Source organism: Anguilla rostrata, chromosome 3 (genome assembly GCF_018555375.3).
Source record: "Anguilla rostrata isolate EN2019 chromosome 3, ASM1855537v3, whole genome shotgun sequence".
Lineage (NCBI taxonomy): Eukaryota > Metazoa > Chordata > Actinopteri > Anguilliformes > Anguillidae > Anguilla > Anguilla rostrata.
The window spans coordinates 48,424,046-48,568,224 of NC_057935.1; the positions used below are offsets into that span (position 1 = coordinate 48,424,046).

Here is a 144,179-nt window from a genome sequence, read left to right on the forward strand (position 1 = left end):
GAAGAAAAGACAGACCCTTCAAAGTGACTAGTTGACACACGGTTCACTATGACTTTATACATTGCTGGAGCTAAACTATGCTGCTCATAAACAATATGAGCAAAGACATTAAATGGACTGTATGGACAAGCATTTAGGCTTAATTGACATATTTCTTTGAAAGCCTCCTTATTTAACCTTGACTGGTAGGTCAAGCTGCCTAAAGCTTCTCTGAGACCAAATTGTATCACAGGCGTCTAAGCATTTTGTCAAACCATTTTAATGAGCTGTGCTGTTCCATGGAATAAAATATATTTTTCCTGTTACAGTACTGCCTTGGATATGGGGGGGGGTGTCCTACTGTTTGTACCTGATGTGCCTAAACCCTCAATGGAAAAATAACTTTTTAAAAAATATTTTCTTTCTTATAGAGCCCCCCACCTCCCCAGAAACCAAGTATTTTCAAGGTTTTATTTAAGAGCCTCTAATGCATTTGTGTCAGCCAGTTAAAACTGCCTTTCATACAGCTCCCTGTAGCCATCTGCTATTTCCGTACGTGCTGATGTTAAATAAAATGTGGTTCTCTGAGCCACACACAGTGTACGACTGAAGATGGACACCAGTGTCTTTTCTGTAGATAGTGATTTATTGGGTGAAAGCAGGATCCACATTCAGATCCCTTTTTGTTCCTTGGGATTCAATAGCTGTCCTATTGCTGCTGGATTCTCCACATTTGCAATAATCCATATTTATGTTTTTTTTTTTTTTAAACACCTACATAGAAAACATAACTTTTAGGCTGTTGGGGAACTCTTCCTGAACATGGATGGATATAGGGATGAACCAAATAGTCAGAAAATCTGATTAGCCGGTGCTGAAATTGTGTTTCTTCCAGAATAGACTGCTGCCCAACTGCTATGGACCAACATCTGTGGATGGAGAAACACATTGCATATTTTAGCTGAATGTGTGCAGAATGTTGAATGGAACATGATCTTATAGCTGCAGGTCCTGCAACCAATTTTGCTCCCCTGAGCCCCCTTGCCAGTTATCGCCAGATGCCCGTGTCTTGTGCACTCAGCAGAGTAGCACTAGTTATAGCACAAGGAAAGGCTTTTCAAAACAGAGGGCCATCTTAGTCGCCTCCCCAGATGGTGTGTGTGTGTGTGTGTGTGTGCGTGTGCGTGTGCATGTGCGTGTGTGTGTGCGTGTTCTAGCAAAGCAGGCTCTACAGCAAGCTGAAATTATATTTATAAAACGGATAGATCTAGCCTATTTTTATAATTGGTCAGTTTGTGATGGTTGACAATAATTCCAGATTCTCTATTCATCTTTTTTCTTTTCTTTTTTTGTTTGTTTGTTTGTTTGTTAATTACAGTGAACAGGTTTCCATGCTTTCAACAATTATAACCCAGTTGAATTCACCGGTTAGTTCATAATTGAACAAAAATTATTTTGAAGGGAACTAAACATCTAAGGAAAATTAACCTTTTTCAAAAATCAGAAAAGACAACAAATTTCCACCACATTACGTAAGTAATTCAGATAATTTTAATGGACTCGCACGCAAGCAAGTCTGTTTTGTCAGAGGTAAATTTGTTTTTTTTTCAAAGTTTTGTTAAATCCGCCATTATATTAGAAACCCGCCAAGGTCCAAATACAGGTAACTTTAAAGGGAATGGGAAATGACACTCTGATTGATTTATTGCATGTTACGTCCAAGACACTAATACATTTAATTAACAAATTAAACCAGTACGTTTAGCCCTTTTGAACCTTGTACCTTACTTTTCACTCACATAATCTGCTGCTAAACTAGCAAAAGTGGATTTAGACATGCCCTAAATGCACTTGTGCTGCGCACTTTAGAGCCCGCACTAAGATTGATAAAATAGAGCCCTATGAGTGCTCTAGCCTGTGGACTGCTGTGTAAAAAAAATCTACTGGCAATATCACGTTTTCCGGAAGAGAATGATGGCAGAAATGACTGCTGTGTACAACGGACCACTCCAAACTGGAGAGAAAACGGAGATTAAAAAGCAATAATAGAAGAAAAAAAAACAAAACAACTTCTTTACGCGTGTTCGAATTTGTGTGTAATTGATGAAAAGCAACAAAGACACTAACTGACCAGGATGATTCATCCCTACACCCTTAAAAGAAGAGGGTGAGTTCACATGTGCAGCCTCTTTTTATTCCAGTGCCAATAGACAATATTTTCTTTCAATTTGATCCTCTGTGGAAAAGGTGTATGCTACAGATGTCTTCTCAGATACTCTCAAATAGGACACACGGATGGTTTTCAAATTTTGCAGCTGGGACTTTAAAGATACATATGGCAGGAAACAAAATGTGACAACAGAGACATCAGAAGAGAAGAATAAGGTGAATTGAATTGGTTGTATAATTGATTTTAAGTTCCTTATGCAGTTGAGGAAGATTCAGGAATCAACAATACATGTCCATGTGAAATGTGAATGTCCACTACAGAATGTGACTGTGAGGTGGTGGCACCTCTCTCTCTGATTTCTGCGAGTTAATTGACCCTGACGAGGGGCAGGTGTATGAGTACTATAGTGAGGTGATAGCACCTCACAGGTATTTGTCTGAGCTAATTGTCCCTGATGAGGGTCAGGTGTAGGAGGCCTATATGTAGCCCCTGATTTCTGGGGTTCAGCGCAGACTCATTGTTTGTCAGACTCTTAGTGTGTAGGGGTGTGAGAATCGGCAGAAGTTACCGTGTTGATCCTATCTGCCTGATTTGATCATCGTTTAGTTTCTTCTCGAGTTGGTTATCTCTCTGCGCTGTGGAGGACATTTTGCCCTCGTCTCTTTAGTTTTCTTTTTGTTTTCTACCCGCCGGGCTGCGAATATCCTTTTTCTGTTGTAAGTGACCCCACTCTGTTTTTCTAGTGGGGGTTTTCTTTTTGGCAGCTACGCTGCGGCGGTGTTTAATTTCTTTTCGTTTTCTGAGCCCGCTGACAGAAGTTTCAGTGAGTGGAGAGAGCGATTACTTCGCTCTTTATTATTTGGTTTTTCCCCTTCCCTTTCTATCGCTCAGCGATTTGGTGGTTATCCCTCAGGGTTAACTTTTAGATCCCCTCGGTCCGCAATTGCGTCCCACCCTCCACAACCGTGACAGTGACGACACCGCTAAGCAATACCCATGCTAACGGGCATGCAGGGGCCTAATTTGCTGCCCACCACCGCTGTTGGTCTACCATGGTTTCTCAATTTGGCACCACAGTGGTCAGCTATTGCCAGGGGAGTGTCACCAGGGATTTTGGGCCCCAGGTAAAGATCTCGAATTGGGCACCACCAGCCCAGTTATAATATTTTTTGAGGGCTCATGTCAATCAGGGCCCATGGAATTGCCTTGGAAACTAACTGCTTGTTGGCAGTAGAGAATGTAATCAGTTCACTTGGCTGGGGATCTTGTTTTTTTAGGTCAGCATGCTAATTGCATCTTGCTGTACAAAGTAGCCGAGGAGCCACAGTTTTCAAAATATATAACTACAGCTTTTAGGTAGGCACAGCATTATAAACAAATATTTCATACTGGACTAATTGAAAATAGATGTATCTTCAGGATACCTTGCACTGTGAAATTTCCATTAGCAGGTATGCTTATTTCGCAATATCATGTAATGGTTATCATATCAATACTTGTCTTTTATGACAGAGGCTGTGTAATAATATTTCTGGCCTCATAAACCTGTCTCCCACTGAGATTCTCTAGCATCTCTTGCAAAGAAATGAGAGGAAGCTCCATATAAACAATTATTATTTCCTGTGTTTGACACTCAAACTTTGGGTGTTATGCAATATTTTTTGTACATTGCAGTCGTACAGGAAGAAAGTACACAAACCAATAAAAAGCTAACATTTAATATTCACTTCAAACCAGTCAAGGTTTGATAGTGGGTATGGTAGCGGGGAACAATTAAATTTGGCCGAAATTATGGCCCCCCCGAAAGACACACTCATTGAAGGAAGAGTATTAAATCAGGCTGAGATTGCACTGGGTGTCCAGGTTTACTGCATTTTCCCCATTATCTCCTCCACTCTAAACCCAGGGCTTGTGGATACTTTAACCAACAGGAGTATTAGAGGGTTTTGCTTAGTTGAATAATCACTTACCCCACACTTATATATATATATATGTTTTTTTTTTAGTTCTGCAACATGTCATGTTACTAAAATAACAACAAAATTTTACATATCATGACAAAGATAGTACTACAAGACCTATTTTCATATGTAACTCACTGGCAGAATACAGAGAAATATACCCTAGTGGCTTACTGTTTACTGCATGGAAATTATAGAAGGAACAGGAGTGTTGCTTTTTCTTGACCGTGTTACATACACCATTGCTAGCCAAAGCAGTCTTGTCTTTGTGTTCATATCCTGCCAGTTCACAAAAACAGGAAGTGGAAATAAAGATACTATATACCTAAACTGCACACAAACCACAAAAAGTTAGGGCACAGTAAAAATGTTTTTAAATATCATTTTACTGTCTTAATAAGGTAACTAATAAAACCATATATTAAACCATAAATATTAAACATATTTCAATCTTTATAGAGAAATGTACTAAATGAAATAAATCTGTTACTAAATATATTTATTTTCACTGTGGCAGGATATACCATACTGTATCTGAAAATAACCAACAGAATTTATTTAAAAATCTATGGGAGAGAATATTTTCTCAGCAAATTCAAAGGTTCATGCAGTTCATGTTATGCGTAAGAACAATTTCTCAAGAAGTCACCAACTATTCTATGGATGTCTTCTCACTACTTAGTCACAGCTCCATGGCAACAGAAAGATACAACCCTGCACCATCTTCCCACAGAACAAGCCTACTGGCTGGTCCACCAAACGCCTTTCCATCAATAATTCACCAAGGGCAACGTTTCAATTTATTACAGGATGACACCACACATTCCACATCCTCCTACTGAAAACAGGTATACAAAGTCCTTTCAATGACACAGTTAGCTATTTGGCTTTTGAAAATTCTTTCATACTCTATTCATTTCTGTATGATTCTATCTGCAGGTCACTGTCTACCGTGGGACCTTGATGTTTGCAACACTGATGTTCCACACAGATGTTCTTTAGTTTGGATGTTTCACATTTAATTTCCTTTTTGTGGACTCTAACCCACAGACTTTACCTCACTATTGAGTCTTTTAATGGCTTTCCTCAGGAACAAATCAATGTGGCCTTTGAATTAGTTTTTCAGTTCGCTGTTCAACAGTTTTAAAAATAAATACAGAATGAATCCCAGTTCAGAGTACTTCAGTGGCAACAAACTGAACAGGGAATAACCTGATTAAAGTTTCACTCTTTTGTGTAATTGTAATTAGCTAGAACACTCTTGGTCATTTTAATGTTAAGGAACATTGTGGAGATGCAGCTTAAAATCATGATGTGAAAATTAACTTAATTACAAGATAAAAAAGAATCTGTAGAATTAGTTGTATTATCCTGAAAGGACATTTACTATTGAAGAATACTACATTTTTGTGAGCTGAAATCATTCAGTTAGGGAAGCTGTAGAGAACAGATTCATTCACCAGGAGATGCACTAGCCTTCTGAAATTAACCTATATTTTTTCATTTATTGTGCTACTTTTCCCAGAGCAAATTATTGCTTCACATTTCTAACATCATACGTAGAAACTACCCCTAAGAAAGCAACGTCTCTTCTGCTTCTTTTCTGTTGTACCTTTGAAAGAGCGCAATAAGGTCAGACACTCAGCTATCATTCTCCATTACTCCAAAACTAATGTCAATAGCTTAATGAGAAGCTAACGCTTGAGGCAGGCTGTCTTCTGTTCCTCTTAATCCCTTAGACAGGAGGCCGAGGGGTGAGCACTGTTAGAAACATCTCAAAAGACATTTCAAAGTAGCAGGAGCTGACAGACTGCTCTTTAATAACTCTTCAGGCTTGCTTTGCAATTACAAGTCAGTTCTTTAACATGAAATACCAGAATATGCATGAGAAGCTCAATGACACCATGCTGATTTTGGTAAGTCTGGCACATTCATAATGCAGCTCAGTGCTCTAGAGCATGCTGGCCATTGGCTTTATCGTCGTTTTCCTCAGCAAACCCTAATCCATTAGTGCTCAATGAGGGTTGATCTGTTTTTAGATTGAATGGTGCCATCTGCACTCAATTAATTATCCCAATCTTTTATTTGATATTACATTTTTCAAAATTGATGATTTGTTTCCACTGTTTACTGCACATATCCTTGGTGAAAATGTTTTACAGTAGTCCAATATAAAGTTACAGGAGCACTGGTGTAGACATCTGCTTAGGAAATTAAGCCAAAATATTTGGAACAAAACCCAGCGTGCGAATTGGCCCTCCAGGAATGAGTTGTACGTTCCTTACTCCAACCCTACGACAGAAAATGGCACGCATGCGTCCAGCTTTGCAGATAAAACGCAAGCCACCTCGCTCTAACTGACACTGGCAAGGTGAAGTTTATATGGAATACAAGGGGACTTGTTAGGCAATAACCACACTTTCCATCTTGTCAAAATGGTCCCTCCAGCTTTAGAGATATTGTGCCTCTTGTGCCTGCATTGCATGGTGGCTCCACTCTTGCACTGTCTGGACTGAAGAGGTTAGAGCATCGGGGCTCTTCCACCAGAGGAGGGGCTCGCAGAAGGGACAGTGACAGCTTACAGGCCAGCTGTGGCGGACGCAGTAAAATGTCACAGGGCAAGAATGCTAAATAAAATAGGCCTGCCAGCACCACGCTCGTCATCTTCTGCAGCAGTATGCAAACCATCGCCGCGGTAACCCTCTTCAAGGCGCTGTAAAGCTCTGGCACTCTTCCAAGGCTCGGGGAATGGCAGTTTGAGACCCAAGCAAAGGATGAGCGTTAATAACATGGCGGCTCCAGAGGACTCCGCCCTGCTCTGAGTATTATGAGCTGCTGCTCTCAGTGTAAAAGAGGGGGAGGACAGCTGAGTAATGCATCGCTGCTCTGAGAGGGCTCAATTGTGTCCTTTCATTCTCTCGCAATTCAGTTCAATGGGGAATGTTTTCCAGAGCTCATACTAAATATAGAAAGTATACATGCAACACCATTAATTATTCTATGTGACATAGACATGCCTAAATGAAACAACAGAAACAGCACCAAAAATGAATAATAATAGTAATAATAATAATAATAATAATAATAATAATGATAATAATAATAATAATAATAATAATAATATGCAGTCACATGTATGGCATCAAGTAGGACTGTAGGCCCTACTTGAATTATTGCTCACTTCACTTGAATTGTAAAACCATAGCAGTGTGTGGGCAAAATCATTTGGGAATTCAAGCAAGAGAAAAACAACACCACATAATTATATAGTATGTGATAATTGTGTTGTGTTTGCTCTTTACCCCATCTACAATGCATGCATGCTCTAATTGACATATAGCTTATATAGGGCTGACAGGATGTACTTTCACCAAAAAAATAAATTACATTGTGGTGGTATAAATTAAACCTCACACATTTTGTTTTTCATCATTGTCTAAACCGAAGAGCTATGTGTCCTTATATCCACAGAAAAAAGTTGCACATTACAAATGGCTTTTATGTATTGTTCAACTTGGAATGAAAGCATGCCTTAAAATGTTTCTGATGCTAGATTACAATCCAGGTAAAATGTGAAATACCATCTATTTAGCTTGCTAGCTAAAGTTATACAGGTGCTTGCTGATTAAAAACATACAGTATATAGTGAAGGCACCACTGCACTTAAAAGTAACTTTGACAGGTTGAATATAGGCTAATGCAGTTTGCAGTTTGCAGTTACACATGTGTTTGTGATAACAATTAATTTTTGATTAGGATATGATTTGATGGGCGTGAAGCCACCTTCAGGCTGGCATCAGTTCCCCACCCCTTGGGCTGTGTACACAGTACTGTGACCCAATCCACCCCCTACACAAGGGGTGGGCGATACCATACTTGGTATCATACAGAACCATCTTGGTTTTGATCCAATATCAAGTAATACCAGGACCAGAATTGCGGCTACAGATACTTTTCATTATTAAAAGATGCAAATGTACTTCCATGTAGGGGAGAGCATTGCATTGCAAGGACATCTCATTTCACCTTTCGGGGGAACAACAAACAAGTTGACTTCAGGATTTTTTTTTTTTTGGGTAGGCACTAACAGATCCACCCAATACAACATGGTATCCCCGTTTCCATGTTGAGTTCTTATACAGTTTGGTGGTTAAAACGCCACAAACTTTTTTCCTGCAGTTGAACTTTTGTGTGTAAGACTTACTTGTTCGCATGTGCCTGTTCCTCTTAGTTTTGACTTCTTAGGTTATTTATTTATTTATTTATTTATTTATATTTTTCTTTTTTTGTAAAGCGCCCTGGGATGTATGCATGAAGAGCGCTATATAAGAGCTTATTGTATTGTATTGTATGATATTATGAAATTTACAAATCAACCAAACATTGTTTTTTGCATAATAATTCATATAGCTATAAACAAGTATTCATAAGCAAATACTGCACTTAGGTAGCATAAAACTTGCTATTGCTAAGAATATGTAGGGCTACTCTTACTAGTACTATTAGTAGTAGCAGGCCAAGTAGTATCATTTAACAGTAGGCATTATATTTGGATGGAAAAAAGAACAAACCTGTGAGTTGATGGTGGACACTTGTCTCACAATATTTGCAGAAACCTGACAGCCAAATGTGTTATCTGATCAAGCTTTGAGGTGCCACCAATAGGATATTTACTAAAAAAGAATAGACTACATCTGGGGTGAATACAGACTATATGGGGTGAGTACATTATTGTCATTGCTAGCTAGCTAATGAGTGACTGCCATCTCAGTAGCCATATGAATCATGTTACCTTAATCTGGTTCTGTTGTTGTTTTCTTTTTGTCTTCGTAATTTAATCATAAAATAAAATGAACGCATCTTTCCATGTACTTCAGCTGTTGAGTTGGGCTTTCCTGTTAAAAGTGTTTAACACATATGTCACATGTACCAGTAATTCAGATTTTGACATTATATGTGCGAGTTTAATTCAAATTGAATATGAATTCAATAGCCTTTTTATGCTTTGAAGCGGGTCGGGCACTGGAATGAACAATTACCTTGAGGTGGCAAAAGCATTCTGACCAGCTTTGCTCCTAGTTTTGAGAGCTCATACTGTCTGTTTTGGAATGCTTCAATTATACTGTTAATTTTAGCAGTGTCAATTACTGATAAATAACTGCATGCAGTTTGGAGCTCATCCCAGTAAGGGTTGTGGTTGTACGGCTTGCTGGGCTGAGAGCTGGGCTGCTGTGATCTCTTTATGAACACAATAACTTGGCTGCGGTCTGATAAGGGCATTTGCGGTTTGACAGTAAATCCATTTATGAAGGAGGGGTCTATATAGCATTGTCTACAACAATATTACCAAGAGCTGAATTATTTGTATATTGTTCTGGAGTCCATTCTAATCCTGTCATTCATTATATACAGTCCAAGGCCTTTACAGAGATTCAACTGTTTTCACTAACCACTCTGTCGTGGGCATTTCTAAGGATTATAATTGGTAGGTGGTGCAAAGTGGGCTGTCCAAGCATATGGTAATTTGATAATTTCTTTGTGTGTTGTTGAAGTCAGGTTGCAATCCTGTTCTAGAGATAGAATGTTCACCAGCATACTAATGGGTGAGTATCTCCCTCTCACACACTTAGAAGCAAGGGAAGTAGTCTCTACCATTAGACCATAGAGTGGTAACTTGGCTAGTGAAAGAGATTACCCTAGATGAATGCTGTTACAATATGGCTGCTTTCTCTGATTGAAGTATATAGATATGATGTATATAGGATTTTTGTTTTGTTTTCTGTTTTTTTTTTTTGTATTGAATGTTCTCGGAATACATTCTGCACGTATTAATCACAGTATATAAAAAACACGTAAATCAAGTCTTTGTAAGATTCTTACAATATAGCTTGAACACGCCCACTACCCCCCTCCCCCACCCCTTCTCTCCCTTAAAAATGACATTTCTTCTGCACTTAAAGCAAGGATTGTTTAGAAAGACAAGGAAGCAGAGGATTGATATAGCTCAGGCTGAGGCACGTAGTTTGATTTTGTCACAGGGAGCTTTCCCACCACGAGGAAAACGAGCGAGAGATTGATGCCACTGCCAACGGGCTCAAACGCAGGTACAGTAGTTCCAAATTAATCAAACAGCTTTTGTTGGCGTGTCTTCCAGTACGGCTCGCGGAGACTCTTTGGCAGGCTTAGGCGCTCGCAATAGCATATCGACTGACTGATCCGCATACCCGCTCCCCCCATCGAATACGCGCGAGACGAATCAGCTGTGACACAACACTGGTCCGGAACAGGGCTGCTGCTCGATGCTCGCCGCTGTATCGGGTTAACAAGCATCCAGGGTGCCATCGTCCTTCGCACAGCTCACAGCCAGCTAGGCTGGCTCCTCGTCTTTGATGAGTATGGCGCGATTACCAAGGGCCCAGTGAAAAAGCTCAGCTTTTCCGGCTAAAGTGAACAAATAATTAAATCCACAGTTAGCTGCCCTTCCTTTGACTCCCAGACTATAAGCATACTTTTAAAGTGCAGACACTCGAGACCGTGAGTGTGTTTTCGTTTGCTGTAAACCTTATTTTCATTAACATGGGCCAATATCGCTAAGGAGGAGTTAAACAAAAATTACAGCATCTTCCGGAGAAAGAAGGCTTACCTTGCAATGAAGAGGAAGTGTGAGAACACTCCGGATTGTTTGCAGCATCCCATAAAAAGTGTTGCTGTCTTACGGGGCACTGAGTTCACAGGTGACAGGAGGCATAGCAGTTACCAGCCTTAATGAGATTCCTTTAACAGACATACCATACAAGTGCAGGAACACACACGCACACACGCACACACCCATATTCGCACACGCAAATCCATGCACACACACACACACACATATACACACACGCACATCCGTGCACACACACACACACACACATACGCCTACACAGGCACAGGGCTAAGTCTAGCTGAGGCTGTATAGGCATACCGTATAGGCTTCTATTAAAGTAGAGCCTCCTCCTACGCCCGTGCCCTCTCTTCCTGTCAGATGGAGGCAAGCATCGTGAGCACTCCGTGTGCAGTCGCTCTTCCCCAACCCCCCCCCGTCTGTTGGGGGATGTGCTTTCATACCAAGCCAAACAGCCCAGAGAAAGGCAGGGAACGGTGGCATCGTGGGCCTGAGACGCTGATGTCAGGAGTTCTGTGCAGAGTAAGCTACAGCTAACTCCCATCTCAGAACCCAGCACGGAGGCTGAGAGTCAATTTGGCTCTGCCTGAGTGTTATCCACAACACCACAACATTTACTGCACTCCAGTCAGGGAACAGTAATCTCCTACACGCTTTAAAAAATGGGAAGAGATAAAGTAAGGTATCAAACCACATTCAGGACACAATCTCAAGTCCAGTCTGTTTTTCCTTGTCCTTCTATTTTCACATTATTGCAAACACTGGTCGGTGAATGGCTTGTAGAGTACAGTAAAAAAGAAGTTTTTTGGATTATAATGTTGTACATTTCTTTATTGAAATAGGTAATTACAGTCTCGTTGACAGTCTAGGTCAGTCTCCCGTTATGTTTCTTTTATTGTCTCCCCTTCCATTTCATTTTTAAATATACGACAATGTTTTTATAAAATTGTAAAAGTTTGCATTTGGAAATTGCCGTATGGATGCAAGTTCCACCTAAGTAATGTCTTATCAACTGGTGATAAAATACACTGGAGATGCATTTGATATTTCAATATTAATCCACTCCACATTTTTTTCATCTTGAGCATTAATAATGCATGAAATAGCATCGATAAATGTGTTTTATAGAGGAAAAATAGTAATAAATGTGCAAGTTAAATTTATGCCAACTGCTTGTACACACAAACAAAGGGCGAACGAGAGCGAGCCCATTAAGCGGGATGCTGTGACTTTGGACATTACGGCTGGGGCCTGTGATGAAATCCCCACCTTCTGATTCTCCCAATTTCATTTCTCATTTCCTGGTTTATAGCCGCTCATGTCAGTGATCTGTGGGAACAATAAAACATGGACAGTCACCATCAGCTCTTTCTACATCCAGGCTGAGCTGCAAAATCCAATTTTAATTTTCCAAATCTCCGGGCCCTCGGATCGTATATCTGGTGCTGACTCTAAACTCAAGGTGTAGCGCTGAGTCAGCGTTGCTGGGTTATTTCTCACAGTGTTGTTGGCGCCACAGCCCATATAAAAAAGTGCCTGTAAGCAGTGAAAATGACAGGGTGTAAAGACACCCGGCCAAACCTTCTCTGATAGGGCGAGAGTCCTCAAAGCTGAGAGGGGGGTTAGGTTTCGCCTTTTTTTTTGGGATGGTGAAAACTTGACAGGAATTTCTCTGATGAACTGACAAAACATACAGCACTTATGCAATGAGTAGTAATACTCTCACACGGTACAAGTGCAAGAATGTGAGACACATACAAAGCTCAGTTTTTCCTTTGAAATGGTAGCTGAGGCAGAATCTATACCTGTACCTGGGCAGAAAGCCCTGACTGATCCTGTCATTACCAAACCGCAGAATGGGTAGGACCCTGGCAGCCAGCAGGTAGCCAGACTCTGTCGTGTTCAGACAAATACATTTCACTGGAGATTGAACGTTTACGATTCTGATCTAAGGATTCCCATTAAACTAACCACATACCAAATAAATCCATGTAGAAAGAACTGTCACAAGAAATGTGTGCCTCTAAAAATGTCAATTCTTGCACAAGCATTCATCATCCCTCAGCACTGGGCAGGGCTTATATACATGATTCTGCCCCTTGCTTTGCTCACCACTTTATCAGCACTGCAGATATATCCCCCAAAGATGAACAAGCGCCATGCAAAGGAATAGGGACACTGGTGTGGTAAATTTCTATGGTATATTGATGATTACTATTAATCAATTAACATTATTACGTTTGATTCTGGCTGTCTTGCAATGTGAAGGGTAGCGAGCAAGCGCACCAAAGTCGGGCGTGGCTGTAATAGCCCAAGGGGCAGTTCTCTAAAGCCACATGGGGAAAATGAGTAATATAGGAGACCCCAAACAGCGGGCTCGGTTTGCTGGGGGCCCAGAAGCGGAGGGCCTATTATCTGGGGAGGGGCTCTCATTTCACCCCCGCGCTGGCACAGGGCCGAGCGGCCTAGTCTCAGAAGCTCCCCGCAGAAGACAGCGCAGCGTCTCTGCAGGCGGTGTGACAGCACGCCACGGCATTTTTAGCCTCCGCCGCCGCCTCCTCCAGGGCCTGCACCGAGGTCGCGCCGCGCAGCCAGGCTGCTTCCTCACGCGGGACGGGCGAGCGCAGGCAGCCACGAGCGCAGGCTGCAGATCTGCGTCTTTGGTCCCGAAGGCACGGCCCTTATTCCCACAGCACCGCCGACGGCTTCCCCCACAGGCCCGGCACTACCACCCACCCCCAGAACACCTAACTCTCCTGATCTAGCGATGTCACAATTATTTCACTGCTTTGTCAGTTCATTTTGCTTTGTGCTTTGTGAAAATGTTCATGTTGATATAAGATCTTTGAATGTCTATCGTTTTGTGGACTTGGCAGAATAGCCTACACATATGTGCAGGTTATACTGCTGAGTCAAAATACAGAAAAATACAGACTCTGCATTTGCAGAGTCAAATGCAGAGTCAAGTACAGAATTTTTTCTTGAGGAGAGCTGAACTTAATCTGTTTGGTTTTGAGGTGCATCCTTCCCAATAAAAAATTACATTCTCTGCGTTCTGTACCAAACAGACGGTAACTAGAACACAGGCAATCTGAAGATTGCAATGAAAATAACCATGTCACTTTTATTTAAGCTAAGGCACACTTATGTAGCTCAGCTCGGAGAGTGAGCTAATCTACCTAAAGAGAGCAGTGTTAGACTGAGCCCTTTGTGGTCCACCTGGACTTCACTCAGCCTCTTTCGACATCACGGCTGAATAAGACTGATTGCTGGATTCAGCTGGGCGATATTGCGTGCTCCTGTGAATTGCTCTCCCATTAACCAAAAGGCCATTTATCCGGCACGGGTAGTGATTGACTCAATCAATCTGTTTGTTACTGCCTAGCACCTTTCAGAGCGCCGCTGACAGCCCAGCCCCGACGCTGCCGACAAGGCCGCCCCCGGGAAATGCAGACGCACGCGCTCAGTTCGCAGCTCTCTCGCTTCGAGAGGGGCCCTGGCGCTCCGGCGCTCGAACCATGGAACGGACGTGTCTGCCGCTGCTCTTCAAGCTCAGGAGTTTGCAGGAGTTGCGAAATGCATGCATTAGAGATAGCGTAAAAGCTGAATGCTGCATGTATTGCATGCACTGAGGATGAGGAAATGAAGTCCATTCTCTTTCTGCGTGCTCTGAGCGTGCTGACAGACAACACTTCATGCAGAAAGAATGTGTTTATGAAGGTATTGTGGAAGGGTGTCACACAGTCATGAAACAAAGACTGAGTTTTATTTTAATCCATCCATCCATCCATTATCTATACCCGCTTATCCTGGGCAGGGTCGTGAGTGTGTTCTGGTGCTGAAGCCTATCCCAGCATGCATTCGGCGAGAGGCAGGAAGCCTTATCTTTTTTTTTCTTCCTCATTTTTTACATTTTTGCTTTGAATGGCTGTGAACTCCTAATTACCAGTGCTGTTTCTCTGTTGGGCCTTGCATTACATTCCGTGTAGTGTTTATTGAATGACTCAATGATTGTTCATAAATCACTGTTCATAGGTTGTCAGGTAGTAAATATTTTGTCAGTATGCTTTTTTCCACAAATTTTAATACATAGTTTTTTAATGTGATAATGATCCTAACACTGAGATATCACAAGATAATCTCACTTGTGTTTGCATTTGTCATTTAGATTAGAAAGATTATCATTGAGAAAATCCACAGGACATGTTCCTGTACATACCACATAACCTGGCATTTACATTACATTTCATTGCCCCTGCATTGCCCTGAGATATATTTATGTGAGACCACTGGTTGTATTCTTATGCTGTTGTGCTTGCAAAACAGCTCATCACCATTGCCAACACATTACTAAGAGTACATCTTGTCCAAACCATCAGTTTGACAAGAAGTCCTCAAGTCATCAAACATTCTTAGCTGTAGCACTGCTTGCTAATGACTGTCTTCAAGTATTGGCGTGCCATACCAGAACATAGGGAGAGGCTGGGGGTGTCCAAGTGGCAGAGAATTTCCTTCTGAGGCAGCCATTTTCTACTCATTATAACCCTATGTGGCTTCACCCTTGGCCTGAAAAAGGTAAATAACTTCCAAAAACGACATAGAGAAAGGCTTCGCTGCTTTGCTCAAAGAGATGCTGGGGGTGATAGCACAGTACAGTCATAAGAATAGGCATGAAATGATGTTTTGACAATTTTACGTATTTACATGGGATTCAAAAGAAAGCAAAGGATTGTGAATAACCTCTAGGTTTCAAACTGCCATTCAGACAGTAAAGACATCCATTTTCATGGTGAAATGTTTGCGTTTGGCTTCCTAGGCTTTGTTTGCAATGACCATGATTTCTGTTTTTTGAGCATATACATATTCATAGTAGGCTCGCTGTTACCTACAGTGGTGCAAATTCTGCTTATTTTTACATGAACAGAATACATAAACATGTGAAACAGTTTACAGATTAAAAGACAACATGTTTAATTAATCACAGAAACTTTATCTGAAGAGTTTCTTGCATGACCTATCTGTGGCTATTAAGATGTTTTCTTGCTGTTTTCATTTTTAAACAGCGTTTCATACAGTCCCCAGAGACACTGAGCCCTGCTGCACTTTTCCATTATATCTCCCACAAATACACTTTTTGAATTGCATTCACACTGAAATAACGTACAGCATGTTCATCAAAAAGATTACGCTATTTGACGTGTAATCAATTCTTTCAAAAACTGTACATTCCTTTCACAATTATAAACAAATTTTGAGACAGAACTCATAATCTCAACGCGAGAGCTATTCATACAGAACATCTCAAGCAATATAACACAGTCAGATGTCATAATATGCTAAATTAGGATGCTAAAAGGCTTCAGAGCACATTCTCACCCTGGCATAATTAATTACAGAACAAGGTGTGTACTGTTAAACTGAACTGTGCAAGAACAGGGGAGACAGAATGCCTACTGTGTCAGATGCCATTTAATTTGCACTTACTGAAGTCTTGACATTTTGTTCTGTTTGCGTGCTTACTATATAAAATGTAGTGTTATATCACAGCTTACTGTATGATTTGCCAGCTGTTTTCCCTTTTTCAATAAGTTTCCCTTAAGATTGTTTCCCTTAAGGAGGAACTGGCTGAATATTCCTTGAAGAAAAATGATTTTGGAAGTCAAATACATGCACTATGTTTAACTACATAAGTTATCCTTCTACATCCTGCAACCTGCTGAATATTAAAATAATTAAACAATGTTACAGGTGTTAGACAGTCCTGCCATTTCATCAATATAAGATGCTCCTGTGAATATGAATTCACTGTCAAGAGGTGAGGACTTGCAATATTTGCTTTTTAAAAATTGCCAGGTACATTTAAGCAATGCCTTCCAAATAATTTATACTCAGATGGGTATATTTGTTCTATTTTTTTTTTTCTTTTTAGAAGACCTTTCTATTCATAAAACAAGTTGGCTGATTACCTACCAGTTTATCTTAAGCTCACCACAAAATGGAAAACCTACTAAAGCATTGGGAAACATCAGAGGCAGGCTTCCATTTTCCTTCCCTGACTGTGCTACAGCACTGAGCTGAAGACACATTCAGTCATTTGCACTTCCATACAAGTTGTTCCCATTGGCATTGCACATGGCACCGAAGCATGTGGCCTCTGTGGATGACTGAATCAAGAAAAGGCCTTTACAGCCTCTTCCTGCAGGGGGGCTCATTACTAACATACATATATGATGAATGTTAATGCTGGATTTCAATAATGCAAAATGAGAGCTAAAAATGACCTGGTTGGCTCAACAACGATACATTGGATTTTCTGCCTGGAACCTTGTTGGGGCTTAAGTCACAAATGTGACAAATTTTGTAACATACAAACATACAAACAATTGGGAAATATTCTTTTGTTATGGGGGGGGGATCAGATTTGTGATGCTCTTTCAAATGTACTATACTGTTGTGTCATTCAGCATTACCTGTAGGAAGCTACTGTATTGTTGAGGTCAGGAATATTATGCTAATATTTTTTCTATATTCAATGCAGATGCTATGTATTTATTTCTTACATTTTACTCAACAAAATAAATCACTTAACAAATGAAACATTGAGGGTATAGGAAAAACAATATTCCAAATACTTTATTACTGTATATTAGCAATTCAAAAACAAGCACAACTTTTTGGATGAATTTCGGTAAATGTGCTTGGTTGCCACAACAAAGTAAGCCATGTTTACTTTTCTTTTACAGTAAATTAGAGTTGCATTTTAAAATTATTCTCTTTCTTTGCAACTGATATTATATGTCGTTCAAACACCTACTTAACACCATCATTTTAAAATGTCATTTATGCATTGTCAAAACAAACTGCTAGATCTTTTCATCACAGTATTTAACAATAAATACTCTGGAGAAAAACAAAGGTAAACTGAACTAGATTTTTTTTTAAATAGTGCAACCTTATACAATATGTGCTTCAGCAGAATGCCCTGTCACCATGTACAACATGAAGGATACATCCAGAGGATCATCAGACCCTACACACCAGCCAGACCTCTTCGTTCTGCCACCTCTGGACGCTTGGCACCTCCCCCTCTTCGTGTCTGTACTTCCCGCTCCCGTCTGCTGTCTGTCCTGGCCCCTCGCTGGTGGAATGACCTCCCCGTGACGGTCAGAACAGCAGAGAATCTGACTACCTTCAAACGCAGACTAAAGACTCATCTCTTCAGGCTGCACCTCTCCCCACCCCTACCTAGCCTATAGTTTAGCTCAATGTACCTAGTTAGGCTAATTAATCACATTAGTTCTTATTTGGCAGGATTGTTTTTGTCTGATTCTGATTAGGCAAATGTGATTTCAGTGCTAGTTTGTACTTGGCAGGATTGTTTGTTTGTTTGCTGAACAGGTTACTCTACAGGGTTGGAGACCTGATCTATGTGGTCACTTCTGGCACTACGATCTTTACTTAACTCTAGTATGTTTCTTTTGCACCTCTGCACCTTGAACTAATGCACTTGTTGTACGTCGCTCTGGATAAGTGCGTCTGCTAAATGCCTGTAATGTAATGTAATGTAATGTAATGCTTGGAAAAACCATACCTTTATGGAAACGATAGCCTTCTCTTGGCGTGTTTAAGAGGAAGCAAAAAAAAAACAAAACAATATGACAAACTAAAGTATGGCTCAGAGAAGTTTAAATGGAATTTAATGAGTTTTGCATTCTAAATGAAAGACTCCCTGCATGTGCTCTAACTCATATGCCCCCAATTTGACTTAATTTGTCTTTTTTGTAGAAGGTACAGTCCCTATAATTTAAAATTTGTAATAATTATATCCTACATGCTTTGAATCAGACAAAGCTTTTTTCTAAATAAACATTTTGCATAATATCTGGACTAGTAGGGTCACCAGTTTGTCTTCAAGTTTCTTACATGTACTTCAGTCTTCAGCAACAACAAGTCGATAGCCGGAAGCTACACGTCAAACAATTACCCTGCTCGCACCACCCCAGTCATCTACCTTGATGAAGAAATTGCTTAATTACTACTAATTACTACTAATTATGCACAAATGTTGATTTCATTTCAGGTTGAGTCAACAGAGCACAGCTTGGATTTCTGAAAAATAATGAAAAATACATAAATAAATTATGTTTAGGTTAATATTACATTTTACTTCAAAAGTCTCATGCTTGCTTATTCTGAAAACATGACACCTGGGCTTTGTTTTCATGGTTTCTTCTCAAATGTAGAAACGATAACATAGACACAACATTTTCATCACTTGCTTTCCAAAATGAATGGATATAAACCTGAACTATTCTAAATATAAACCGGTTTACATATTTCAGAAATATACATACATAGTACTATACATAAATAGTCACATTTATGTATAATACATATGTTGATAGTTATTATTTAAAATATATAATTATAATGAGTTACCAATTAAACTGATTCCTGATAACTTCACAACTCTGCAGTTTTGTCCTCCTTGTTTTTACTGTGTGAATTAGGGACAAATAGACAGAGGGAAGCAAGATACTGCTCTACTGCCTTCTGGAGCGTTTATTTTGTTATCCTTGCAGTGACTCCAGTTGTACAGTACCAGTGCTTCAGTCGTTGGCTGATGCTGCCTCCAGGGAATATAATGATACTTGGTTAGAGTCGGCAGTAGTTGCACATTGCCAGCTGTGGACAACACAAGCCTCAATACAATAAAAACACAAACACACATTTCCTGTAATAATCAACCTGGGAATTGTATGTTTGTGTTTTTATTGTATTGGGCCTTTACTCAATTTAAATGAAGCAGCACAATCCAATGTTATGCTATTTCGGAGTCAGCGTTCAAGCAAATGTTGATACTGAAATTAAAGATATGACTGGACAGTAGCCCGAGTGAAATGTGATTGTATGGTTTTATGGGGGACTGGTTACAGAAATGACAAATGAATGTGCACCATAGAGTGAACAGCTAGAACCCAAATTTGGTTTGATATTACAGCTCCAAGTGATAGGATGAATACCAACCTTTAAGTGTCTTTCTATTTAGATTTATACATATTGGTCCTACTTTCCAGACCATGTACTTTTATCTACGTTTTTGTTTACTTCTTTTTTCTTTTTTCTTTTGGCTCCCAATGCAGCCATGTTAAAATCTATTTTTGACAATGATAAATAGTATGGGGTATAATATGCATCAAATAAAATAATATTTTTCTTGGACCCACAGATAATGTCATTTTTTGATTGATTGGTTTCAACAAATGTAATGTAATGGCATTAATTTGAATTTGATTTCAAGGATTCAATTGGGTGAATATTGTAGAATATAGACCTTGTTAGCATGAACCCGTCACTCAACCACAGACTGATGCAAGTTATTGCCATTATTGAATTTTTTTATTACCAAAGTGAAGATAAAAAGATGCTTATTTATGATCTTGAGACTACAGGACTGCCATGCAAATTAAGAACACCAACTGAAAACCAATCTGAAAACCACTCCATTATGTATGACACATAAAATGTAGCTTTGTAGCTTTACAAAATAAGTAATTGTACCTTACTGAACCCGTGTTCAGCAGTTGTCTACGATCATGAAAATGCACTTTTGTACGTCGCTTTGGATAAAAGCGTCTGCTAAATGAATGTAATGTAATGTAATGTAAAATATCAGAGACTGCAGGATCAACGATTACTACTGGTAGGATCTGTCCATGGTCCTGAAATGTGTGCAAACTATAAATTGGTCATCCATGCATTTATTTTGTGCCATGGCTTTAATTATGTTTCTTTTATTCCCTTGGTCCTGCCATGTTTATGCCATTTAATAATTATAATATTGTTTGAATATTTTTCATATTTATATTAGCCACCATGTAAATAATCTGTTAAATAATTTGATTCCTGCTTAAATTGTAAGTACTGTTTGTTTGTGTTACTAGTGCCTTGTTTCTAGTATGTACTGTAGTAATTCTGTTTATAAGTGTGAAGTGTGTGGCCACAACTGAATGTTTCTTCACGAAAAAATTACATTTGAATTTGAATGTGCTTGTCAAAACAAATAATGATTTGAAAATACACATATGAGCATAGGGTCAATTATTGGGCATAAAAAGGGCGAACATTATAAAAGCGTTTGAACAGAGACAGTTGCATAACTGAAAAAATTTCTTCAAGTGGTTTTCAACACCTCATGGATTGCAATCTAATAATTATCTGGTTTCCCATTGAATCGACGAGCTACAATCAATTTACCTGACCGCAGTTCTCTGGTCGTCCGGTTCTTGCATTGGGTAGTGTCTCGTTATCCTACCGTTTCATTGGCTATCGATGTTAAAGTCTGTTGCGTTATATTCTTCAGTTGGCATTGCATTGGACGTTTTGCTAATGTGTGAATTGCTATTGGTCGAGTGCTCCCTGCATAAGAGAAACGATTGGTTAATTACGCGAGGCTCATACTACTCCGCTTCAAGTCCTCTGATAAATTTGTGAGCATGAATTTTGTCGGGCTGTGCAAGCTGTAATGCTCCATAGAGCCAGATATGCAGCAGCGCGTGAGACTTTTTAACCATCTCTCACAAAGAAGGATTGAATACCTCTCTAATTATTAAATTTAAAGCGATTTGTGTTTAAAGAAATGAACGAGAAAGCTCCTGGCTTCCAGGATCTACGAATCTTTTATTTAAAACATTTAAAACTGCGATAAATGTTTCAATGATTCTCTACGGTGCAGGACATATCCCACTGGGTTCATCTGCAGAATCGCCTTCCTGTGAAGCGTGTGCCCTGGATTACATGAAACTGGGATACGAAACTGGCGTTTTGCTTATACAATTGATTTGTAAAACATTTTCGCTAGAGCTAAAGGAATGGGCATTCCACGGGAAGTCATTTGCATAACGTTACGTTTCATTTCAATTACAAATACAACCGAACATATTGATCGGATCGTTTCAGCAGTTACTTCACGCATGCCAACCCACGGGGACTTCAATTGTGAAATTGAGCAGTTATAAAAGTAGTATTCTATTCGCTTATAGTATTGATAACAATCTAGATATAACAGTAAATTGTTTTCTGTGTGTTACATTTTGCATGAACTATAACCTACAATTGGAACTTTCGCGAGTGCCTTTAGAGGGAGCGATACGATGAGAAAGTGTTTCTCAGATATAACAAAAAACTTTCATTCTTAATCAGAAACCACATGACAGGAACCGCTCATATTTTTTCTGAAATGCGATGATCATTAAAATGGACCAGGGAAATATAATAGTGCTGGACAGTGTTGCTGGCAGAGACATTACGAGTTACTTGTACTAATGTCATGAACAGCACCTTTTCTTTATCATGGATGATAAATCCAATAAGCTGATCTTGGTTCCAATTTTAGCTGTTCTTTTTGTGATGATAGGTTATCAGTATATTTGCCCAGCTGGCAGTAACTCGTGCCACTTCAGGGCTGGGGAGAATTCAAAAGGGAACAACCGTCCATCAGCGCAATTTTCGCCAAGCGAGGACTTCTATCGAGATCAAGAACTGGAAGATGACTTCCCTCCTAAACTGGCGTCTAAATTTAACTTCACAGAAAGAGACTTGGAGCGGCACGTGGATTTCAACATCAGAGGAAACGATGTGATCGTATTTCTGCACATCCAAAAGACGGGAGGAACAACCTTTGGAAGACACCTGGTTCGGAATATTCGCTTGGAACAGCCCTGTGACTGTCAGCCAGGGCAGAAGAAGTGCACGTGCCACCGACCAGGTAAAGAGGAGTCCTGGCTGTTCTCGAGATTCTCAACCGGCTGGAGCTGCGGATTGCATGCTGATTGGACTGAGCTCACCAACTGTGTTCCTGCCATCATGGACAAGAGAGAAGCCCAGAGGAACCGGAGGTAAATGGTCTTTTTTCTTTTTCATTTTGTTTGGTGTTGCAGACGCTTGTGCAGCACACACAGTCGGCTGTAACAGCATGTCCGTTCGCACATTAAAAGAGGCTATTCAGTTTTGGTATTTTGACTAAGACATTGTTTTCTTTCCTTTGAATAATGATATATGTTTAGAGTTAAAATAAGTAAAAGCAATATGATCACATTCGGGTAAAAAGTCGGTTTTAATACAAAAACTTCAAGAGATTTGATTTTGTTGGGCTACGATGTAGCACCCTCAGTACTTACTGAAAGATAGGCAAGGACAGCAGGTGCACCTGATCTAATTTATTTCTCCGTGATCTCTTTGCAGAGTGGAAAATGTTATTTGTAAATTATAAATCGCATTTGGATTAGACGTAAAATTTACGAATATGTACAAGTAAACTTAATTAAATGAAATCATGAATTATAAGATGACCGGATATGTAATATTATCGTCTAAATCGTATTTTCGCTACTCTTCATTATTTACGATGTTAATTTAGTTTCTTGAATACACAGGGAAGCAAACAATGTATGTGGATTAGAATCCAGTAAAGTTGTTGGCAAAATATTTTTTTAATACATGGGAAACATCTATAGTCTAGTCTATAAAACCGTTATCTAATTTCTGTATCTGTGGAGAGGGCAATGTGAACTAATTAAATGGAGAGTATTTTATTCAGTGGCTAATCTCATTCACCATCCAACTTCAGTGGTTTATATAATGTGGAGCCTAGAGTCGTTAGGACACACATTATAGATCTAAAAGAATAACTGAACAAGAAAAACACAAGGGATGCTGTTAATCATACAGTTCATTGTTTTTAAACAAAAAATTTTAGGAACAATATCTAGTCCAATGTGGAAAGATTCCATAAACAAGTTTAAGAACTTTTTTATCGATGAAATGGTAGAAATAATGTTTGTAGTGTCTGTTAAAGTATAAAGGGGTAAAGCGAGGGATGGAGGGGTGCAGGCCTAGAGAGAATTTCACATATGGGGATAGTTGAATGTTCAGTGACGGCTGGATATCAACCCCTCAACAAAAATTAAAGTACAGAGGAAATTAGCTACAAGTAAAACGTAATTCACTGAAAACAATATATGCATATATGTTTACAATAATAGATTTTTATACATTTAAAAACTTATAAAAATGGAATGGTTCAGTTTCCCTCAAATTAAGGTTTGTGAACATTGTTTTATGGTTAATGTACTCAAACACTACACATTATATTCATTTACGTTTGATTATGAGCTGTGACCATCCTGAACACACAGAACTTTAACAGGTGTGAGGCCTTGTGGGTCTCCCCTTCATCAGGCTTCTCCTTGACCTATTAAACATGGCCTGATACAGAATGACTTCATTGCCTCAGAATTTCAGACCGCAACAATCTACACACGCCGTAAGTTTATCATGTAACCAGCCATGTTTTTTTTTTCAGAAAATCAAGTCATTTATTGGAAGGAAAAAAAATGTTGAATGTCTACTTTGTCAACATGCAAAGTTTACTCCCCTGCTTGGTTGCCAAGGCAAGACTAATTTACTTTCCTCTCCTGGATTAATGATCAGTTTGACAGGTTGAACTGCTGAGGCCTCCACGTCATAGGGAACAACTGTATGAATGAAGACGACTATTCATTTATTCAGATCTCTTTATTAATTACTTAAAGTGTTATCAAGGACAAAGAAATGCGTTCTTTTACTGGCTAGGACACTGCTAAGGTAGCAAGTGGTTTTTGTTTTACATGTGTGGAAGAGGTGGATCATAAGGCCCCTCTTTATCATTCTTATGTGAGCTGTTTATCCATATTTGAAACATAAGTATAACTATAAAAGATTAAAGGTTTATTATATGTATCCCATATCAACCGAGAAGTCCCATTGTGATGAAAATATGATTTTCTTGTTGAGAATAGCAGTACCACGCATACGTTTTGAGTAAAGCACAAACAACGCAACAGATAAAACAGCACGTCAATATATATAGCACTTTTTATAAACAGTACCCCCATTTCAGGGCATCATAATGTTTGGGACAAATGGCATCATCGGTGCTTCTGATTAGTCAGGTGTGTTCATTTGCTTCCTTGGTGCAACTTTCAGTATGTAGTTTTGATTTTAGCCTTTTGATCGCCTTTGGAGTCTGTTATTGGCATTTGTCAACATAAGGACCAGAGTTGTGCCAATGAAAGTCAAAGAACCCATTATGAGTCTGAGAAATAACAAAAAACAGTCAGAGACATAGGCTGTATGTAGGCTAACCAAACTCTAACCAAAATCAACTGTTTGGAACATCATCAAGAAGAAAGAGAGCACTGGTGAGCTCAGAAGTCACAAAAAGCCTGGTAAGCCAAGGAAGACCTCTACAGTTGATGACCGAAGAATTGTCACCTTAATGAAGAAAAACCCAAAAACAGCTGTCCAACAGATCTGAAACACTGTTCAGGGGCAGTGTGGATTTGTCAGTGCCTACTGTCCACAGAAGACTTCACAAACACTACACTGAAACATGCAAACTGCTGTTTTGCTGCAAACCCAGAATGGCCAGGTTACAGTTTGTTAAGAAGCACCCTAAGTAAAGAGCCAGCAGAGTTCTGAAAAAGGTCATGTGGATAAATGAGACCAAGATTAACTTGTATCTGATGGCAAGAGCAAAGTGTGGAGATCAAAAGGAATTGCTTTGATTTGAGGGTTGTGGCCGTTTTTGTTAAAACGACATTTCTTCAGCCTGTAATCTTAGAAATTCTCGAGACAGAATTTAATCAAGCCAAACACGAAGGCATGAAGAATTGGTATATTAAAAAGGCAAAAAAAAAATGAGGAGGGGTGATTGATTGCGTTTGCAGGTCTTTTATCCCTGGAGCGAGTGTGTCTGTCTCTGTCTCGCCAGATGTATAAAGTTCATATCAGTGTGCAGAAGCCTGCACATCTCCACTCGGTTTACACTCTCTGTGCAGTGCGGGAAAGGTTACAGACGCTAGCTGAGTCTTCCGAGTGTCAGTTGTCTGGTCTGCCCGCCTCTGCAGAGCCAGCCTCCGATACTGTAATGGCCGACTGCGAATGCACGCATAGCAGCCACTGCTCTGTAATACATACCCTTCTGAGGCTTTCCCAACGGTTTGGTGCACACTCTGTCAGTCAGTCTCCGGTGGAAAAAAAGAAACTCAGCTATTATAGATTTGTGTTTGTTCTCCGAGGCTTGCAATGTGACAGCACAGCAAGCGCAAGCGACTTGCTGCGGAGTTGCACTTCTGAATTAGCGATCGGTGTCAGCGGTGGCGTGGAACTTTTTTTTTCTGTGCTTTGAGGGACTTGATGAGCAGGATCATAACTGGAGAAGCAGAGCGTGCCGGGTGCAGATGACGCTTTGTGTAGGAGGAGGGCGGTTTAAGAAGTGGTGAAATGAGTATCAAAATACAGAATGTAACATGAAAGAATGGAGAGAAAGGACGGGATCCGTCTATGCTGTTGGACAAGTTAACATCCATTATTGGTACTGTGGGGTAAAGAATGACTAATTTTGCATTTAAAGCTCTTCTCTGCTTGAAGCACAAAGGAACCTAGAATTACAACTCAAGTTCTCTGCTGTTGCTTTATGTGGTAGTCATCTAGTTATAAATGGAGTCAGAATACAGTACATTGTAAAAAAAAAATATTATTTTTTAAAATTCAATATCTGTTTGCAAAAGTCTGTTTGCAATGCAGGTTGTTTTCTCATGAGGGAAATAAAAGATGCACTTATTGCCATTACGTTCGACAGCCTTTTGCAGTTTGCTTTAAAGGAAATGGTTTAAATGTAAATTACGAAATCTTTGCCTTTGTTGAGGGCCTATCTCTTTTAACAAATGAAGAGTTTTTTTTTATATTAAGGCTGAACTGGTCAAGTGTTTCTCTGGTAATTTGGGTCTGTGCCACAAAGAGGCACCAACTGGCCCCACAGGTGTTTACAATGAGGATTTAACACTTTGGAGAAAAGGTGTGATTTAATTAGCAGACTTACATATGTTTTAATTGGTGACGAAAAAAAGCACCTGCTCCTTTATCACGCAGTAAAATTAATCATCCTAATTCTGTAAGTAGCTGCTGCGTTTTGTGCTCTTATTAAAAGCAATGGGAGTCATATCATTCATTTATGACAGTACTACATTGAAAATAGTTTTATCTGGGCTATTTGGGGTTTCTGGAAATGTATTGCCATAGTAACTACTATCAGATAATCCTCTCCCCCAAAAAATATACAAATAAATAAATTCCCAGAGATAAATTAACAACATTGTGTATAATCAGGATATGGCATGGAATGCATATGGCATAACATGTCGTTACCTAAATTTCATTTTTTACATTTTTTAAATTGATCAGAAAGAGATATTTACCCTGGTGTCTGTCATTTCATAGTAAATTTAATTATGTACAAAACATGACCTCTTTCTGAGGAAACACTGACAGCCCCTGACCTTTTCTGTGGGACCAGCTGATCTTTGATACTGGAGCTACAGTATAGAATACAGAGCCCGGAAACTCTCCTTTTCACTTTAAGGAAGAATACATAATCAGCCTGGACGTCGAATGTGAGAGCACGTTCTCTGTTTCTGCAGCGGTGCATGTTCGTGTTATGCAGGGAAGTGGCTGGTGGATGTAGAAGCAAATGCACTTAACGTCCGCATCAAGGGCCCAACAGCTCTTTCTCCAGGCCTCAAATAGCTGTTCCAGGGGCATGTTTATGATGAGAGGGGTAATTCAACCTGCCTCATCTGGTTCATGGGTTGGCTTTTGGTTTAATAAAGGACCTGTGTGCCATAGTAAATAATGGAACAGGCTTGTAACCAGAAGGCTACAAAGTACTTAACTTCAATTGCCTGTGTAAATACCCAGCTGCAGAACCCGGATAATATGTAACTAACATAGCAGAGTAAGTTACTCACCCTGGGTATGGGTTTCCGATAAGAAAGTAAATGTGTAATGGTGTTGACGTTATGTGATACAGCGCGTGCCGTATCCTGTGTGAACAGTTTCATCAACCGTGAGCACATGCATTCAGGCAGTGCTCCTGCCCACGGAAGGAAGACAGAGCCCTGAAATGTGTTCAAGCTCCCTTCACAGACTCCTTTTTGAAATAACTTAAATGTAGAACCTAAAAAATGCTGACCGTTTTCCCTTGCATATTTGCGAGTGTACCTAAACAGCAGCCATCGGGCAAAAATGAATTATCTCCCATGAGGCTTGGCGGCAGCCCCGTAAGCATATGAAGCAATCGGTGCTGAAACAATCAGACATGTTGTCCAAACATCATTTTACCGAGTGCAGAATCAACGTGATGCAGGCCAGGTCATTTGTTTTCTCTGACTGATTGTTTTTTTGTTTTTTTTACTGAAAATATATTTCATTGTTGCTTCTCTGGTCATCGTCAACATTGGTATATTGCATTCCAGGGACTTTGTTTTCATGGTATGAGAACCCTCGATGCAAAAAGTGAAAGTTGATTTCCTGTCTGTCATAGTCACTTCCTGTACGCCAGTGCGCTGCCCTGAGCAGACCCTTTCATTAAGGAAATTCATTTCAATTCAATAAATCTTTATTGTCTCTGACGAGCAATTCATTTTGCTGCCATGCCAAACAGTAAAAAAAATGTATGCAAAAAAAAAAACGTTGGATAAATCCGGAAAGATGAATTGAATAAGATTTGATTACCGTCTACAAATGGGAAACATGTATATTAGTCCTTTTTAGTGATGATTAATTAAATTGCCTGTGGCTCAAAGGCTAATTTAGCTCTGGGCACTTTGTGCCACCAACCAGATGCTGCAGATTACCTTTAGTTCCCTGCATTCTATCACTGGGATTGCACATTCCACAGACCATGACTGCTATACCATTTAAAAACCGAGACTGCGGTGGTAGCACTTGTGGTGTGGGAGGGCGAGCGCGTGTGCGTGCGTGTACATTAAACAGATCTCTGGATCATGCGCCGCCGTGCTAGCAGAACGTGTGCGCTGCAGGCTCTCTCGTGGCGGATTGTATTTTAATGACACGCATGGCTCAGGCTCTCAGGTACGAGGTCACGCTAAGGTCACGTCAGAGAAGTCCGATTTCACTCTGGCATTCGGGGAAGATAAGTCTTCAGCTTAGAGATGATACCGCTCCCCCCGCCTCTCAGCCTCCCTCCCATCCACCCACCCACCCGCCCTGGCTCTCTCCCTGCCACCGTCTCCCTGTCCTGCTCTGAGACCCCGAGGCCTCACCTCCTCGGCCCACTCAGAGCAGCCAGACAGCGCGAGGCAGACAGGTTTCAGAAAGGTCACGCGCGTCAGAGCCGATCGGCGCTGCTCCGGCTGTGAGATTCAGGGGAGCGCCGCGCCGGTCGGGGGGAAACAGAGAGCGCTCGCTGTTCATCTCCCAGACCTTAGAGAGGGAGGAGGGGGTGGACGGAGGGAGAGGGGGAGGGAGGAAGAGAGAGAGAGAGAGGCAGAGTGAGCACTTGGAGATGCCTAAATAGGCCAGCATTTGGAGAATAGCATTTAATATGAGATTTGATGCATGATTTACAAGAGCCAGGGCACACTTAGCGAAGGCACGTGCTTTTGTCACGCAACACTTTTTAAAGATGGTAGAAAAGGCATGACAATAGCTCATGATTCTTCACATTCTTTGTGAATATTGTTTTTTAACTGTGTGCTACTTTGAAATTCAGAGGCACGTGTTTCTGACACTTTCATAAATATTTTTTTTTTTTATGGAGGCACAGTCCTTCCAGAAACTATACAAAAGGATGAACACAAAAATTGGAATGGTGCTTTGGTATCCCCTCCCGTGACTTTTGAAGAAATGCAAGGCAAATATAAATGAAACCCATATATCCTGGCTGCTCTGCCAGTCAGAGGGAAAGTAATTTGACTGTATGAAATAGAAATAAATGAAAAAAACATGATGTTAGGAGAGTAAGTAAAATCATTTCAGATAATTAAGTAGAGAGCTTATGAATAATTTATTGCTGATGATTAATGCATTTATTTCAGGTCAGTATGAAAGTTTTTGGGGTTTTTTTCCGAGCAAGACTCAGGTAGTTAAATGTTTTATAGTACAGCTGCATAGTATATCAAAACAAAAGTCTCTGCCTATGGAGAAAAAAAACTCTTCCCTTCACAAATGCAACCATGTGTTCCTGCAGCGAGTTCTCCTAACTAAAGATACTGGATGTGAGATATCTCAGGGAAATAATACTTGGTGAGAGATGGGGGCAGCATGTCTCTGTGCGAGTTTGTGTAGAATATATGCATGTGTGCCAGTGCGTCTGTTACAGCAAATACGATCATGTGTTCTTGCAGCGAACTCTCCTTAGTAAAGATACTGGATTTGATATGTCTTGGGGAAATAAGCCATCTTGAGAGATGAGGTCTCCGTGCAGGTATGTTTAGAATATATGCATGCGTGCCTGTGCGTCTGTGTTACAACAAATACGATCATGTGTTCTTGCAGACTTCATGCAAATGTATGGACCTTTTCACGTGACATTTTTGCTTAAATTGCCATACTTACTGTCAAGTAATCTATGTTTGTGTAATTAAATGCATTCAGTGCTGAGCTGGTAATATAGCCACATTTCCAAACATCTGTCAATCCCAAGCTTACCCTTACTCACCGTATGGCACACGGTTCTGTATGTATCAGCAACAACACATATGTGCCCTTTCCTGTGAAACTTTTGAAGGGAATTTGAGTGTAGGTCAGAGTCGGTGAAGAAATAATGCATTTGTGCGAGCCAGCAAATGTATACAGCACTCAATTGTCTATATTATCACTGAATGCTGTGAAGAGAGATGCCTGGTATAATCAATTAAAGGATATTTGCAGGGGTCTAATTCAAAAAGAGTCAAGTTCTGTTTTATAGAAGAAAAAAAAACATATTAGCTGAGCATCTGCAATATGCTTTGTGTACATTTTATCATAATAGCACAGTCAGTTGAATGTCAGGCATCAGATTGCTGTGGCCATATGTTCTCCTTTTATGGGCCTAAAGGGGGACTTTTCCCCGTACCATTTTCCTGAATACAAATAATCAGTTACTCAAAATTATTTCTTATGGATAACCGATATGGGCTTGAAACAAATGGAGTTTAAGTTCTGAAAAAAGATAGCTGTTTTATTATGAGGGAAATGTACATATCTGGTACATCCAACCAAATACTTTCCCTGGGTTTTTATTTGATTGAGTAATCACCCTATTTGTAGGTGCTATTAATGGCTTTGTTGTGAAAATGATCGTTGCCTAAATAATTGTAAATACTTACATTTTTCAGATTTTGTTATATCAGATATGGTGGAGTATGTAGAGGGAGCATTCTTGAGCTTGGACCATATGTGCAGTTTTCTTTAACAGCTACTGCTGAGAGTTGAGAGTCTGCACATGTAGTTTCCAGACCAGCTTAAAGTCACTGAAAAAAAAAAAACTAAAAAAGAACAACTGCCTGTTGCCGTTTTCCTGCTTTGATGTTCTGCCTTTTGCTTGAGAGTGGACAGTTGCCCTGCAATCACAGGGGTCTGAATGAATTGTCCAATCACAAATGTCCACAAAATTACCCATTATAAATAAAAAGCCAAAGATGTTCTCCAAGTCTCAAAGGTAACAGCCTGTCATTGATTTTCACAGAACAGGAAGGCTGATTTGTACCTAATGGTTGTTATTAAAAAATCTGTAACATGGACATATGACATCATAACATCTGTGGCCGTGTTGGCAATTCCATTGCACAGATGTCACTGCTGCTTTGCAAGACAATTCATTTCTTCATGAACCTTTAATATCTTCTGAACCGTAAAAGTCTTGAGTTTATTGTCTCACTTCTTCACGTTTTACGACTCTGACAAAGATTTATTTTGTTCATTGAAGGTTGTATTTGTTTTTTACGTTTACTCAGTAATTTTATTCATTGAAGCAACAGCCAAACTTGTTGATGGTATAAGCATTTCAAATATGTATCAGCTGATGATATTTGCTACTCTGAACCAATGACAAAGCAGGATACATGTGAATTTAAGCCAGAATCAATGGCTCTCACCCAACAAGATATACATGTTGCAGGCCACCAAATGATTTTTAAGAGAATCACATTTAGCCCCTGTTAAGTAAAAAATTATGGGGATGATTATTATTACATTATGAGTCATTTATGAGTGCATGTGATTGGCTACTCAACATCTGATTCCTGGAGCATTGTGCTGGGAGGGAGGGACGCCTCGTTCAAGCTGAGAGCTTGACTTAGGCATTTGAATGTGTGCAAAGATTCGCTCGGATACAACGGGGCCGCGTACGTTTGATTGGCTACTCAACATCTGATGTCTGCAGCGGAGCCCCTCGCTTAAGCGCTCTCCTTAGCCGCACGCGCAGCGTTGAGGTCCGAGGATCTTTTTTTTGCACTTTGCACCGAGCTCGCCGCGCACCATCCATTCCTGAACCCCCTCCCGGCGTTTCAGAGAAGCGGGCCTGCCCGGCCTCCGCAGTTCCCAGTGAATCACCGTAATGAGCAACCTACAGCTGCAATAAAGGCCTATTATTGGTTCCACGGTGGAAGGAGAGGGCACTCATCCGGCCCGCTCCTGGCACAGCGATATCCCGCGTCATATTTAATTCATGAGAGCGAGCGCGGAGAGGAGCGCAATTACCGCGCGCGCCCCTCCATTTCGGCTCAGACCGCCTCGCCACCGCCCCCACCTGCTCCGTCGTCTCTGAGAAGCACTGTACGGCGCTGTGACGTTCAGGACTTCCTGTTTCTGCCCGTGGGCGAGCACGCCGCCCTGGGACGATCCTGGTGGCAATCAAGCACGGTGTCGTGCCACCCAAACCCGGCCAAAGACCTTTAATACTTCACACTGTGTCTTTCCAATCAGCGTTTCTCTGGCCGTTCCTTGGCAACTGTTATGCATTGGTTTATACAACTGGATTCTTTTGTTAACTTGGGTTCTCATCAGTGTTCACATTTGTTTAAGTAATGAAATTGTACAAAAATGAGAGATATGCATTTCTTTAGTATTTCTCAAAGAACAACTCTGATTATTCACATTCAGTTTGAAATTCAGTCACTTGCTCAATGAAGCCAAATTACTTAAGGGTAGCACAGTTTAGAAAATAATTGCATTTGTTTTATTATCTTGACCTCATGGTGTCTCACTGTTAAAGTGATTTTCCTTCTGCTGAGACCAGGTAAATGTCACCATGGAAACACAGGATGCATTTTCATCATGCAGGTTTGAGTTGTTATTGCCCCTTTAATGCACTGCAAGATATGCTTTGTAAGATGTGCTTACTCTCTCATTTAAAAAAAATAAATAAAAAAAACATCCCTAAAGGTATCATTAGGGCTTTGCTTTAGTCTGATACTGTTACTAAAGACAAATAATGAATGCAAAAGTCCCAATGAACACAGGTGAAACTCCCTTTTCCATCTGTTTGTTTATCTGTATGACAATGCCTATTTCTTTTACTTTGGTCCCATATTCCCTCATGCTGATAAGCTACTTTTTGGGGCGCTTCTGGGAAATATGTAATGCAATGCTTTTGTCTTGAGGGCGGTGTATTTCCGCATCCTATCTAATGCAGGGTTCATACTCCCCAGGCCCAGATTCAACCTCACCAAGATGCTCTTTTTGATCAACGAATGGCTTTAACAGCAGCTGTTCACTGGCCACTGAAAATAACAGAGAAAAAGGCTTTGTCGAAGAAATTAAAGTAGCACCTGCTTAATTGTGCTATTTAAAGTTCAGTGCAAAAAACAGCAGTCCACAGTTGGCAGGATCTGGACCACAGTCAAGGCTGTTCGATCTCATCGGAATGCAGAGCCGCAGACACATGTAAAAGGCACAGTTTGTAGTTTGCAAGATTGTTAAAAATGCCACAGGGCGCGCAGTGTCAAGGCTGAGGATAGAGAGGCATCCATCTGGTGACATTCAGAACATTAATCTCGTTCGTAGCGGGGTCCTGCATCTTAATTCTCCGGCGAAGGACACCGGTGACTGAATTTAGAAATGGGGGAAAGGACCTGACATTGTCATGGGATCTCAGGAAGCGGAGATATAGACCAACCAGATGTGAGCGAGAGAGCACAGCGGCGTGTTGGGTTTTTTGAACGCGCCCTCTGAATATGGGTAAAGTTTTTTTTTGTTTTGGAGAGCGCTAGCGCTCCAGCTCTAAATCCTTTTGCAGTGTTACTCAGCGAGCTCACCCTTAGCGTCTGCCACTTCCTGCAGATGAGAGGAAGTGAGCGGCCCCGTCAGTGTTCTCAGCCATCTTGGAGGAAACTGGGCCGGGGTTAGGCCCCGTGTGAGTCAAGATAAGACTGTGGAGAGAATTTCAGATTTACAGCTGTGACTGCTGCAGTGGGCATGGAGAAAAGCGCAGTCAGAGGATGCTTACGACACACTGGAGACGATACAGGCCTGGTGTTTAGATGCACTGGGTTTTGGAGATTTTCATGCACCGTTAATCCAGCAAGTTTTAGCTACTGGGGCAGAACTTTAAGTCATCAAGTTGATTTAATAACCGAGTTTAAATCTTTATCTCGGTATTCACTCAGTTGTTCTCACTTTAGAAAGAGCACAAGCTGGAGTTTGAGTTATAATTAGCCATGTTAATGAGTAACAGATTAATTAAAGGTCATTTTTTGATGGAAAGCATGTGAAGGATATTAACAGACTGCACAGTATATTTTATTGTTCCCATAAATCCATAAGTGGTAACTGCTGCTGCGCTGTTAGTTTTCAAAGTCAAATGCATACAGTATAGCCTATGGTTGTTATCTTTATGTTCAAACGGTCCAGTGTCAATGCAATGTCATTTTGATTTCAATCAGGTTCCAGGGATACCAACAAAACAAAAAAAATCAATCCAAATTTTAAAAAACTCACTGCACACACTTCAATATTATATTCCTTCTGTATGTCAGTCATTTTGGCAATTTGGAATCATAATAAAACCTTCCAATATAAAATATAGATTTTTATCACCTTATGGAAAGACTTATATATTAATGTGGCAATAATGTTTCAGCCAACTACAGTAATTTTGCCGTCAAGGAGCAATTTTATAACCGCTGGGCGGTACGAGCTGACCTCGAGCGATGGGCTTGTCTAGTTTCTGGATTTGCAGGATTAATCTAATAAAAATGAATGTGTTCCCCAGACTCTTATATCCCCTCCAAATGATCCCCCTGTAACTCCGTAAGAAGCTGCTGATGAGATAAATAAAATATTATTTGGCATAATAAAAAAGCTAAATTTAAGTTCAGAAATTGTCACTGAATAAAGGTGGCCCAGCTCTGCCAAACCTTATCTATTATGATTGGGCATTGCGTGCACGTATAGTTGCTGAATGGCTATGTGAAGATCCTAATGTCTCATGGATTGGCATAGACTCTAGGTGGTCTTCACCACAATCACTCATCAGCATCTTGACTGGGGATAGAAAAAACATTCCCTCAGAAAGTAAAGATAATCCTATTTTGCAGAATACATTCAAGGTTTGGTACTATATTAACGAAGCTCTTAAGAGAACAGGATATTTTTTTCTCCTCTTACACCATTTGTTAAAAAAAGACATTTTCCCCAGGCCTCGACAATAAGATCTTTCAGTTTTTGTTCAATAATGGAATGGGAATGGGATAATTACGTGTTTGGAAATTTTTTCCACAACACCTTATTATCATTTCAACAAGTGAAATATACATTTAACATACCTCCTACTAACTTGGGTTAAAGTAAGGGAAAGGGGGGAAAGGGGGAACGTGGGAAAGGAAAAATGAGGGAGGAAAAGCATGGTATTATCAGCTTCCTGTAGAAGATTTTAATGAGGTTGTACTGTATGCTGTACTGTACTGTTTTTATTTATATTTTAACTTTTTTATACTTAGACTTCTTATTGTATCTGTGAATTTAAACATGCAAAAAAAAAAAAACTGTTGAGAAAATTCTGGCAGTTGAGGGCACACCCAGCTCAATTTCAGTCATGTAAAAGGATATATCCGTGTCCGCCTATATGGCCAGGAAAAAACTTGGTTATTGACATCAGCCCAAGAATTTCCATGTCATGGATCCCTAATATTTCGACACCACTGCTTTAGTTACAGTAGACGTACTACTGTACATGCATGCATTTATTTAACAGGTGAATATCTTCACAATATAATGGATAGAGACGTGTCTCTCCCAACATCCACAACATCTTGTGTGATTTCTTCTTGTTTGCTCCGTATGTTTAACATTCATGTGTTCGCTTTGATAACGTCGTCATTATAGCGCAGACCACCGGTGTTTAATAGGTGGCACAGCGGCAAATGTTTTTAATGACAGACCCTCTGTTGCACCGCCTGACTCATGTTGATGCAAATGGCTTCATTGCAGAACAGGAAATTACCATACCAATGAGAATTTAAATATTAATTTTATGCCAGACGTAATTAGCGAGTCTTCTAAAGCATAGGTGGATTTTCGCTACCCTTGTCACCAAGACAGGTCCCCATATGTTGCACCTATAAAAGGATCTGATGAAATCTATAAAAAGGCTGGTGTGATGGTTCACTGCTTGTAAAATGAAATTTTTAGGGAGCCTTAACATATTATCATTTCTCAATTAACAGTTGAACTGAGTGAGGGATTGCTGTGATATGGAAAGAGCACAGGAGTCCATGTTCTGTGGTTTCAATGTTGCTTTAAGGGGCTACTGCATATGTCTTGTTTAAACTTCAAACTATGAGTACACGAGACAATAAGTTTTGATATTATGAAGGCAAAATGTGCATACAGTGAGCTCCATAATGTCTGAGACAAAGACAATGATGCGCATGTGGATAAAGTACAGATTCCCAGCTTTTATTACAAGATATTTTAAATATTTTGGTTTCACCATAGAAATTACTGCACTTTTAATACATAGTCCCTCCTTTTCATGGTACCGTAATGTTTGGGACAAACAGCTTCACATGTGTTTCTTTTAAGTCAGGTGTGTTCAACTGCTTCCTTAGTGCAAATATAAGACAGCTTTCAGTATCTAGTCTTGATTCTAGGCTTTTTATTGTCTTTGGAGTCTGTTTGTCAACATGAGGACCAGAATTGTGACAATGAAAGTCAAGGCACCCATTATGAGGCTGAGAAATAATGGAAAAACAGCCAGAGACATAGGTTAAGCCTTAGGCTTACAAAAAGATGCAGTACATGCCTGGAAGAGCATCACCATAGAAAATACTCAGCACGTGGTCGTGCCTATTGGTCACAGACTTCAAGCAGTCATTGCATGCAAAGGACATGCGACAAAGTACTAAACATAACTACTTTCATTTACGTAACATTATTATGTCCCAAACATTATCATACCCTGAAATGGGGGTATAAAAAGTCCTGTAATTTCTACATGGTGAAATCAAAATGTATGAAAATAGCCTGAGATAAAAGCTCATCACACATTTAAAATTGTGGAATACAGAGCAAAATCAAGAAAAATGTCTGTCTCAAGCATTATGGAGCTCTCTGTATAGGGCAGTTTGCCATTGTAGAGGGGTTGGGCTGTAACTAGAAAGCTCCCAAGTCATGTATTCAGATTTATTATCATTTATGTTAGACACATGTTTCTCTTTCACTCTTGGACAGATATACGTTTGCTTTTTAAAATGCAGTTCACAGCATAGGCAACCATCTCTGCTCCCTGAATAGCCTTTATCTGACTTTGTAGCCAGACGTTATTTTCACAGTCAACTGTGATATAACATGTATTCCAATACGGAATTAGGACATTGTAATCTCGAGCTCCCTTAAGGAAGATTAGTAAAATTGCAAGGAAGTCTTTTCATCTAAAGAGAGATTACAGTGCAGATTTATTCAGAAATCTGCTGGTTGATATGAGGGGAGCATCACGTCGTTTCTCACACAACACAAGTAGCTTACGCGGTTTCTTTCCCATGTGCTTTGATTAAACAGCAGAGTGCTGATTAGAATTTGGAGATTTTGCTCAAGCAATACTAACAGCTGCGTACATAAAGAAAAGCTGTGCATGGTTGTGAGTCACACAGCAAATGTGCTTTTAAAAAAGAAATTTCTGTAGGATTCGGAGTGCGTGTGTATAAAAAGCCGCTCTGTGCAATGAAAAAGGAACGCAGTGAGCCAAGCATTCTCAGAACTCCTCTGACGCAGCTGTCATATAGTTGCTGGCTGGGCGAATATGCATCTCCGATAGACTGATTCAGCTCGTATTCGCTGATTAAGGGAGGGGCCTGGCCCGGGTTTGGTCTAGCGCCTGCGTCGTGCCAACTCTGGTCCGAGCCTACAGTGGGTTACTTGGCTGTGCGACATATCCTGTGTTGGTGCTTAGTCCCTCCACAGGGGGCCCCAGCTGGCCTACAGTCTGTCTAGCACTGCTCCTGGACGCTGGTACACCTCTCATGATCTGGTTCAATGACCCATGCGCTAGAAACACATTGGTTCTGTTGGTCTAATCATTCAATTATCCATGAGCTACCTGTGCTTACCTGTTGTTTGTCTAAGAATCCATGGTAAATTTTTACTCAATATTTGGACCAGATTTCTATTTACAACAGTACCACCTTATTATACAATGAATATATTGTATGTGTATATATATATATATATATATATATATATATATATATATATATATATTCATATTTAGTTCCAGAATTGACTGCTATGTCAATTGATGAGGTGACTGTTAACTGAGAGAAAAAGCAGGTGAGCCATTGTGTTGTCAGTGTTGACACCAGTCAATCAGGCTGCCTTTTCCCATTCCGCTGGTGACTACTACACGTCTTCCCAGAATATGCAAAACTCCTGTGAGAAGGAGAGGTCACCCTGGCTTATCTGTTTACATCTCCCTCTGCAGGTAGTCTAACAGTGAACTGGCACAGACACCCCACAGGGTCATACCACGTGAAGAATCTGGAACAGCTACATAAAAAGCTTTAACAGCATTATGGCTTTCCCAATCTTAACAAACCGTGGGCAGTCATCTAGGCTGTGACTATATATGTAAATATGTAACTATGCAGCAGATTCACACAGGCACTTTTTTTTAATAAGCAAGGAATTTACGTATTTAATACAGCTGTGTAGCCCTAGATAGCAACTGAGTGATGGCCCAGTGCTGGCCCGCACTTACCACTTCACTTGGCCCACCTACCCCCATGGACTGACAGCGGTATGATGAACCCATCCTAATCTGGCTGCCAGAACGCAGCCACAACTCCACCTTGACGAGACCATGTCTCAGGTATGATATGCATTTCAGCCACGTTTGGCCCCCAGTACAATTGCCATTGCCATAACCGACGGTGAAGTACCTAAACTCAACCACATTTGCCCTGGACTCATCTGCATTCAGGGGCTATGTGCAATCAGGTGTTGAACAATTACGAAGCAAATGAACATTATAAGATAATTTGTAAAAATAATATAAACCATCAACTCCGTTTAATGTAAGGATTAAGTTTGGGATGAGACATCAATTGTGGTGTGCAGACTAGGATTAAGGGTATGGTAAATCTTTTCCCCAGATTACTGAAAATTCATAAAAATATGAAAAAATGCATGTATATAGCTCCATTCAATTCAGTTTAACGTTGGTGCATGTGGTGTACACAGTAGGAAGTTGAATCTTAATGGGAGCCTTATCAGAAAGAGACTAGAGACTTTCCCCCAGAAAATGTTAACAGAAAGGGACGTCGAATAACAAGCAGAGCTGTGCCAGAGCTATGTAATTTAGCTGAATGTAGCTTTCAGTACGATGCGCATGAGTCATGCTGATGTGCCCATCCGTGAGAATTCTGCCGACCAGCCGCTCCTCTGTTCCCAGGGTACTCTCTGGACGATTGGACGGAATTCTCCCATCAATTACCTTCAGCAGCATTTCCCTTACTGCAGGAAATGCGTCTATTCCTGGACAAAATATGTATTTTAAGCTGTCCAGATTTATAGATTTGCTACGGTGTACATGCTACACGTGAGTGTTCAAGATCACTGAAAATCCCGTTTCGGCCTGTACACTTATGCTCGCAAATATGTCATGTGATTAACAGGGATTCGTTTTTCCACATATTTTTTTCCACATATTCATTTTTATAGAAAATAGACTGTGCCTTTGTCTGAACCTTTGAATTGCACTTGGTCCTATATTCTATAAGATATGATATTTTTCCTAGTAAGGTGATCCCTGTGGTTTTTAAGGGATTGTATGGAGATCTAGGTGAAATATTGGTCGCTGAGGTGAAATATGTGTCTCTTAATGTTGTTTGTTTTTTTATTTTTTCTGCATTGTCTTGTGGTTTAGAAAGATTTTTTATTTTCTGTTTGGATCAGTCTTGCATATTGCATAAACCTAAGCTATGTAAACTCCACAATGCTGTATAAGACAAGCTTGCCTGGAGATATCCTTTAATAACTTTTTTCTCCTGTATCTGTCTGCAAATATGGGAGATTCAGGAATAGTCTCTGAGATCTCGAGAATGAAATCAGACACTTGAGAAAGCTTCATTCTTTACTGTGTTCTGAAATAGGGCTTTGTAACATTGCGGTGGGTGAACTCCCCAGTGTGAAAAGGGGGGCAGCAAAAACAGGAAAAGTCCAAAAAAAAATGCCCATGCACAGATGAAGGTTCGGTTTAAAGGCAGATTGATGTGCATGTTTCCAGGAGTATGCAAAGGTAAGCCAGACTGTTTCTTGATTGGTGGAGGGGGTTTGCCGTCGGTTTTCATGGCAACAAACAAGACAGAGGAATTGAGGAAGGCGGTGCAAGGGCATGCACACAGCATGCTGTTCAGCGTTTGTCCTTTACACGCTCAGCCTATGTTACGCTAACAGCTGAGCTCGCCCGCTTCTATGTGATCGGAGAACACAAAGTGCTGAAGGAGCTGTGCCACTGTCCGTGGTTCTGATCCTCAGAAAGCCCTCACAGCTGCAAACCACCACCTGACATCCCCCAAGTGCCACCAGCTTTTTGAGCCAAAGAAAACTCAAAGTAATCTGATCTGAAGCCACATTTTTGACTCTCTTTGGGGTCTTGTAGCATTCCATGCCATTTTTTTTCTTTGATTCGTGCTAGATCTATAATGAAAGGTAACTGCGGTTTTTCTGTCTGAAAATAAGAAAACAGCCGATGCAGGCCTCTGGTCTATAGAGGGGCATTTGAAGAGATATATGGGTTATATCTTCAGAGATATAGCCCATGGTATGAGGGATCTCTGCTAGTAGACACTTTGAAGGAACAGCCCTTGTAAGCAGAGTAGTGTACAGTAGGTCCAAATACCTGAGTGGTTTGAATACTTATTGACTTACAACATACCATGGATCAACATTTAGTTGATCATAATGAGCATGCATTTGGTATGCATTACATCCAGCATACTGGCTGTGTAAGCAGAAGGTTGAATTGCGTAGTTTTGGCCACAGCCCAACTGCTTGGGGAGTGGATGGACTGCAGTCATTATTTATTCATTTTCAGACTGATGACCATTTACCCAGATTTATGTTGTCATATGACCAGAAAGATTCATTTAGATCTCTTTAGCACTGTTTAAATCAGATGACGAGCCAGCAGTTACAGTTTGACATGCAGAGAGGCTTTTCTCCAACCCACATACACACCTACACACACACACACACACACACACCACACACACCACACACACACAAACACACACACACTCTTTGGTCTCTTTGTTCACTCCATTTCCAGATAAGCGTCTAGGGCTTTAAACCCCAATGAAATTTAAACAAAAGTTTTTAAGATTTTTAAAAAGAAGGCACAAAACAACAATACGATGGACTTCTTTTTTGTTTTTTTGTGCATGCGAGACAGATCTATACGCAGTATTGAGTAACGTGATTTCTCTCTCTAGTTTCCTCCCTGGGGTATTCTCTGGTCTGGCTGAGCATTGGGGTTACTGGGCTTTCAGGGAAAACTCATCCTTGATCTGCAGTCAGCTCTTAAAAAAAAAAAAAAAAAAAAAAAAACACTGCCAAGCTTTCCCCTGGGTATTCCTCACCATTCTGCCTCATTCTCCAGCCGAAGACAATAAGAAGGGTGAATTTTAATAACCACAATTTTTTTCCAATAAAAAGAAGAAGATGGGGGGGTTGGGGTACCTCACTTTTTTTTCGGCCGTCTCCCATTCTGCATTCTGCTTCCTGCAGATATAGGGCGGGTGCCTTTCCTTGCGTTCCTCTCGCAAACATTCATATGCCTGCTGAGTTCAGCCCCCTGCGCAGCGCTGAGAGGCCCTAATGAAGACTAATAGCACATGTTTCCATTCCTTTAGCGACGCGCGAAACATCAAACAGCGCGTTTCTGCCCGCTCCCGCGGCGGCTCCCCCGCCCGAGAGACAGCCCTGCGCGGGTCACGCCCACCGCTTCCTTTACTCAGCGGATTGACAGATCAAACGGCGGGGGGGAAAACGGCAACTCTGGCGCTTTTTTTTTTTCCCAGCGTTATTTTTCAATTGTCACGAGTCGGGCTTGACCAAAGGCACCTGCTGTGTGAAATGACTCCAGCCGCAGGGCTGATTTATCAGGGCCCGGGCGAGACAGGTCGTATTTCCTTATTTGGGTCGGGCCGGTGACAGGTAAGTGATGTCGCGGCGATGGAGGGCAGTGACGGTGCGAGCGCTGGGCTAAGATTCAATTTAATCACAACTCACTGTGTCCCAAGAAAAGATTAAAGACCCTAAGTCATTACATTTCTCCTTACATTTGATGTGTTCATTAAGCGTCAAGGTATAGATTTTTAGTGACTTTAGTGAAAGAGGCGAATAATACAATTTCCTTTTGATTCTTATTGTAAAGTGTGTCATTTCTAAACACAAGAACCAGTGGTGTGACAGTGTGTCCATTCTGTAATGATCATGCACTTCAAGATCACTTCTGATTGACATCCCGTGTAACATCACTATGTAGCCTAGAAAAGTGACACGGTAAAAAGACCGATACAAAATCCTCTAGGTGTGGGCAGTTTACAAACTCATTTTAAAAATATCTACAGATAAATAGGTGTTATAGCATATATTTTTCCTAGGGATGCTTATGTAAAAAAAAAAAAACCTTTATTTGATTATACAATGTCTTTAATCTTTTTGTAAACCTCAAAACAAGATGTTTGGCCACGTAAAAAAGGTTTGTAATGAGATTGTTCATTTTAAGGTTTTATCTTGAGTAGTCTTTACTGCAGTGCTGAGCACATGTTTCTCTTGGTTAATTTTTACTGTACCTTAATTTACCACAATGTAAGTGGGAAAACATTTAGAATTTCAAAATTTGCCATTTAATTTCACTTTAGCATTTAGTAGAAGCTATTATCCACATTGACTTTTACAGATTGCAAGTTTACATACAATCCATTTATACAGCTGGATATTATTACAGAACCAATTCACGTTAACTGTTTTGCTCAAGGGCAAAAAATTCCCCCCAATAGCCGCCCCCACCCACCCACGTAACAAACCCAGCACCCTATCCATTATACTGCACTGCCACCCCTAGGCAACTAGATCAGCTTGCCTACTGTAGCGTTCTGGTCATAGTGCACAGGCCAAAGCGCAAAACACAAAGAAAACAGATCAGCCAAGATCTGCTGACTGGGGTAAGGACACCCCTGTTTTTGCTCTGAAAATGGCAGGAGACACTACTGATTCCAGAGGTTCCATAAGTACAGAAAAATTACAACACAAATAACAAAATGTAAAACGACTTAGGATGCAGGAGTACATTGAAAGCACAGCACTGTACTGTAAACATTCTGTCTACAATATGTAAAATAGATACATTTGGACTTCCAGTATAATACAAAAATCCTGTACTGTAGTACGAGCGGTAAGTGATATTAATGACCAGATACAGTAGCAACGCTAATATTAGCATTGTGGTTGGCAAATGCCACAAACACAAGACATTTATCTTGGCAGACCTAGTGATGAAATAAGGGTAGATGGCTATGAGTGATTACTAAGAGAGATACGTTTTGGTTGTTTATTTTAAGTTAGCACTTAATTAGCATGTATCTGTCATTTATTTGACGCATGATTTTCCAAAAATTTCAGTGAACAAATACTAAGTAAATGCATAGCCTAAAAATGTTTGTAAAATTATGAGCAATTTCATCAGTCTCATTTTTGAGAGATAAAAGCTAACTGAAGTTCAGGCTTTGTTTGACATTAATCACTTCAAAAATGAAAGGGTGTCTTGAAAACCTGTAAATTACGTTACAGGACATTTTGTCTCAACACATTTGCTGAGCACTGCACGCAATGCCCTGGTATCTCAATGTCCGAGAAAGTAAGTATGCTGCAGGATGAATTGGAGTCGAGTCCTCTTGTATGTAAATGCACAATTGCTTTGTTTCAACCTGAGATGATAAATAGAAAAGTAATTTTTTTTTTACTCGTCCTTAAGGCGGTGTCAGACACATTCTTATTCCAACTCCTGTGTAACCAAAGCTGATTTATTTGTTGACTTTGCCACCTACTTGCTTATCTCCAGCTGTTCTACATTAACACCTTTCCTGTGCAGTATGTGTGATTGTGATAAATACTGTAATACATTTTAAATTAGCTGCTAAGACACATTCTCTCAAAAAAACGTGCTGCAAAATTTAAGAACAATCTGTATTTTTAAGCAAATAGGTATTCAGTTTTAATGAGCTATAGGTGTTTTGGGGTGTTACCAAGCCTTCATACAGTGCTCTATCATTTAGCACAATAATCATTCAGTCTGTGTTGGAATGGGAAGTTTATGGTCAGTTTTTCAAAGGTGTTTATTTAAAACAATTGAAAACAGATTTATTTCTCTCTATTTCTACTGTCCTTAAACAAATATAGCCATGGATTATAGGAGAATGCCTGCTGATAGTGTGATTTAATGCCATTATTTAAATGGCATTAATGTGTGTAAGATTTCTGGATATTGTCTATGAATAATACAGTGTACCATGTTAATCTCCATTCATGATGTACAATGAGCTCCATAATGTTTGGGACAAAGTCTTTTTTTTCTTCTTTGTTTGGCTCTGTCCTTCACAATTTTTACTGTATTAGTTATTTGATATAGTACACCTGCATCAACATGTCCTTCTACCATGTATTCACTTTTCAGTTTCCATTGTCACTTTGCGACAACTCTTAACTTCACGAGAAGTGTGTCTCTGCTTCTCTGGCCTTTTAGTCTGAATGTGAACACCATTCATCGCTGTTAAGGGATAAAGTTTTGTTTTTGTTTTTTGTTTTTTTAAATAGCAACAATTCCAAAATTCAACATACCTTCCTAATAAAAAAAAAAAGTTATATGTTCTGTTTGGAGTTCATACTCCGTTTAACTTAACAATTGTCTTGTGTACTGATCTTCTAATTCATTGCTAATATTTTCACTTGTACTGTTAGAGTATAGTGCAGGAGGTGCGGTATTGTGTGTTTGTGTCCCATATCAGTCTTGCTTTAACACTTACTGTAGATTTTACTGTGCAGCAAACTGCACGTGTGCACTGTGGCGTGGTCCGAATCTCATGGCCCCCTCCTCCCTGGTGTCCGTGCTCGCAGGTCAGAGCAGCAGAGCCCAGAGTTGAGACAGTGCTGCTCGGAGGTCATCGGTGGTGCGGCTCCATTCATCTTCCCTGGATTTGACCTCTGCAGGCAGGGCGTATCGAGGGAATCCTAGCCCCAGCTGCAGGAAAGCAGGGTGCCAACATGACAAATTGCCCTCACCTCCATCAAGTATTGACCTGAGAGAAATACAGTGTGATTGATTGGGCTGTTTACACCACTGCCCATAATCTGCCTTCCAATAATTTAGCTGCATTGCCCAGCACATGAAATGCTTCTACAAGATGCTAGATATCATATGTCAGAGCATCTGTCACCCAAAGAGGGGACCAGTCAAGAAAAGAGCAACAGTATTCACATTACACTGAGATGGATGCATCTTCTTTGTTGCGCATAAAATTATACTTTTTGAACTCATATTGATGACATTTTCCGAATTCATATTCAACGAGATATGCATAACCCAACATTTTACAAGGTTTACATTTGATAGTCAGAATTAGTCAAGAACAGAATCTCTTCACAATCAAATCAATTTAATTCTCTATGTGGAATATGGAGTTGTGATAAGATGACACAAAGTGAGTATAGGAAACTTTAAGCTTGGTTGAAAGCATGCTTATTATCTCTTGCAAATAGACCAGCATCCAATTAATACATCTCTTTAAGATAAGCAGAGAGAAAATTAAAAGAGAACCAAGTATACAGCAATTCTTAACACATGAAATACAATCCATCATGCAGCATGTTGTTCCTGCCTCAGAACACAAAACAATTGAACATGGTCACATGCTAGGTCACAAATTACATTAATGACACACTCGTGGAGCAGAAAGTCACTTACTCCCGCATGAACTGAGGTAATGGTCAATTGTCATGCAGGTAAAGCTTCAGCCAGTTCAGGCATATTCTAGTGTAAGCCAAATGTAAACAGGACGTTGTGCATGAATCATGGCAGTTTTCTTCCATTTGAACGTGAGAGTGAAAATACAGAAAGCGATTTGGGAAAACTGAGAGCTGCTTTAAGGAGAACAAAGAGAGCCCGCAAGCCTGCACACATTTTCACAGCAGCAAAGTGGCAAAAGCAGTCTCCTCTAGGACCGAGAATGAGGCCGTTTAAAGAGCCCAACAATTAGGGAATGGGTAGCAGCTGTGATGATTGACCATGAGCCACAGCTGCCACTCTGCCTGAGAGTGGAGCCGGTGCTGTCCATGGTCCTGAAGCTCTTCCAGGTTACTGAAACACCTGAGGTGCTGAAAGAACAGCACTCTAGGAGAGATTTTGAACAATTCCTGTGAATGTAAATCGTTGCAGATTGTATGATGTCTGTACTTTCATAGTGGGCTTTGTCATGCATGTTTACGGGCTGGGGGATGATGTGGCATTATACATAAAACTATATAGTTTTTTTTCTGCAAATACGGTACACATTTAACGAGCTCATTAAAGTCCAATCTCAGCACCAGTCCCTCTCAACTTTGAATCTACAATCTGTTGTTAAACTTAGTTGTCACAAAATCTGCCTAGGCCCTTGGTTTTTTCTTCACATATTTGCAAATAAATAAGGTCCTGCTGATGGTGTGATTTGAAACTTCACACTGGATTTAGTAGCACAGATGCTGAACCCCCATTAGAACATTGTCTCTCGCTATGCTGATTCTACCCTACCGAGCAAATTCCCTGTACTTGTCCTTGTCACGGGTGTATGTACCAGCGAGTACAAATGTCAGGAGTGCGGCAGAGTTGATTGCAAACCACGCGTAAATCTTTGCAAACCGATAACCCGAAGATCCAATATTGATCTTAGAAGACCTTAACAGCTGCAGACTGGATGCTGTATTACCCTCATTCCATCAATATGTCAGCGCTGCAACAAGATACAGCAGTAATGCTGCGGGAACATCACCCTCGGTGGTTTAGCTCTCGGCTGCCCGTGGGCCCTGCCAATCACAATGTTATTGTACCAATCCCGGCATATCACCAAGCGCTGACAAGAATGAAGCCTACCAGTGTCTCTGTTCATGAGTAGCGTACATATTCTGCAACACAGCTCTGGGCTTGTTTTGCCACAGACTGATATATTCTCAAATTTAATGTGAGCGATCTAAATGTGCAGGTATTTATTCTTTTATTTTATTTTATTTTTGCTGGCTTCGTTCATTTTGTGTACCGTATGTGTGTGAGCATGAAAAATGCTCTTACATTCTGTCCAAATTCCAAATGAGTCTGTTCCCTTATGAATACTTCTGCAGGCTGTGGTGTCCTTACTGGGGAAGGAAATTCTTGCTCCGGTGTTGGAAATGCACAGAAATCCGGCATGTAATCTTAAAAATAAAATAGTTTAAACTCTTTAGTAAAGCAAGTAGTAGTAATAATAATAATAATAATAATAATAATAATAATAATAATAATAATAATAATAATTGCTGTTCTCTTTGCTCAGGTATACCGAGCATCATATTTGGAATCTAGAAGTATGAAAACCAAAAGACATAGAATCCGTAAATGACATAAACTGAACAATTTATAAATCATTTTCAGTGTGCACACAACCAATTATAAAAGCAGAAGTGGGTTGGTGGAAAATCTCCCAGCTCTTAAAGACATGGAGCTTTTCATGGTCAGTGATTGATTTCAGGTGTGTTGAAGAGGGAATAGTCCCCAGAAATATTCTTCTGTGCCTTTGTCTGCCTTCATTAATCCATCATTCTGTACTGTAGTAATAGTCAGGAGGCATTTTTCAAAAAGGGCAAAGATTATAGTTGAAGGAGGGGGATGGGGTTTACTCCGTTTCTCCCCCGTGCTACAATTTATCTATGCCAAAGGAAACTCCTGTTAGTTAAACAGTTCTAGAGCATTAATTCACACCATTTACACTGTATCTTGTACCATAAGAAATCCATGAGAACAATTTAAAGCCTTTTTTTAAAATATACTATAAAAATATTATGTAATTAAAGAGAGAAATTGATTAGACCTGTCGATTACCAGCCTCAGTTAGCAGTAATGTTAATAACAATGTAGTCATCACTACCATATAATTTTTCTCCCACATATCTTCAATGTGGTATCTTTTGATCGCTTTTCTATGGGATTACTCTCTTGCATACTTGTGATAGGAGCTGCAGTTAGCCTTGGCCTTCTCAGCGTGCTCTCTGTCACGCTGTGCCAGTTGACGGCACGGTGTTTGGGATTAAGGATAGGGTCAGATCAGCCTGTGGAGTGGGTAAAATCACTGGGAGGTATCCTTCCTTTAGCTGAGAGATTATAGCTATTCAGGTTTAACAGACAGGAGAAACTCTGATTACGATGGTTAATGTGGTGTATTGTGGGCAGGTGTGCTGATGGGTGAATTGTGGGCAGGTGTGCCGGTTAATTGCACTGCTGTGCTGGTTTTGAGCTGGTTTATAGCACGGAGTTATAAGCCTGACAAACAAGGCAACCAGCAGTCCTGCCAGAATGTATTGTCTGTAACAAGGGGACCACATATCGCTTTGACAGTAGAGGGAAAAACCCTTGTCATAGAATAATGACTTGTGTGTCTCATTGATGAAGGTGTCCAGCACTTCTTTTGGGTTCTTTTAGGTAGAACCTAAAATCTATTTACATTGACGAGACCTGTCATGTGGGAGAATTTTCAGTGATAAAGTGAATGCATTTTTGCTTGTTGTTTACTTGTGAAAGTGGTCAAAAGGATTTAAAAATATAAAGAGCACACTCATTCTCTATATCCTTGGACTCTCTTGTTTTTGTTCTTTTCAGTGAGCAAGGCAGAAAGAGCAGGAGTGTGCAGAGAACACTGACTTGTCGCTAGTTCATTGTGACAGTCATTTCTCTAAAAATGAAAGTAACGGTCTTTCCAAAGGAAAACTTCAAAAAGATGAAAGGCTTTACACTCAAAGGCAGATTCGCTGGTAATTTGCCTCAATGCCTTTGGTTTATTGAGCAGTTTAGAGCCATTTATTTCTCTGAAACTTTGTGAAGCCATTGTAACACCACAATTAGTCTTTGATTTATTTATTGTTAAATCGAGACAACCTAAGTGTGCACTGTTCTTTGTATGCTGTTCATGAAATGAGATATAGTATTTAGCAACTCTGAGTCAAACAGCTAAAGCAGACACATTTCAGGACCCATTTCTGGATTAACAGAATTGCTTTATAAGTTGAAGATCAGGCAAAAAAGAGTACTGTTGGAGTGGGCTCACTGTGCAAGAGAGGTGCTGAAGGCGCTCTTTGTAAATAGTCCTTTCAGTTAGATAATCCTGAAAATATCACCAAGGTGCACATCTTGTGTCAAACAATGAAAAATATAGTATATCCATCTGGAGATTTTTAAAGCAAGTCACACCAAAGGTTAAGCTTTTTAGCATTTGACAGGGTAAGGCCTCTATAACTTTTGATGCAAAAGTGCCTTGCATATTTAAAAAAAATGATTATAGATATGAATGCTGACTAACTAACTGTCTGCCTGACAGACTGACTTACTAAGTAAATGCATACATATTTTGAATGTTTCAAAAATATATATTTCACGATCTGTATAATCTGCTTTCAGGTGTCACAGTAGAAATGTTGTCCTCCTTTAATTATGCACAAGCATCGTATATTGCATGTCATTTTTTAAATTATTTTTCTTATCCTGGAACTTAGCAAATTCAACCGCTATAATATAAGAGATATGTGTTGAGCTCTCTGGTGCGCATAGATTGAAGCAGACTTAAGGAAAGATTCTGTAATTTGGCACATTGCTCTTGGCATCTATTAAAATCCAACTGCAACTGAATGTTTGCTTATGCAAATGTGCTACTGAGGCACACACATTATCGTTGAGTAGTCATTGCTAGGGATTTCTGCTTTGAAAACAAAACAGTCAGACATTTACATTTTAATGTGCTATGTTGTAAAATCAAAAACTTCGCTGATTACTTTCCCTCCTTCCTCTCTCTCTCAACGCATTCTGTAATTGTTTAGAACGCCCTTTGGGGTCCAGTACAGGCATTTTCATGAGCACAAAGCTGGAAGAAAGCCTGTGTGTTTAGTACACTAAAACAAACAGGCATTGCTTTATGTGCTATTTTTATTAGTGGCACCACTTCTTGTGTGAAGAAAACAAAGTATATCTAAAGGAAAGAATGTGCGGCTTTTCTTTTCTTTATCTTTTTTTTGGGGGGCGCCATATTTGCTGTTGCAGCAATAATAATAACTGCATGCCACCTGTGTCTAATGGAAGATGTTCAAAGCCAGTCTTTTCCCACTGTCTTTGCTGCAGAGGCAGAACTTTACCCAGCGTTTAGCTGGGCATCAGTGTCAGTACATTCGAACATAAGACATGAAATCTTCAGGAACGGGATTGGTTTCCAAACTGGTAAATATCTGAAACATTAAAAGGATTAGTTGCTTGGTTCCAGCTCTAGCCTCATTTCTTTAACATTTATCATTTATTGTGTATCCATAAATAAGTAAATAAAAATCTGTTATTATGCTTTGTCTTTTGGAATAAAATGTCCGCTTTCCAAAAGACACAGCATAATGACAAGTTCTCTGTAGCTAGTAACAAAAAAAACGACCTCTTTTGTTCTCAAAAATAAAAAACACTTTAAACTGTAAGCTGAAATACCGTAAATAATGTAACCATGATCTCATTATTATATAGATGTTTTCTGTTTCAGCTTCCTGAAAGATTCAGCACTATAGGCAAAAAGTCACATCACAATAACTTGTCTGTAGTCTACAGCTTATCTAAAAAACATTTTTTTTCTTGTCTTCTAAAACATGAGAACATAACATAAACTAAGTTGGAATGTCATACAGAATGTACAGGTACTGTATGAATGTTGATTGGACAAAAAAACTGTGAACTATTCACAGAGAAAAGAGCAAGGCATTGTTTACAATTCTTTTGTGGGTTCATACCAGTGGGTTAATGTTCGGTTGACCAGTCAGTCTGAGTTATCTCTGTTTGACTGTACTCGTGTGTGAGGGGAAGACAAATATTGTCATAGTCAATCACATTGTTATGGAAACGGAGATTTGTGGGCCCCATTTCTTGAAGCTGGAAAGAACATAGGAAACGACATTAACAATGTCAAGAGAAAGAGGATTCTCCACACAGCTTGTGTGCACACCCACAGCAAATAGCAGAGACTGGTCCACTCTTTAGAACCATCCTTCATATCTTTGCAAAAGACAAGGGAAGACCGCAGTGGGAACTGCTGAAGCAAAGGGGTTTAGCTCAACCAACAGATAGATGAGACAAATGCAAAAATCAATAGGCCCATGCCGAATAACTTTCTACACTGAGGTCCTCAGTACTGCCTGTCACTGCCTGTTCCTTAAGAAAGAGCAGAGACGCCTGGTGAGAGGCTGCCGACCCTTACGGTGTGTCACAAACAGCACACACACACCATGTCACTCAAGCCAAGCTGGCCATCAATTTCATGTTAACCAATGGCTGCAATGCTGTATGCCTGCAAAGAAGGACACAGACAAAACTGTCCAGTTGTGTTTGTGTTAGGTAAAGCTATCAGCTTCAGTTCCAGTTGTGTGTTTGTGTTTGGTAAAGCTATCAGCTTCAGGTCCAGTTGTGTGTTTGTGTTTGGTAAAGCTATCAGCTTCAGTTCCAGTTGTGTGTTTGTGTTTGGTAAAGCTATCAGCTTCAGTTCCAGTTGTGTGTTTGTGTTAGGTAAAGCTATCAGCTTCAGTTCCAGTTCCAGTTGTGTTAGGTTAGGTAAAGCTACCAGCTTCAGGGTGCAAAACCTCTGCCCCAGAACACTCCTCTCAAACAAAATAATATTAAAGTTGGGCTAAAGGCTAAGGCCGTGTATTGTCTTGTCCAGAAGATAAATAAATCAATGACCAAAATACCAAATGCTGTACTCTTTGTTGTTGTTGCCTTGGCTCTGGTACAACTAGAGCACTGAAAGACATTGTTAGACTTATTTTTAAAACAATGTCATTTAAGTCTCATGTTTTCACAATAATTCATAAATTTCAAGCTCTGGAAATCAAATCTGTCAGGCGCACATTTATATTTAGAATTCTATATGAGACTGGAGTGGGGCAGAAGTGTGAATATGGAGAGAAGAATGGGTTACCTCAGCCTCCAGAACCAACATGTCTTTTCTCCACTGATTTCAGCCCCACAGCAATGATTTATTGCATCAATTGAAGGATATGTTTGTAGTTAATTCTTTTCTGGATAAGAGAGGTGTTGTGTAATGAATGCCTTTCTGTTCATGCGTGTACAGTCATGCTAGAGGTGTTTGATTTGTAACCGTGCACCAGCTATATATGTTCCACTGTGTTCCCGGTCCTTAGAGCTTTGGAGGAGTGCTTCCTTTTGGCTCGGCTTTTTTGCTTTCTGAACCACAGCTAGCACCCCGGAGCACAGAACAGCTGGGGTCAGTTACAAACCAGCATTTCTGGCAACATCTTGCACAGATGGTCTCTCTGTTAGGATGTTTATCCATCCCTCTCAGCCCCTCAAACACCAATCCCCCTTACTGTGATGAGGTCACCAAGCAAAATGTAATACTCATAAGTACTGTTTTGAGATCTCTTTGAGAAATGTCTTACCATTCAAGCACAGAGGTTCTTTTTCACTTAAACATACTTTTCAAAACTCCTTAAAGAAAAACTTGCTGCTTCAAATAATTTTCATTTAAATATGACCAAATAACTGACCATTTAAGAGGTCTTTCAACCAAGCAATCTGGCCTGTCGTTACTGTGTTCCTTTTTAACTTTATCTTGAAAAAGAGTGCATGCAGTCTGTTCTCCTGAAACTGCTGTAATTAATGGGAATTCACAATGTTTATGAGATCATTAAATAAAATGCTGGTGAAATGATGATGCATTTATTACAGAATATTTTATGGGAATTTAATTAATATGCCAAAAATTATTTGCCAACCACAACAAAAAAGTTTTTTTAAAAGCTACAATTTTGACCAATTTATGACCACAAACATAGCTAGCAGCATACAGATAGAACAAAATTCTAAGGTTTATTTTGATGAAATGGCATAATGGTATATTTTGTTTTGCAAACCATGACTGGGGGGGGGGGGCTATGTATTGAAAGCGCTGTAATTGCCACACTAATAACCTGATACAGGTAAATACTCTCAAATTTAAGCTGACAGTGTTGTGTATAGAAATGACAGATGGTTACATGTTTATTGCACGATGATTGGCATGCAGCGTGATTGGTTACCTTTCAATTGGTAACCTCTGATTGGTCAGAGTTTACCGCCAATACTGCTGGCTAGCTGAGAGCACGGTAGAACAGAATGGATGTTCAGACGTGATTGTACTGGTTCTCATGTTAATGAAATGAAGTCATGCTATTCGAGTGTACAACCAGTGGACCCTTCTAACCCCCTCCTGTTGGTACATAACAGACAGTGTGAACTTGGACCTCATCTTCATTGTCTCACTTCAAATCCAATATGCTGTCAAAACAACAAAAATTGTGTTACTGTTCCAGTGCTTTTGCATTTAACTCTATACACAGTCGGGTTCAGTTTGGGATCCAAATCAGTCAGAGTAAAATGCACTTTATCAGAGTTCATTTAGTCATGAAAAATCTATTGTGCCATGAGATCTAAATGTGGAGCGCTATCATGAAGTTTTCTGCAAATGTGTCTTTCCTGGAAATAATGCCCATATCTCTGATTCACTTGTTCAGTCTGCTGTACAGTCACTGTAATCAAAAAGTAATACAGTAATACAGTCGTTTAAGAGTAGCGCCACAGTCTGAGTGTGAGAGGGAGCACACATCTAAGGGCTGCCAAAGTTAATGAAGCCACCACATAAACGGGAAAGTCATTTGTGATTAAGTGCCATGTCATGCTTGGAGTAATTGCCTTAATTAGCTATTGAACAGGTTTCTGGGTTAATGGGACAACAGGTTTTCTGTGAATTTGATTTACCGGTGGAAGATAATGATTTCACTCTCATCTTCCGATCGTTCCTCAGAACGATTTGACAAAATGGCACGGCAGAAACAGATTCCATGTTTGTTATTACAAAGTCAATTTCATGCCTGAGCGAGCCAGCTCTGACAGTGTTTTTGTTGAGGGAACGATGTCCTTACTCATGAACTGAAGGGAGGGAAACCAGAGCCCAGGGAAAACAAAACATTGGCTAAATCTGTCATCGTTCAATATAATTATGTTTTTTTTGTTTGTTTTTTTTTCGGTTTCTGACATAATTTTTTCAGTTACAAAATTTATTTAGCAGTTGAATTAACAGAACAAATACTGTGAACATCAAACATAAAAAGTAAGAACTGAAATGCATGAAGCAAAATCAGTGTAACATGTCCTTAGAATATAAAATTTCTACGGTTAACAGAATTATTTAGGAAAAATCATAATGTTGGATGAAAACGCAAGAATTTTATTCTTCATCTAATTTTCTTTCCGGAAAAAAGAAAAAAAGGTTTTCTGTGCTGGAGGCACAGTAGCCAGAGTGCTGTTTTCCTGTCTGCATCCTGGCTTTGATATTAAAATGTCTGAGGACTGCCAGAACGGCATTCATGGCCAGCACCATGGGCAGAGCATCTTGGCATGGGCAGCCGTTGATGTGCTTGCTCCCGCAGACTCACCACGCAGCGAGCTGAATCTGCCGTCACTCCCCGACTTGGATCTGCACAGTAATGCCTATAATTAAAACCTAAAGCCCTGGTATCAAACTGCTCTGCCAGGAAGAGGTTTGGAGTAACACAGATGAATGGAGACGTCCTACGCCTCGGTTTAAAGATAACACATCGCTGTGTTTATATGAGGGAACAGTTCAGCTAGCTTAACTTCATATGGAGTTGTTTCTTTTTAACTGTGTTTTTAGGTTGCGCAATCAACATTCGAGCTATGACTGTTTCATTGGGAGCGTATCTATGTTCCCAGGGTCCTATGTTCCCGGGTCCTAGGACCTTGGGAACATAGGGCCCAGGGAGAGCACATATGTACAACTGGGGAACATAGGACCCTGGGAACATTGTACCCTTTGTCGTGTTCCCATTATGTGCCATATAAATCTGGGGAACATAGGACTCTGGGAACATAGGAATGACCCCATTTCATTCCCCTTTTTTGCTTGGATGACTAACAATTTGTCTGTGATTAGATCTCATCAGCACTGGATCTCATCAACACTGGTCACACTGCAATAACACCACATGTGTATCATAATATATCTTTCATCAAATCATTGCAGTCATCTGCTTTAGCCAGCAGTAAGCTTATTTAATACAATTCTGTGTAGTTGAATCTGTGCTCTGAAAAAGTCACTGGTATGAGACATCCTCAATTTTACATGTTACTGTAACTGTAACACAGTTTTTAGTGTCATAATATATATATCCTTATTTTTATTTACCTGCTTTTTCCTTTCTGTTCTTTTATACATTTTACATACATATGTTGTGAACTGGTTTTTGTTTTTATTGTTGTCTTCCTTTCTTTTTTATATATGTATTGCTTTAAAATGTGTGTTATTGTAAAGCACATTCCAGTGGCATCAAAAGCACTCTAAATTTAAAATAGGTATTGTGCATTATTATTTAATAATATCCCCTCATAGCCGTAATTTATCATGTTGGACACTGTATGCTGGTCTCCTGGAGCATACAGTTACTGAACTGAATAAATATTCCACTTTTACTGGCATTATCCTCTCTACCATTCCTCCCCCTGTAACAAATAACATGTCTTCTCCTTGTGATGGGTTGTATATCTCCCAAAGTTCATTCATCCTTTCTTTTTTTGTGTTGCTGCCTTTCCAACACCGTCTCCTTCAGGTTGCACTGATTTTGCGGTTTTTTTGGCTTACTAAGCAGAAACGGTTACTTAAAGAGCATTGACACACTCTGGGTGCCTTTTTGTTAACGGTGTCTGGGGTAGTAAAGGCTGGGCAGACAGTGAGAGATCTTTCTTTTACTCTTGGGAGCTATGCCAACTCCAGCCGGGGGGCTGGAGCTGAGCTAAAACGCAGTGCTTGGCCAGATGACTCAGCCCCTGATTGTTCTGAGGAGGTTTTTTTGTGTGCGGTGTTGAGGCAGACCCCTCCTTCCTCACTCCCCCCTCTCTTCCTCCCTCCCTCCCTCCCTCCTGACAGCAGTTGTGAGACTGCCCCAGTTGTGTCCCTCAGAACATAACTCAAGTCGCTGTTCGCCTTCTATTATCACCAGATTTTTTCAAGTCCAAACTCGTTATCCACACACACGGGGTGAATGTGAAAAGGCATAGCAGAAAGCCCTATGAGAAAATGTATCCTACTGAGGGTCTCTGTTTGGGCATTTCTTTTTACATACCACTAACCCCATTCACATTAAGAATAATAAACCATGTGTGACATGTAATTGTAATATTACTGGTAAAAAGGATATGACAAATAAAATATAAAACACTTTTTCTTTTTTTTAACTTACTCACCTGGATATTATCAATTAATAAATAGAATAAGTTCAATTTTGAGGACTGAGAACAATGGATTCTAGAAAGATCTACACAGCAATTATGTACAGATGTGTCTAGGTTTGTTAATGTGTTTATAAGGTCGGTCGGTTCAATCTCATTGTTATTATAACAATTTCAGTGTAGAGTGACTGTGTGTATATTGTCAATTATTGCTTAGTCTGGCTGTGTTTTTTTCATACAACAAAACCATCCAGCTCACGATTTTCAGACCTTTCGGGTTGCTTTGTAATTTGCCTGCGAGAAGCAGTCATGACATTTGCAACCAAAAAAATGATTTAAATGTTGAAATAAATTGCAGCACTTACAGAGAACAATACAACACTACAAAAAAATTTAAACTACAGGACATTTTATGCATTTTGGCACAAATAAACATTCAATTTCAGTCCACATTACATAGATTTTCCATCATTCTAACATGATCAAAAAAGGCTTGAACCAGGCAACCAACCCCCCGTGCAACATCCCAGCAACCGACATGCTGGCATAGCTTCCTGTGGAAAACCCATCGTAGAGATAAACAGCAATAAACCAGAGAATGTGGACAAAGACAAATCTCTGATGCTATCAGCAGTGAAGAGGAGGGCTGCGGTGCTCCTTACAAGAACACTGGAGGTCAGGTGGCTTCCAGTGTGCTGCGAACAGACAGCGGGGAAAGCTATGCGCATCTGTGGTGCAGCAAATCGGGACTACCGCCATCTCCACTGGCAGCCAGAAATTTGTCGTGTTGGTGCAGGTTGCGGATACAAAATTTCACCTGGCCTGCGCGTCATCAAGTGAGACAAATTGCACTTAAGTACGGCAGGGAAAGGGAAATCCAATAGGCTTTATGTGACTGCATGTGACTTTATGTGACTGCATGTGGAATGACAGAATTCCACAGTCTCTCTTACAGGACTAATACATATGAAATGATCATTCTCAGTGCAATGTTTTTGATGTTTTTTATCAGTAGTCACCTCAATGGTTTTGCTTAATCTGCGGTTTAGAGATGATGAAGTTTAGAGATGAAGTCTTTCATGTCGAACTGTGGACTGTAGTGTGAGATTCTGTGATAATAATGCATAGCAGCATCCATATGCCAAAGTTCAGAGTCTGGCACAGTCCGTATGGGAGCCATCTCTCAACCCATATTGGAATTCCCCTGTGCGGTCAGGGGTTTGATTCCTTGGCATGGCACTACCAGTACCGTGATCCCATCTATACCTGTAATCCTCTCTGCTCTCCCTTTGTCTGAATAAAGTGGGGGAAAGAATAGATACAGAGAGCGAGCTGCTCTCTTTTTTTAAAAATAAAAAATTAAGATTTTTAATGGCTGTGCACGGTCATTTTCCTGCATACACTCTGTGCGCCAGACTGATGACATGCTGGGCGATGACTTGAGTAGGAATCCTTACAGAATCTGATACTTATTTCTCCCTAATCTAATGAGGACCCCAGAGAGCCACTGGCCTGATGTGCTAAACTCTTGCATGCGAGTTAAGAACTAAAAAAAGTGGCACTAAGGGCTTGGGAGAAAAATGATGTGGGATTTACTGAGCAGTTACAATGGCTCACACGTGTAATTAGGAGCCATGTTACTCTGCCGTCGGTAGACGTGCACTTTTTCACATTAATATACGCAGTATCGCTGGGATGAATGAGCTACAACCAGGATTGGATTTTGTAACTGAAGCCAATTTAGCATTCTGTTGCATTTGCTGTGGCACAGCCAAGCATCGTATTTCCATGCTAATCTGTAGAACTCTGTCATTTAGGCGGTTGTATAAAATCACCATCATGAAGAAATTCAATGCATTTTTAAATCGAAGTTTGCAAATCAGAATGCAGCCAAGGCTGTTCTGTATTGTGACCTTATTACCTCAGGAAATAATGTGTGTGTTGATATCTTATGAATATTTACGAATATTTATGCTGACATGATGCATAAAAAAATAACTTCAGACTATAGTGATCAGCCTTACACTATGAATGTAGCAATTATTTTGCTCTTATTTGAGTATTTTTCTATTACTGCATGTACTACAAAGGTGTAAAATACAGTATACCATAAATTATGTAAATCTGTTCCTTGCATGCAGATAATTGAATGCAATGTGTTAATTATCAGATTGTCGGAATATAATCTTTTCATTTTAACAGCACATTAAGGTGCTGTCTGCCACCTGTTCTTAGCAAGTTTTACTCAGTAACTGTGATATCAGTCAGATTGTGCTACATGTTTTGCATAAATTGTGTAAATTAAGCATTCATTTTGCATTAACCGAGTGAGATGCAGCACTCTTGCTTTTATAGTGCTGTGGCTTCTGTACTAATCTATGCCCCAAAATTTATGCAGTCATTACTCACGTGAAAATAATATGCCTTCCTTCGAACGCTGTCAAATATTGTTTAGTTTCAACTGGATATGATACACCGTGGGTCTTATGCTTCCGACAGCGCTACGTATGATTTAATATAAAGGTCATATTTACCAATAGCTGTTGTACAAGAGAATTGAAAGAGAGGAGATGGAGGGAGCACAGAGCGACAAAGCTAGCTGCTCATTGCAAGAGAACAAAGTTGGCCTGGGATCAAAGTCAAAGCAAAGTCGTTTTTTTCAGTCACTGCGCTTTGCTACATTATTGTTTATCTGTAAAAAGGTCCCTTCTTAATAATGTTTATACAGCGGCTCCACAGTGAGTGATTCGCAACATTATCATTAAGGCAGAAGTGCTGAATGACACCAGGACATCACAGAGCTGTCTGAAGAATGATAAAATAGGTTCAGCACTGTTCATTTCCATCACTGGGAGTATATTAGCCTTTGGAGCAGCTGATACTTGTTTGTGTGTTGGTCGACTGGGGCAAGGCAATGAAACGCATATTGTGCTGAATGAATGTAACAATGTGGTCACGGACTAAGCCAAAGTCACGTATTCCCGGAATATTGCCTTTTTGAAACAAGCAACACGACTTCATCAAGATGGCCCCATTCTCTGAAATGAACAGCAGATAGAACTGCCAATTAGGGTCAGTCGCGGACAGTTTTACAAAAGGTCACATTTTTCTTCTTTTTTATTTTCATTTTGTTTCCTAATGAGCAGGAGCACACAATCAGGTCTGGAGAAGAAGCGTGTGAAGGAGGAGTGGCCTCAGATTTCAGAGGAAAGAGACATGTTCTGCCATGATGATAACAGTCATTTTCACTGAAAGTTTGCGTATATATAACAAGGGGAAAAAACTATATGTGCCTAGTCTTTCGCCATTCACATTGCATATTTAAACAGTAGTTAACTGCTAGTAAATTATGTGAGGCAGATTTCCATTTCCACATCCAATAATCAAGTCAGGTTGCTTCACATGAAAATTTCTTCATGAATAATTTGTCTATCACTTGTCAATATTCCTCAGAAATAACAAGCTTAGTCACTGAAACGGCTACAAATGTAATCTGAAATCTTCGGTATGGCAGGAATGACATCAAATGCATGATTGCTAATTCGTAGCATGTGAATCAGTGGTAAACAGAGCCACATTAATGCTTAATATGTGACAGCAGGGTAAATTATGGTTGTCTTTATTCCAGGGCAGAGGCTGTGACTGGTGCCACAGTGGGGAGGGGGGGGTTCATCCAATGGAATGGGGACACATCACTGCCTGTATCTAAAAGAAACTAGAGATGGTCAAGTCGTGTCATTAAACCCCTGACCCTTAGTCGTGTTCAGAAAAGTATCAATTTGGACATAATATGTTTATGTTGGAATTAGACAGCAAATAATTAGGTTCATTCTCAAGTCCTACAGTATGTATGAGCTGTGCTTAACTGTTTTGCTCAGTATATCTACTTTTGTACAACTAATGAAACTATACCTCCCAGCCAGTGCCCTAGTTCCTGGAAGCTGTTAGGGTTTCTGACCCCAAGCAATTTTGCAAACTTGGCAAAACTCCAAATGGACTTAATTCCAAGACAGGAACTGTTCTTCCAAAATTCAATTACAAATTCTGTACTTTAGGAAACAACACTGCAATGGAATTTATCCATCCCAACCAACTTCATCAGTGCAGGAAGAAACATCTCTTCATAGACGTTCATAGAAGTTTACATTAAACATTGTCAAGCAATGGCCGAAGATACCGTTAAACATTTGCATTCAGTCACTAAGTTTAAACCTGTTCTATGTTCATATAATTACAGTGCAACGTGTTTTACTGTATTTTTTTGTTAGCCTACCCCTGCAGCAAACCATTTCATTAATATGGACAGCCTTCTATTTCTCATTTTTGTGAAGGTGAAGTAATTGTGCGTAGGCTATTTTCCACAGATCAAGTAAGCATATTGATTGCAGCACATGACAGTGTAGATTGCTGTCAGTCATCCCTAGGTGGCAAATGACTGTAGTGGAGACCCACTAAAAGCTCTTCCCTCGACTGTTTTACTCTATACATTGCAAGTTCACTTGCTATAGATAATATAATATTCATTGCAAGTTAGGCCATTGTATAATATTTCTTGACTCACCTCATATGTCCTTCACATGACTAGTAAGAAATATAGCACAAACATGAGATCATGCTTATTATTGAGCTAATGAAATAATTGAAGTGCCAGTACTGTTTCTGGTTTTTGTTCCATCACAGCTTGATTGCATAGGTTATTAATAGCCTGAGTCTGAATGTTCTATGCCTGAATGTTGAACTTATGTCCAGTGCATAGTCACCTGCATTCAATAAGCCTAATAATGAATAAACTAAGACAATGATGTAGTTTTAGGTTTGGATGGAGCACAACTAGGAACATCAGATTTAATTTACTTAGATTTATATTGCCCGATTGACCCACAGTAGACCTCACCATAGAGATAGCATCAAAAAAAGTCTCTGGGTGGCACAGTTAAGCTCATTTTACATTAGAGAAACAACAGAATGTTGTCTCTAGGACAAATCCCACAAATGACTGTGAAATATATTTCAAATAAACTGCCTTGAAATCATACTGTACAAATTGGTTTCTATATGGAAATAGGAAGGCTGTTTCACCTGAAAAATATAATTTTATGTTATGGCATTTAATCAAATATCAAAATGGGTACCATATTTGGTAGTGCAGGAAGAGAATATTGTTCTTAGTGTGATATCTTATGAAATATTGCATGGCGGTCCATGAATAATTTGTTTAGCAGACACTTTTATCCAGGACAACTTAAATGCACTACTCAGACTGAATATTTCATTGCCTGGCTGTTTTTATCATTAATGCTTGTGTGCATGTCAGTTGCATTTTTTTTTATCTTCCTGCTAAATGCATTATATGCTACTCATGTGCCATGAATGATATGTCAATTTGCACATGAAGTATGAAGTTCATGTTTGTATATATTTTAATCTCACACACAGCGTGGATGATGTTACGGAGCAGCAATGCATAATGCATGTGGAAAGTACACTTTCAGCATCGCAGATGCTGCATTGTGGAGTGTTCTGAGGAGCGAGTAAAACTGGAACAGATACGAGCAGCTCCTGCTACACTCTGAAAAATGTCCGACTGCTCGGCATGGCTTCTCCGTAATTAAACTTGGAAGGCTGCAGCCCTGCCTGGTTCAAGGGCACCGGCTTGTTTTCGGCACCACGGTTTCTCATCGCCACCATAAGCTGCCGAGTCTGGGAAAAAGACCCGAGAAAAAGGAAGAAGCTTCGAAGGGTGGGTGGGGGTGGTTGGTTGGGGGGGCGTAGAAGTGCCCGTTCGTGTTGCAGACGGAAATGCTCTGCCATTCGAGGACACGGCTGTTGTTTTCATTTTGAATGTCACTGTAGGTGGGCTTCTTTGCGGTGCACACAAGGTAATCGCTAATGGTATGCAGTTCTGTTCCCCTGCAGATTGTGATGGTTTCTATTCAGAAAGGTACAGCCTCTAGAGCTTGTGGCCCCCCTCCATGAATTACACCTAATCATGTATCTGATGTTTGCTTTACAATGAATTAATGATATAATGACAAAATGAGGATCAACTGGGACAAATAACACAGATACAACTGGGAACAAAAGCAGGGAGAGTGATGAAAACTGTTAAAACCATACAAAAAAGACTTTGCAGGTTCAGTCTGGTACTGTGAGACTAGCGCACGGTGTGATTCCCTGCTGGGATATTTTCCTGGTGCTAATGATGTATGATCAGGTGACAGTGAGGAACAGCCAACTCCCAATCCTGTGTGTCAGGTTCAAGATTGTGTGTTTGATGGAAACCACACCTGCTCAGTGGAACTCGTTCCATCTGGGAAATTTGTTTTCTTAATTTAATATTATGTTGTACCTGTTGCACTCCTGAACAAATATATTGTTTAAAATCATACAGCCTTTGAATACACTCATTACACAACGTAGACACAGGGGAACAAATGCAATAAGATTCACAGAACAGATGACAGTTATAGTATGCAAACAAAGAACAAGCCATCTTTTGAAATGATGTTTCAAGAAACTGATGGTATCATGTCTGCTATACAAATTATTAATGTAATGTCAGGTACCATTTCATAAATTATTACACTAAGAACAATATCCTTCTTCCTATAGTTCCCAACCGTGCACCCAAGGTACCCATGTGTGGTTTAAATATAGCCTCAAACAGAATGACTCACCCAGGAAAACTGACGGGAAAGCACAGAGAGTTTGGTGCTTGTATTAATTTGACACCGAACAAGTTAGCCAGATATTGCTACTGTCCCAAGATTGAGTCATTTGAGCTACGCAGGCATGCACTACGCATACAGAGGAGTGGGACAGGGGGATAGGATTGATTGCTGTTGTTAGATTAGTTTTTTGCTAAGCAGTCATCGGGAAGTATTGGCAAGGACACATAATCCTCAGACGGTGGGAAAGACAGAGAAACAAATAACTGTGTTGCCTCCGTACCACATGGCACAAAAGGCTGTGGGAATTGAGGAAAAATGGGTACAGTTAAAGGTCACGCAGTGAGCAAACTGAATATACCAACCTTTCCATCAAACAAAACTCACTGAAAAAATAGCAAGCGTTCAGCAGAGCCATCAGGATTGATTACGTGCATCGTTTTATAAATGATTAATGGGGAAAAGTTAATGTTATAAGAGTCTAATTTCATTTTGCATTGTTTGCCGTCTTTGATCTGCTATGAAGTACAGCAGTAGCTTTTCATGTTTTATTGTTTCGGTTTTTATTTTTTTATTTTTTTTCTATGAAAGGAGAAATGTATTATTAATATATTCTTTTAATTTTTATATTGGTCTATTTTTACCACTCATGAAAAATTCTTATGATTTTTTTTTCTAACCCAAGTCAATAGGAAGGATATTATATAAGTATTCCAATGAAATAATGTTAAAAAATGAGTAAATAAAATTTAAGTTTTTCTGTAAAATTAGAATTTTAATTGTATTTTATTTGTTTATTTTAATCTATTTATTTGGGGGGTAATATTTTGCAACCAATTATTTTGTTTATTTGTTTCTTAACCTTTATTTAACTAGGTAAGCCAACTAAAACGTCATCTTGAGAAATCAATGTGGGTATGGAAAGCAAGGCCTTAAGATGTAACGATGAGTAGGTGGCTAGGTGGCTAGTTTTGTGGGAATTTGGCCAAAGATTTGACCTACATTAACATCCCTAATCCTTCAAAAAGTGCCATGGTTTCTTTAATTAACCACTGACAAATTAACCACAGTAACAGTGAAAAATATGTTCCATAAGATCCATTAAAAATGTTGTATTTTGATAGATCATTTATGTTTCATTTTTTGATTGTGTGTTTGTTTTGGAGCAGCGGAGTTCAGTAGCAAATTACATTTTAGAGAATACGGTTAAGTTTGGGACTGGTGTGTTTCACCAAGTGGAGAAGCAGTTTATCTGTGAATTGAAGTGGTATGGGGGAGCAAGGCAGGATGCCAATTGTCTCCTCAGAAAATACAGTGGTGTGCTGAAGAAAAGCCATACAGAGTATGAACATAAACAATTCTATTCAGTGCAATTAAGAAGTGAGCCTCTGGGTTTTAAATAAATAAGAGAGCGAATTGAGAGTGTAAGACTGGGCATGGCCTACACTTAGAAACTTTACAGCTTGACAAAGAAAATGGCAGTTATGTTAAATTTCTCCCCTAAAGGACATTCAGACCAAAATAAACCAACATTAAGATACAAATATGACAAATACTGTAGGTGCCATTAATTGAGAGTGTTTTTGTTTGTTTTCCTTCAAAGTCTCTTTGATAGAGGCTACTATAATTTTCATATCTCTTGGACATCAGCCAGAATCAGCTAGGGAAATGGATGTAGCTTTTATTTAGGCTGTTGTGCCATTTGTGCCATCACGCTGGCCAGCCGTGTAAGGAATAATATTTCCGCAAATCTGTTGCAGTCATTAAGGAGAAAGTGAGAGTTATATTATAGATGAGCCATTAAAAATGAATTCCTGTCATTTGCTCACGCCCCGCAGTGTCCTCTTTCCATTGCATAAGGGAGAGTTCCACATTCCACCATGATGAGGCTGAATAATTGAAAATGTGGTTTATGGCGAGAGACGATCACTGATTTCAAAGGGAGCCATGCCCACCAATCACCTTGAAATAAGATCCATTTGTCTGGCATTCTCCATTTATGTGACCCCCCACCGCCACCAGAATCACCACCACCACTATTAGAAATGAGAGGGGGAAAAGTCTAATTTAATCTATCCTTATCTGTGGGTAATGGAGTATACATTTTTTTCTGTTAGTTGCACAACAAGTTTCATTGCTTTTGGTGGCTGCGCTTGCAATTTGCAAAAATGTATCAAGACTCTGGGCTTTAATCTCTTCTAAACTAAAGTAGCCTGTAGCACTGGAATGACCTGCTGATCAGCAATGTGCCATTATTCTGGACAAGCTTTGAACAGCAGGATTCTTCATGCAGAACTCAGTAGCATGTGATCTCAAAAATAATACTGTTGCATACTGAAGCATGATACAGTCTTTATGCTGAAAAAATACATCCTGTAACCATATTGTCCACATTGTGAAGGATATGTAAATTGTAAAATAAATAAAAAATTAAAGAAAAAACAATAATAATATGGAAATATTCTAATATTGGATTTAGAAGTGGTGCCTTACATGGGAACTGAATAAGTGGTCAGGCATTGTTATTCTGACAAAAAGTATTGACTTCCTGAAATAAAGCCTGGGAAATAGAAACTGAATCTGGGTGACAAGAATTAAACAAACACAATTAATCAAAATGTAATTAAGCCATAAACAAGGCATGTCATTACAAGAGGCAGTCTAATTGCTAGATATAAACAGAAGTAGAGCATCATGGCAATAGGCTGAGTTGTTCAAACACTTATACTGTTACCAGGATATTGAGCACATGTCCTGACAAACACAAGCCTTCTCAGAACTATATCTGTCAGGGTTTGATACAGTGGCTCTCGAAGGCAGGAATCAGCAGTGGTCCTGCAATGTGGCACGCTGCGATAGTCAGGCTTCTGTATCTCACCGTTTCTCCAGCAATCCCAGCATGCTTAGGGAGTGAAGGCACATTTGCAACGTAGGTCCAAAGCCATACAAACATGCGCCTCAGCACAATAATTCCACAGTAAACCCGCATACATTATTTCAAACAGCCCACTGGCAGGGGAACATAAAGGCCTGAAATGAGTTTCACCCTAGCAGAGGCTGCAGACAAGTGCTTGCTTCCAACCACAATTAATTTGTACACTGTAGTTTACCATCTGAGCTGTGCAATCATTGTGTGAAGGAACCGGTTCTTCAGCAGGTGGTGGAAGCAGGCAACAAGAACCAGATCAACAGGAGGTATAGCAGGAGCATGCTGAGGTGAGGGATACCCTGAAACAGAAACCCTTCCTCCCTGGGCTGGGCAGCTGTGAGTCAGTTCATCCTGGCCTTTCATAACCAGCCAAGAGGTGTTTCACTGCACCACGGACCGGTGCTATTCCTGGCCATGTCAAACGGAAGCCTTCGGCCGAAGTCACACATGCGCCAACAAGAAGCGCCTTCGTAATCGCCTCTATTCATTTCAATGAGAGCTGATTTTTCGTGTCAGCAAGGCATGGTAGGATAGCTGGCAATGCAAGGCAAGTTTCAAATTTTATTTCGCCATTCCACATAGTTCTTTTAAGGACTTATTAATTATTGCTGTGTGGGGATTTCCAAAATATACGATCGATATGCATTTAATGAACACTGTTTTAAAAATAGAAAACACGGCCACAAGCGGCCAACTGTGGGAGGCGAGAGCGATGCCATCAGTGGATGTGTGGCTTTAGCCTCAAACCTGCCTGGGTTTACTTTAAAGCAGTGCTGCCCAACCCAGTTACTGGAGATCTACCGACCTGTATGTTCTCACACCAGCCCTAACAAAGCACACCTCGTTCAACACCTAGAAATCTCCTTGAGCTGCTAAGTAATAGAGTCAGATGTGTCCAATGAGGGTTGAAATGAATACCTACAGAACGGTAGATCTCCAGGATGGTTGGGCAGCCCTGCTTTAAAGTATAATGTGCAAGAGGCTGCCTGATAAATTAATACAGTTAATTTGTCTCTTATCAATTAGACATCGGGATATAGTTGTGGCATAATTTGTAAGAACTGGTGCTTTCAGTTTTCAATTCATATTTTGTTTTTCATCTAGAAATGAAACGAGAAACAAAATTGAGCTTTATGTTGTTCAGCCATGCTGTTAATGAACCGCAAAAAGCATTTATAAATTAAATTATGGTACAGGCACCCAGGTGTTTTACAAAAATGTAGGAAACATTCAATGAAACGTCATTTTGTATTTTTTGCGGTTTCAGCCAGTACACAATCTCCATGCCCATGTTAGGACTTGCAGTGAGATCTCCCTTATGCAGTTACATACAGTATATTGAAAAATATACTGCAATGCCTTGAGTAATGTTTTAACATGTGGAGGCGCTCCAAGATATATGTAATATGTGCCAAGGGACAAGGGCTCAAACAGGTCCGGCAGATGCTCTCTGTCACTTTGTGTCCCAGCTGGTGAGGATCATCTGTGTTGCTCTGCAGTGGGCTGCCCGTCTCCAGAGGACACAGAGTGACTCAGTGACATGGAGATATTCCCAAGCGTAAACAAACCCGAGGGGCGTCGGTGCGTGCTCACGACAGAGTGCTGCTGCTCTCTCACAGAACTTCCTCTGATATCGTTTAACGCACGATCACTTTAAGCAAATATTTTATACAGGGGTTCTGCATTCTTTTAGCTTATCCTCCCGGAAGATAGCAATGGAGTGGCTTTTTTCTCTTTGTGGAGTTTGCATGTTCTCTCCGCATTTGCCTGGATTTCCTCTGGGTGCTCCGGTTTCCTCCCACAGTCCAAAGACATGTACCTCAGGGCTGCAGATGAAAAGTAGTCTCCCTAGCTAACTGGCACACTTACAGTCAAATAAACTAATAAATTAAATGAAACATAATATCGGTTGAGGACAGGAATGCAGCTTCAGCCAGTGCACCTGCTCACAAGTGTAGCCCAGTACTGGCAGAATTCATAATTATCATAATATGGGTCACAGAATTATCAAGGCATGTGTCAGGCCACAGTCACCGTGACAGTGCAGACATCTGTGAATCTTGCAGGTAATTAAAATGAATACTGGAATATTTTTTTCAGTATTTTCAAAGTCAAACCGCAGGCAGTTTTCAAGAGCCCAGTAACTGATATTACTTCAGTACCTACAGTGTGGGTAAATGGCAGTACATTCTTCTGGTAATTGCTTGTGTATAGACTCCCCAGTGAAGTGTTTGTTAATACGGGCATTTTCCAGGAATTGGCTCTTAATTATGCCTGTGCCCTTGATCATAATTAATGAAAATGATCGTGGCACGTATTGATTTCAGGGTCTTCACTTCCTCTATGGGGAGACTTTGAGCAAATGAAAACGCATAGCCAGAGCCAGCATCAGGTTCAGCCTCCACTCACTGGAATCAATAGAAATCTATTTGAACACCATAGAAAGGCGACTATATGAATGGCCATCCGGGGCTGTCACCACAGTGGATGATCCATTAGGTAGCAATGGAACAATGGTGTGACTCAGTCATACATTTTTTGCTATTAGTGTTATTCAGCTGATGCAAGTAATTATTATTATTTTAACATAAGCCAGCTGGACATAGATGAATTATTTCCACTTTTAGCTGTTTCAGGTCACTTATGCCTAAAAGTGCACTTGGATAATGTGAAGTTTGTGGACTTTTTTTATATATCAGTTTTATTTGTCATATGACTAGATCATAAATATTTTATATACATTCATTTAAATGTTAGGACTAAATATGATGAAGCTGACCCAGTTTTATGGATAGGCATTTTTATGGATGGTTGTGGAAGTCTTACCAATATTCATCATCTCATGCAAACAACGTATTTAGCCAATACCAGTAACATTATATGAAGTAGCATTTTTAATTAAAATTTGGTGCTTCAACGTGGGGCTGAACTTTCCAATTCCCAACCTAATTTGGGTAGTTATTATTTATAGACACGCTCATGCACGAACCCCACTGGCGATTCAGGAGAGTGACGACGTGCAGTTCTCCCCCAAAAAATGTGGTGTCACCAGCCTTTGTTCTCACACCACATTCCACAGCCAACCTCGTATAGAGCAAAGTCAGAGGAAGACATCTCATATGTGGCTTCGACATTGCACTCAATGGTCACCCAATAGACCAGCAAGGGTTGCTAGAAAGCAATGGAATGCATCTAAGGCTCAAGATTCTAAGGGATAGCTAATATTTAGGACATGTACAGTCAGAAATGCATGAAACAGTGGCTTTCCACACTACAAGCCACACGGCACACTGAAGGAGATCTAATGTAGATCAGAGAAGCTCATGTATCATTGAAGACCACTGGTAGTAAGGAAGCACTGAAGCTGTGGTAACATACAGAACTCTGTCTGATGTAGATCCATCCTACAGTACATTTTCAGGGCAAGACACACCACTGCGGTCTCCTAGTCACAACTGATTAATGTCATCCCCAACATTTTAAATTACAGTGTCTAGGCTATGGAAAGTTAGGGGCTTTGCTTCCACTACTCTGATGGGGCTGGTGGGACATGACTGTGTGGTGGTTTCTGATCCCTTGCACAAAGTGAGCACAAGCTCCTCCTTCTTTGAGGGCATCTTATCTCAGGGTTGAATTTGAGCAACCTTACCTCAATGACTTACAGATCAGGACTGCCCTTAAAGCAGGGAATGCGTTTTCTCTGCTTCCCAAAATGAGGGCTTGAGGTCTTAAGGAGTGCCTTTGTACCGTAACACAGATAAGGCAGGTTCATCAATGCTTGGAACATCCAACACTTTCCTTAGGTTTTAATCTAATTCTCACTTGGCCACTCAAACTGTTCTTTCGCTGCTATGTTTTACAGTGAGAACCAGAGTGAATGCAGCCTGGAACTCCCTTTTAAACCTGCCTGAAAACTGTGGGCAGGCAGCTGGGGTGAAAGTCAGCATCAGAAGTCAGGGCTTAATCAGGGAAACCCCAGAGAGAGGCGTGCTCTTATGTTCACACAGCAGTGATTAAAGCCCCTCACCGGGACTAATGAAGGCCCATGGCTTGGGCCTGACATGCACTCTGCCCAGTGGAAGAGTGCATGTCAGGAGTTAAGCGAATAGTGATTATACCACTGTCACTCTTCCCTCTGATAAGGAACAGGGAGGTAAACTCCCTCGCGTGGCTGAAGGTAAATCAATCAGCCCTGCTTCGCGGGTATTGCAGTCTGTGGGGTCAGGGCCGCAGAGGAGGGATCAACGGAGCAGCCTGACACCAGATCGTAGCGGACTTCGGCCTGGCCAAATCAGCAGCTCAGAGAGAGAATTTAAAGGGCTGCCTATTCCAAGTCACCTTTTTGATTTATTGCCTAATGTATCAGAACAGTATCCTTGGTGAGCAGAAACTGCTCCTTTCCACTTTGCTGTCCATTTATTTAGAATTGCTAAGAAGGTCCAACAGGGTGCTTGTATTCACTCTTAGTTTATTAAATCCTCAGAAAATCACATAGACACCGATTCAGTTTCCTGGACCAGGGTGTATAGTGTTCAAAGCCTAAACTTTTTATGGGACATGTGACTGACTGCTTAAGTGCAATGAACACTAGGTGCAGAGGAGACCAACAATTCTCCATTTGAAAAATAAGCCTGCTAAATATTTCATCCAACAACAGCCAAGTACTTTCACTTGGGATCTGCTAACTCATCTATGTAACTGGGCACTGTGTACACAAATCTGTCAGACACTGCCAGCTCTGTGTATACTGAAGGTAATAGGTGCTTTTTGAAAGATTTATCTCATTCATATTTTATTGCGGTATTGGTCTCCAATGTAGAAATATTGCTGGTTAAACAGTTTTTGGGTGTGAATATATTGGGGGGAAATGGCTACTTGCAGTCCAGGCAGTATTATGTTTAGCCCAAGGCTGTTTAGCTTCATAATTATAATAACTAAACACCCATTCATGTGACATAATCAAATTATGATACCTAATCTCCTCTCTTGCACACATACATGCTTTCCATCTCGCTCTCCTTCTGGTGGTTGCTACTGGTCCACGTAACACAGAAAAGGCACTCTCTCCTCAGCAGACCTGTGACTCAGCCTCTCAGGAAATCAGTGACAACCTGAGTAATATTTTTTGTGCCCACACAAAATGAAACAATGCCTGTCTGTTCTGGTCCCCCAATGGTGGTACAAATATTCCACTGTGGCCAGGAGAGCCGAGTCACTGGCCACCTTTTCAACACAGAAGTCCCACCTTTTGGTTCCCCTCCCATCCCCAACTCTTTGCACTTCCACCTTTTGTATTAATTCATCTTGTGCTCTTCTTATGGCTTTAGGTTTAATATTTAATATTTATTTTTATATTTTTCTGGCTTTTGTCTTGTATGTAATCTGCCTGTATTCAGAATGGTATTTTATTTCTTGGTTAGCATTTTAATTTGTACCACAACACAGCAATGAATAAAAACATTCATTTACACATTATTTATAAGATATGTGGACAGAATGCTAACAGCTGCAATAATTCTGACTCAAGCCAAGATGACTGCACACCTTATCCCTAATATTTTACCAAATATCTGCAATGATTGCTTGTGAGATTCAGAATTGGATTTGATGATCTTTTGTTTTTAAAGCTTTGACAGGCATAGCACACATATATATATATGAGACCTAAATATGTTATGAGCCCAAATATTCCCTCAGATTTTCTGAAATCAGCTTAGAAGTGTTCCATAAGTCCATTTTAATTTAGGTAGAGGGACTTCTTGAAACCATTCCTCGGGTCAATTTTAAAATTAGGTGGCTTAGTGGCTTCCTTTTGTTTTTGTTCACCCAACCTACAACATCCCTTTCCAAACAAATTAGTCTCTCTCATTTAAAGAGCAAATTAAATACAGAAGTTACTACACTCTGTCTGGATGTTTGCTGAAAATAGTATTGAAGGTCTGAGGCTGGGTAATTAGTCATTTATAACGGTAGGCCACATAGTCAATGATGTCCTTTAACTACATGCTGGCACCGAGGGAACTGTGCAGGACCATTGGCTGGTTCTTTGGCTTCTCTCGGGCAAAGTCTTAATCATTTTCTCACTGATACTTGTGCATTAACCATTCAGAACACCGCTGCTATGAGTATTGGAGATCTTAGTTTTCCTTAGTGCAAAGGCAATTCCAAGATAGGGCCTGGTTTTGTCAAAAACCAAAGAATCTGGGAGAAGAGGCAAGGAAGACAATAGATATAAGGTTGTTGGACAGAGAAATAAAAAGACAAGTGTCTTATGCGTTAGGAACCGGTGTCCATCTTATCATTTGGTTTTCCGACTGGCTCAGTGCAGGAAGTCCATTGGAAGTTTCTGGTCCGTTCTGACATTTCACAATAAAGTTAATGAATCTCCTTATTAGTCAGAGGGGTGACTCTTCCTGCTTTCTTGCTGTTTTAAGCAGATTCTCTTAGATATTGCATTGTAGAATATAAAACTACACAGAAGAACAGAGAAATTGAAATTGTTAAATCCTTTTCAACAATGAATGAAATGAGCCAGCTCTATGTAATAATAATAATAATAATAATAATAATTTGCTGATGAAATTTCTGGCTACAGGTAAAAATAATGTCTATTCTAATCCATTTGTTTTCGCAGTGATAGTGCTTTCCAGGGTTTTTTCCCCTACAAATGTTTGAGAGATTTATTTGGGTGGGTTTCTGTGTTACAATTGGCCTCTGTTCTGTTTATAATCAATAGTGATTTGATCCCTGCCTCTCATGTGGTAATCTAGATATCAGATTCAAGGTCCTGCAGACATAGCAGAAGTTGTCGTCTGGAGAGTGCATAAGTATTTCCTTGAACATCAGAGAAACTGTCAATTATGAATTATTAATACCCTTTTATCATATTAATGGTAAAAGCATCCTGATACTGGCAGCAGTGGAGACCTGAGACATTGAGATAACTTTATTAAAAATTGAAAGCGATAGGACGGGTGAATACAGTCCACTGAACTTGGAGTATTGGTCAATGAAATGAAACAGAATTGGCAGGGAGCCATTTTTCATTACTGTTTCAATAACAGAGACGATGATACGAGTGGACTCGTGTTTTACATTGATTTACAACTGTAGTTATTGTATAGTGAAAAAACATAGGTTAAATAACCTGCTCATGTGAAACAGTGATGGAATATATGATTTAAACAAGATGAGTATTTTCATCTCCTTTTATTTTATGCTATCTGGATGATCCCTCCTTTGTGTAATAATTTTTTTTTATACTGTACTGTGATAATCAGTGGTCATATATATATAATATATTATATATATATAGTAACTTATAGTCATTTCCATTGTGACATTTTTTCCTGTCACAAGATGCTTTTTCATGTGCAATAAAATACCTGCTGATCGAAACAAAGAAAGATTTGCAGTTGAGTGTACTGTAGCATATTATTATTGTTGGTGGAGAGTATACTTCAGAAACCTAATTAAACAGTTCTGATCTCCCTCCTGTGTAGAATCTTGCAAAATGTGAATTTTTTTCCCCGTCTTTTTTATGAATGAGTCATTGCTCGAGTTGTCTCGTTTGAACAATTTGCTTTCATTTCATCTCCTTCAGCCACCACTCCGATCAGGCTGTCAATTCCGTTAGGCCTTCTAAAACTACGATCTGTATGTCACGTCAGGAAATGCTTTGGTGCCCATCTTCAGTGGATCTCAAAGGCAATTCTGTCTACTTCGCTGTAACATCATTACCCTGTCTGTAGAAGGGGTGGTAGTCTGTCAGGTCTGTCTTATACCTCTGTCCTTAGACAACCTTTCAGCGCTGAGTGCCCAGCTGTACTCATTAGAGGGAAAGGGAGTGAGAGAGATAGAAGGGGCAGAAACAGCCTGTGGAGCCAAATTTAGCATCTGATCGGCCAATCGGCCCAGCATGAGGCACTACTGCCGCTCCACTGCTGTCAGAAGTGTCCCCTTCACAACGTCCCTTTTCCACAGCGCAGTCCCCTACTTTTTCCCATTATTATCAACAGGACAGGGATTAGTCAGTCAGACCACACCGAAGCACCACTGACCTTAGATAGATCTGTGCCTGGGAGCAGGGAGAGAAGGGGTCTGAGACACAACAGAAATTTAATGATTCAAAAGGAAATGCTGGATGTCAGGATATGTTATTTCTAACTTCTGCGTCTGGTGGAGTTTGCTTTCACCTGTTTATTTCACGGTTGTTTTCAGAGATGATAAGCTGAATGACAACCACAGGAGTTAGTCACCGCTCAGAGATAAACAGATGTCTTTTCATTCAGTGCGGTTTCAACTAGCAAAACGAATAATTATTCTGTTTGAAAGGAGAAAATAAAACCAGGGAAATATAGCCAGTCTCTAAAAACTAATATTCTTCTATAAAAAATGAAACCCAGGGAATATGTTTACAGTTACAAAAGCAGCCCATAGGCAATTTACTTTTACTTTTACGTTTATTTCAGGTAATTCAAAATAATTTAAAGCTCAGAACATATTTACCTATGCAAAATATTACAAATAAGGTCTGCTTATGATCACATTTCAATTAATATCCTTTAAGGTGTGATTTAAGTCCCTCAATGACTGGACATGAAAGAATAGAGAATAATATCCAGGGGAGAAAAAAGAATAGTACTTTTTATGAAAAGAACAGGGCCTAGCAATGTGTGTGCGTGCAATGTATTGTCTATGGTGCTGGTAGATGTTTTATTTTTTTTATTTTTTATTTTAGAAAATTTTTCAAACAATGAAGAGTACATTAAAGTGAAAAAAAAAACTGAATAATTTCAATGCTTCAATTACAGTGCAATGACTTTAGTAGCATATATGGTAAATTGTGAAATAAATATAAGGGAGAATAAATGAATGACATTTTTAGTTTGAAAATCTGCGTATTCTCTTGAATAGCCTACCCGTGGCCTGACATAATATATTTAGGTAAAAGAGAAAAACATAAAATGAGTATATATAGATGGCAGATAAAAAGAACAGGTTCTATCTGCCAGACCCCCACCAGTCTGGTTTCAGGCCTGGCCACTCGACCGAGACTGCACTCCTCTCGGTCAGTGAGTCACTCCATGCCGCACGAGCAGCCTCCCTCTCCTCTGTCCTGATTCTTCTAGACCTCTCCACTGCATTTGACTCTGTGGAGCACTCTATCCTCCTGTTCTCCCTGGCAGCAACAGGGATCTGCGGGACAGTCCTTGACTGGATTGAGTCTTACCTCTCTGACCGTTCCTTCCAGGTTGCCTGGGCGGATAAGGTATCACCACCCCGTCCCCTCGCCACCAGAGTTCCCCAGGGCTCAGTCCTCGGTCCCCTTCTCTTCTCCTTATACACCAGATCCCTTGGCCCTGTAATCTCTGCCCATGGCTTGTCCTATCACTCCTATGCCGACGACACGCAACTCTTTCTCTCCTTCTCCCCATCGGACACGCAGGTCCCTGCCCGCATCTCCGCTTACCTGAGGGACAACCAGAGCTGGATGGACAATCACCACCTGAAGCTCAACCCGGGAAAGATGGAGCTAATCTTTATTCCTGCTCTATCCTCTCCTCTCCTCGATTTTTCCATTTCCCTAGGGGACACCTTAGTGACATCATCACCTTGTGCCAAGAATCTCGGAGTGGTGATGGACAACAGGTTGTCCCTCTCCAAGAACATCGCAGCAGTAAGCCGGGCATGCAGATTTTTCCTGTATAACATCCAGAGAATTCGCCCCTTTCTCACCACCTACTCAACCCAGCTCCTGGTCCAAGCAATGGTTCTATCCTGCCTGGACTACTGCAACTCTCTTCTGGCTGGACTACCGGCATCTGCCATCAGACCCCTGCAACTCATTCAGAATGCTGCAGCTCGTCTGGTCTTCAACCTCCCCAGACACTCCCACGTCACTCCCCTTCTCACTACCTTCCACTGGCTGCCTGTTATAGCTTGCATCAAATTTAAAACATTGGTCCTAGCATACCAGGCAGTCAAGGGATCAGCCCCAGCATACCTCCACAAGATATTCAAACCCTACATGCCAGCCAGATCCCTCCGTTCTGCTACCTCAGGACGCCTGGCACCTCCCCCTCTTCACACTTGCGCTTCCAGAACACGTCTCCTGTCTGTTCTGGCCCCACGATGGTGGAATGACCTCCCTGTGGAGGTCAGAACAGCTGAGACACTGACCCATTTCAAGCGACGACTGAAGACTCATCTCTTCAGGCTACACCTCTCCCCATCCCTCCCTACCTCCCTGTAATCTCTTAAATGACTGTAAGCTTAGGGTTTTAACTAGGTAGCTGTTTCGTAGGTGGCTTAGTTAATGCACCTGTCTTAACTACTGCTTGTATTTTTCCATAGTCTGCGTCGTTGCTGTCCTCGTTTGTGTTAGTGTTAATCAGTTTAACCTTCAGGGTCCAAGTTGAACTATGCGGTTGTTCCCTGCACTTGGTCCGGTACTTCTCTCTAGGGTTTTCGTCATACTTGTTCCTGGTTATGGTTATACACCTTGTTGTACGTCGCTCTGGATAAGAGCGTCTGCCAAATACCTGTAATGTAATGTAATGTAAAGGAAAAAAATTAAATAAAAAATGTTACCTGCTTAAATTGCATGACAGTCTTAAAAGTAAAGCCACTGTTCCCTCTGCATGTGACCCACTCTGTGCTCTACAGGCTCTAGTTGATTTGAGCACTTCAAAAAATTAGTGAATTGTCTTTAACACTCAACAGGTTTATGGAAAATAACTTTAACAGTGTTAATTCACAATGTTTTACCTCATGCAGACGGCCCATTAATTTTGTGCTTTGTCCATGGCTGTTTTATTTAAGTAGTAGATTTACAACCACTAGCTCCTCTGGTTTGCTATATACACAGAAAAGAAGGCAGCAAGTCTTATCAAATGAAGTGAGAATCAGACCACTCAGCCATTGTAGACTGCACAGTGGTTCCTCACAGTTATAGGGCTAGTTTGTTCTCTATCGATTGTTATTGGCGAAGTCTGGAGAGCACAGCTGCGCTCGTTGACAACACAAGCTCCAGTATGAAGCTCTGCCGGTACATGGTTTCGCACTAGGTATTGAGCCTCCAACAATAATTCCATTGGACCCTCCTTCCTCCCAGCCATCTGTGCCTGTAGTCCCAGGCCTAACATATTTCACAATTTGGGCTGTGCAGCCAGTGGTCCCACATGAATTGCTCAGCAGTCCTGACAGGGCAATGGAAATGACTCTGGTGTTCAGGGGCTTGAGGAGCGGAATGTGTTGTTTCCCTTTACCTTGGTAATGACCTCCACTGGTGCTCTGCTGTCCCCCACCCCCTGCCTTTACACTCCTGCAGTCACAAGGAAGAAGTCTGTCAGGGTACAGTATGTATCCGATGACTCAGAGTTTTCTCAGAGGAACAGCACGCATCAGCCCACTGACAGGCCCTCAGGGTATCACTGTGGCAGTTAAGTGTGGTGTGGATGTCTCCCAGACACAGTTAAATTGATTCACAGGGTAGAAGATGGCTTTAACTGTTTTCTTTGAGAACTGCATTATTTTTAGAAAATACATCAGCATGGAAAGCCACAAGTCTCGATGTATCTACAAGGACTATTAGGTTTTAAGGTGCATGCCAGATGAGTCAGGTTCTGTCCTTCCAACTTCCCATAAGCTGGCCTGCATTCTGTACTCCTCTTTTTACATCAGATGAGGGCCATCATGTGAGCCTTCTGGGCTAAATATTATTATTATTTATAACCTCTATACAGTGGACCAAAGCATGCAAGGGACCTGCCCCTTCATCTATTATAAAGTCGGAGCTCTTGGGTAACCCAGGTAACACAAAATGCTTCAAAAACATCGAGCAACATTCTGGTCAGATTTTAATCTGTTTGTGAGATAACATAATGATGAGAATGTTCCCCAGTCTTAAAACATATTTTCTGCTCCAAACAAGATCTTTCAAAGTCACAGAAAAATGTTCCAGGCATGTCACACTCAAATACTGGAAAACTCCCTGATGATTATCATTTAAACAAGAAACACCATGCAAGACGTGTCAAATATATTTTTAAGAATGTTCCGAATAAAACCATTAAAATGGCAGGTTTTTTTAACATTGCAATTATTCTTTCTTTTTTTTTTAAATATGAATGAGAAATCATTGTTCCACGTGAATAACGTTAATTAACATATTATGGCCATCTCTGTAGTGCTCTTAGTAATTTAAATATGACACTCAAGGGATAAAGAGTAAACTGGACAACTGTATGTTCCGGGACTGTTTGCCATAGAGGCATACTATGCAGGAGTTTTAACCATGCTGTGGTCTTGTGTTTACAATCAAAAAATTATCCTCCTCTTTTCTCAAGCCCGCTTGCTCACCTCCATTGAGGGCAAGAAACAGCCGTGAGTGCAGCAAGCATAACTAGCTGGATAGCTTAAGGTAACCTTACTTACAGGTCCAACAGAAGACATACCAACTCTGTGTCAATTTCCATCCCCTTGGTGTACTTCAGTTGTCGTCACCAAGGAAAAGCAATGCCAAGGTTGGCTCTTGGTTGATTTTTGAATGAGCCCTGTCGGCTTGTCATTTCACTTCACTGTACTTGTGGTTCTTAACTTTTACATTCACTTCTTCACTCCACCACTTCAGTAGCTAGCAAGCTATTTCCAACTTTTTCCAACTTAGCTTATTTTTGCTTGGACTCGCCCAGCTGAAAACCCTTTAGCCCCACTTCCCCGCTAACTCTCTCACTGTGGGGGTGGCTATCTGTGCTGCTGTCTTCTGCCCCTCACTCATCCCCTCCAGTTGTCTCTCGCGAAGGCGTAAAAGTTAATCTTCGATTTGAAGACCTACTTTTGACACCAAGGTAGCAATTTCCGCAAAAGACAAACCTGGGGGATCGCACTTTTGAGCCATTCCGCTCGTTAATAAATGAGCAAAATGGCTCATAAGTGTGATCTGCCAGGTTTGTCTCTTGCTGACATTGCTACATTGGTGTCAGCAGGAGGTCTACAAATCAGTTTCCTGTGCTTAAATTCAAGCAGAGGAAAAACATAACTGGCCATACGCACTAACTGCATGCTCTTTTAATACCCAACTTGCAGCCCCTAATGCAAATCTAATGCACCAAAAACCCACAGAATCTAACTAATCTAATTTCCCTTTTCGATGCTGTCTAACTTCCAACACCAGGAAGTAATTTATGACCTTTAACTTTATACAATAAACGGCAGCTAGCCACTTAGCCAGCCACCATTACAATACGTTTCTTAGTATGGTTAATTAATCATTACAAAATACTGGCACATAAATGAACTGTACAATATTTATCACTCCTGAGTTTGATTATTTCCTTAGTTATTTTGCTATCCTTTTCAATTTGTGATATCAGTGATCCCTAGCTGGTTAAGTGATCTATCAATTATTATAAGCTGTAGCATTCAGTATGTGCCCCAGCACAGAGGAGGGGAGTGTAGACGTGTGGTGCTCTTCTACTTCACAGACTTCAGTGGGGTTTCAAATAGCCTCTGTGCCGTATGAACAAGTAATGTAATGTGTATCTAATTAAGATGAATGGCAGGTTGTCTGTTGTACATCCAGCCTGAATCGATCGGGAGACTGTGTGAGTGACAGATCCACTGCAGGTCCAGTTTGTTGCCAGATCAGAATGCAGATATACTATGTGCTGATTCCAGCAGGAGAGAGCAACTTTACAAGTTCTCTAACACCATAGTGTGAGTTTGTGGATGTATTTCTCATTGAAATGTCAGGCTGGTGCAAAATTACATAGATCATTGGCACTTCTGGTAGCAATAAAGATGATTTAACATTGCAATAATATTTATAGAGGTTATTTGACAGGAAAAAAACATCTTCACCAAGATTTGATGCCATCATCGCCATTTGAATCCTCATTTTTCACTCTTTAATTGTGGAATTATTAAAACAGCCCATGGAACACAAAGTACAAATTGGTTGCTAGTTTTCTAAATCATCTTCCAGAAGATGTATTCTTTGTCGGAGGATGAGGAAGGCATAATTTGAAGGTCTTGGTAAAAGTATTTGTAATAATTTAAATACTTAATTAAGCCTAGGATACAGAAGCTTGGTTTATAACTATAAGTCACGGGATGGATTGTGTGCCAATGAGATGAAAGAGTACCAATGTAAAACAAAAGCGTATTAGTAGATCAAACTCAAAAGTCTTAAACTCATCTACGTGTGTGTGTGTGTGCGCACGTGTACGCGTGTGTGTTGACAGAATTTTTGTTAGATTGTTTGTTTCAGCTTCTGATTATGCCATCATCTTTACATAATTCTTCTCAGTTTGTGAGCGAGCTGGTTTCCATAAAAAGGTTTTCATGTTACATTTTACCTCAGACGCATTTCAATACTTCCTTGCCCGAGTATAAACAAAGCCTATTCAATACATTAGCCATTACACGTTAAATTCCATTATAAGACCATATTTGTCTGTAAGCCTGTCAAGAGCTATTGTATGCGGAGTAATGTTTGGCATTTGTAGAATTTTTTTGTAGGTCACTATGAAAGGGCAAAAGCAAGAAAACAGTTTCATTTGTTTTGATGTATTGATTTAAATGTTCTATAGTAAAACATGTAAATAAGAGACAGTACATGATACGGCAGCTTGAAAACCTACTCTGGGAAATATTATAACTGCATGGATGCAGATGTGCTGTACGGGGTAAACCTGCAGATAGTGACAGAGCACAACCTAAATGGGGTGATTAACTCATTGATGTCTCTGTAGATATATCCAAGAGTGGATTATTTTCATTTACTGGAATGTCTGATTTAGTATCAACTATTTTAATACAATAAATAAATATTTCATTATTTTGATTTAGTCTATGCTGCAGGTTCCCCTGAGCCTCATCATAAATAAAAAATTCAAATGCCACAAATTCCACCTGGACAAATGAAAAAAATCTTCAGAAAATCATGTTCCACGACTTGACGTGATCATGGAAGTGGAGTGTGCTGTAATTCACTACTTGCAGAGACACTGAGGTGTGTGGATGACAGGTTTACTCTGAGTGACATAATTCCTATTTTCATCAAGCCCACCCCTTTTCAAAACAGCCACTGTATAGTGCTTGTGTAGTAAAAAAAAAAAAAAATGATAATAATTAAAAATGAAATTCCTAGTGTTTTGGGAGAGTTCCTCTTAACAAGTGTGAAATATCTCAAGCCGATATGCTGCATACCGTAAAATACAGGCTATTAACCAAAATGGAAAAGAGCCAAACCTCTAAGCAAATAACAGTTTAAGCAAATTACCCAAACTGTTTTTAATCAACATTTGCTCTGCATTTTTATCATTAACATTTGCCAGATCCAACCTTTATAGCCCTCCCCCCTTTTTACAACTTGAGCTTCTCGTCCATAAAACAGCCATTGCATTTTAGAATTTGCAAAGAGTTATGTGGCAAATAACACTGTCATAGTCACTAGACACTCTGCATGGGCAGTAAATGTAAGCTTTTATTATCATTGCAATGTTTTAAGGCCTCGCCCATAAATAAGACAGATTGTGATTCCTCGTTCAGACTACCCATTTTGCTTTATAGACAAGGTTTCCGATTCCAGGACCTTCATTATCCATCCATAAAAATATGTATTTAAAAATCTTACATTTTGATTGGCTCACTCTGGTATTGGTCTCTGTGTTCACTATACATCTCTGAGTAAGAGGTCTGAATCTGCCTTGCTTCATGCCTTTTCATGGTTTCAAAGTTTTACATTTAGCAAACACTCTTATCCATGGCAACTTTCATAAGTGCATACATACATATTTAGGCAAGAAACAATGCTAATGCTAAGTGGTCTAGGTCACAACTGATAGTGGCAAATACATAATGATATCAACAAATTAGGAAAAAATTGAACAATTGTTATCTCAAAGTAGAAATTTCCCTTCTATACTCTAGGTGTAGAAGGCAAGAACAAAATATATTAGTAAAAAAATGTTTACTTCTTTGGTTTGGATTTTGTGTCTTTGCTTTTGGATTTGGTGGTTTATATTCCTTACTAACCTGGCACACTGGAGCTCAAGATCTGATTATTTTATTCTGCTTGTCTCTAGTCCAGTTGTGTATGTAAGTCTGGAGTATATATTGCTCTTGATCAGGGTACCATAGCCTATACTTAAATCAATTCAGAAGGAATTGTACAGAAACAGTACCCTATGAACAGCACATGCTAATATTTTAACATATTGACTTTAGGTTGTGTTCTCTCTTCTTCATTGAGTCAAAGACAAGAGTTGACATTAAAATGAATTTCTATCACAATGCTAAAGGCCATACTAGCAGTAAGGCAGGATTACATACAGTAGATAAAGAACTCAACACAGTATCGGGGTGGGTACTGTATCCATTCTCACTAGAGCCATAGCTTACCCCTTTTTGGCCACTGCCATAGACATGGTCTGTCTCCATCAGTCTAAACCTAGCTTGAACAGGTGTATCTAGGTAACAGCTGTAGTCAGTGGAAAACATTCACAACTACAGGTTGGCTTTTTTTTATGATGACATTTCAAACTCTCAAAACATATAGGCTACTTGATTTGTGTTTGTTTTTCTGCAGTGTCACCTAGTGGCGAGGAGTGTTGCCTCCACTCACAGCAGCAAACACAGGCTGCTTACAATTAATTTGAGTTTATTTGTTATTGATACTTATTAAACTATGATACCATGCTAAGGCTGTACAGATATTGTACTTGTTTATTATAGCCAGAGCTAAGTTACAACACCTTACATATAATGTTGATGTACCCAATAGAATGTGGGTCAAAAAAAAACTGGACAGGTCTCTAATGAGCTGTTTTTCTTGTATCATAAAGGGGATTCCTTCAGTTTGAAAAAGCCATCTTGTCATTATAATGTGCATAAATTCAATTTGTACATATTTGCTTTTTGGTCATTCTAATGAGCATCTTGAACACAATTTGTGATTGTGATGGAACTGCAGTGTACGTAAGCAAGGATAAATGTTCTTTTTTAAAATGTGTATGTTTCACTCTCAATGCAGAACAGGAAGTGACACAAAATTTCATAGTATTCATGCTCCTTACAGCTACACCTTGTGCATTCACTTTTTATTAACTATTGTGTCTCTCTCTCATGTTATGTCTGTCTCTCTTATGTATACATCAACAATGGTACCAAAATGTTTGATTACCGGCTGTGTCCGTTTGTGAATCTGTTGCAATGTGGTCTTCTAGGGAGTCACAACTGGGCACAGCTGAATAAACTGTGGAAAAAATCGTATCGGGTCAGGGGGGAGTTCCCATTCCATTATTTTTGCATCTGGGGGCTGATTTAATACAAAGCTGTGCTTTTTGTGTACTGTGTACGCTGTATCACGGTATACATCTACATGCATGTAAATAAATATGTTTTATTGGAAACATATTGTCTTCTGTGCCTACTTATCACCTCCCTTGGCTGCGTCCTATTAACCTTCTCGATAATATCTCTTTATATTTTGGGTCTATCAAAATCAGCTGGCTGTAGCATACTGAAAAACATTGGTAATTTCTTGCATGTAATAAAACATGTATTTTAAGGCATTAAAATCTCAATATGTTAGCAGATTCACTTATTAATGAACAGTGCGAGCAGTTGAAGTTTAGCTGTGTTTCAAAAGTCACCTGCTTCTGCAGAGGCTGCTGCAGAAAAATAAATGTCCCTCTCTCATAAAATAAATATACGGAGGCACACAAACACATGCAGCCCAAGGGAAAGAGGTACTGAAATCTGGCAGTTTTGTTACATCGCTATGTCTTTGAATATTGAATTGCTACCGAAACAAAAATCTGCAGGGTTAGTGACCACAAAGTCACAGTTTTTTTGTCTACTTGTAGTTATCTGTTATCTTATCTTGAACCATCAACATCCAGCACACATAATTTGCGAGGTAGATTAGTGTTAAGGACTCAGAAAGTGGAGACTTGACAGAGCTGCCTGCTTCTACAGCACCTTTAAAGGCTGGTGTGGCTACAGCTAGCACTAGTGTTGCTATGACAGAGAAAGTGAAGTTACATATAATTGATAATCATTTGCTAATTTAGAATATCTGGGTTTGTGTTCATTGTGAAATACAGCTTTAAAAACAAATTATCTGTTGTTCCACTTCATGATTAACCATATATCAATGTTCTATCATAACCACTTCTGTGTTTCTGTCCAAATAGAGATACAGATAATTTTTATTGATTTAACAGATACAAATTCAGATGTAATTTCTGCACACCTACAGCACCATAAAATTATAATTGTATTCATAGACACTGTATATTAACCCAGGAAACTTTCCTGACTGTGCAGTTTCAACCAATGAGGGATGAGGAGGCTGTGATGGCTGAAAGTATGAATATCACTCCAAGTGCTTTCTATGGTAGCATGCTGACAAGTAAATGAAGAAGCTTGTCATTCACGCGTTTCTTCCCAGGTGACATGCTGTCCCCATTCCATCACGATCCAACAGCAAAGCAAGACACAAATTCTCAAAAATGGTCCATTACAGGCTGCCATAGCAGCAGGAGCACGGCATGTGGGACCGTTAACCCTTACACATAATGCATGTCCCTGGGGTCTGCATTCCTCAAGCCAGATAAGCAGAAAGACCAAAAACATACCAGAGAGACAGCAACCTGCCACCCCACTTTCAGGGAAGGGGGACATGTACAGTATGAACATGTCAAGGCTCACTTGAATTTCCCTGACAGTGCAGCAACTTTCGCTGAAAAGCCCTTTTTACTTGTCGGTACAGTGCGCTTGACAGAATGTATAGGACATGGGGCCTGTGTGTTTTTTCACATTAAATAGTTTGCTTCTTGCGGTATGTCCATATAAATTATATTTTTCCAATGTAATTAAAGGGACAAAATGTTTTATTTATTTATTATAAATAACTGCAGACAAAAATCATATGACACGATAATACAATGTTACAAAGTCACAATAATACTCAGTGCTTATGTGGGAGGGGGGGTGTAGAGGGCAAGGAGTCGCAGATTACCTGTTCGTCCATATATACATATGTAACCGTGCACCAACATGAAAATATTCAACATAAAACTACTTATACTATATAGGTATATACATATACACTTTTATTTATTTCTGTCATTTTCACTATCAAACCAATTGAAATTCACTCCACATAGGATTATATTGATCTTATGTGTTCCATTCTCTGGCTATGGCTCTCTCGATATTTAAATAATAGGACAACAAAGTCTATTCTTTCAGTTTCAGTGATCCATTGTCTTTCCCATTTTTCAATATGACTTCAAAAGGATGTAATGTTTTAATACAAGTGTTTTGCATTCCCAGATCTTTTAATAGCAGTAATAATACTGAATAACACAAAATTTTAATCACTGTCCAGTTAAGATTCAACAGGTGAAGATTTTGGCCTTTTCCCTATTCCAAATAAAAATGTGCTTGTCCATCTTTCGGACAGGAAGTAGAAAAATTCAAGAAGGGTCTCTGACTATAGAGCGGTATGAAGTCTATGGCTGAAATTTTCACATCAGGATTGATTACATACACATTTTGCATAAAAACACTAAAGGGAAGATCCACTAAGAAAGAATAGTTGTGATTCACAAGTACAATAATAGCCATGCTTTTAGTTGTAAGACATGATTGTCAGTCATCAGATCAGCCATCATAAGATATTTCTTTTAGAGCAAAGGTCATAGTTTAACCTAGGAGCTGTGCCTTGTCTCAGTTGTCTGAGTCTTGGTGTCAAGTTAACTCTCAATGCAAAAAGTCAAAGCCTGGTTCTGATCACAGTTTTGAAGCTGAGCAAGCGCTGACTCAATTGCATTAATTGGAAACTTGCCCGTCATTTTACAAGGGATTCATTTTAATTTGTTACACAAATGATGGATTGGGAATAATAATGAGTAAAAAGACACCACTGAGCCACAGATGAGATTGGTTCAAAGGCCAGCAAATGGACTGCTTCTGTATTTCTACGAACAGGTTACTCTCAATTCATAGAACTAGACCAATTGCATGAAAGATTTTTAGGAAAGAAATTACATGGTTATTGGAGTTGTATGAATATTTGTCTCTGTAAATAGCAGGGGCAATGTCAGCTCTGTCATCAAGCAGTTATAGTATTGCACACCTAACCTGTTAGCAGTGTCTCTTGCAGCTATCACAGCTACCATGATCATGCAGTTTACATATTTCAAGGCGTTAGTTTCAGGTAATCACAAACAATCTATGCTTACAGCAACTTGTACTTTCCAGTCATCTTTGTGACTTGGAGATGCCCTATTGAGCCCCATTTGCATTATGAATTGTAATTTTGGCAATAAAATGTACATAGATAACACAATTGCACTATGTACATACAGCTGTATGACCTAGACAGCGTACTGTATTTCCATGGCAACGAGGTTACATGCACTTTCCACTATTCACTCTGTGACTTGCGAGTAAAACCTTTCTAGTACTTGCACACTTGCAACAGTTTAAGGCACACAAAAGCATCACAGTAGTTTTGTGTATTCTCGCTAAATGTTTTCATTATGTGCAGACCAGATACATTACCCTAACCCTGACACCCTGATCCCCCTACCCACACACACACATATTGTAGCAGAGGGTGTACACCTCCACTAGGAGTTTACTGGTGAGGCGTTATAATATGGACATGAATGACTCCGGTTAAAGAATCTGGCTTCAGAGGAGTGATATATTTTATTCTCATTAAACAAATGCAATTGCTATTAAGACATAGAGAAGGCAATGATGAATTTGAACCCGATTAGACCAACTGTAGTAGGTTGGGTAGGGATGCGTGTGAGTGTGGTCAGTAAAATAAAGGGGGAAATAAAAAGAAATTAAATATATACACACTTGGCATTGGGGACAATATTAACGTTGGTGCTAGTTCACAGAGTATTAAATAATATAAACTGATGACGACCATTGTCATTAAATCCAGCGTTTACCGAACACGAATACGTATCGTGATAATGACAATGGAACATAAATTGCATCAAAGTGATTTTCACTTAGCCTACAAGAGAAATGCGGCTGTGCGAAATTAGCAAACAAAATCTGGTCGGAAAACGCGCGTTCATGTCGGATTAACATAAATAAACCCACAACGTGGTTGAAGCCAGAAAAGACGCATTTAACTGCCTTGAATGTATGATCAAAATAAGTTAAAGTAATTTTCCGATACTCACATTAGTTGCATGAACGAACAAGCAGCAAACGAAATTCGGGAAAGTTTCCATAAATGGCTACCGCTCTGCCAGCGCACATGCCAAACAAACCAAAAACCTGTTTTATAGTAAAACCACGCCAGAACACTAGAAGCCGCTGACATGCTTTCCCACACGTATTCTTGATCAGGTCTGAACACCTTGGTCAGGATGCCGGGCAAATATCATCAATTTCAATAACAAATATTGATATTTTTTATTTGACAGGGACAATGCACGTTGATCAGCATCACTGTTCTGTGATGTAAATGTGCCAGATTTAGCCAAATGGCTCATTTCCATCTGCTGCCAGCAGCATGCCTGTTTCTTAAAGAAATACAAAATTAACCTAAAACACATTTGCTTTTAATGTACACTTACTCATTCGGATGGTGTAGTGCTACTGCACTGTGACTTGGAGAAACTCAAAATGCCAGCAGTGGAAATTTGTTAGGAAGTTCTCCTATGCTTCAAATCTGATTTACCAATACAGATCCTTGCCCATCGTCTTTGAGTCCACATTCAGCAGTTTGAGTGATATGACTGCAGTATGTTGTAGCCACAGAAGAAGGACTGGGACTCTGGATACAGTCAGTGATCTTGTCACGGGAAATAATGTGTTCTGTGAATGAGAAACCAGCAGTGGGAAACAAAAGTGGGCTGTAGCGAAATGAAATACAAGTCTGAATCATCTGCTGCTCTGCTGGGCTACAGTTAATCTAGAATAGTGTTGACCTCAACCAGTGTGTCCGCATCTCTGGTTGGGAGCAGAGGACTAATCTTGTGCTGCTCTGAGATAAAAAGTTATAAAATAAAATATGGTTACCTTGGGAACAGAGCAGGGCAGGAGAAAGGCTGGTTGAAATTAATAGGCACCTCACACATGAAAATGAAATGCAGGGGAAATGCTTGTTTAGACATGCTGTTCATATCTTGTAAAGGCAACTGGTGACAAATTAGTACTTTTCTGTCCTAAGGTCATTTTCAAATGCTTACCGACCTTTCCTTTCCCAAAAAATGTCAAAGTGATCCCATGCTCTCATTTGAAATACAATATATAAAATAATAATTGTAAGGTTCAGATCAGTTTTCTAAGAACATACCTTGGTATCCCTTAAGTTACATGGCCAAAACATAATTTCAGTGAAATAATGAGATAAGAAATGTGTCAAAGGATGTCCATCAGTGTACTCAATGCATGTCAGGTGTGATTAATTTGTAGCTGCTAGCAGCCCTGTAAGTGTGTGGCTCTAAGAAGCCACACACTTGGTGGACGTAGATGAACTGAAGCCAAGGTTTTGCTGTAAATATTTATTAAGCTGCCTTTTTAACCATTGGTGACTTTGAATTCCAGTAGAGGCATATGTAGAGGTCAGAGTTTACAGCTTTCATGATGCCTAATTATCGGTTCAGTTTCACCCATAAATCTCACAAAGAGTAGCACTACTGGAGGTTTAACAGTTTTTCAGGAAACAAAAACATGCTAAGATAACTCCTTTTTCCTGTTGTAAAGGCCATCATAAATTCCAGTCCACGTAGATATGAAAGATGGTCTCTCATCAAGACACAAATGCTTCAAAACCTAAAGAAAGCAATATGAAAATGCCATGATTGATGACTGTTAAGTATCTATCTCATTTTTTTTTGTATGGTTGTTTCACCACAGATAGGTGGTATTGAGTATGGAAGCATTGGACAATTACACTATGTGAGGTCTTTTCTAAAGTTACAGTGAAAGAGCTAATGCAAGCAGGAAATAACACCCCCAGCTTTACAAGTAGAGCTAATGATCTTGAAATTCAATTGCTGAACTCTACAGGCAGAGATTTCTGGTTGCAAGATGCCGTTAAGTCTGAAGCCTTTATCTCTTTTTAATGGAGGAACTAAATTGCCTCATACCCAGTTATTTTCATCAAATCAAAACCTTGGAGACTACTGGCGTGTGGATGTGTGATTGCGCTGTTTGGGCCATAGGCTAAAACATTAGGCTACTCATTGATTACTGACTGTAGCTAAAAAAATATAGAGTGAAACCTAAATCTTGTAAAATGGCCATCAAAGAAACATTCAACCTTTTCCAACAGAGACAATTTCCACTCCATCCTTTTTTATTTTCTGCCCCTCGACAGTTTGGACTTGCAGAACGCTCAATAACAGATGAATTGCAGAGAAGAAGACTTAATCACTCCTACATTAACAGTCAGATGCTTACTGTGACTTCTGCTGCAGGGGGTGCATATTTCCTGCTTTCTGGGTGGATGGGAATTTTTGTCGCGCACACGATTGTTCTACGACACATTGGATGTGTTCCGTGTGCAGTGACACTGTCACCATACTGGGCTGCCTGCGGGAGCAAGCTTGGGTCTAAAATAAGCCCTGAGGTTCTGTAAAGAAAGTGAGGGTGCTGGAGGCCAGCGACACTTTCTACTCCTGCCATTCAACAGGAAGCTTGCTGAACAACAGTTCATGCAGATGACTTGAGCTGTCTTTCTCAAAGGCGAGAGGCTCCATTTTTTTGCCATCGAATCACTCTCCTCACTTGACAGGACCCTTTGTTATGACAGCCACTGAGCGCTGCTGGGAGATCCAAAATGGTGCCGTAACACAGCCTGGATAAGACTGCAAAAATGCTTGATTTCAGGATAAATGGAATAAAGCAGTCCAGATTTTAAGGGAGCCCTATGTGCCATTGTTTGTTGTAGTTTCACTCAGATTTCAGAACTGCCAGGCAAGGCTGATATTTCATAGTTAGAAAAATGGATAGTATGTTTATACTGTAACTCCAGTGTTCTGTTTCAACAGGATCGTCTCAATCTCTTAGTGATCCTGTTGAGAGAGATCTTCAGATATCATTCATTTTCATGCTTAACAAACAGGATGCAGGATTCACATTCAGAAAGATGAAATGATGGAATACATCAAAAATAATATCAATGTTCCTGTTACTTTGAATACAGCTTGCAGATCAAACACTGACAAGCTTAGTGTAGGCCCACATAGAGTTCAGGAAAATAGCTTCACAACCACAAATATGTGTACCATCATTTTATACAGTGCATGTTTGTTTTTGTACTGAAAATGGAGGTTTATCCTGCCATATCCTGATGCCATGCTGGCAAGACTGCTGTAAGTGCCCTGAGCTGCCATACTGAACTATGGGTGACAATTAACTTCATGTGGTAATCAAAGAACAATTCAATTCCACAATCTGGTCCTACCAACACCTTGTGACTGACTGAACTGGAAAATGGTATAACACACAGGATCTAGCACCACCTGTGTTATTGTTGGCGGATTAGGTGTTGCAGAAGAGTGTCAGCTTCATCAGGAATTACACTGCCTGAACCTAACCAGGTGCGCTCCCCTTGAGTAATCGGCCATGACTGTGGTTCATCAGTGTATTTTTCTCAAACTGAATGCACCCACAAACAATACATTGCAGTTGAAAGCAATGCCCAGTGTGAATCTTAGCAATGCATACAAAGGGTGGAGCTAAAAGTGAGAAGTGCATGCGTATAATCTCTGTGGGTAATGACACAGAGGAACTATATGTCTTTTAGTTATAGAACTGGAAAACTGAATTTCATTCTGCTGTAAAACATAAAAATATTATTTTGTGACTAATGTACTGTATGGATTTCTATACTGTATCCATTGATATTCTATTTTCCAAATTGTCTTTACTATGAAACCCACTATCCCTGGGTATGTACCGCCTGTATGCATAATAATTATATTATGCATACAGTCCTCCAGGGAATCTGACCACCCTACAATGAGCCAGACAATGACCCTTGTTGTGAGTTCTGGCTGGACACAGCCATGTTCTTCTGATGGACCAGAACACAGATGACATTAAAACCGTGGCTATACAACCTAAGATGGTGCCACAAGGTCAGCTCAGAGAGGGACCACAGAAAACAGGGAAGCAGCAAGGTGCTCAACAGTTAAAATGTCACAGGTGCCCATTGTGCTCTCATCTTTTTTAAAAAGAGAATTCCCTTGCAGAACTGCAATGTACTGCAACATATTTCAATAGGCCTATGTGAAGCTTCCACAAAATATAATTTGACATATTTTACAGACATTTTTAACAGTATTTTTTTTTTTAAACTTTGCAATGTCTGAAAGTGTTAATAATTTGTGACATGTTGCAATATCATTTATGACCTTTATAAAATATTTGAATTAAAAATACTGAACTACAGTATATGTACAATATCATGAGTGTCAGTGGTATTGTATCACAAACACAGTTATACAGTTTCTATAACCCATAATGACTTAAACAATGTTGCCTGGTTGATTTCCCTGAATTTAGCCATGGGCATTTACCGTGGGCATTACCATACCAGTCGAAGTGTCACCACATGCTGTCTGAAACATATGGCAGCTTTCCTGGTGAGGCAGATACCTTTTGCAAAGGCTTGATCAGAGGCTGCTTTGATTTTAACAGGCTGTTTACGATGCAGTCGGACCCAGCCTTTCAAACACGATTAGAAAGATGGAGCATGGTGCCATTTTGATCCCAGTGAGGTGGTCTGACTCCTGGTCTTTGGTGACACTTGGTGTTAATCATGCCCAGTTAAAAATCCCTGACAAACCATACGTAACCATGACAATAATACAGAGGGATTATTCTCTTTATAAGTGAAGCATTTTGGTTCAGTTTTTGAGGTCTTTTTTTTAACCAAAACACATTGTGAGGGGGCAATCATGAACATATTATTTGAAGTTTGGCCTATTATACTTACTGTATGTATAGCAAATCACATTAGTCACAAGCACATTTATAAAAACAAGACTCTTTTCACCATGCAGTGGTTATTTTGTCTTATTCGCTCTCTTTCTCCCACAATATAATTACATACATAGCTTCAAAAGCATTGTTGTATTATTGTATAATTACATATACATTGGCATTTCTCTCCATATAACATCATTTGTGATCTTGAAGGGTACACTATTCAATGATGTTGGATGCAGTGTTTCAATTTAACATTTCTGTAGGCTATTTTTGTTGCACTGTGGTTGTTGACTCACTGTCACAGTAGAGCTGACAAGCATATAGCATGTTTCTTTATTGAAAAAAAATACAATAACAACCACTCACAGGCTTTGTCCTTGGATATTGAGCAGGCTGAAACCAACAAAATAAGAGATTCCATCGCCTGGAGGAAGTACTTTCATATCAAGGTTCTTTCTCTCCGTCTCTTGTTCTCAGTAATAGACATTTTGGTCATAGCGTACCTATGTAATAAATAAAAAGTATGGTACAGCACCTGAGTGATTTTTCATTACTTAGCATGTATGTCTGTGAAGAAAGAGGCAGTCGTACAGAAATGTTGTGACTTGAGGCTAGGAAGGGGACATATATCTCAAAAAACAAAGTCAGGCTCTGGGCTGCCTATGGAACAAATGTGTGAACCTCTTAAAGGCACGGTAACAACTCTTGGCCAAAGGTGTTAACGTAGTCAGAATTATCCTTTGATTTCATTTCATTAAATTAACAATGCTGGGTCATTTTTAAAAAAAGGTCACCTTTTTTAATTAATGTAATGTGATGCCAGTATTAATAATGATTTTGTAAATATTACCTAGAAGATTGATCAAAGTTCTGAATAAATGTGATGTGTGCAGTGGTCTAAATAATTCATTGGATGCATATTGAAGATTTAGACTCAGGAAAGCTCTGGGTTAGTTAGTCATTTGAATGATTTCTGGTGTGCATTTTCGGCTTTACCTTCGGCTAACTACACTGCTGTCGGTGACAAGTTATAAATGAAAATCTGTTACAGGAAAGGGCTTCTGTCACTAACTATTTCACTAACTGTTATAACAGTTCCGACAGATTATATTTCATCAAATTCACCCACTGCCAAACTCTGGTCAAACTGGACATTCTTCTCAGATGCATTGCTAAACCACAAATAAGTATTTAAACTTGCATGGCACAAGGTATCTTATGTGTATTCTTGCTTATGTATGAAAAATACATGGAGATTAACAGACTAACAAACTCCTGTTACAGCATGAATGTGTTTATGGGGGCATTTAACCATATGATATCAAATTAAATAAGTTCTCCAAAGTGGTCAAATCAGGACAAATCAGTTGTCAAATGCAACAAAATGGCCTCCCCTCTTTTAACCTTTCATGCTGTAAAGGGAGAGGCCATTTGCCACATTTTCCATGCTGATTGGAGCACTTTATTCAATTTGAATGTTATAAAAGGCTTCCATATCTATAAAGCAGTTCTATATCTGGTAGATATTGTGCAAATCAGTATTGTAGCATGAATTTTTCTGTTGTTTTTTGACAAAAGGTCCATGGAAGAATATGCTCATTGGCTAAAAATAATCATGTCAATAGCTCCAAAAAAAACCATTTCTATTCTTCTTGGACAAGCAGCTCGGACTGAAATAGAGGTGAACTCTATAGTTTACCAGAGCATGAGCTGATATTTATAGTGATTTGCCCCCAGGCTACATTGCTGCTTTAATACAAAAATCATTCCTCGGCTTCTCTACAAGCTCTCTCCAGGGATGGGCTCTATGCAGTACATTGCAGAGTTCCCAAACTGCTTTTTCACTCTTCTCTAACCAGAGATATGTTTGCACTGAAGGTACTGCTGTGTGTAATATGACATGAATATCATAGTGTTTACAGAAGCTTAAGGATCCCAGTCTTGAGGAAGTGAGAAAGGCCGAAGTGCAAGGACTTGATGATAATAGATCATCTTCAATTAGCCATATGTCAGTGGGTGAAAGACAGGCTCTACAACACAATTGTATGTCACAGAAATGATAAAAGATTGTACACGCACAAAAAAATAGTAATTTTGCAAAGGGTTTCTTGAAAACCCCATTCACTTTTTAAATTCAATAGAGTAGGTGGGAATCTCTTTTTTCTGCACTAGGATATAGTATAGTCTTAACACATGCCATTATATATTAGGTTGCAACACAGAGCAAAGCCAAAGAGTCTGCTTTCAGGGGAATGTTTAGCTGAAGGCTTGTGGGCAGTCGAATGTAGTGCGATTGAGACAATGGACGTAGAAGGCCATAAACTTTGGATGAGCATAATGAAGTGTGACTTGTAAGCTATACAGAGGTTTAGAATTTTTGAATCTTTATTAGCTGATTTTGAGCAAAAACTCTCCCTATGAAGATGGCAGATTCATCCTTTTGCTACAACTGTGTAGATTATCCACCTTTGCAGAATATTTTACCAAATGTGTGAGAAGCAAAAAAAGATAAATTTGATTTCCACAGTCATTTATAAGAAGTACAATGTAAGGGGCTTTAGGTCAAAAATAAACAAATATTATGAAGATCTGTTTGTAAACTCTAGCATGTTTTCTTTCCTTTCAAAACCAGAATAAATCACCCTGGCTGAATCACACATTATATTATAAATATTATTAACATAGTAGCCCAGTGGTTTTATTACATAAATAGAGAATTTGAATACCTTTCATGTTGTGTTCTTCATGACTATCCCAGGTGATAATTTTTCATGGTTATGCTTGGTTAAAAAAAATTCATAATACTATAATTGCCATAATATGGTCATAGAAGTGTAATAGTGCCGTACAGCGAAGACATCACATTTTTATTCTTTTTTTCTGGGATGTAGCCTGTGCCATTGTTGTTGTAGTTGTATTTTCATACTTACTTAACTTAGTTAATTTCATATTATTTTGCAGATGTGGATTGGAAAGTGGTTTGTAACTGTTTTAGATTTTTATTTCAATAATCAAATATTACTGTCCTGCAGTGTTAACCATTACGGCAAACCTGTGGTAATGTACTATCCGTGGAAGGTCCTCTCAGACCACTAAAATTCTTAAGGTTTCATGTACAAAATGCCCTTTTCCCTGCATGTTAGTATCTGAGTACTTCATAGTTGTGCAAACCCATGGCTAGCGATTAGCCTGAGGGCAACAGCAGGGATGAACAGAGCTTCTCTTCATAATGGTATCCTTCTGTTCGCTCCATTGTCTAGCATTGGATCTTTCTCAGTCTAAACAATGCCGCCCGTATTACAACTCCTGAATATCACGAGTGACTGCGACAGCAGTAAGTGATACATTACCGCAGAATCAGGGGAGTGAGCACTGCTTCACCACACATATTTTCAGGGGAGTGAGCACTGTTTCACCACACATATTTTCACGGGTATGTGCCATCTGTAAACTTGTAAATTGCCTGTGATTTTGATGCCCTGTGGTGCTCACACCTGTATCAGCCATCCCACTGATGCTTTGCTGCCCTATAAGGTTTGTAGATCATACTTTAACTGTAGGCCTCACAAACACAGTTTGCATCAAGCAATTGTGTTTCTTTCTTTTTGCCATTCTACTTTGCTGGCCTAAGAAGAAATTAAATAAACCCTCATTCTTCTGCCACTGCACAAATATTTCACTAATTTTCCATTGCAGTGTCCAGTCTGTATTTTTATCTTAGAATGTGTGTACACATTAAGTTAAAACTGATAAATTCACTACATATGTAGATTGTTTTAAAACATCTAAATATTACAATAACTACAATGTCATTGATTATTAAAACCCATATGAAATATTGTTTGTTTTTTTCTTTTTTTGTATTATCTACCTATGTGATGTCACTGTTACAGTTCAAGAAACAGCATGGCCTCTGTAATAAAGTAAAACATGGATGTGTCTAAAAAGGAAAATGAACCTCATTTTTGGTTTTGGTAAAATTAAGATTACCTAAGATTCAAGTTAACCAATACACAGTATCACCATGCAACAATTTGCCAAGAATTGGGGTGAACACATAGCAAGCTCATATGAGATATTTTCACTAAAATCTTAATGTGCGCACTGTGCACTTTTGCAGCAATTAATACAGATACTGATTTTTGAGGAGACTGCAGAAAGAAAGGTCAACGCTGACATCAGTACTTACAGGGGAGTTGAGCTGAGCTGCTAAGGGCCCAGAAAGAAGGGTTTGCATTGTAATTTCACCATGATCACTAATTCATAGACTTTCAAATTATCAAGGTAGTGCTGCCCATGCCACTGACTTAGCAGGAACCTAGTGTGAATTGGGTATTGCTCTCTTCCCACCTGGAGAAGATTTGACATGTGCAGAACAATTGAATGTTCTAGTTATATTTGGGTGAATGCACTATGGAAATGCATACCTTCTCTCTCTCTGTCTTTCTTTCTTTCTTTCTTTCTCTTACACACATTTTGTGGGTCATATAGTTCATACAAATATTGCTGAGGCTTTAATAAAGGCTCTTCGCTTTGTGAATTGAATAGAGACTGGTATCTTCAGGGAAAACTTACTATACTGTTGAGCTAGATTTTAACCTTCTGAAGGAGCAAATACTCACTTGATGCTGGTTGTTGTTGTGGAACTACGTATGTAACACCTGCCACCAAGATGTTGGAAATATATTTAGATGATATCATTGTTTCCTTGTTCAAAATAAAAAATTATAGCATTGTTTTCATTGTTTTTTCCATGTCCTTCAAGTAAATATAATTTCCCATTTTCAATTTGTATTACGAAATAACCCTAACCTTTCATTACTTACATAAAAAATTTCTAAAATCAGTTTTCTTTTTGTTTGTTTTTTTTTTTCTAATAAAAAAACAAATCTTAGCATTACAGCATTACAATAATCTATTGGAATCTGTCAAGGTCAACACCTCGTTCAACACCTCGACAGTTCAAATCAACAGGGGGCATTCAGTGTCTCCAAAAGCAGAAAAAAGAAAACCCACGCACAGGCATCAGCTAATCCTTACATGACAAACTTAACATTCTACGGTGGTATTGCTTTCTGTAAGTTGGTGAAATTAAAGTTGGAGAAGAGAAAAGGCCTTAGAGATTCTGTCATTGCAAAGCCCAGAGTCAGCAGATTTGAGCCTGTAATTAATTCTCACCATGCTCTTTATTTTCCATAAGGTCACATTAATCCAGATAATTTCTTCACTGCTCAAAGGGCAATGCACCCTGGTCACGGACAATGTGAACAAGCAATCTGACACAAATAGCTTTACGTGACATTTAACCCTACGCACATTGTAAAGCCTGAGGAGTAATGCACTGTGTGCAACCTTGGCAATGGAGTGAAGTCAGAAACATGTAATGGAATGTATCTTCTGTGAGTTATTTAAGGTTTTATATTACATTATTTGCTGCATGACCTAATACCGTAATCGCAGATTGCTGGTTCAATTTTGAGTGCAATTAGCAATGGCCGGGAGTCCATGACTGTGGGAGACAATTGATTCGTATTGGGGCAGGGTTGACTGGGTTAGGGTTCTGGTGAATTAGTAGATCTCCATGAGATGTCGGACATGCACAAACTGCCTGTCCTTTGATCCTCTTCTTATAGCCCTTACCTGTAGTACCTGCAGTGCTGCGTGGCCTGCTGATTGGATAACCAAGTGGCGTAAGAGACACTGTTGATGATTCCAAATGGAGTGGGAAATCTTTCTACAGAAAATGTTTTAATTTCCCAAATCATACTTGCTTTTTTCCCCATTTCTCATGTCCCGCTCTATGTTGTTAATAAGAACAAGCCCAGCAGTTTGTGGCTGTCCGCTGTGTGGGCTGAACAGCTCTTGAAAAGAGAGAACTTCCCCAGTTTCCCTCATCTTCTTCCTCACAGTGTGGTAAATGGACTGCATTTATATAGCGCTTTTATCCAAAGCACTTTACAATTGATGCCTCTCATTCGCCAGAGTAGTTAGGGTTTAGGTGTCTTGCTCAAGGACACTTCGACATGCCCAGGGCGGGGTTTGAACCAGCAACCCTCCGACTGCCAGCCAATCGGTCTTACCTCCTGAGCTATGTCGCCCCACAGAGATGGGGCACAGAGATTTTAACCACAGCTTTTTCTTATGTGTGGGATCAGTCAGGCCACCACACACAGCAGCAGACACATCACCGCAGGAAAGGGAAGAGACCTCTCACCTCCATCCAACACTCCGACGGTGAGACCAGAAAGTTCCATATCTTAGCTCAGGCAGCCTGAAATGTGCTCCACAAGCTTCTGTGAAGTGAGTTTCAGAAGACACCACAACTTTGAGCATTTGCTAGGGAAAAGATGAAAAAAGGGCAGAATTTATTTGATGTGTCTTTTCATTCCAGTAGAAAGTTACTTTGCATTTTTTAGGTATTTGTATGATTTTCCTTGTGACATTTTTAATTTTAAGGAAGGGGGTGAAATACAATGTATTAGCAACATGGGTGGTCTTCATTTTGATTTGATAAAACATGCAAGATCAAGAATGATTTCATTGAATCTTAGCCATTATAACAGGAAAAGAAAAGCTATTGTTTTTTTACATATGTGCTTGACCATACTGTAACTAACTACCACGGTTGAAAATCTTTACAACCGCTGCTCCATGCCAGTTACCTGAGGTCACATGACACAACCTTCTTAATATCTATGTCTCCCCCAATGCAATCCATAAAGATCCTCGCTTATAGCATATAACGACTCGTTACTTAACTCTGCTGCTCAGTCGTACAGGGAGTTCTCACCAATTCTAGCACTGGACACATTCTATTCATTTTCTATGGAGAGGCTGCATGGTGCATGATTGAAGGAGTCCAGCGAGTGATGTGGAACGTTCGCCAGTTCTGTATTTGCATAGAGTATACTCCATCCTTATTCTGTGCAAATGAATGCATCCAATGCAGCTCACTCTGGTTCACACAACTCAAATCAAACTTTCAAACTAGGCATGGCAGAGCAAATACGAATCAAGATTTGGCAACTGCAGTGTTTCTCACCTCAAATGTTTTCAGAAACATATTTTAGCAGACTGTTTAGGTAAAATAGGAGAAAGTTTGTCAATGGTTCGCCATATTGTTCCAATTTTGAAAACGGGGAGCCAAAACCAACCGCAGTGTGTCAGAAGTGGGATTCAAACCCACGCCTCCGTTCGGAGACCAGAACACCCATGTAAGTGGAAGGCAGAACACCTTGAGCCTGGCGCCTTAGACCGCTCAGCCATCCTGACAATGTGTTTTGTGGTGGAACACTGCCCAGACCTGATTGGATAGATGCACTTGTTTGTGTTAGGCCCCTAAAACAGACAGTCTGGGGTCCGGTGCATCCACATGCGCCCTCGCCGGAATCGGCGAGAACGCAACTTTATTGATATCATATTATTGATATCAGCCCTAAGGTCTCAAGAAGAATTCTCCCTTATGAACTTCCCATCCAGATCTCAGACTCATCCCTGGAAGATGAACCTGATGAAGACAAAGCTCCCTCCACCCACAGCCCATGTTTCAGAGGCTAAATGTACAGCCTCTGTTTCAGTGGTGTGCAATTATGGGAAAGGGCAGCGACGTGGAGTTGTGTCATTAATGTTAATTACAGGCCATTAGAAGGAAACAGTCAGAGGCTTTGACGTTGGCCTGTGTCAATTGCTTCTCTCAGCTGGCACAGGTGCCAATCTGCATCTAAAGCAATGGAGCAGGCCGCTGTTACTTTATATAGAGCCTTGTCCTTCAGCGGTCTCCTTTTGTCCTCACAGACGTAGAAGTTAACTATGCAGTGCTCAGAGTAAAAGCAACTCTGACAGGAAACTTTTTACACTGACTGAGTATCTTTTAGCCTATGTAGATTTACACAAATAACCATAGAGTTGGGTTAACACAAAAGATGTTGCTGTGTTGTCTGATTTTACTGCCCAGTATTTACTGATTCTTTATTCAATTATAAAAAACAAAAAACGGTATAATTATATGTACATACTTTGCATACATAACACATTATTCTCTATGGAAACTAACCATAAACATATGTTCCTTAGTGAAGAGAAGAGTCCTTTCAGAAGTGGAGGAAGGCTGTTGCTAGTGTGCAATGGCTATTATTGCTCAACAAATATTTTCAGGAATAATTTTCACTTGAACATTAAGGGCCATACCTCCTTCCAAACTACACTTATGCTGCAATCTATATGAAGAAGCACAGAATAAGTCTTATTCAATACAACTTTTCAGAAGAAAGTTAGTTAAATGCTAGTCCTTGAACCACTGACCAAAAAGTGTTTTAATTATGGTATTTGTCATACTTATGCAAGTGTTGGCCAATCTTAGCTTTATTCCGCAAGGAGCAAGGCCAATGCAGCTTTTGGGATGCAGTATGATTACATACATTTTCTGTGTCCTCAGTTGTGCCACACTGCTGTTTCTCAAATGAGCTTTCTGGAATCGCCAGAGGTGCAATATGGATCCCATCCATTATTAATCTATGATTAACCAATGTTTGGAAAGGGCTTAAACATGTTCACTGCCTTTGATAGTGTCTGATGAGATATTCCCTCAATGTTATTTGATATTATAAAGTTCCATTTCCAGCTCAATTTCCCTGTTTACCCACTCAAGCAAAGAGAAAAATAGCCACTTCCAGTTCTGCTGTTGAATGCAGATGTCCAACAACGAGAGGCCATTAAGGAATCAGGATGGCAGACAAAGAGGAGGTCATTAAAGAATGCAAATGACCAACAAAGAGTAGGTCATTACTGACGTGTGATTGCTGTACTCCTGGTTGTACTTACAAAAAAAAATTACAGGTCCAAGCCTTGTTTTTTGGAAGATGAGTGCGGGCTGGATACTTATTCCTTCTGACAGGTTTGCGGGTGACCTTTTCACTTTGGGTCTCATCCAGAGCATAGCAGTGTTTGTGTTTATGTCCCAAAGACAGGCTAATGAGACGCTGTCTCCAGTCCTCCTACAACAGGAGGAAGAATCAGTACGCAGCTGCACCCAGCAGGGGCCAACGCTATCATCACACGGACCTAGCAGATGCCATTACTAAGAGCAGCGAACCCGCCTCACACGCTAACATCCACGCTGTCTTCGTGGGAAAATAATTAAAGGGTTCCTCTGGGGGTTTGCCCTGAGAATTTATTTTTACATTACATTGTGTCATTATAAAAAGGTAATACCACTAAACTCATCAAATAGGAGCATGGAAATAATTACACATTCTGTAGAGAAAGTAAGTGGAAATCAGGATGTCCAATGGATTACTACACCCCAGCTATGTGGGAACAGAGAAAAAAAGTATGAATCATTCAGGGAAGCGGCCTCAATATTCTTCTTGGTCTTACTTAAAATGAGTCACTGTACTGTTAACTTTGCTGCGGAATATATAAAAACATGTGATATGTTTTAACATACATATGGATATAAGTGAAGTCATATATGTATGCTAGAAAAGTAGAGTATAAGGGGATTCGGGGCTGTTTTTTAAATCCAGTAACTAAGATTACTACAAGCTCATGTTTGCTGGGTGGGATTAGGAAGGCTAAAAAGGAAAAATGTCTATGTTTTCTCCACAAAAAGGCCTCTGAAAAATTGGAGAATTGTATTGTTTAGTCACAATTTATCTTTTAGCAAGGCTACAGTTCTTTTCTTTTTCCATAAGCTGTTTCTGTTACCAGGCTTTTGTGTTATAGACAGCCTACCATGGCCTCTGATTTCCAGATATATTGAGGTGCATTTCAGGGAGACAAATGTTTGGTGGTGCTGTAGGTCAGATGGGAGTAGGGTGGTAGAATAGGTAGGATGGAATGGGTGAGGCGGGGCGTTGGAGTCGCTGATGGAACAGGGAGCTTGTGTATACCAGCGGATCTTTCTAGAGATCACAATAAATGTGTGAGACTTTGGCCATCTGCCATTGAGCTCTGGGGAGACATTCAGTTTAAGCCCTAAACCAAGATCACCTCATCTACTCCCAGCCCTATCTCTCAGAGCAATAAGTGCAATGAGCAAATTGATCTTGGACCAGCACGTACAGAAAATTTCATTTTCTGTCTCAGAGCTGCTTGTGGCAGATCCAGGCTAAGCCCTGCAGATCACGGAAAAGTGCATGATATTAAATTTGTATAACAAGCTACCCTACCAGAAATGCAGGGTACTGTCATAAATGCAAATATGTCGACTTTTTTGAAAATATATTTTAGTTTATTATATTTTGCTTCCATTCAGTTTCCTTGAAGTAATGCATATACTGTATGTACCTTCTGTTGTTGAAAGTATGAATTCTTTATCTCTGCTCTGCCTGAAAATTAGACAAATAAAATTGTCACATATTAAGTCTGCTATCTATATTAATATATTACTATATTAATGGTAGATAATGATCAAATGGTCACAGAAAAAGTAATACAGAAGTGATCGTACTGAAGGCAACAAAATAGAATACTGATCATAAAACCTATGTGACGACTGTTATTGCCTTGACCTGCGAATAGAGTTGGCTATCTAGCTGGCCATTGAATTATTGTCTCATATTTGACAACAATATTAGTTGACTTATAACTAGGTTTCTAAATATGTTAAATAAAAATGGCCAGAAATATACTTTTGGCTAATTTAGTCTCAGACTCCTTGCTTTTAAGAAGATTTAAGGCAGCGGTAGCATACTCCTGTCCTGGAAGACAGCATTGTCTGATGATTTTTGGTACATTTCAGCACAAGTGATGAATTTGAATCATTGACTGACTGAAGAGTCCGCTCACCTCATTTACAAGGCCTTGATTGACTGTTGATTGAAAGGAAACCAGAAATACCTGCTGACTCTGCAGCACTCCAGGACAGGACTTTGACACCCCTGATTTAAGGCATTGCTTAAATTTAAGAAATCCCAGGAACAAGCTGATGTAGATAAAACATGGTGAAATTAAGTTGGCAAATAGGAGTACTACATGGAACAAATCAGGGAAAATAGGAATGAGCTGAAGCAGCTATGGAAAGTAGTGGAAGATACTACTATAGATGTGAATCAAAGGCAAGATAGATGTCTATCAAGGCAAGAGACAATTTGATAAAGCTGAGGTGGCCACTAAATTCAATGCATTCTTTACCTCAGTAGCAATAATACTACCTCAGTGTTCATGCACTGCCCCCCGACACAGGAGTTTATGGGGATGAATTTGTTCAGAGGTTTTATGCTAACCAAGCAGTTCTGACCAACTCATTTACATTAACCAAAGTGTCAGTTGAGAACTCGGCTGAAATGTTGACCGAACCCAATGTAGCAAAAGCCAATGGCCTGGACAATATTTTGCTGGGTTTTGAAAGATGGAGCTCAGGAAATAGTTCATTGTGTTGAATATCTAATTAAAATCTCTCTGGAGCAAAGCATTGTACCAAAGGCATAATTTATTGGGGGATAGGGGGGTTACATCCCCCCAGTATTATAAAACAAGCCAAATAAAGCCCTAATAATACAGCATGATGATGAGAAAAAAAATCATAATAAAGCAACAGGAAGAAATATTCAATTAACCAGAAATGACAAGTTCATAGCTGAGCTTTTAAACAAATGTTTCTGGGTGAGCAGGCCCCTGGACCCCCTAGATGTTTGCAGTTCTCTGGGTCTATAAATGATAAATTGCCCCCTCGCTAACCACCCCATATTAAAATTGAAGTTACACCCTTGCATTGTACCATAATACATTGACATGTAAAAGTCATCCCTTATTACAAAAGGGGTGATAAAAAGTATGGGTCAATATCCATTTTGAGTGTAACATCTAAAATCTTAGAGCATATAGTGCATGACCAGATGTTTGAATATGTTGGCAAACAAGATCTCCTATGCAAATTCCAATCTGGGTTTTATAAGTATTCTACAGACTTATTCCTCTTTTATTTAAAGTTTTATCAGAAAGGAAAAAAAGGAAAACTGTGTGGTATGGTGTTGCCTGACCTTAAAAAGACCTTTGACCCAGTAAACCATCAACTGCTGCTTAACAAGTTGAAGGCCCTGGGGCTGGATGCTACAGCGGTCAAGTGTACAGGCTCATATTTGGCTAATAGGGACCATTGAATGGAGGTCAATGGCTCGGTGTCAGATGCCAAACTTATAGGCTGCGGAGTCCCGTTTGGAAGTGTGTTTGGGCCACTGCTCTTTTTATTGTAGACAAATGATATGATAGGGTTATGATTGTGCTTGTATTCTGGGGATTCTGTCTTGCTCATCTCTCATAAGGACTTGAGTACACTCCAAAGGATGCTAGGAGAAGAGCTTTCAATCTTCAGCATCTGGCTGTGCGACAACTGGCTCTCACATCACCTGGGCAAAATTGAATCCATTTTGTGCAGATCTAGGACCTGGATGAAGTAGGCCGCTGGCTGGTTCATGCTGGAGCTAAGACCAAAGATTATCACAGCTAAAACAAAAATGGGCTGTATGCTGGATAATAGTCTAGGGGGTGAGGGAATGGCCTTGCAACTGGGAAAAGTTAATGCTAGAACTAGGTTTCTGGCTACAAAGTCCAATCTGCTTGAGAGGAACTGCCTCAGGCTTTCAGCTAACGGCCAACGACTTTGCAAAGAGTAAAAGAAGCCCAATAGTCACAGCACTAGATCTAGCATAACAAATATGCTCCCAACAAATGGTAAATGGTAAATGGTCTGCATTTATATAGCGCTTTTATCCAAAGCGCTTTACAATTGATGCCTCTCATTCGCCAGAGCAGTTAGGGGTTAGGTGTCTTGCTCAAGGACACTTCGCCACGCCCAGGGCAGGGTTTGAACCGGCAACCCTCTGACTACCAGACAATCGGTCTTACCTCCTGAGCTATGTCGCCCCCATAACAAGGTGCAGAACAAAGATGGGTCAATGCTTATTCACATTCACTGGCGCACAGGACTGGAATGAGCTGCCATTGGTCATCAAACAGGTACTGGACATGAATAACTTCAAGGTGGAAGTCAAGAAGTAGCTTATTGATATGGTCCCAGAGTAAGGACAGGGGACAATTAGCAAAGAAAGGGAACATTCCTATTAACGTATATATTTCTACATCTATGTTGCTAGATACTGCGTAATAAAGATGTAATTAAATTGAATTATTGCCGTCTATGTATTATGTGCTGTCTGTTTCATGTGCTTAGAACAAGGATCAAAATGGATACAAGGCTGTGACTCTTTGTGCTGTCCTTGATTATTTTTAGACACGTCTTTTGTACCGTGTATTTTATTGCCAAATAAACTAAACTAAACTAAAGAGAGGGTAACCAACATTTTCCTGGTTTGAAATGATTCTGTTGTACTATATCAGCAGCAACAAGGAGGGGCCCAGAGCAAGCATCACATGCTCCTATGTCTTTGAAGATACGACAGACTCATTGGAACACAGTTACTGAAGTAGTTTAGGAACTGAAAAAGGCATAGTACTCTAGGAAGAGTGTTGGCATGCCTGGTATTGACTGAGCTAGAATAATTCAAACTCATAACTGACCAATCAACAGAGAAGTGATTTAATAATGTTAATAATTAGATCTGTTCTTTTCGCCCTGACCATTCCACAATAATGTTGTGTTGCATTTGATCACCTCACCAGTGCACAATAAATTGTTCAGCACTAATTTAATTAACCATTTCAATTGACAGTGTTGATTTATATCATGTACTCTAAAGTGTATTTTAATATAATAGAGTTGATTCATCATAAATATTCTACGATATACTGGCAATCCTGCTACTAGCCATTGCTGTAATGAGATATAATTATAGCAGTGTGAGGGCTGCTGTTATTGTTGCTGGCCTGGTTCTGTATATGGCTTTCATCTTCTGACAAAGCTAGCGCGCTGTGCACTGAGGTTTTGTCCGTAAGACGGCATTCATTGTAAACAGAGGTGATCTCTGACTCCCTTAATGAATGAGCAAATTCTTCATTTCTCTCTTTCCACGTAAAATGTGTAGTTGGAGAATTGTAACTGTGCCACCCTCCCATTCTACCAAATCCACACTGAATCAGTGTAAGATACCGTGAATGCACAAGCAACAGCTCTAACACACATTTCTCTTACACCTCTAATTGAGAAATGAAGCATCATGGAAGATTAACCTTGGCTTTCACAGTCCAATCATATTGTTAGAACTGCATTTGCACTGCCTTCACACTCGCTAAATTAATTTTTGTGTCTGCCTCCCACACTTTCTAAGCAATTCTCACCTTTCCCTCAGCTCCATGCAAGTGTGCGTGTGTGCAAGCGTGCCTGTTTGTCTGTCTGTAACTGACTTTAGCGAGAGTTTAGCAAATAACACTTGAACACTTAACTTTAACACTTAGGAAATATTCATATCAGCCTGTTGGAAAGCAGTGTGCATAATTCAACCATCGCATAAACTGTTAAGTTTAGCAAGCGTAGGTTTGCATTATATCATATAGATCAAATGTTATAAGATTTTATGTGGAAGAGTCAGAGAGAGCAGACAACAGACTTGTCAGTGGGCAGAATCCACAGGCAAAGACACAAATCTTCTTGAGCTGGTTGCATTACATTAAATTTATTTGGCAGACGCTTTTATCCAAAACAACAATAAGTGCATACTGAAGGTCATTGGAACAACTACAAAACACAGGTCCGATAAGGTACAATACTCATTATGTAACAGTTATTCATAGCCATGAACATGTTAAGTCCAGTTCACACAGTAAGCATAGGCTAGGTCAGAGAGTAATGTTACATCGAACTAGAAGGCATGACAGCAAGCTACAACATCAAGATAACGATACAAGTGCCTGTAAATTCCAGTATAGTCCACTGGTCTTTCACCACTCAGGAAGAAAGTTTGCCGTAATCACTGCTATAAAAACCCAGCTGTTCCAGCAGAATATGGAAGATGTAAAATTATCCCAGCAATTACCCCTGCTAGGTTTAGCTCTGAACTGCCAATAGTGCTCTTTAAATGATAATAAAATACAAAGTGTTAGCGCTTCCGCGGTGTCGGGGGGGGCACCGGGCACACAAGCGACGCTGTGCTGGTATCTTATAATAGGTGTAATGTGTGCCTTAATCATTCTTTAATCTGCGTGTTTTCCTCTGAGCACAGTTCATGTCAGTCACTCAATTTATCATCAATTTTCCCTCTAATGACACTGGATGTCAGTGATTTCAATTCAATTCATTATTTTGTTAAATTGTCTTTTGCCTAAGTAATGCAGTTATATTGGTGTGTGTGTGTGTGTGTGTGTGTGTGTGTGGGTGTGTGTGTGTGAAAACAATTACTTAAGCACTTTTTAAAAACATTTTTAAAAGCTAAAAGAGCATGAATGCCAGTGAGCAGAGAACAGAAGAGCTGGGATTTCAGCTGGTGCTGAAGCAGCAGCAGCTTCCCATGGATGGTGAGGGTGTACTGAGGGAGGAGGGTGTGCTGAGGGAGGAGGGGAGAAGGGTGTGATGAGGGAAGAGGGTGTGCTGAGGGAGGAGGGAAGAGGGTGTGCTGAGGGAGGAGGGGAGAAGGGTGTGCTGAGGGAGGAGGGGAGAAGGGTGTGCTGAGGGAGAGGGGAGAAGGGTGATGAGGAGGAGGGGAGAAGGGTGTGCTGATGGGAGGAGGGAGAAGGGTGTGCGAGGAGGGGAGAAGGTGTGATGTGCTGAGGAGAGGAGAAGGTGTGATGAGAGGAGGGTGTGCTGAGGGAGGAGGGGAGAAGGGTGTGATGAGGAGAGGGAGGAGGGTGTGATGAGGGAGGAGGGTGTGCTGAGGGAGAAGGGGAGAAGGGTGTGATGAGGGAGGAGGGTGTGCTGAGGAGGAAGGGTGTGATGAGGGAGGAGGGGAGAAGGGTGTGCTGAGGGAGAGGGGAGAAGGGTGTGATGAGGGAGGAGGGGAGAAGGGTGTGCTGAGAAAGGAGGGTGTGCTGAGGGAGGAGGGAAGAAGGGTGTGCTGAGGGAGGAGGGAGAAGGGTGTGAGAGAGGAGGAGGGGAAGTAGGGTGTGCTGAGGGAGAGGGGGAGGAGAAGGGTGTGCATGAGGGAGAGGAGGGAGGTGTGCTGAGGAGAGGGAGAGGTGTGCTGAGGGAGGAGGGAGAAGAGAGGGTGATGAGTGTGAGAGGAGAGGTGTTGAGGGATGGAGAAAGGGTGTGTGAGGGAAGGAGGTGTGAGAGGGGAAAGGGTGTGATGAGGGAGGAGGGGAGAAGGGTGTCGATGAGGGAGGAGGGAAAGTGTGTGAGAGAGGGAGTGAGAGGAGGAGGAGGAGAGGGTGTGTGAGGAGGAGGGGAGAAGGGTGTGCTGAGAAAGGAGGGGGGGGGGGTCTGAAGGCTCACTGCCACCTCTCTAGGATCAGTGATCCGTCCATTATTCATATGGTCTCTGAGAATGTACCTGAGGTATACGTAGCCCCGTTGACGCACATTTGAGTGCTGTACCCTGCAAGTTCACATCAGTACAGAGCCGGTGCTGTGCTGATGCAGTAATCATGACACATGGTTTATTAATGCATAAGATGATGAGTTGATCTGCAGTGCCTCTTGCAAACCAATGCCTTTTTAAATATGCATCTGTCCCCCTTGCTAGGGCACTCCTTTGCAAGCCACAATCATAAATTGAAGTGGCATTTGGGTAATTACTGTATTTGCAAATCGGGCAAATTAGCATTTGTCACAAACGGGCAACAGGCAAATCCCAGAGCACACTTATCTCACAGCATTAACTCATTGAGGATGTTGTCTAACCCAGTATAGGCCTGTACATGAGCGATGGTGCAATCGCTTTCCAAGGCAAGAAAATGGCCGGGGGTACGCACTCAGAAATACACTAATACACTCATACACTAATACACAATCTAATACACTAATACACAAACACTGTGATCCATACAACACAGAAAATAATATTCAACGCAAGACCAGGAAGTACAATCCGGCAAAAAAAAACGCACTACAAAGAAGTGCGACGGTGGGCCGTTAGTCGCAGAACTTTAATTTTGCTCGTGAGCAACGTGCCCGACCTGAGCCTGGTGGGCTGCTACAGCCTGTCGTCCGTGAACGAGAGCGACCGCAACCACATCCTGCTCTGTTTAATGTGATGCTAATGCGCCGGCTGCTGTTCTGCATTCCGCGGCGCGTTCTGGTGGCTAATGTTGCGGCGCCCGGGTGCGCTCTTGCCTTCCCGCGAACGTCCTCCGCGCTGCTGAGAGCTGATAAATTGGCGTAAAGCTGTCTCATTTTTCTTCCCGCTCGCCGGCTGTCCCGGGCCTTCCCCGGATTGAGGTGAAAATGCCCATTCTGGCCGACAGGCAGCGAGGTGCTGGACAGAATGTGTTTCATTTAATAACTGCTCTCTGCGAGACTGCCAAAGGAATATATTTCTGCTTTGAACGGTGGAGTAGAGCGCGGTGGGCAGTTGTTGAGTGAAATATCTGTGTTAGCACAATATACAGTGAGAGCTGCAATGGCAGCACTCTTTTATACCTTCATCTGACAGAGTGAAGGGAGGTGTATTTTACACGCATGTTAAAGCCGCCTGCTCTTTCAAAATAAAACCCCAGGAAAGAGTTTATTTGTATGCAACGTTCAGTCATAATTTCTCCCCGGTAAGGGCTCATTGATTTGGGGTGTGGATATTGAACATTCTAAACATTTTAAAGGAAACATTTATTCTGTGTGTATTTTCAAATAGCTATTGACTTTTCCCAGTAAAAAGCTTTTGGAACTCCAATTAGACACAAGTTATAGATCATATTTTATGGTATTTTCCTTCAGAAAGCTGCAATAGCTGTCTGTTAAGAGGTTAAAAAAGAGACTTTACGATGCCATCTTTCATCCACTCTCCACTTTCCAAGTTGCACTTGATAGGCCCTTTAAAATGTAATTTGGCCGGGCCCCAAAACTCGCTGCCTGTGTTTTTTTCCCCCTGCTGTTCATAAAACACAGAAACTCTACCATAGAATCTTGTCATTGACGTCCTCCTACCCACATGTCTGTCGCCCCCTGCAGGAACTTCTACTACATCACCATGCTGCGGGACCCCGTGTCGCGGTACCTGAGCGAGTGGAAGCACGTGCAGCGCGGGGCCACCTGGAAGACCTCGCTGCACATGTGCGACGGGCGCTCTCCCACGCAGGACGAGCTGCCCACCTGCTACAGCGGCGACGACTGGGCCGGCGTCACCCTGCCCGAGTTCATGGACTGCCCGTCCAACCTGGCCAACAACCGGCAGGTGCGCATGCTGGCCGACCTCAGCCTGGTGGGCTGCTACAACCTGTCCTCCATGAACGAGAGCGACCGCAACCACATCCTGCTGAGCAGCGCCAAGAGCAACCTGCGCAACATGGCCTTCTACGGCCTGACCGAGTTCCAGCGCAAGACGCAGTACCTGTTCGAGCGCACCTTCAGCCTGCGCTTCATCGCCGCCTTCACGCAGATCAACAGCACGCGCGCCGCCAACGTGGACATCAGCGAGGACACGCGCCGCCACATCGAGGAGCTCAACTTCCTGGACGTGCAGCTCTACGACTACGCCAAGGACCTGTTCCTCCAGCGCTTCCAGTTCACCCGGCAGCGGGAGCGGCAGGAGGAGCGGCTGAAGAGGCGCGAGGAGCGCCGCTGGCTGAGGGAGCAGCGGGCCTTCCTGTCCAAGCGTCGGCAGGAGGAGGACGAGGCCGACGCCGCCGCCGTCGCCACCACCGAGGACTATGCCAGCCAGGTGGTACGCTGGTGATGTCACCGGCCCGCCTCGCCGCCCATTGGAGACGGACGCTACACCGGTCTGGTCTCTCTCTATCCTCTCTGCCCCTCTGCCCACTTCTCTCCCTCGCTCTCTCTGTCTGTCTCTGGCTATCTATCTGTATATCTCTCCCTCCCACTCTCCGTCCTCCTCTCTGCTTCAGTGTGAGCTGATCTCTTGCATTTTCATTCCTGAGACTACCGAGCCTGTGGCTCTCACAGCATCTCTGCCTTGGAGTATCCTTCAGTGTCTTACATTTACGGATGGATTTATTTATTTATTTAATTATTTATTTATTTATTGATTTTTTCCCATATTTGTCTTCGCACGTTTGCTCCTGATATCTGCCATGCCCGGTTATTCATAATCATAGCGATTGTAACGCCCGTTGACAGCGAAAGAGCCGTGAAGGTGGCATGACCAAGAGAAGATGGCGGTATTGATTTTTACAGAGCTTTCAGAGATTGAGTCTGGACACCAGTCATCACTCTGGCAGTCTTTGTGACAGGTTCATATCGGCTCAATACACGACTATATAACAAAGCAGTGTTTGGCACTCGTGACTCGTGACATGTTTGTAAAAGAAAAAGCTAAAGAATGAGCGGAATGGCCAACTTAACGATGACTGAAAAATTGGAATCCATTTTTTCAGTCATGACAGACAGCAAGTTGGCAGTAGACATAAGTACCTATTCTCCATAAGTTTTGTATTGTCATTCTGAGCTCTTTCTAATGTATCAATGCATATAATTTTACAGCTGCATATAATGCAGCACAATGAACACAGCTATTTGTTTAGCTGAGTAGGACTAATTTAAAAAAGGTTAAACACTAATGGCATGCTGTGCAAAAGTTTTTTCTACTCTAGCACTCTACCAAAATATAGATTGATGTTAAAATAGCACTGACTGACATTTTGCCGCACTGAGCTTCATGCAATAAAAATCAGTCACCCATTATTATTATTATTATTATTATTATTACTATTATTATTATTATTGATGATGATGATGATGATTATTATTCATAATAATAATAATCATAGTTTCTAAACCATTTCCATTCTTCAACAATGCAGACTTGCAGAGCATTTGGTGTCAGGCTGCATGGACAAAAGCAATTGTTTATAACACCTTGCCATTTATATAAGCCTGCTTCTCTTGTCTTTATTCCATGTGCTTCCTTTAAATGTCAGGATCTGTTTAATTTCACAACGTATTCTCACAACCCAGGAAACCTTCTAAATGAGGGAGGGGGAGTGCAGCGTCGGTGGGAATTCTGAATCAAATGGGACAGTTTAAGATCCTCTCCTCTGGCCCCCACGCACTACTCGTCTCCTTTTACCGGCCACCATCCGCATGAGCAGAAGTGTGAAGTCAATTAAGGACGCGCGAGGAACCGAAGCATGGCTCACCGGAGCCGAGCGGGGCACTCGAATTTACATTCCGCCCGGCGCGAATATCTCACAGCACAACTTTCCACACGTCCAACAAAAAAGCTCTCTCAAAAAAAATTACCGAAAGCGCCGAGAGCTAAGGAATTTTTTTTTTTTTCGTTTTATGTTTGTTTCGGTTTAGTAAACGTTTAGTACATATGAATAATTTATTTGCGGGAAATGGGACAGCGTGGTACAGTATGTGTGTGCACAAGCAGGCTTTGAATGGCGATATCAGCATTCCTCGCCCATCCATAACTTGGTCACACTCTGTGCTTCTACACATTTCTGTTGCTCCAGCTGAAGAAATGCCTGGCTGTGTGAGAGATTCTAATTCCAGCGGAATGCCCACGAGAGAAGCACAGCATTGCCATTACAACATTCTCAAAGAACAGGCTGTATAGTATGGCTATATATAGGCACCAGCAGGGCTCTGTGACAAAGCCTTTGATTGGATGCACCAAGAATTTATAAATTTGCAACAAGAGTGTTGGTTACTTGTATTTGGACATGATAACGGAATGAATTGCTTTTCCATTAGTATTCCAAGTATTCTCAAGTACATTTTCACTACTTTCAAGTTTACAATTAATTCCACATTGCCAGTTCATGTATTCATTAAAGTTCAATGATAATTATGTATGAGATAAAGCACTTACTCGTTTCCAGAGAGTAATATACGTTTCTAAGATTGGCTGTAAAACAATGTAAAGTTTACATAAGGAAAATAGGCCTATGTCATCTCAGAAATACAGCCATTGTGAATCTCTAAGAGACAGAAAGCACCATTGAAGCCCACTTTAAAGGAGCACAGAACAAGGTTGAGGAACGGGCAGAGGACTGTGGCTTCCATGTGACTATAAATTCTATATTATATTATAGTGGTATTTATTTGCCTTTTAATTTATTTAAGTGCTATTTGTCTGCTTTTGTATATTTGAAGCTTTAAATACTGCAGGTATTCTGGTGACATTCTGGAGAAAATTTGTAATCAACGGTTTGTTGTTGTTTGCTGTTGTTTTAATTTGTTCATTTCACACACCTTAGTCATATTGCCAAATTAGAAAGACAAAGCAATTTTAAAAAGGGAAAGACAAAGTTATTCATTCAAAATGATTCATAATGAAAATTAAGTATTTTGTTTTTTATCAATATTAGAGGAGATCACAGTTTTTTTTGTTTTTGTTTTTGTTTTTTACAAATTGTACTTCACCTTGATTATCAGTTATAATTATTTTGTCAAATTATTTGGAATGAAAACCTCATACTTTGCTGTATTATTTTCTGGCAATCCAGTGCCATTTTCCTTCGCAGAGATACTGTATAAAGCACTGACTGTGGAAGCATATGTTTTCACCTGAAACCTGATCAAGTCTTGCAGTGTTGAAGGATAGTTGGATTAATCAGTCTTATTGGAGACATAATACTGTACATGCACAAGCATTTACTTATGTGCCTGAGTGTGCATGTCTAGTATTGAATCTGCCAAGTGTTTCCTAAATGGATATCATAATCATACTTTTTAAAATTTTTACATTTAAATTTCAGTTTATCCTCCTGTGTCCCAGCAGTGAAAAAAATATTTAAATTTTTTTTACATGTTTTGGGTGACAAGAACATGTTGTAGTGAAAATATTTTCAAAAATGTTATAAATTTTATTTTTATTGAATGCCCCCTTAGGTTTAAGAATATTACAATAAATTGTTCTTGCAATTAAGACCAGAGCCCCCCCACCCCCACCCCCCATGTCACCTACAGGGGGGGAAATGAATTGTTGGGTCTTGGGACATTATTGTAAGACTATCTCAAATGTCACTTCTTTTCATTTATGACTTGGAGGAACTCGGTGTGATAGAGAGGCTGAAGAACTGAGTTCATAAAAATTTTTAGTTCTGAGCCTTATCAAAATGGTGTGAAAATGTAAAGATCGACGAGCCTGATTAGGAGAGAAGGTGTATTCTTGATCCTAGGCAGGAATGATTTGGGGCAAAATTTCTACCTTCAATGAAAAGGAGGCAAATATAACCATTCCTAATGCATAACAAGTGTGGTGATGCGATGGCTGTTCAAGACCTCATCTTGCTTTTTGTCACAATTGGAAGGGCTTTCCTTCATTATTCAATTAGTTCTTTCTCATTCAAGAAGTAGGCATTGCACATCTGAGGCAGGCACCTCTTTGCTTTAATTATATTGTTTCTTTAATAAGAACCAATCACAGTTATTTTTTCTCACACAGGAAAAGGTGTGTCCTAGGCAGGAACTCATTTAAGATGCCTAAAGGTCTGCTTTATCGCAATCTCTCTGGTGTGTGCCAGTTCAGTCGTACCTTTTTAATGTATGATCCTGTATGTTCCCATTTGAATTATTGTAATGTATGAAAAAGAAACGTCTTGATGCCATTTGACGTCGCTGATTCTATCAGTGGTTTTCCTGTCAGATCTGCAAATGCTGATTGAATACTATGGGATACTATAAGACATTAGAAATAAATGCCTAGAACAAATTCAACTGGCTGTCTCGAGTCATTTGATTCCGCTTAAATCACTGGTCATGACCATTTGTCCTGGGTATTTGGAACAGTTGTAGGTAGGGAAATGTCTTATTTGATGTGGCATGACATGTTATTGTGCACACAAACTGAGCAAAATCTTGTGGATGGAGTTATTTTTCCATTTGCCTGCTTATAAACCCTGTCAAGGATTGCTAAGGCCAAGGTCAAGTTCTGTTGATGAAAGATGTGCTAAATAAAAGTTTGATGGAGGATGGTAATCAAATGACTACCACAAAACATTAAGCTTGTTAAGAAGAATAACACAACAGCACCCTCTATAATTCAAGGAATATATTTGATCACTTTCTGGAAAAGAAGACAGTGGCGGTACATTACAATGTCATGCTAATGTTTGTTCTTCAGGACAGTATAAAAGGACAGTATATTGCCCTTTTATATAAGTAAAAAAAGTATTAGGCCACTTATGGTTTTACAGTAAAACTTATCTTTTCGTGTTAATGTTGGTGCATAAATGTACATAAATGAACTGAATTCTTCCTGTAGTTAAAAAAAAAACTATAGATGACCTAATATTTTTGGTGTGTACTGCATGTATGTATTAACAGTATGTACATACATTTGTGTGCATCATTTTGTCGTTCATACATCATTTTATCATACCATTTGTCATATTTAAAATTATTTTAAATGTAATAAACATTTTGTAGAATAGAAATTATGGCTATCTTTAATGTGGGAATTCTAGGTTAAAATTAAATAATTTACAATTTACATGTTACACATATGTAGCACCTATTCACTCTGTGGATATTAAAAATATGTAGACAGAGGTGGCTCATCTAGATTTCACATCTCTGCAGGAAACCAGAAAAACCTGTGTCTCATTAACACAAGGTCAGATGAATGATGTCAACTAACTATTGTAGATTAACCTTTGGTACAATCACTTTTGTTTATTTTTATGTATCCTTTATTTATTCAGGTGAGTCCCTCTAAGAAAACATATTATTTTCAATGGAGCCCTGAGCAAGAGGTTAAAAGCACAAGGTGATGCATGCATTTATGTACACCTACACTACCTTTTTGCTGCAAGTGAAAAGTTGTATATTACCGAATGTGGTAAGACTTTTTAATAAGGTCAGAGGAATTGGCTTTAATTAATGTAGTTGTTAACATGAATTAATGATGTACCTCTGCATTAATTAAGCATGGAATTCACTTTTCATTAGTTAGTAGTTAACAAATACATTTACTAATGCATTTGTTACATGAATTATTTGTTATTTATAAATTAGCGAAACATTGGGTAACGTATAATTGTGAACCATTAACAAATATATTAACTATATGTTTTATTCCAATAGGAATTGGCATTAACTAATGTAGTTGTTAACATGAATTAATGATATACAAATACATTAACCAAGATGTACAGATGAACTTTTCAGTAGTTAGTTGTTAACTAATTACATTTGTTAATGCCAATTCATGTGACCTTATTGCAAAGTGTTACCCAGAAGGTACCTGAAAGGACCAAATATTTGTTCACTACTTTAAGTTGAGGACCAGAAGATGACCATCTGGGCAGGTCTGTAGCAATAAACAACACAATTGCAAGAACCAGTTGTTTGGTGCACATGTAATTGATGTTCTGTCATAGATGTACCTGTTTCCATATAACAACAGTGGGTGTGGAAATGGACTGTGTTTGTATTCTGTTGTGACAACATATCAGCTGTCTGTACATACTATATGTGCATTAGAAGCTAAAAATGCGAAATTATAGGATTTTGTCATTGGAGCTTTTAACTTTAGGGATGCCCATGTAGCATTATTAACCTGACTTTACACTAGAACAGCACAAAAAATGATGCTTATATGAGTCCAGCTCTTCTTGATACTTGTTACTTGGTAGAATTCAGTGTTCTGTCTTTGAGTAAATGTACCACTGAACATTTTGCTTTATTGCTCCAGTTCTTCATTAGCTACAGTTATCATTTGCCTCCGGGGGGGGGAAGATTTCTATTAGTGGGGTTGTCCTTATGTCATTAAGACTGACTTTTCTGTTTGATAAAACCCCTACAGCCTCCTGAGCCAGATGTGTATGAAGTGTTCTCCTCTAACACAACGACTGTGCCGCTCAGTTGGTGCACCCAGTTCAGTTGGAGGGCAAAGAAGCTCTCTCTTAAATCAGTGGAGGGTGTAGCAGCATTGAGAAAGCCCTGTGAACACTGTGGGTCATCCCAAATTGGGAAGGAGGAAAAAACTTAGGGGTTAAAATATGAATCTGAAATGTGTGATCATACTTATAGCTGACAATGAGTCTGTGTAGGAACCAGCTGTTCTCATCCAGCAATGCACTGAATCATGGCAGAGGAAATTCCCGGTAGACACTGAGTGTATTTATTATGTTACCAGCACAGCAGTATCAGCAGTCCCAGTTATAGTCAAGCACAAGGGCCATGAAGGTGGCAAACAAGGCGGACACTTTCAGCAAGACCCGTGAGGGTGGAACCAGTGGACTTTTACAGTAACCCATTAATTACACATACCCTGTTCCACTTTCTTCACAGTAGTCTTCAGAGCATGGTAGAGACAGGCCCTGCACCTGCAATACCTGACATCTATTCATTAAATCTAGTCACGGTTTTGTGATTGTCCGGAGGTCAGTGTGAGAAGAAACAGATATCTCCGATTTCAACTCCGAAAATACCTGGTTATTGTGGTGACCATTCTTGTTATCGTTTTAACTGTTTTAACCGTGGTACCGTCACTGTATGTAGTTACTATGATTAAAATAATGAAACCATGAAAATATGTGGACCTTTTGGAAAATATAATATCTTAAGGCTATTTATTTTTTAATATACTGAAATATCTGAAAGTGGTCATATGTGCATTTGCCCATATATTGTGAAGTATTGCAAAACCATTTCAATATCTGATCTTGATGATCTATTTCTTTTTTCATATACAGTATGTTGCTGTATATATCATTGCTATAAGAGCTGGTATGATTCTCTACCTGTACCCTGATTGATTCCTGTTCTTATCACAGACCTTTCCCTCTGATCTACCTGTGTTTTGGTGGCAATAGACATCAGCCATATGGAAAGTAATGGTTTTGCTTTGATGGGAATGAGTCATCCACATGACAATGGAACACGGTGAAGCTTTCCTGAAGGGCACTGAACATCTCCACGAAGTTCAGTAGATCAAAGAAAAGAGGAAAGCTCCAGTGTTTGTTTGTCTCATGCACTAACGAAGTGCATCAGCAGGAGGGAGACTACTGAGGCAGTGAGAGTATCTTGGGCTCAGCTTTTACCCATTGAATGTGGCCTAGAAGAAATCGCCAATGGAAACGGTCAGAAAGTGCACCAGATTGCTTTTTACAATGGGACATCTGAATCAGTCTTGTTTTTTGACTCCATAGAAACCATTTCAGCATTGGCATTCATCCTGACCCACTTGAATTGTATTGTTTCAGGCTAATACATACTATATATATATATATATATATATATATATATATATAATATATGTGTGTGTGGTGTGTGGAGGTTTGTACTGTGTGCATCAAAAATCCATTACAGTCCGCCTTACCCCCCTGACACACTGTATTGACTGATTCAGACCCATGAAACAATGACCTGAGTTAATTAATTGCTTTAACTGATCAATTTCCATGTTAGTCAAGTGCCGAGTAACAACAAACCCCAACAGAATCTGTGGCTCTCCAGGACCAGGACTGAGGACCACTGGCTCAAAGGCATGCTTTTCATAGCATTTATTCAACTTCCATTCGTGTTCACTTTCCTTCCTTCCTGCCGTATGAGATCAACTAATTGTTTTATAAATGTCTCAATTAAAAACTCACTTGACTGTGCTATTGGAGTGTCTATGGGGACCCCTGGAGGAATACCATTGAAATACAAGTTTAAATCTCTTCAGGGCACATGGCAGAGACAACTGGTGGCATTAATAATTTTGTAACAATTTAACATAAAATTGCAAAGTTCAAAAAATTACGTTTCCTCTGTGAAATGTTTCAGCCGTCTTTGGTTTATACATGAACTGTTTTACCATAACTTATTACTCTAAATTAAAATGAAACTATAATCAACTCAGAGAGGAAGAGTGTGATGCTTTGGTGCTCAGTAATGGTTTTCCCTTAAGCTAAAAGTTACATCTACCTCAGATGGCTATTGAATGAAACAATTCAATAGCCTTTAAGATGAAGGCTGTTTTCTCAACTGTGGGCTTGCCAACCAGCTGATATCACAGGAAAAATCCCTGCTCACTTTATAATGACAGGTATGGCATTCAAGGGTCATGTTCTAAATCCAGAGAATAAACTTCAAATATCTCTGATTTTATGTTATCCCATAGAAACATAACATAGCTGTTCAAACTACTTTTGAAGTTACTTGAAGTGCATTTTCTTGCTTTAGACCACAAATCCCAAACTGCCTCTATTCCTGCTGTTGTAAAGCCTGTGGTCAGCAGAAACTGCTGTAAAAGTCTAAAATATCCTTTGTTACACATAAAAACTGTTCAGGCCAACAGTGTCAGGCACTGCTCTGGTAAATGGATGGTCTTTTCATTGAATCCGGACTGTGCCAGTGCCAACTGTGGCCAGCAGCCCTGCAGGGCAAAGCACAGTTTTCTCTATCATCTCCCGGGGATGGCGGTGTTAAGTCAGGCAGGATTGCAGCATCTTATTGTGCACAATTGACCCCTGCTTGCAAATTGCAGTGCGAGAAGAAGCAGTGGCTGATTTCAAAGGCTTCGGAGAAGAGCGCATCCCAAATCGATAACAGCGGTTGCGGCAATCAGTGCTGATAAAAATACGACCGGCTATTCCGAACTGTGGAGAAAAATGGGGAGAAGCCATAACTGAACTAATTCATTCCACTTAATCCACTGCCTGCTCCTTAGACCTCGTTTCTATCGTCCTCACAAAGGCCTGTCTCCCAGGCCTCTGTCCCTATCTTACAAACTTATTAATATATCCGCAGCCCAGAGCACAGCTCTTTCTGTCTTTAAAATTGCTGCTGTCACCCCATCCTCAAAAGGCCTGGCCTTGACTCAGATTCACTAAACAACTACCACCCTATCTCTAACCTCCCTTTTATTGCCAGAAACTCTCAAGTAAGCTGTTGCCTCTCAACAGTTCCAAGTCCCAACATGATCGCTTTTAGCCTCTTCAGTGCTGTCTACACCCATTCTATGGCACTGAATCTGCTCTTTTCAAAGCAGTTATTGGCCCTGTAACATCCTGTGATGCTGATTCGTTTAACATCATTATTCGATTCAATCTGAGTCTAACACTTGACACTCCAATCCACCCCATCCTCTTTTGCAGATCCATTTCCTTGGGTGTCGCCGATGTCCCTTTCAGCGGTTTCTACTCCTGTCTGAGAGTCTGAGAAAACTATTCATCTCTCTGCATCGCCGAACATCAGACCAGAAATAGGGACTCCCTTTGGCAGCTGTTTCCAAGGGGTTTCCCCTGAGGCACTGTATTTGGTTCATTATTTAAATGTTTCCCTTTGCACAGATTCTGCATAGATTTAGACCAATCTTTCATTTCTCTGTAGGTGACACTGTAGATTTGTCTTGACTCACAATCCTTAACTGACCTTCTGATTGCAAAAACTGAGACTTGTTTGTTTGCATTTAAGAGCTGGATGCCTCACTTCCTGGCACTCCAGTCATGCTAATAAGCCCCAAATTAAGAATATCAATAAACTCTACATTTTCTACCGTAGAAATATTGCCCTCCCATGCAGATCCTGAAAAAATTAATCCACGCACTCATTTCCAGCCATCTTGATCTGTGCAGTGTACTGAAACCATATTCTGGATAGCGCTATATAAATAAAGTTATTATTATTACTGCTTCATGGCATCAATCTCTGTGTATTGCAGAAACTTTAAATGGTCCAGAACTCAGCTGCCCCCATTAATAGATCTACTCTAACTCCCCATTTTAAATTGGTCCCCATTTTAGATCTCAGTCTGTATAAAAGTTTGTGCATGGTTTCATTGGGATTATTATTATTATTATTATTATTATTATATAAAATGCTCCTTGTTATGGTAATACAGAAGTCCTTGCACCATTTCAGATAAATTAATTTAATTTGTGGGAAAGCAGGTCAGATTCTTTTTCCATCAGAAAATGTGTTATTTGGTTGTTTATGTTTAAGTTTGTTTAACTTTCCTCCTACATATGAGAGAGAGAGAGAGATACAGAGAAAGAGAGAGAGAGAGAGAGTGAGAGAGAGAGCTTAGATTGCCTGCAGTTATTTTGAAGAAGAAAAAATACTTGCAAATGAGGACTGTGGCATACACTGAAAACCACATAGAACACTGAAAATGATTTTATAAGACAAATACATATAATACTGAATTCCATCTCATTGCATACGGATGATAAGATAATGCAGTAAACTCTAATTAATACTCCCCATATTTTCTCTGCCTATGCACTGGAACTAGAACCAGTTTACAAAGCATTATAACCCTTTTTAGGAGGTGTGTTCTGCATATTAGACATTTTTAACACACAGTTTTAAAGGCACATAAGAGTTTATTACAACTCAGAAATAACTGACCTCAATGGGACCAGAGGGGAGTTGGATACATGAAAGGTCTGGTAAAACTATAAATATTCAAATAAGTACGGTAGCAGATGCAATTTCGTATTACAAAAAATAGTTGAGGTATGCAAAAATGAATTAATTCAACAACTTAACAGTGGTTTTGACTAGTATTTCACCTGTATTTTAACAAATAGCCATTATACATTGTGGGCCTATTTTGAATAAATTTGATAATCAGTTAATTGAGTTTATTATTCGATAACACCAAATACACACCAATACAAAAATATTTGATTTGGCCAGGCAGTTGCTAAATTAAAAAGTTATATTTTCCCGGATTCTATTTTTAAGGCATTGAAGCCTAGAGACAATCAAATAACTAATCACAGCAAAATTATTTATGAAAAATAAACCATACTATCATTGTAAATTTGGCTGATAAGTGATCTTTCTGCGCAGTACGGATTTAATTTCTGACATGATTAAAGCAGCTGAAAACAAGTCATGTTGGCAATCCAGCTGACAACCAAGACACTGTATTGCACAAAACATTTACTTATCTGGCTACCCTACTGGTCTTAGATGCGGAGTTTACGAACTAACAAGCCACATTCGGTACCTTGATATAAGTTTGCAAGAAATGTTACATAATTAGTAATATGAGGTTCCACCTCATATTTGGCATCACCCAAATGGTCAGCTTTCATGTGCTTGCTTTGTTTATGTTTACAGTCAAACCCAAAAATGCATCTTGAAACCAGCTCCTAAGCGAACATTGTTGCTGTTGTGGATGGCTAAAGATAACTTTAATCTATTTTGTGTCTGTGCGTGTGTGTGTGTGTGTGTGTGTGTGTTACACACAGGCTGAGACCCTCTGCTAATTCAAGTCTAGACTTCATGGAATGCTGAATATTCTTCTGTCTGTAGATGAATGACAAGAATAGGCTGACAGGGCTGTTCTTGTCATGGTGTCTCTTGTGTTCTTGAATGCCCTTAAAGCGACTGAGCGCGTTTGATGAATCAAGCCCTGTGTACCGTACATTTCCCTGGAAAAGGCCATCTGCCAAAGAAATAAATGGTATAATTTGTGAATGTCAGGTTTTAGTAATACATGCCAAGATAGGAAAATACAGACAGAATACATTTTAAAAACAGATGGATGACTAAACCTGTGCCTTTTAATCCACACGCCAAAGTAATTTCTCTTATGCTTGTGTGTTTTTCTTCTTTAGTATTGAATGCTAGGAACAAATGCGGAAGTACAAAAATACTTTTCCAAAGGTCTAGCTTTGTATGAGGCCTTCCTTCTGGTTTGTTCTTCCTCTGTCATAATGATCAGCATGGAAACACAATGAAACATGAAACCAAGAAAACGAAGGCACAGAATATGATGCCTCTATTGTTACACTGCAATGTCTTCATACAAATGAGATCAATTCAAACTTTATTCATTCACTCTCTTCTCAGATTATTTCAAGTCTTTGCTATACGTAGCAGTCGCCCTACATCATTAACAATTCATGTAACAATTCCCATCTTTTCATCACCTCAACTTGAGTTATTCTGCTAAAACTTTGAACGTCCCTCTGGTGAACAGGCAAAGGTCTGGACCTTGAAGGAGGCTATATTGTACAATGAGGCAGCGAAGCTACAGACAAGGTTTGGCATGAGCCTGCAGGTAGGTTGGACTGACCCCGAAAGTCTTCCTTGTTAATTTTTTATTACAATTTTTCAGGGCCCAATTGGATCAAACTCAAAATTTCTGAAGAAGTCCAGAATATAAACTGTATATTGAATTAATAGAGTACTGTATGTATAATGCTGCATTAAGTCAGTTACACTGATGTCTGCAAATCTGGTCTGGCTCCTGGACCTTCTTCAGGTAGAAGTATTGACCCATGGTGTCACACTATCATCATATCATAACAGATATTATGTCATATCTACTGTGTGCTCTCAATGACATCATCAGGAAGTGACCTCATGAGTTTAGATCGCACTTGTGTATGCCCAGAGGAACAGGGAAGAGTGAAAATTGTATAAAAACGAGTGGGAGAGGACTCCAGATCTCGTAGCTTTGGAGTTTGGCTTCAAGTTGTATCACTGATGGAACAGCTCCACATCCATTAACAAGCTCTGTGAATAACCTTTTTAATAACCTTTTCTGGAGTACAGTACAGTTCTGTGCTTAAATGTTAGATGTAATCATACAGTATTATCTCTCAAAATTTGAAAGCGTACATATGAAATTCACGCATTCCATTGTTTTGCATGGGATGTAGACACTGTTATAATATTAAGTCTAATATTATGAGATTTTTACATTTGTTTCTGTTCTTCTTGAATTTTTAAGCGACAAGTGACACACATTTCTTTTGTTCTACCCAGGACTACACAATAAATTTGCAAGCCGTTCTTTAAGGATGTGTCAAGATGTACCTGCAATTTTGTCTTTCCCCATTTTTTCTTGTCCTTCCTTGAGTTCCTCTTTCCAGGGTGCTTCATGCTTTGGGATTACCTTTTTTATTTTCTCTGGCACCACAACATTGAGTGTAGCTCTCAGTTCACTATAAAGACTTAGAGCTACACTTGGTTAGCCATCTATAACTGACAACTGGAAGTAGTTTTTTGCCAGGGAATAGAGTAATAAGAGAAAAAACTACAGAAAACATTGCAGACAATAGAACACACATTTTAGTGTGCTTTTCAGCAGATTGGTAGCTGCATTTATTTATTAACAGTGCTAGAAGCAGTTTAATTTAAGCTGGACATCATTTTCACTTTGTGGTAATTCTTTCACAACACTGTTTGTTACGTTCAGCAACAGATCAATTAATTACCAACAATAAATGATAAATTAATTATGCATGTTGTCAAAAATTAATTCAAATGCCATCACATGTTCAACTGTCATATTATGTGGTTATACATCTTGCCTGAGTCAGTTGAATCATTTTAACATTCACTTAAAATTAAAGAAATATTAAATAAATGATGGTAACAGTTGCATAAAGTGTCAATCATTTCTTGTGACGGTCATAGCTACCAGCCATTGAATAGAAATGCTTGAACACACGAGCCTTTTTCCTCTGTATACTGAGGAAGCCTTCCTCAGGCCTCAGGAGGAGCTGCTGGTGGGAGTATTGATCACAGCCACAGGTTATGCCAGGTTTGAGTTTGCAGAGGCAGCAGTCCCAACGGAAAAGGTCGAAGAAGGTGCGCCGGAACCTGTCCCCCACCGGCGTGTACAGGGCCAGGTCAAAGAAGGTGTTAAGCCCCGCCTCGGGCCAGGAGAGTATGTAGGCTGCGTGGACCCACCTCCTGGTGATGCAAGAGACCAAGTCCACCAGAACGAGTCCACCAGAGTGCGGTTGTTATCAGACACATTGCTGTGAAACTTGTCAGCGAACATCGTTTGTCCTCAGCGTTAAGCTGAGCGATGCAGAAGATGCAGAAAATTAGGTCTGAGAATGCAGCCGAATAGCTGATCTAGTTTGTTTAACATTTATGTCTGTACACGATTGCTCCCTGGGACATTGGGAAAAAATTCAATAGCACTTAACAAGTGCAACATTTGGAGCAATATTGATCAAATGCGGATGGAAAATGTCTACAGTCAGTACTAAGGCTAATGAAAATGAGCATCAATAATAAGCGTTGTCTGATGGACAGTTAGTCCGTGACACAGCAATTTAGAGAGGTAAACATGTTTTTTTAATATATTTAATCCCCTGTCACACTTGACAAATGTATTTTCTTGGGTACGTTTCTTCAGGACACGTCCACCAGTGTTCAAAAAACTGAAAAAAGAAATAAACGGGTACCTATTTGCAGGTTAGAAGGCATTTTCTGCGTGTCTGAGGAAACAGAGCAGAAAGTACAGCAGTTGAAGCAGCTCTGTACACCCGCCTGATCGTGTAATGGCAGTGTAGCGGAACTCTCAAACTGCAGTAGTGTCACTCCTTCATCCGTGGCTATTGGGAGAGTTTCCTGGCACTTCCTGCTGATCAGACTACGCCTCCCAGACCACAATGCTCTGGTCCCCAGCCAAAGGGCATACCCTTTTACTGTCATTGCTGCTCATTGGTGCTGTCAAATGAGCATAACAACTACAATATCCATGTCTTTTTAAATGCACAGCAGCATTAACATCAGGGATTAAATTACTTGTGGGTCCAATAGGACTGAAAACTGAACTATTGAAGAAATGTGCCTATTGGAAAGCTATGCTGAGAAGTTTTGAATCTGACTATACTGGACAAAGTGTGCAGGTAAATTGAGAAGTGTGAAAAGCCTAAACTAATTGCAGAGCTCACCTGAAATTAAAAAGGAGATGCCCAAACAAGACCTCCACAATGTTTTTATTTTTCTGACATCATGCCCTAGGAGCAGTTTGAAAATGCTGTGAGCCCCCATTCCTATATATTACACGTAACTATATTACAAAGACAGAGAAAATGCCAATCCATCCCAGTACTTAACACACTACTTTACAGAACAAGGGTTGCTTTCTGAAGAGGTTAACCCACTGTCACATGACAAGTGACACCCATGAGAGGGACATAATTGATGGTCACAAAGCATCAGAAATTCTGATTTTCAGCAACATGAATGCCAATAAAGAGAGAGCGCAAGTTCATTGAACAAATAAACAAACACACAAATCTTCACCATTCTCCCTTACGGGTTCCAGGCAAAAGTAACCAACCAAAGTAACCAAGACAAAATAAAGCAAACACAGCAAAAGCTTTTCAGCCTTTCTGTGCTTTCCGTCCCTTTTGTGGAGGGCCAGGTTGCATTGACACCCTCGATCTCTCCCACTCCATGATTACTGCCATGGTCTTCAGCCGCGATGAAGAACAACAGACTAGTTCATTCTCTAAGCCCCTGAATTGGGCATTAAATGTATTTTACCATTTTAATACTGTTCGCCATTTCTTATTCCAAAATTGTCTGACAGGGATTAGATTACTGTTGATTTCAGCACAAGAAAAAAAAGTTATTTTAGGAAAAACTGACTATACGCATTAAATGCACTCCCCACAAAGTTTGATGCAACTTTTTCTTCTTTGTTACTTGACTGTAAAGCCTGTGTAAATCTTTCTGTGGTCAGCGAGTGAAGGTTAAACAAGTGGTATCACTGGCAACTGTAGATACAGATGTCAAAATTAAGATCAAATCACAGGCTCTTTGTAATTATTATGAGAGTTCATTTGCTTGTCACCTCTGGGCTTTCACTTGAACCAGCCCTTCTGACCGTCATATCAACCAACGAATGATTGAGTAGGAGTTATTCCAGAAACCCAGCTCCTAGGAAAATGAGTCATGATTTTTTACGGCCTGTCAATATAGCCCTTTAGCACACGCAGTGATACATTTGCCTTGTTCACTTGTTTTATGTTTGCTCATGATTTAAGTTACTCTGCTTTAGTCATACCCGCAAGGAATGTTTTGTAATCGTAAAGCAAACTCAAGCATGTCACTGAGCTTGTGTTTGTTGACACATGCTAAAATATGCCACATTTTCTACCGTCTCTGGCTCATTAGTCACAGCTTTCCTCAATATTGAAAGTTACTGTTTAACCCAAAACTCTTTATTTCCTATATTACTAGCTTTTCCTGAAAACAAGGGTGATGAAATAAACGATTTCATATTGGACGGACACAGGTCACACGGCCTGTATCTTAATCTTGGCGGAAAAACGGTCAGAAAATCCACACACCAGAAAAACATTTATTCTCCACGCAAAGAATGTGGTTTGTGAACTTTATTCACATTTTTCACATGATCACTGTCATCATATTTATTTGGATGTGCATGTATTTTCTTCCTTTTATCTACACCTTTATCTGATATGAACAACACTTAATGGACCATGTAAGAAAACCACTACAACTAAAATCTTTTCCTCCTCCTCCTTCTTCTTTTTCTTTTCTTCTTCTTCTTACTTGTATTTTATTTATTTTATTTTATTGTGAAGCACATGGATTTTCAGCCTGTGTAATCTGCTATGTAACCAAAGACTGAGTGATTATCTAACTGAGAAGTGCGTTACTTTTCCTGTGAAAAGTAGAATTTCAGATTATTTTGTTTTCTGTTTTTTGGCTCACATCAGTTTTATTAAGCTAATACTCATAACTGGTCACCACCTAATATTCCTTGCATAGCCCAGGAGAGGCAAAAGTCCAGAAAAGCAATAACTGGACATGCTGCTTAATGACAGGGTTGGAATAACACATCAGTGTCAGGGAACCACTGTAGCGATTTTCTGTCACAACTGGGAAATAAGAAAATGAAATTTCACCCTGCAACTTTTGATTATAATTATGGTATTCATAGTGTCAGTGTCAAGTTTCCTCTTCCACTTCATTGTGTTTACTGATGTTCCTCCTCCTCATCCATATAGTGTCACAGTATATATTTATTTTACATACACACATACATACATGTACAATATAGATACATACATACATATGTACATATATACAGTATAGGCCAAAAGTATTAAACCCTTTGGTAGAGAAGAATTCAGTTAATATATGAGCATTTATTGAATAACAAACCAAAGTATAAACTTTATTTTGTTCAATTTCTATCTACAATAACACAAAAATATTAGTTTTATTTCAAAATAATCTTAGACACAGCATCCCTCAAAATAGTCTCCTTTGGCTTTAATTACAATTAAACAAGTAAAATAGACACTAAAGCTGCCATAAAGAAATATGGTAAAGAACAAGTTAAGCTTAGATTTACGGGGCCAAGAAAACATATCATGGCAAGGTTATTGCCTGCGAGAAATTAAAAAGAAGCTGAAGATTTCCAGGTGCAGTGTTCAGTACACAATCAGAAGGGTCCAGCTGATGGGCAGTAATGTTAACAACAGGAGAAGACCAGGACAATCAAGAGGCAGTAGACAAATATTTTGCGGTGTCTAGCAAAAGAAACCGTCGTAAAATTGTACAAGTACAGAAAGAACTGATTGCAGCCGGAGAGAAACCAGTTCCCCTGACAACAGTGAAACAGCAGCCATAATCTGCTGAATCTGCTGGTCTAAGCGCATGACCTCCCTCCCACCCCCCATTTGTAAAATGACTGGATAGACTTTCAATAATTAATTTAATTGTAATTAAAGCCAAAGGAGGTTATTTTGAGTAATGTCTAAGATTACTTTTATGCAAGACATATCTTTTTGTGTTATTGCAGATAGAAATTGAAAAAAAATGTACTTTGGTTTGTTATTCAATAGATGTGCATATATTAACTGAATTCTCTACCAAAGGTTTTATTTTTTTACAGGTGGCCTAATATTTTCGGCCCGTATTACACATACATGCTGTAAAAACATACATATAAATATAATGCATATGTTTATGTGAATTAGAGAATAACACAACTAATCAAATGACAGAATATGTAAAGCAATGATATTTTGCATCATGTTATTGAGGTGGGAAAAAAAAGTTTCCTGACAAAGCCAAGTATACCACCTAGAGGCACTGACTGGGAAGTGCTATGTAAGAAAAACCAGCAGCATTTCAGTTAGTTATGTTCACAGACTTGCAAAGAGAAAAAAATTATTTCACGAGCAATACATCATTTCCATTATTTAATCAAGCAACAAACAAACTTTGATCAGGCAACATACTGTCACATCAGCAATTTCCCTTGAGAAATAACTGATTTCAAACACATCCGAGCATAGCTAAATAAACAAATTAAAGATTCAAAGAGGGGCTTTTAAGAAAGAACTTGAAAGAACATTCCAGAATAGACATATGAGAAAGGCATTGAATGGCCTGGAAGCTTTATCAGGTCTCAAAGCCAACCAGATAAATCTCTATTCAGCATGAGCGCTGTTTACACATGACCAAGAGTTTGAATTATTTTATGGGCTTGATTGTAATGCCGAAATACAGGACCTACCAAAGATATTAGCTGCACAGAATGAGACAGCAGTAGTGCCTGAAACAGAAAATAATGAAAGATTGTTTACAAAAGTTATTAAAGGGTAAAGCCTTGAGGTGAGACATCAGGAACTGGGTAAACTTGCCACACACCGGCTGGTCTCTTCTGTGACCTGTAACAACTTGAGCTTAGTCCCATATATCCCCAGACTACCACTACATTGGCCCTATAAAGACTACCACCTTGTCGCACTCACACATCAGTCATAATGATGTGCTTGGAGCAGCTAGCGTTCACACAGCTAGCAACGTTGTTTTGCCAGTTATTGATGGTGGATGTGCATGGCTGGCATGATGAATGAAGGTCCTTCCCTTCAAAGTTGGACAGAAATAATGGAGGCCCCATAAAGCTGTGTCAGTACTCTGTGCTGATTTATTATTGCGCATTGATTGACCATGCAAGGCTAGGTGCCATGGCTAATCCCATCAAACTGGAATGGAGAATACAGCAAATGCCACACAACATTACCGTCGAGGGTTAGGCAGTAGAGGAGACCAAAGGTGGCTAGCGCATAGTGAAAACTCCACTTCATCATCTTCAACAGCCGGAGGAACACACAGACAAAAGGGAGACCACAGATATATGTAAGAACCAAAATATTATTTGAAAGTTTTAAAACAAATGGGACTGATATTAAAATCTGTTGCTGAGAAACAATGAGAAATAGCACACCCTGTGGTGTTCTGTTATCACGGCTGTGGCTTACTAGTATAAACAGACCCATTTTATTTGGCAAAGCATTCTTGCATTTTCTTCCTGGCAAAATTGCTCAATATGTTTGGTGTTTGTTGGTTCTTGTTGAATGAATTGCAAAGTTTCTCCAAACCACACAAGTACATTTTCTTTCTTCAAAGTCATTGAGAGTTGCAGTGTCTGTTGGTGTTTGATGTGTTTTGATACTTTAGTGCAAGTGTTAGTTGTTTCCTTTGTAGAGTTCACACACCTGGCTTCCAAGGTCTAAATTGGCTACTGAAATGACACTTGAAAAACCCTCAGACCCAGAAATTTGAGAGCCCTGATTCAAAACCATCCTGTGGCTTTACCAAATTTTAATATTGGTGAAATTGAAGACATGTCAACATGAACCACTAGATGGGGCAAGAGATACATTAAATATTATTCTTTTCTTCTTACAACTGGCTGTTTGCACACTATCTACTTTGTTATATTTTAATTTAATTGTCTTCATAACATCTGACATAATTATATAACATATATTGACACTTATTTTAGCTTTTCATATGTCTACAACACTTATGGTCCCAGACGGTATGGTGAAAACTCTTGAAACTTGGTAGGCATGTTGGCATTTTGAACATGGCAGCAATTAGCCAAGTGGTGGCGCTATAGAGTACATTCAAAATTTCCTGAATTTAAAACTCATAACTTTTGAACCATTTGACTTAGAGATGTGTAACCAAAACTATTAGAGGCCCCTTTGCACAAGACATAAATAATATTATTGTGCCAATAAAATGTGCCTGGCATGAATTTACGCTGTTTTGAGGACAAAATCTTCTTCTCATGAACCGTACTTCCGGTTGATGTCAGATTCAGTATGAACTGTTCTAGCCCCTATCTAAATTGGGAAGGAATAGGTGATACATCCAAAATTGGCTGAACGGCGAGCCAATAAATTTGATGCATTTGGGCATGTACATTCATACCACTATTTAACTCCTGACATAGCCTTCAGCTTTGAAACATGTTCTGAATCAAAGGGCACGTCATTCTGAACACGAAAGAACTTCAACAGTGTCGATACACTTGAACGTTGTTGAGAACCATGGCTGCTTTTTTTTTTTTTTTTATTGAATATTCAGCATGTTTGGCCATTTCACCCACTTTCATGAAACATAAGTTTGATCACATGACATTTGGAGCATGAACTCTTTGTTCAATAAGCATGAACATGACTGGTTGCAGCGTGATGTTGTACTAGCTGCTTGGACCCTAGAGTTGCTGCTTTGCAGCTATGTTTGTTATTACATTTCAGTCTCCTCTTCAATTCCCTGATGGAATTTAATTGGCTAAAGAACTATTTGTTTAGAGGTAGTGAGATGCAGAATATTTTAGCACTTCACAGGTAAATAGCACATGAGCATATATTGTGTGAATAAAAACTTGTTTTATTGAAATATTATTAAGAACTGTTTCAAATGGAGCTTTATTTTACATGTGAGAGCAAAGAGGTTAGTAGAAGAGATTGAGTTATATTTTTGTGCAGTGCAGTGACAGAATGTGTTTTTCTGTTTAATGTTTTGGACTTCTTTGGTTGAAAATAAAATACATTTCCCTAAAGCCATTACATGCTGGGAATTATGGCAGGTACTGTTCTGTATGCTCAAAGATGAGTATTTTCAGGAGGAATAGTCAACTCTGTGATCATATTGGAAACCCCCTCAAGTGATTCTTGAGAGGTATGTTCTGAGTCCATTCAATTCCAGGCTGTGCTTGTATATCAACAATGATAAACTGTCTGACTGCATACCAAAATCCTGGAGAGTATTACATGCTTCCTTACTGTAAAATCTCTCCCTATAAAACAGAGGTCTGAAACCCTTGCTCTGGAGAGCTGCAGAGTTTGCTAGTTGCTTTGGCTGGAATTCAATCAACATAAATAACCATTAAAAGCACAATTATTATTAATATCATCATTATTATTATCATTATTGGTAGTAGTAGTAGTAGTTGTTGTAGTAGTTGTAGTACTGTTCTTGTATGTTTGTAAGTCAAACTTAAGAACAAACCTTAAAATCAGCAAACAATTCAGACCCATGAAACCAGGTGAGGTGAATTATTATTGGCTTCAATTAATGGAGTACTGAGTAACAACAAAATCAGCACTCTTTTGGCTCTCCAGGGCCAGGACTGCTGACCCCTGCTTACCTCAGCCTTTATTCCATTGTTTTGAAGATAATATGAATTTGCTGGCTTTATTCTTAGATTAAATAAGAAATGATCCATTTTCAGTTAGGTTACTCAATATCTTAATTTTACCTATGTATATATTTAAAACATAAAAATAATAAAATGCATTTGGATACACAAATAGAGATAGAACTTTAAAGGTATGTGATCAGAGCATTTTGTCCACAATTCCTGGACTGCGTGTTTTTGATTGAATTAAACCATAACTTCACCATTAAACTCCATTAAACATAAGACATTAAATGGCACCAGCCTAACTGATGCTAATGAGGATCGGATCAGGAACCAGAGAATGTTGCTTTGCTGTTCTGGTCCTTGTTGCGGCATCGTTTATTCTGGTAAACAAGTTGGATGTCAATCATTTGAAAAACATGGACACAACAGGGGAAAGCGTAGCATGATTCTACTGTAAACAGATGCCCTTTGTACAGTTGGTATGCTGCCAAGCTGAGAAAGGACAGGCAATTGGCAGCTCCAGGGTGTGTGATCCTGGAATCTCACTGAGCCTGTTCAAAGGGGTACTCTGCAATATGGAAAAATTGTATAATTTTTTCCATGAGTTATGACATCAGCATATAGCTGAGATAGTAATTTTCTGCCGTGTGTATTTTCCCTCTTACAGGCTCTACTGCAAATACAGACATCCTGCACCACCTAGGCAGAGGTACCTTTGTTGTTCTGTATATATCAGATCTGAGACAGCTAGTGATGGGGAGTGAGGATTCGTGAAACAAAAAATGGGAGGAGCCCACAAATACAATCAGGGCCTCAATGATTTAAACCAATCAAATCATGTGCTTTTGCGGTGGAGAGTAAACATTTTCCTTTGTTCAAATGATCCTGTGATTAACAGCTTATTGAAGCCTCACTCAGCGAGTCAGCACCCAGCGACCCAGCAAGCCAGCGCTACTGTCGGTGCTAGCTGACAGCTCCACAAGCATTTTCGGAAATGGGCGGCGGGGCCATCCGCAGCTGATCTTCGCTTCGGCTGCCTCACCTCGACCGGCTGCCAGCGAAGCACCGCAGGGCCGATTCACCACCACGTGCTTGCCCGCTGGAGATCACCCAACGCGATACAACAGAGACGCGTGATCGTCCCCGCTCTCCGCCCGATCCTTTCCCCTCTCACACCTCTCTGTCCACCAAGCAGGGAGGGGAGGGGGGGGGGGTTGCCGGTGTGGTTGGCAAAGCTCTTTTCTGTGTTATTTTGCCCTCTATGCACATGGCAGAGTAGCACTGTGGGAAGAAGGTGGGCGGCCTTCACCTTCGCCACTGCAGCCACAGGCCTCGGAAGCACAGAGAAAGAAAAGGCGAAGATTCTACAGTCTTTCGCATGCAAGCTCCCCCTCTTTTGTTTCTCTCTCGCTCTTTCTCTCTGTTTCTCTCTCCCTCTCTCTTTCTGTCTTTGTCTCTCTCTCTCTTGAAAGGGTTGGAAACTCTCTTTCACTCAGCTGACTAAATGACAGTTAGCCTCTGTGCCCATGACCTCTGTGGCATTTTCACACATCCTGTGAAACACAGGCATACAAACAGACGTACACAGAAAATGTGAAACAGCATAAACAAAAAGCAGGAGAATACCAGCAAACCTTGGGAAAACTCTGTAAATTTGCCACGCAGAGGGAAATTATTTATATGCTTTTATTACATGGGAACCGTGTGGATAAACTGCCAAAGGGACTGATATACATGTGGAAACTGTAAAAATGTTTGCTTTGGAGTTCTTGTTATTGATATTAGTTGGCTACAGTGTGTCAGAGCGGCCAGCTAGAAGGTATTACAATTTCACCCCATCTTACATTTCCATTTTTCCTTTTAGGCATTTAGCTGGAACTTAAATGAGTGTAAATGAAGAGAAGGCCTAGATTCATAAGTCACCAACATCTCGAGTTGCAATTAATGAGAAGTGCAATAGTCGGCTATAAGACCCTGGCGAAAGGTAGTCCTTTCACACACACACACACACAAATAAAAAAAGAAAATAATAACCACTTACTCACAACACTGTTTATCATAGGATTCCACAATACGCATGTGAATCTAATGCTGTTCTTTGTGCAAGGTTTCTAAGTTTGAGAACCACGCTGTAGGAAAAACTAGGTCAGGTGTATCTGTCATAGCACAGTGGCAGCAGAGAAAACACAGGCAAGCATATTCTATAAATGGCCATCATATTCTGATTTCTGAAAGGAAGGAAATATCAGGCATGGTCTTGTTTTTATAGTGACTTGTTAGTCTGCTGAAATAATATCTGAGGGGTTTATTTCATCATCAAAAGTTAATTTCCTCAGGTTCTCAATATTACCAAAATGGACATCCTGAGGCTGTAACATACTTAATTGTTTTGGTAATATCAAAATCAAAGTTCTCTAAGCATAAGCTGGATAATTTAATAGTTTAGAGATATTACTTAATATATTAGATATTAAATCTGAGCTATGGATCTTGTAATATCAATATAACAATCTCAAGATATATTATAGTATTTCACATTAGCTTCAATGAGCCACTTAACATTGGTAATCATAATTTATAAATATCAAGAATAATTAATCAAAGAGTAATTCAAAGTCTAAGTGAGATTGCAAATCTAGTTTCAATACTGATATTATTTTATTTTCAATTGATGCCTGTACAAATACATTCGTACACATCTAAAACACCAAATATGTTGCCTGCAGCAGGAGTTCCTAGACAAATCCCAGACAAAATGCAGAAACTGCATGAGATTAAACGACTACGGCTCTGCGCAGCTACACTATTTTGCAAATACTCCTAGCCCTAGCTAGTTATCTTGAGAAATGAGATCGCTGTAAAGTAATTAGCATTTGATTGCAGTGCAATAATAATGAGTTTGTTTGTAAATTGTTTTAGTCTGCTGGATTGGTGATAAAGGCAGCAATGCTGGGTAATTAGCAATATCAATGTTTCTCATGAATGATGGTTTCTATGGCTGTGTGAGAAGGTACACACCCACAGCATTCAGCTGCAGCATGTGCCTCTTCAGTAGCTCAGTTCTCCGTCTGCAGTCTCCAGTGCCACGCAACCACTAAACAGACTCTTAAACTGGCACTATCTACACCAGTGGTCTCAAACTCAGTGCCATGGAGGGCCATGTGTATGCTGGTTTTTATTCCAGCCTCAGATCTTGATTTGATTATATAATTAGTTCAATTATTTGCTGAATTAGGGATGCAGGTTTGCACATAATGGTGACCTGATGTCTATGGTGATCCGCACTGTCTAAATAAAAACTTGCTTATATTCTGTGCTTCAATGCAGTTAAATGTATATGGCTGAATGAGTAATTGGACTCAATTAAGGCAGCATTAATTGGTTGGGATGAAAACCTGCATACACACGGCCCTCCATGGCAACGAGTTTGAGACCACTGATCTACACAAATTCAGTCTGTTATTAAGGAGCCCTGTACATTATTAAACAGTCAAAGAAGCAGCATTTACAACAATAATATTATATACTATTGTATTATAATGAAAGTGCAGTAAGTGAAGGAATAATCATATCATAAACATTTCCACCAATTTAGAGATAAGATCTAAAGCTCTAACACTGAAAACTGATATATTTTAGTTTCACTTTTTGAAAGCGTATATGTGAAAGAAAACCTCCAGATTCCACTTTCAACATTACAGCTCACTCCCACTCTCCCTGCTCTTGGCCACTTCAAGTATCACGTGATAAAGAGAACCAAGAGAGTTCAAGGTTGTGCAGCACCACCACTAGAATTTGAAAGATCGAGTCCGAGGGCCTGCCGCCCTGGTCTCGTTGAGCCTCAGGGTTTGTTGGGTTTTTGTTTTTACTTTCATTCAACTATGAAAAGCAAAGAGCGGTGGCAGACCCTACAGCTCTCCAAGATCACTATTGCAGACTCCTGATACAGTCATTCCTTGTACCGGTTTTGTAAATGCAACAGGAATTGAATGCCTCTGCAGGCCAGGACGGAGAGCGTGTCCTCAGAATCATTATCCAGATCTTCGGTGGCACCTGCTTGTGTGCATTTCATTGTGTCTTCCTCACTCCCTCCATGGACTGGAAAGTTTACATGCTTAATGATTAAAAGTCCAGGAAACTGGATTCAAATTGTGGTTTTATTGCCCAGAAGTTACAATTGATTGTCTTCTTAATATTTATTTCAAGTTTTGAACCCAGTTCTGACCATTAAATTGAAATAAACACCATTAGATTATCGGGACCGAGCCATCAGATAAGGACAGGGTGGGCGTGTATCCTGCGCTCATTAATATTCATATCGATAAGACATGTAATGTAAACCATTCCTCATTGCTAGGTTAGAGCAGGTTCATGTGCAGACTACCGAAACACAGCAATACGAAAGAAAGCAACATAAACTAGGTTTCACCATTGTATAGTTAAACATGCAGATCATTCAATGTGTAATAACGTTGCAACACAGTGGTACTAGGCCTACACTAACGTTAGAGTCAACAGCAGCCTCAAACTTCGGACATTACACCTGCACAAAGAAAGACTTTGATTTCACTTGCGTTTGTAGCTAGTTAATTATCGCTAGCTAATCGAGTGTCGCTAGAAGCAATGAAAATGTGCATATACAGGCTGGATACAAAGCCGAAAACAGACACGTGTGGCGTGTTTCACAGACATAACTGTATGCAAAGAGCTGTTCTTGTTTAGGCACTTGGCATAAATTACCAGCATGGTTTACACGCCTTAAAATCTCAGTGCTGGCAGAATCCATTAGATAGTTGATTGGGAATATCCAAGGCCAGAAGTCCCCAATCGCAGACGTGGAGTCTGCAGAAGTTTCTGGAAATACAGGTGTTGACACGGGGAAACGACCACTCATGAACACACACCGCAAATTTCACTGAAATTTAACGGGTCGGATATTTTATAGAAAGTTTTTTTGACAAGCTCCATGCACCAGCGCTAGCTTTTTAGCGAAGCCAAAAAGCACATTGTACCCAGCTAACACTTTCCACTGAAAACCTGGCGTTCAGTCAACAGAAACCAAGCTAATCTCAGCACATTCTGTATCTTTTCTACGTTCTGATTATTTTTCTAATATTTCTGGGCCATTTCTGAATCATAAACGTATTGAAACAACGTATCAGCGAAGAATTTCCTGGGCCTTTATAAATCTTTGTTCTTTTATTGTTATTTGCTATTTTATTATCTCTTAACTTTTCAGCTGTACTGTAAATATCAATGCTGTAGCTAAGCAATAATATATGTACCATGGTAATAAGCTTGGGTCAGTGCGGATGTAAACTATAAAGTGACGCAAGAGTGGCAATGTCTTATTTATGCCAATAATAAATAAATAGGCTATATTTACATTGCAAGGGAGCATATGCTAGTGTTAAAATATATGCAGTGTGTGAACTATCCTGCTCTCAAAAAACCTCAGTTACCACAAAGCAACCTTCAGATGAAGACAATATCCATGTTGCACTTACGTAGCTCAGGGCACAGCAGCATTATTTTATTTATTTCTCATTTCCTGCATGTGCAGAATTAATTACGTATCTTTCTTAACTCTCTTTACTGTGTTGCCTTTATTAACTTTAATGTATACATATGGAAGGGTCAGATTCTTTTTCAATATGACTTTAACATAACAAATAAACCTTAAACATGATACAGCTGGGGGTACCTAGTTCAGATATTTTATAGATACGCAAATAACATATATCAACAATGAATGGTAGCCAACTGCGATGACTGACCTTTGTGTCCTATAAGTTGTAAACCATTTCATCTCTTATTGATGAGTTACAGCTCAAACAGGACGCACAGTAAAATTTAGCTGGCAATTTGAAATTAATAAACTTGGCTAGTTTGTAGCTCCTAAAAAACAAGTGCATAATGCTTCCTGTGCTTTTGTTTTGCTAAGGTGCAGAGGCTTGTCAGTAAAATCTCACAAATAGCATGTTGCTGCATCAGAGGACATAATAAGGATGAAGCCCCTTCTGAGGTGTCACATATGTGTTGTGTACGCAGCTTCTGGATTCAGGAGAAAGCAGCGTGGTGCCGCGCTACAGTGCTGTAGTCTGTCTACTCTTCAACAAAAAGAGAAGAAGAGTAATGCAATGCAGCTCTCTCTCTCTCTCTCACAATTCTCCCCCCCCCCCCCCCCCCCCCAAGTAGTGCATTTAAAAATAATGTACACATAATTGCATTTTTTCCATTCACAAACATGTGAAGCATGCAAGCATATTCTGTATGAAAGTGTGAAAACTATATTGTCAAAGTAAAAGGCTTTGATTCCATTTCTCTTTTCTGTGAGGAAATTCAAAAGCTAGCTGAGCTGTGTTTAAACTCAGAGTTGGGAAAACAAAATGTGATGTACAGTAATTCTGTGTTGTTCTTTTACTTATGGCTTAGAGAGAGGTTTTAACGCAGCATGAAGTCAACTAATTATCTAGAAAGTCTCACCCCTTCAAGAGAGCAGAAAGCACAACAATGGATTTGGATTTCAGGGTATGTTATCTGCCATCTCATGTAAGTACACAGAAAACATGTCACCCACTCTGAATATTTGTATTTTGAAGAAAAGAAAAAACTTTTTATCTTCAAATATATTGTTGTTAAATATTAACACTACTATTTAACAATGATTTAGTACAGTAACCAATAATGGTTATTGAATCCTCAGCACTCAAAGATCATATCCTGTTCAACCATGTTAGGTCTTGTAGATGATCATATATTCACACCCAAATAGTGACCTCATCCAGTTTACTCATTACAATGGATGAATGTTCATTTACTGTTAAATATTGTCAATGTGCCTGAAGAAGTCATTAAAAGGCACCATGAACGGAGCATTATTCATGCTAATCAACACATTACACTGCTTGCACAATGCCCTGCCAATCCTTAGCTTGATACATGTCATCCTAACGTAGACATTTTATCCATGTCGGTCACTGGGAACAGAGACCCCTTTGATTTTTAGGTGATTGGTAGGCATGGATGGCCATGTTTCAGCCTGTGCTGTGCAGCATATAATTTGACTATATGACATATATACTATATGTCTATATGTGCATTGTGCTCGGTCCCCAAATGCAAGGCAGTCTATGGAGGGAGCCATGCAGCTGAATTTTGTATTTTATCTTTATTTAACCAAGTAGGTCAACAGAGAAATCAATTGTAATTTGCAGTTATGACCTAGAGAACAAAGTGGGTTTGGAATGTAATGGATGTATCACATGTAGAGAATGATTGGTTTACCAGATGGTGAGTTGTTTTTCCTTGGGAATTTGTCCATAACACTGGGGTTAACAACACCCCTACTCCTTCAAAAAATGCCATGGGATCTTTAATGACCACAGTGAGACGGGACCTTGGTTTAAAGGCTTGTACAATTTTCTTGAAGCTTTTGTAGGTTACTCTGAAGAGACTACAGAGGGTGGCATGGTCAGCATGCTGCAAACCTTGAACTAGCACCCCCTCACCCTCACCCATGACCCTTTGCACTCGCCCGTAACCCCACCTGCCTACAGCCAGTCATTCTGATCTGGTCCTCTTTATTTGTGATCCTTGCAACAATACAGGCTCATCATTCCTGACATGCCACTTTCAGTTTAGTGAAAGGAATGTGTTTGTCTCCTTAAATACCATCATAATCCCATATCTGGCAGCTTATAGATGACCAGGGAGGCCAGGGCCCACAGTTTTGGATGATTTTCCTAAGAGCAAGCTACTCCCTGGAACCCTTAACTTACAAGGAGCTGTCCCTTGAAACATGTATGTTCTCTTCAATGGCTTCAGAAACCATTTCTTCTGCAAAATGCACACAGATGACAGGACAGTAGTCTGTCAGGTTCTTATCCAAATACAGTAGAAATAGAAATTCTCATTATTATAACATAATGAAGTAAAACAGTCTCTAACTGAAAATATTTCATATTTACGTTTTGGCAATGTGCCCATTAATACGGAAGGAAGTGCTTTCCTTTTGTTCAGACTGCACCATAACGCCCAGGACTGCCCTTTACTGACAGTGCTTCACACTGGTCACTGCTCTGTAGGAACAAGAGGCCTGGCTGAAAGTAATCCTCTCATCTACTAGTGTGGGCACAAGGATTAACTGAATTCAAGTGAGAGATAACAGGGACGCTAATACCCAGGTGATGAAGCCTTTATCAATCAAATTGACCCAGCTGGAGGTTTAGTGGTTGGAAAAACATTCATTCTCTGTAATATTTTCATCTTTCATCTTGGTTTGAAAAGAGAGCTGAAAATCTGACTGAAGCGAAAGATGCTGTAAAGATACTTTTTTTGTTATCATTATTATGTATTTGCTTGGCTGATGAACCCTATCCAAAAGCTACCTTGCTCAAGGGTACTACTATGATACCTCACCCTGGATTTGGGCCTGCAGAACTGTTTTCCATTTTATTCATCTGCATAAAAAGCATGCTACAATGCTGTTGTTTGTTCCCGTAGTGTAGACCAGCGGTGAGAAGGGACAGCAACATCCAGCTTGTGCTGTTAATTATTTGACTTGCTAAATAATTTATGTGATATGACATTTTCGCAAAAATGTCTGAGCACATGACTGCTGCAGTTTGTTCTTGTGCACCCATATAAAACCTTTTATTGTCACATAATCTATGATTGAACTGGCATTGGTAGCTTTTTGAGACCAGGTAATTAATGGAAACATAGTATGTGATAAAGTCTGTGCATTTTCCACCACTGGCATAGCCTGATAGGACCAATTGTGCAGAAAGAGATTTTGCAAATATCAGATATATATTGTGTCTTCTTCATTTGCATATGCTTTTGTGCTATGCTGCCTGCACCTAGCAAAAAAATGCTTTATTTTAATACTGATGATAATATCAGCATCAGGAGACACAAAGGTTCCCCTCCATGTTTTCTCTATGGTACTATGTCTCACATGCATAGAAACACATTCTGACCAGGATCTTCAAAGTTCATGCCCACTGAATATGGAATTCACAACCAATAAAAACATCTAACGTGACTCTCTCGCACAGTCTATGTGCAGCCACCAAGGATTCAACATTCAAAATGACGATTATGTGCTAACAGGGAGAAGAAGGAGTCACACACAACCTTTCAAAACAGAGGCACATTTAAAACAGTGAGGTTATAAAATGCTCCAAATGACAGAAGCTTAGCTTCTGAAAAGAGTGAGAGGTCAGGTTTCAGGGACTTTGACACAAGGAGATGTTTTGTTCCGAGGACATTTGTTGGCGCTCCATGGAGATGAATCAATAAAAGTAACATTTCCCTGATAGAAGTCACAATCAGGAGCTAAAGCATGTGACTTTGAATGGGAGAGCATATCAAAATTTGGTGACATTCAACTGCTCCTGATAAGATTGTGGCATGGAAAGAGCATGCTGTTTTGAGGACAACCACTGTCTTGGCTCCAACCTACATTTTTATAAAAATACTGACACAGATTAGGGAAGCTGTTTTTATAAAGCCCTTTAAAAAACAGAGGTTGATATTTAATCTAAATTTGTTTCATATTTATTGACTGACTGACTAACTGGCTGGCTGGCTGGAGCATAAACTGATTGATCACTGAATTGATTGATTCATTTATTGCTTTTAGGTTGGATTCACCCAAAAATTATGTAGAGAGTTCGTTTTCAAATTGATTTTAAAATATGGTGGACCTGGAATTAAACTAAAATGACTGTATAGACATTTAGTTTTACATTTATTTTCAGCAAGCTTCACTTGAGCCATCTTTACCTGGGAGCATAAAAAGTGAGGAGAGAGAATATAAAACCAGATTATTATATGCAGTGATGCAGCTTTTCATTTTGTTCAGTGCCTCTTCTGCAGTTTGATCAATAGCTGAGGCCCATGGGGGTGTTTGTGATTCAATCTGAAATCATTAGCGCTAAATGCAGGCTGTGCGATGGCCAACACTACGAGCTAGTCTAAATTACCATCATCATGCTATGCCTCCTCATTAACTGCATTGTCATGGTAATGCAGTTCCAGGTGGACTGATTTTTAATACAGCTTTATGAACACTAGACTGTATTGTGCTTAATTAGGATGTCAGCACAAACCATTTAGTGACTATACATGCCCAAGTGGTTGCTTTGGGTTAGAGTATATTCACTGATCCCAACAACTTGCATAAAAGGTTTGCCATCATTTCTGAAGAATTTTCTCAGCTGCACCTGGTCATTGCACAGTAGGGTAGGCCACATTTCAGTTTGCCACACTTCAACCTAAGGTGAGCTGCATCATCAAGCCCTTAAGTAGTCAATATGTGGAATAGCCTGCCAGGTCACATAGTAGAGGCAGAAACCCTGGGGATTTTCAAGACTAGGCTTGATATGTTGTTAGATACTATCTAGTCTGTAGATAATCAGAGCACTAGGTACTATTTAGTCCAGACAACAAGGATTGTTGGGCTGAATTGCCTGTTCTTGTCATTACTGTATGTTATGTTATGTTATGTTATGTTATGTTATGTTATGTTATGTTATGTTATGTTATGTTATGTTATGTTATGTTAAGAGTCTGTTCAGTGAACGGCCCGATTGAAGCAAAATACAGTTTCAGTATTACCTGTTTAAACCCAATTTACACTATAAAGTGTGAGAGTGTACATATCAGCCTCAACTGAAATGGAGCTTTCCCCCTTTTTTGTACTCTGGCACATATGACACTTGACATATGACACTTGTGGCCACTTGATGGCATATGAGGCAACAACCTGCAAACATTGCTCAAGTGGTTCAGCCCCTAATTATATTCCGAGGAGAGTTCTGTCATCTGATCTGCCTGCAGTAGCCTAAAACTAAGCATCCAACATCAACCAAGTACACCAATGTAGGCCTAGATCAGCAGACCCAGCTGACACAGGTCTAGTCTCAGAAATGAACACCTTTCTGTTATATGTAGAACCACAGTGACAAACTGAATTTAATTAAAATCACAGTTATTAGTTCCCAAAAGAAAGCTTAGAATTTGAGCTGTAGTCTGAAATATATTTGTTTTTCTGGCCATCATTTACAAAATTTTAGATGGGCCAGTATCACATATTGGATGTTGGGCCTTTACTACAATGACATACTTGAAAGCTATATTTGGCCCTTGTTCCTGGAAGATAGGTGCCCATATCTCTCCAAGAGGACAATTAGGTTTAGTTCATTGGTTGCAGATGGTGACACGTGACTCAATGAGCCCTCTTCCCTGAAAGCACAGAACTTTGTCCTTTCCTCTTTTTCCCTTCTCATTTTTGTGGTCATGCACAGGATGATACATCACATCTCCAGCAGCGGCTGATAAGCTGCCATTTTAAAGGCATCCACAGAAACAGCAGCTCTTAATCGTTGCAGAAAGTGCCCAATGAGATGGAGCCCAACTTATTGCCAAACCTCCTCCTTTTACATCCTGTAGCTTGCAAAATTCTGTGAGGGAAGCTGACATGACAACATTCATTATCCGGGTAGATTGCAGGCTTTCCTATCCTTGGCTAAACTGTGCTATTTCCCATCGTTATAAAACGCACCATTATTCAGTATAGCAAATTTACTGTGCAGACAGTTGTCACAGATGATGGGTTGAGTCTGCGACACTAAACCTCAAAGATCCCTATACAGCAGTTGCTCCAAACTTGCAACGAGCCATAAAATACAAATGACAAGTTTAATTTTTCAGCAAGGCATGCAGTGACTATCCAGATATGATAAGAGTGATGGTTTCT

At 39.9% G+C, this 144,179-nt stretch overlaps 1 protein-coding gene, 1 long non-coding RNA gene and 1 other non-coding gene across 4 annotated transcripts; 1 reads left to right on the plus strand and 2 right to left on the minus strand.

The window, feature by feature from the left end:
- Positions 1-11,626: 11,626 nt before the first annotated feature.
- On the minus strand, positions 11,627-87,633 carry LOC135251018 (uncharacterized). Of its 2 annotated transcripts, XR_010329067.1 has the most exons (6): positions 87,515-87,627; positions 83,479-83,550; positions 77,561-77,616; positions 45,178-45,392; positions 28,939-29,098; positions 11,627-12,103 (listed from the first exon to the last, which is right to left on the minus strand). It is a non-coding gene; the product is annotated as an uncharacterized LOC135251018 (long non-coding RNA). The 2 variants fall into 2 exon arrangements; XR_010329066.1 differs by lacking the exon at positions 83,479-83,550 and having other exon boundaries at positions 87,515-87,633.
- On the plus strand, positions 21,303-114,945 carry hs6st3b (heparan sulfate 6-O-sulfotransferase 3b). The gene is made up of 2 exons (XM_064327942.1): positions 21,303-22,671; positions 110,272-114,945. The coding sequence occupies exons 1-2, from the start codon at positions 22,127-22,129 to the stop codon at positions 110,993-110,995; spliced, it is 1,269 nt and encodes a 422-aa protein (XP_064184012.1). The 5' UTR covers positions 21,303-22,126; the 3' UTR covers positions 110,996-114,945.
- On the minus strand, positions 99,441-99,551 carry trnal-caa (transfer RNA leucine (anticodon CAA)). Its single transcript has 2 exons — positions 99,514-99,551; positions 99,441-99,486 (listed from the first exon to the last, which is right to left on the minus strand). It is a non-coding gene; the product is annotated as a tRNA-Leu (tRNA).
- Positions 114,946-144,179: the final 29,234 nt, after the last annotated feature.

What these genes read in the sequence shown, in the direction of transcription:
- hs6st3b (XM_064327942.1), top strand. Translation starts at nt 22,127, where the DNA reads ATGGATGATAAATCCAATAAGCTGATCTTGGTTCCAATTTTAGCTGTT. An exon ending in GAAGCCCAGAGGAACCGGAG is followed by an intron (nt 22,672 to 110,271) that starts GTAAATGGTCTT and finishes CGCCCCCTGCAG; the next exon opens with GAACTTCTACTACATCACCA.